The 144,179-nt window shown below is 39.8% G+C and overlaps 6 protein-coding genes and 1 long non-coding RNA gene across 18 annotated transcripts; 4 read left to right on the top strand and 3 right to left on the bottom strand.

Annotated features, from left to right (window-relative positions):
* Positions 1 to 10,861: 10,861 nt before the first annotated feature.
* Positions 10,862 to 23,585, bottom strand: scn3b (sodium channel, voltage-gated, type III, beta). Of its 5 annotated transcripts, XR_009782492.1 has the most exons (7): positions 23,414 to 23,585; positions 20,822 to 21,000; positions 20,476 to 20,704; positions 17,414 to 17,552; positions 16,410 to 16,464; positions 15,097 to 15,180; positions 10,862 to 14,611 (listed from the first exon to the last, which is right to left on the bottom strand). XR_009782492.1 is itself a non-coding variant. In XM_061719353.1 (6 exons), exons 1-5 carry the CDS (start codon positions 23,466 to 23,468, stop codon positions 16,449 to 16,451), a joined length of 618 nt encoding a protein of 205 aa, XP_061575337.1. In that variant the 5' UTR covers positions 23,469 to 23,585; the 3' UTR covers positions 10,862 to 14,611; positions 16,410 to 16,448. The 5 variants fall into 5 exon arrangements, 3 of the variants coding, with proteins under 3 accessions (XP_061575337.1, XP_061575336.1, XP_061575338.1); XR_009782493.1 differs by lacking the exons at positions 15,097 to 15,180; positions 16,410 to 16,464 and adding an exon at positions 19,795 to 19,841; XM_061719353.1 differs by lacking the exon at positions 15,097 to 15,180.
* A 3,818-nt stretch (positions 23,586 to 27,403) lies between these two features.
* si:ch211-286b4.4 (uncharacterized) lies at positions 27,404 to 49,763 on the bottom strand. The gene is made up of 35 exons (XM_061720531.1): positions 49,641 to 49,763; positions 48,744 to 48,964; positions 48,465 to 48,611; positions 48,164 to 48,328; positions 47,935 to 48,086; positions 47,599 to 47,767; positions 47,345 to 47,453; positions 46,865 to 47,001; positions 46,577 to 46,702; positions 45,989 to 46,168; positions 45,041 to 45,265; positions 44,777 to 44,903; positions 43,905 to 44,104; positions 43,605 to 43,817; positions 38,350 to 38,495; positions 38,033 to 38,160; positions 37,745 to 37,889; positions 36,581 to 36,713; positions 36,298 to 36,450; positions 36,074 to 36,200; positions 35,770 to 35,981; positions 35,361 to 35,637; positions 34,592 to 34,680; positions 33,671 to 33,831; positions 32,996 to 33,110; positions 32,235 to 32,431; positions 32,099 to 32,147; positions 31,872 to 32,018; positions 31,274 to 31,606; positions 30,979 to 31,076; positions 30,791 to 30,891; positions 30,608 to 30,687; positions 29,430 to 29,458; positions 29,221 to 29,334; positions 27,404 to 28,850 (listed from the first exon to the last, which is right to left on the bottom strand). Exons 1-35 carry the CDS (start codon positions 49,676 to 49,678, stop codon positions 28,293 to 28,295), a joined length of 5,601 nt encoding a protein of 1,866 aa, XP_061576515.1. The 5' UTR covers positions 49,679 to 49,763; the 3' UTR covers positions 27,404 to 28,292.
* A 10,195-nt stretch (positions 49,764 to 59,958) lies between these two features.
* On the bottom strand, positions 59,959 to 60,836 carry LOC133441747 (uncharacterized). Its single transcript, XR_009782494.1, has 3 exons — positions 60,803 to 60,836; positions 60,400 to 60,561; positions 59,959 to 60,095 (listed from the first exon to the last, which is right to left on the bottom strand). It is a non-coding gene; the product is annotated as an uncharacterized LOC133441747 (long non-coding RNA).
* A 30,845-nt stretch (positions 60,837 to 91,681) lies between these two features.
* Positions 91,682 to 96,578, top strand: LOC133442349 (uncharacterized). Of its 4 annotated transcripts, none has more exons than XM_061720319.1 (10): positions 91,682 to 91,817; positions 91,920 to 92,225; positions 92,317 to 92,370; positions 92,478 to 92,513; positions 92,605 to 92,715; positions 92,825 to 92,849; positions 92,933 to 92,973; positions 93,053 to 93,103; positions 93,201 to 93,304; positions 96,201 to 96,578. In XM_061720319.1, the coding sequence occupies exons 1-10, from the start codon at positions 91,772 to 91,774 to the stop codon at positions 96,330 to 96,332; spliced, it is 906 nt and encodes a 301-aa protein (XP_061576303.1). In that variant the 5' UTR covers positions 91,682 to 91,771; the 3' UTR covers positions 96,333 to 96,578. The 4 variants fall into 4 exon arrangements, with proteins under 4 accessions (XP_061576303.1, XP_061576301.1, XP_061576300.1 ...); XM_061720317.1 differs by having other exon boundaries at positions 93,053 to 93,124; XM_061720316.1 differs by having other exon boundaries at positions 92,605 to 92,721; positions 93,053 to 93,124; positions 96,201 to 96,576.
* A 7,099-nt stretch (positions 96,579 to 103,677) lies between these two features.
* On the top strand, positions 103,678 to 112,069 carry spa17 (sperm autoantigenic protein 17). 5 transcript variants are annotated; one of them, XM_061719349.1, is made up of 4 exons: positions 103,678 to 103,716; positions 104,279 to 106,013; positions 109,722 to 109,923; positions 111,322 to 112,069. In XM_061719349.1, exons 2-4 carry the CDS (start codon positions 104,838 to 104,840, stop codon positions 111,375 to 111,377), a joined length of 1,434 nt encoding a protein of 477 aa, XP_061575333.1. In that variant the 5' UTR covers positions 103,678 to 103,716; positions 104,279 to 104,837; the 3' UTR covers positions 111,378 to 112,069. The 5 variants fall into 5 exon arrangements, with proteins under 5 accessions (XP_061575333.1, XP_061575331.1, XP_061575330.1 ...); XM_061719347.1 differs by lacking the exon at positions 103,678 to 103,716 and having other exon boundaries at positions 103,748 to 106,013; positions 109,722 to 109,877; XM_061719346.1 differs by lacking the exon at positions 103,678 to 103,716 and having other exon boundaries at positions 103,748 to 106,013.
* A 2,949-nt stretch (positions 112,070 to 115,018) lies between these two features.
* hepacama (hepatic and glial cell adhesion molecule a) lies at positions 115,019 to 123,567 on the top strand. Its single transcript, XM_061720314.1, has 7 exons — positions 115,019 to 115,320; positions 117,537 to 117,884; positions 118,208 to 118,489; positions 119,403 to 119,493; positions 119,766 to 119,833; positions 119,972 to 120,042; positions 122,839 to 123,567. Exons 1-7 carry the CDS (start codon positions 115,215 to 115,217, stop codon positions 123,181 to 123,183), a joined length of 1,311 nt encoding a protein of 436 aa, XP_061576298.1. The 5' UTR covers positions 115,019 to 115,214; the 3' UTR covers positions 123,184 to 123,567.
* Positions 123,568 to 129,719: 6,152 nt separating this feature from the next.
* Positions 129,720 to 142,910, top strand: pde9ac (phosphodiesterase 9ac). Its single transcript, XM_061719344.1, has 18 exons — positions 129,720 to 129,788; positions 131,192 to 131,262; positions 134,094 to 134,171; positions 134,368 to 134,411; positions 134,507 to 134,561; positions 134,729 to 134,799; positions 134,933 to 135,017; positions 135,121 to 135,202; positions 135,275 to 135,349; positions 135,440 to 135,526; positions 135,703 to 135,807; positions 135,982 to 136,064; positions 136,350 to 136,506; positions 137,857 to 137,970; positions 138,245 to 138,349; positions 138,459 to 138,587; positions 138,679 to 138,774; positions 142,638 to 142,910. Exons 1-18 carry the CDS (start codon positions 129,720 to 129,722, stop codon positions 142,680 to 142,682), a joined length of 1,551 nt encoding a protein of 516 aa, XP_061575328.1. The 3' UTR covers positions 142,683 to 142,910.
* The last annotated feature ends 1,269 nt before the right edge of the window (positions 142,911 to 144,179 follow it).

Below are 144,179 nucleotides of genomic sequence, written 5' to 3'. Positions count from 1 at the left end.
TTTCACATGACTTTGCCTTAGGAAACTGCTCATGTTTCTCCAGTAGAGCTGGGTCTCCCATTTTATTTATATAGTAAAAAAAAATAGTTGGTTGGATTTATCTATTTTAAGTTTCAAATGTTTATTTATTGCTCATCTTGAAATCTCTCAATGAATCTTTAAACTACTTTACTGCAGGATGAAAAAGGTCCAATCTTTATAATGTAAGCACTTACTTTTTATGTGTGGCCACACAGACACACTGCAGAGGGAAAGACTTATCTGGGCCATCATGACACCTTTAGGCAATGAATTGCAGTCATAGAATAAAAACAAACCCTGAGATACACATAATCTCTGTTATAATGTAATACTTGATCAAGGTCCCACTCATCATGCAAGTTTGAATTCATCTAACAAATGTATCTGGATCACAGATTTGATCTAAAATACTGTAGGCTAAAACTTCTGTCCTTGTTGTTGATCAGTATGTATGAAACAGGGCCTGAACATGTCTTCTTGACACCTTAAATTATTCAAATAGATTATAAGAGTGCTGTCGTTGCAGTTAGTAGCAATACTGCAGAAGAAAAAAAACCCTCCAATTTGTTAAATCATAGGCTCACACAGTGGCAAGAAACAGCATGGACATAATTTGAATGCATTAATTGGCCAGAAAGTCAGTAATTTACACAGCAGCAGTCCAGTGAATGCAATACGTTTATTAAGGTCTGATTTAGAGATACTTTGATGCTTTGAAGAAGGCACTCAGACATTTTAAGTTTGCTCCTCATAAGTAGCATGTGCTGATGTGAACCATGGCTCGTGAAAAGGAAATCTTTGAAGATCAAGGGTAATTGATCTAGGCTGGAAAGTGATACAAAGTAATCTCAGCGTTTAAGCCTCCATCAGTCAGTCAACAGCTAGACAAAATGTCTATAGATGAAGACTGATTAGGACGGTGGCTACTTTTCCTAGAAGTGGGTGCTAGTTATAATAATTGCAAAGTCATGATTAAGAATCATCCTCAATGACACAAGCAAGAACCCATGTTTAACACCTAAATACTTGAAGACATCACTGGAGCTGGTAAACACCTCTGCTCATGTTCATCAGTCTACCATACTCGTTGGTACAACCATTTTCATTTGGTCATGTGTCACAAAACTGGTGTTTGTTTTTAAATCACCAAAGTATTAACATTTCATTTATCCCTGAAAGGAAATACTATAAACACGGTCTGCTGCTTTTCAATTTCTTGCAAACCTAACAATATAATCATCAACATGTTTAGCCTCTGGCTAACAGCTTTCAACACCTTTGAATAAATGTATAAGATGCAGCAATCGTGATGTGCTATGGGTAAATCATTGACTATAAACAACAACATCTTTATTTTTCATGAGGTGATGGTTCATATGGATCCCTCGACTACACCTTTCACGACAGTGAAGCTGAATACCAATATTGCCTGGTTATACACAATAGATGTTAAAATCCCAGCAAGGTGAGTGATAAAGGTTACTGATGGGGATATGAATGTAAAGAAGATAATATTTTACTTTTTACAGTGAGAAATAATTAAACAATTGGGGAATTGCAATTTGAATATTTCAATGACCTTTTGGATGGAAAAATTATGAGCAGGCATGTGGAGGACTGTGACTCTTAAGGTGGTGGATGATTGAGCAATTAGTTTCTTTCGTGTGCAACCAACTGCACATCATAAAAGACAGCTTAGGTCATAATCATTATTTTTAGGGAAGGAGTGGAGCCCAAAACTGCAGCTTCCGCTTGTCCCATTGGTCCTGATATGAACTCTGATCTAAGAATTCAAATGTGGTTATGTAAGATACGTCCATCCACCCATACATGCATCTTTCCTAGCTGCTTCTTCCTGTTCAGTGTCACGGAGGAGCTGAAACCTGTCCCCACTCACATTGGACAAAAGACAGGGCAGATCCTGAACAGGTCCCGAGTGGTTATATAATACGTGAATAAAATTTACATTTTTCACAGATTGATTTCCTCCTTAATCATCATGCATATACAGCACTTGCTTTCAGTTAATCTTCAGGTTGAACTGAATGCAAAATTCATTGTTACTTAAGGTGTTGAGGCAATTTGAATTGAGCAATTTGTCTTCTCTTATTGGAATAAATCAACCCATATCAAATTCACTTTGTTAAGTGATTTTTATGCTGCAAGGAAGAGTCAAATTCACAAGAGGTAAGTAAATTTGATCCACATAAGGGGTGAAACAGAAATGTCCTTCAGAAAACATATCACGTGGATAACACACTTTAAACCATTAGCCAATGAGCATTAACATGCAAGTTGCAATTTCAGGTCTTTAAAAAGCTATTTGTTTTCACATTTTGAATTTCTAATCACACATTGGGTGAAAAAATAATATAATGTAGAACATAAATGAAGCTAAGTGAAACTAAGTGAGAGCTGAGACACCACGTCAAACATACTAGAGAGGTGCTGAGTAATAACTACTGACTTTGGAGCCCGAGCTCTGAAGGAAAACAGAGTACTCCTGCATGCAACCTGTACTGCTATACATTCAGGCCATCAGTTGTCCATAGATACTACTATTGCTTTCATTGTACAGGATATTGTGTGCTAGATGGTTAAATACAAGTACAAACATAACAGAGTGAAATTCTGCTGGAGACGTGATGACGTATTGCAAATAATACATATTTAATAGTGTAGTTTAGTATGAGCTTACTGGGATGGGTTTCAAACTTCCAAAGATTGTTTGGTGAGAGAGAGAGAGAGAGAGAGAGAGAGAGAGAGAGAGAGAGAGAGAGAGAGAGAGAGAGAGAGAGAGAGAGAGAGAGAGAGAGAGAGAGAGAGAGTGCTGAGTAAAGATTATTGCGTGACCTGATTTCATTTTATAAGCTATTCTCTTCTGGGATTCAACTTGCATGACTTTTTGCAGTGAACAAAGCTACTAAAGTGACATTGTCCAAGGCTGTTAGAGAACACATTTTCTCATTATTTAACTCCGGGCTGCTTTAATTAGTTTTTTCCTTGTTTTTTTTTTTTTGTTTTTTTTTGCTTAATCTGCCCATGATGGAGTCTAATAGGTAGACTGATTGGTTTCACCCTAGAGATTTTCCCTGATGTACAACACCATGTGGTCATCTTTCACTTATTAGAGATAAGATATAATCATGTTAAAGGAAAATTCAATAAGACTACATTGGAGCTATGTTGCTCAATTGACACTCCCACCCTCACCTATGGTCATGAACTTTGGGTAATTACCAAAAGGACAAGATCACGGTCACGGATACAAGTGGAAGAAATGAGTTTCCTCCGCAGGGTGGCTGGATGCTCGCCTTAGAGATAGGGTGAGAAGCTCAGTCACTCGGGAGGAGCTCGGAGTCAGCTGAGGTCGCTTGGCCATCTGTATCAGTTGCCCCCCGGACGTCTCCCTACAGAAACGTTCCAGACATGTCCCACTGGGAGGAGACCCCGGGGAAGACCGAAGAGACACCGGAGAGACCACGTCTCTTGGCTGGCCTGGGAATGCCTCGCAAGGAAGAACTGGAGGAAGCGTCTGTGGTGAGGGAAGTCTGGGCATCTCCGCTCAGACTGTTGTCCCCGTGACCGGCTCCAAGATAAGTGGAAGAAAATGGATGGATGGGGGTTGCATATTCACCAAAAAATCTCTAAATGTTAAGGCATTGGGAAATTACAGTGTTTCTGGGGGAATGTCTGTTCAACTGATGAGACAAAACTGAATATTTGGACAAGTAACATCAGCTCTTCTGTATGTTCAAGCAGAAAAAATAGGATTTCAAAGAAAAGACGATCATGCCTCTATGAAATACAGAGGAGTCTTGGTGATGTATTGGGAGTGTTTTGCTCCATCTGGCACAAGGGTGTTAGAATCTGTGCAGGACACAGTCAAGTTTCATCTTGAAAAAATATTTTATTCCAGTTACTCTCCAACACTGGTAGATAATATGAAAATTCAACTAAATCTTCCGCTTCTATGATGTCATAGAGAGCTGATGTTTGGAAATAAACTTAATCCAGTTATTAACCTATTGAAATATATGAATAATGCTGGGTGCCACAGAGGTTTGAGAGCCCAAACCACCTGGTTGCAGATGCAATAGTCTCACTGAGAGCTACAGATGTTGTGTGTTGGAAGATTATTGCTAAAGGTTGTGCAACAAAACATAAGGGGATTGATCATTTTTGAGAATGCCATTCTCATTTTTTGTCAAATATATTGTGTTGAATCAGAAGTAGTAGACAGAATCTCATGGAATAAATTGAATCTGATAAACCATGCTTCTTTTTTTGTTTGGTTTGGTTATACTTTCTCATATAGATGGGTCGATGGAAATATATCCACACATAAACACATTTAAGTTATATAGTACAACCTGCAGACTGTATCTAATAATAAACTGAAGATAAGGTACATCAGCAAGAATCAGCTACTGTTCTTCGTTTTTAAAAACAGAATGTATGTGATTATTAACAAGTTGGCCACAAACTCACCACAGTTACACTGGTTCAGTTACAGATTTTTTTTAAATGGGTTGAAGTCATGCTCCAGAGGAAAATCTGCAATCCCAGTAGGCCTACCAGATAACACCAATCTAAGACTAAAATACAGTATGCTGTATTCGTCCATTCCCTGTAGTACTTTATTGATCACTGTGGTTTCTGAAGTGCTGTCGAAGATGTCTATTCAGCATTGGTTTTGTAGTAAAGCCCACATGTACTCCAGATTACAGGCCTTTGACCAGACTCGAGACGGATGAGGTCAGCTTCCGCTCGCACTTGTGGTACATAGCTTCAGCCAGAGATTTTAAATGAATATTTTAGTGGTTGGTTATGCTGTGAGTGTGTGTTTGAGCGAGTGAGATCTTATGTGCTCATTAGCCGCTGCAGCACATAATTCGTTAACTCTCAGAGGGTGCACATATTCCTCTATGGCAGCCAAGTTTGAAGGCTCAGTCAAAGTCCAGAGGACAGAGTGTGTGTTAAAACTTCACAGAGGATGTAATCAAGCATTAGATTAAAGAAGTGGATGCAGTCTCCCATCTCATGAGCATGCTGTGTTTGCTAATTATAGAGGATTTTTGAAAAGGAGTTGGGTTGCTTACAGAGCAGTAGGGTTCATCTGTAACTTTATTCTACACGGTTTAAAGCCACTTGTGTAAGTTGAAAAATAACATTTTATTCAAATGGTCTCATCCACATGGTTAAATATGTTTTCAGGTATCAGAGACATCTTAAAATGTTTAATGTTTGCCTTAACTAAGTCATGTCAGTGGGAAACTCTCGGTAAGTAGGTTACATGTGCATTGACTGAGGGCCTAAGATACTACTTATTCATTTTTCAGACATCCGGAGGCTCTGTCTGACTGGCAGTGTCAGAGAATCCTCCAGCTGCTGCTCTGGCTGCAGAGCAAAGATAATAAAGCTTCTTACTTATCAGTGAGTTGGTTTTGCATTACAAATCTCCCCTTTTTCCTGATCAGCTTGTGACTACACAGCATAATAACACATTTCTGGTAATTCACAGGTATAATTTCCCTCTCTGCCAAATGTAAACAGGTTTAAAAATGTCCCATTGTCACTTTTTTCTTTTTCAATGAACTGATGTGGCAATTCTGTGGATGTTAATATTACAGCACCCAATACACAGCAAATAAATTCAGTTGACGAACCGGTTGGTGATGGGTTGGAGGAAAAACCTGCATGTCAGGCACACTTACCTTTGAATTCAGACAGCCTGCAATGTAATGTTCTGCTTTGTGCCACTTTGCGTGGTGAGCCTCAGGTCTGGCTGAACACGGAAATGATTTAGCACTTCTCTGCCAGCCAGGTGTTCATTTCACTAACAATAGAACTGCAGCGTCATTGTGCTACGGACCAGCTCCATCCTATCATCGCAAATTAGAGAGCCTCAGTCATTGCCTCGCTTCTGAGTCTGACTTGTAAATTGTCTTTTTATTAAAGGCAACCTCTTTGTATCGCTAATCAAAGATGCCTCTTGTTTGAAATGCGGGTGAATGAAATGAGGGATGGCTAAATGGATAGGAGATGGATGGGAGAGAGGAAAGGTTAAGGTATACAGTGAAAGGGTTGCTGTTTAATTCATGTATTCATTTTTGATTAGGGGCTTTAAACAGCTGGGGTTTGGGACATATCTTTTTTTCCCCCCCAATGTCAGTCCAATGCATGTCCTCCAATAAAGGTAAGTGTTGATGGATTGCATGACAGCAAATTAATATTCCTGAGAAGATGTGTGACTCATTCAGTAGTCAGGAACAGCTCTCCATTTGTCAAACACTTTCACCTATTTGCTCCTCTTTATGCTAATAACACTACGAGGGGACGATAATATCTTTATAGCAGCAAGGTTGATATAATTATACAGAGGTTCAACATTTTTTCATAAGGACTATCTTTGTTTCCCAAAGTTGGATTATGCTAAATTTAAGTAGTAATTGTCTGTAGGTCTTTCGAGGAGGTTCAGGTCAAATTTAATGGCTGATAAAGATTCTATAATCACTTGAATGAGGTGCTGCTGCAGCAGGATTACGTTTTTTTGAAGTATTGACTTTGAAGATTCTGTGAGTCCGAGGTCCGAGGAAAATCTGTAAACCGATATTGACCAGATAATAGTGTCGTGATGTTGCCAGTTCTTACAAGTCAGAACAGTTTTCCTGCTGACATTGCATTTTTTTTAATAGAAAGTAATTCAGATCAAATTATTTTTGACTGAAATACTAAAAAAGTAAATCAGTGGTTTAATATATTTTTCTTTTTAGAACAAACATACTTTCTCACGTGACCCAGATTAAAATAATAAATATTAAAGTGTGTTCAATGACAGCAACATTCACACTGTGCTGTACTTACTCTCCCTAGGAATAACAGTATAAGGCACCTGGCCAGCTAAACATCAGAGCTTGAATTTCAGAATAAAACGGCTAAACTTCTACATCTAATGAAGCTTTAGTGTATCTTCAGTAAAAAAAAACATCTGTTTCATTTCCCCTTATCTCCTCATCATTTCCTTTTTCCCATGCTCTCAAACGCAACTAGTGATTTGACAAAAATATAGTGATTCTTATTTTTTAAAGCTAATCCTTGTTCTGTCATTCTCCTTCTGACAAATCTTCAAAAAAAATGAACCCTCCTCCCCTTCTCCAGCTCTTCAGGATGCCTAAAGAGGCTCATCCAAAGTTTTGGCCTCCCGCCTACTCGGCTCATCCACCACCAGCAGTGCGAAATCACTGCAGGGTCTAGTCCCATCCTTTTCTCTCTTTCATGTCTTCCCTCCACTGTCTTGAACCATCAGAGTTTAAAAGCTTTTGCCGCTTTTTTGGATGTAGTCCTGCATTTATCAGAGACGGGTATCTACAATTATCTTCTCATCAGCGTGAATTTTCCAAAAACTCAAATTATTCCTCTAAATGTCATGTTAAACATATCTAATGCTTGTTTTTCTTCTTTTTTTTGTTAAAAAGACCCATTTAGATTTTAAATGTCTGCTAAATCAGTTACTGATGTTTGATGTGGCAAATCTGGAGACATTTAGCCTTAATTGACATTTGACAACACTGTGCATGGATCTGTTACTCCTCTAAATTGGTTTCTCTCAAATATGCAATTTTTTCCCTTCATTCCATAATTTCTCATAAAAGCTGTGTCTCACCATTGCATATTTGTTATCTGCACGGCCTGATAAGAAGAAAAAAGTGTGGCTTTAACTCTTAGAAGTACAGAGGCTGTGAATTCCAGTGTTTTATTTATGTAAACCCAAAGATGGTTCTTTTGAAATATAAAAGTTTTTTTTTTTTTAGAGTAAGTCAAAAAGATTAAGCTGGACACTGCATATTATTAAAGTAGTGTAGCTTTGTGTGTGTGTGTGTGTGTGTGTGTGTGTGTGTGTGTGTGTGTGTGTGTGTGTGTGTGTGTGTGTGTGTGTGTGTGTGTGTGTTTTTAATGTGCAGACGAAGTCAAAAGTTTTGCCCTCTCTGGAAGCAAACAGCATGAAATGTGTGAAGATTTATATTTATGAGTGAAATGCCCAAAGTCCTTGGAAGAAGATATTGTTCTACTTATTCAACCGTTTTATTCAACCACTTCATGTCCATCCAGATTTGTGTGTGTAGACTTTTGACTTTCCACTACTCCTTTAATGATATCAAAATGAATAAATTACAAATAATAATAATAAGAAGAAGAAGAAGAAGAAGAAGAAGAAGAAGAAGAAGAAGAAGAAGAAGAAGAAGAAGAAGAAGAAGAAGAAGAAGAAGAAGAAGAAGAAGAAGAATTAATAAAACCCCACAACACTGGAAGTACAAACTGTTTCATCTATTTAAAAAAAGAAGAAAAATATAGAAACTCAAAACAGAAACAAACTAATATAATTGTCCTATTCACAATAAGGAAACTTTACTTTCAGATAAGTAGAAGCCAGAAACAGAGTTTTAACATGTGTAGCCCCCATTACTTTATTTTATTACTTCTGGCTAACTAAACGTATTTTTGTCTGACCTAGAAAGAAACTGATGAGACACAGACACACTTCCGTTGTGATGCACTGTATCTGGGACCAAAATGAAAACCCTGTCATCCAGAACCAAAACCAAAACCCTCCTAGCCGCTGTCTCAGTAAAGTAAAAAGATGAGAGAGTGCAAGTAAGCCCCCGGTGCTGGAAGGTCTCTAAAGTTTGACAGAGCACACAGTGACTCCCTGCTTCTAGATCTGCGGCCGTACACACACACGGCCTGAAGGTTGTCGGGGCTGTAGAAAAGTTTTTTAGCTCTAGTGTTTGAAATGATTAATGTTCACCTCACTTCTTTCTTGATGGAAGCTCATTGCATACTGCAGTTTGTGCTTCTAAAGGCTGTGCAGTAAATTCTGCAGAAAAGACTGGGAGGAGTCGCCATCACCTTTTTGAACCATGAAGCCAAAAGATGCATCGACTTGACACCTGCTTCATGGCTGTGCTTCAGCTTTGTCAACCTAGATGTCACAACAATCCTTAACATACTGACAAAGTAGAGCCTATTGAATCAATGGATTATGGACCAGCGGTTCCTCTAAAACAGGGGTCGGCAACCCGCAGCTCTAGAGCCGCATGCGGCTCTTTAGCGCCGCCCTAGTGGCTCCTGGAGCTTTTTTTTTTTTCCTTTTTTTCTTCATTTTTTCTTTTTTTTTTCTTTTTTTCCTTTTTTCTTCTTTTTTTCCTTTATTTCTCTTTTTTTCTTTCTTCTTTTCTTTCTTCTTTTTAATCTCGACATTTCGACTTTTTAACTTTTTTCTCGAAATTTTGACTTTTTTCTCGACATTTCGACTTTTTTCTCGACATTCCAGCTTTTTTCTCAACATTTTGACTTTTTTCTTGACATTCCAGCTTTTTTCTCTCAACATTTTGACTTCTTTCTCGACATTTCGACTTTTTTCTCGACATTCCAGCTTTTTTCTCAACATTTTGACTTTTTTCTTGACATTTCGACTTTTTTCCCAAAATTTTGACTTTTTTCTCAACATTTCGACTTTTTTCTTGACATTTCGACTTTTTTCTCAAGATTGTACTTCAAAATTAATCTTGACATTTCGCCTTTTTTCTCGACATTTCGACTTTTTTCTCGAAGTGCATAATGAAAAAAAAAATCTTCCCCAAGTTATAACTAATATAGAAAAATGCAGCATGTGTTGTCTTCATTCTAAGGCTTATACAAGACTTTTCATTTTTCATTCATTGCGGCTCCAGACATATTAGTTTTTTGTGTTTTTGGTCCAATATGGCTCTTTCAACATTTTGGGTTGCCGACCCCTGCTCTAAAAGGTTACGACACAGTCCAAGGGAGTCACTTTTAACACTTAAAACAGCTGCCCATGCCTGGACAACAAGCTGATTAAATGGTGCTGCATTAGCTATCTTTACCAGATTGCATCCAAGGAAACCAGGTGTACTTTGTTGAATGTGTATGTTTGTTTGTTTTTTCATGTGCAAGATTGTTCTCTGCACAGCAACACAAAAGCTGTATCACCACGTGTGTCATATGGAAGAGGAAATGTTGAGTGCTGTGTCGACATAAAGCTGTCATAGCAGCAAAGGTCCACTAGTCCTTGTCTGCCCTCAGACAGGTGAGGAAGCCCAACTGCAGATCAGAGATATCCTTTCTCAGGAGAAATTAACCAGTGTCCTCTGTGATTCCTTAAGAAGTGCATCTAGAGGTTGCTCAACCGTGAAGAAGTGCCAGAACGCTGACAACCAAACCCCCCTCCCCCCCGAAAAACATTAGCCCCCAGAAACCTGAGATAACATACTCAAAGAGGTGGCTCAGGGTCTCCCAGGCCAACCCTGACTACAAGATGATTCAAAAAGGTAAATTGTATCCACAATTTTAAAGCTCGAGAGAACATTTATGTCAAAAACATCAGTCGGGATGATTCCACGAGAGAGCGGTCTGATAACTGAAGGCTTTGCCTCCCATTCTACTTCTGGAAACGCAAGGAACCACAAATAAGCCTGCAGTGTAAAAGTAGAGTACTGAGTTTGGTTAATATGGAACTTAAGGTTCTTTAACAGAAGATGGACCTGGGCCCTAGAGAGCTTCATATGGGAGAGGAGAATTTAATATTTAGTCCTGGATTTTACTGGAAGCCATTGAAGACAAACTGTTATATTTCCCGGTAATCCTCATCAGAATTCTCACTGCATTTTTAAGACAGTAGCTGGAAGTCCATCTGGACAGTCCAGCACCTCGCAAGACCTCGCAGTGTTACTCAGAAACATGTCAGTAACAGGAAAAACACGCACTTCAGACAAGCTAGGTGTGATGGATTGTGTTTATTTTTCCACATTCCTTGCAATAGTCCCTCACATGCTCACTTTACTATGGCAGAGAATAAGTCAAACGTTCAAGATTCTGTCTGATTTTGTTTAGGAGGGGCTCAATGGCAAAATCCTACAAATACCAAGCAAGAGGGGAAGCCTGCTTGATGCTTCTCTGTATACGTTGTGTTCTGATGAGTTCCGCTTCACACAATAGCATTTAAATACATCTGTTAAAAGCTGGTGCTCAACATCATTAAAACACTAAAATCTTTAAGGGTTTTAAGTATGAATGATAGTAATTTTTTTTTTAAAAACCCACACTCTCAAACATTCTCTTGAATAATTGGCAAAAAGATACAATACAGTCTGGAAGCTCTCGTAAAAAATGCTCAAGGAGGATCATCAATGCATGAGGTGCGCCCACAAGTTGAAATACTTGACAGTAGCAGATATTTCCAATGGTTCGTTCAGTTTGGGCAGTCCAAGAATGTTGGCTCGCCTATATCTATATAATAGAATGATAAAGATTAACTTCACCCCATGCACTTATATTTTTATTGAATAAACAACTGAACGATTTCATAATCTTCTCCTGAGTAGTTTTATTGGTTTCTTACACACTGATGATTATGCTCTTTGGCAATAGAATCTCTCTGTAGTTCTTGAAAACAGTTTCTCTAACCGTTTGTTTGGTTTTACTGATTACCTGATCTGTGTTTTACCCACCATCCACCCCAGTTTTATGTTTCTTTCATCAATCAGTGAACTGGAAAAATATAAATTTGGTGAACTCAATGGGTTACTGGCTAATTTAGTTTAAACAGCTTTACTCACAGATTTTTTTTGTTACTTTTATTGGTGTCATTATTGTTGTTTTTAGCATCAGTGGTTCTATTAAAACATGTTTGATGTTCTGTTAGTCTCCTTTACGGTCCTCAGCTCCACCCTCGGGCTTCCCTGGCAGTGTTAGTGGACAGCTGTCGCTCACCTGAGCTTGCCCCTGCTGCCTGACCTTAATGTAGTTGTGAGAAATGTCTATGGCCGACATCACCATATTCCAACCATGAAGCACCAGGCTGGGACTACCCAGTATAGAACCTGTTTTCACATTTTATTTTGAATGACACATCCAGAGTGTGTGACAGATACATGAACTCCACATGCTTAACAACCACCTTGACTCCCAGTATGCAGCACAGAGCGTAAAAGAGAAAAACAGCCATCCTAGTCACGAAACAGAGAAGCAAAGCATACTAATCGTTCACTTTACGCGCATAATCATAACAATTTAAGGCTAAACAGATAGAACTCAGATCCAGCAAAGTGACTATTGATCAGCAATCGATAGTCTGTGTTTCTGTCTAACTATGATGCTTAGCAGAATACAACATCCTGTATCACTGCTCTTGCCACCATTACTGTTCAGTCTTGTAACCCAGAGGCTGAATACATTACAGACATAAATGTGCACATTCATTACAAAATAGTGTGATCACCAGCAACTTGCATGTTAGAAATAACTGTCCTCATCAACTCAGCCCTCTCCTCATCCCCACACAACATGTTTTGCTGGATTTCGCAATCATAGTTGACAAAAAGAAAGACCATCTTGTCATCCACCACTTGACTTTGATCACAAGTCATTTGATGGCACAGTAAGTTTTACACTAGAGGGAGACATAGACCTTTAGAGATATACAGCAACTCTCAACTATAGAATGATTAATGAGCTCAGGTTATGTTTTCTTACGTCAGGATGAAAATAGCTGCAGCTCTGTTGGCCTTGCTAAGACAGGCACTTCTGGCATATATCTGAACACAAGCCAAGAGTATTTATAGTCAGTTTTTTGGTCTAATGTGACTTTAAATGCTTTCCTGAGCAGTGATGCTTTCAGGGTTTGGTGGTGTAATTGAAACGCATTTCAGCAGGATGTGGGCCGCATTACTGGGTTGTATCCTGAGGGAGGCACATTGTAACAATAGTGCCGAAAAAGGTGGTGTTGGGAGGGGGAGGGGCTGCAGCCAGCCAGGGAACGAGGGAGGGAGAAGGAGCAGAGGGTTACACAATTGCACTTTTACAGTGTATCTCAAAACCATATCGCCATACTGTTGGAGAGTTTGCGGGGGGTGCAGGGCAATCAATAACCAATTTATGTGAACTTGATTGATAGATAAAGGCCACACTGGTTTCATTACTAATAAGCCGACCAGACAATACACCATACACTAGTCTTCTGTTCTCCAAATGTCCATCAAACCCAATAACTTCCTCTTACAGCTAAACACTTTGTTACGAGTATCATCTTCATATTTACAGCTTACTAATTGATAATCCAGATGAAAGTGTCTTAACTCTCACGCACTGATATCCTGTCAGGCAATCTGCCTTCTTACAGCCATGCCTGTGTTGCTATAACAACAGCTACTGCTATATCTGTTACAGCTGTTGGCCACATCTACCTAAAAGGCCAGCGTACATCACATCTCTCTCAAAGTGACAGTCTGTCTCTTTCTCTGTGCTTTACATTTGGCTGTCTGTCGTCCACAGCTTCTCCATCCTTGCAGAGAAGAAGCAGCTGGGTTCCCACGTCATAAAAAAAAAAAAGTGCAATAGGTCTGAGCTCAAGCTATGTGAAGACTAATCAAAGCACAGAGAGTTTAGTTCCAGCAAACACAAATTAAGAATTATTTGGTCTCCACTTTTCTGCAGTGTTATTGAGTGTTGGAAACACCAGGGGTGCTTAAGCAACACCACAGTCACAAATAATAAGATAATAAGAAGATGCAGAGTCAGTACTGTCTTTTGCTACATCCTCGTAGTCTAGCAGCATAAAAGCAGGCTATTGTGCAGCATAGACCTATTGGCTAAATAATGACACTAAAGTGGTGGCAAAATTCTTCTGGAAAAAAATCAGAGGACATTCACCACAACCTGTGGAATGCAATGTGTTTATTAGCTCAAACGTAGTCCACTCAACATAAGATATTATATCTATAATGGACGCTTGCAAATTTGATCAAGTGGTAAAAATTTCTGCAGCGTTGCACGATAGAAAGAGGCACACATTTAATCTCAATAGCAATGCTACTTCAGAACGTCAGCAGCAGTCAAAGCTTCAAGAATACATTTTAGAGCAATTGAGTGCAGTTAGACTTGACCTACTGAATTTACTTTGACATCAGAGCTGAACATGGATTAAAGATTTATATATACTGCAGGAGAGCAACAGAATGACTTTGAGATTAATTCATAGCAAAAGACATAGTTCAGTGACATTGCCACTTGGTTGATGCATACAGAAAAGCACATCCACACAGTATAAAAGCTTTCCAATCCAATTTCCTTATAAAAAAAAGAAATAACATGTTGTACTCGACAGCCTGGACAAGAGTAGGATGAGTTCTCCGCTTAAGTCCGACAGTATCTGTTTAAATAGGTTACAGAAATCACAGAGGCACTGGTAACTACTTAGGAAATGGTTTAAAGGTTTAAAAAGTTCATACAACAGCAGGTCCAGATATAGCACGGCTGTTACTTATCAGACAACATTTTTGCTATTTAAGCTACTGCAATTGTGACAGCACTTGATTTTAGCAAAAAGGCAAAAAGGTTATAAAAGAGAGGAAAAGAAAATGAGCACTTGGACACTCGAGACTGGCTCTTCACGAGACCCAGTCGATTCACAGGGGAGGTCGCTGGCAGGAATTTCATGGCTTGTAGTTGTAATATCTTCATTGCGGTATCCACTGACATATGATATCATCCCGTTGAGATCAATTAATACCTGAGGAGAGCGGAGGACATGTCTCGTTATTCTTCGTGCAATTCTTTTTATCTTTAAGAATCAGGGTAAAAAAAAACAGCTGTGTCTTTTGCAACACCACGACATGAACATGCAAATGTTATACATCTTGTTTACCATTTTCATGATGCAATTCATTGGCAGAAAAATTCTACATTTTCATTTAGTACATTAAAAACAAAAATCATGCATACAGATCCGCCTCTGATTTAACACCATTTAATCTGCATCTTGCATATTCAAATGTTAAAATGCTCAAGAACAAGACAGACAGACTGGAGGGTGAGTACGAATGGATGATTTGTGATTCCAAAACTGGCAGGAAGAGAGTGAGTAAGATGACACATGGATGGTGTCGAAGCAACATGAGTCTACTACAGAGCTGCACAGTGATGGTTAGTAATGATACAGACGATGAACTGATTGAGAAGGAGATGATTTCACTGACAGAATCACATGTAAAATACCGTGTCAATGAAACCTGCTTTTATTCGGTAACGGGAGCAGCTGGATTGTCTTTCTGCTCAGAGGGGACAGCTAGGTAGTTTGTCCTGCGGGCAGATTAGTAGAAAACAGTGTCTAAGACGCAGCTGTATGGCCCTCACTGTCAAGATACATGGCAGCATTTTCTTCTCCTTGAAACAGTGAGGCTTTGTGCACAAACCTTTAATTCATCAGTGTACACACCCACAGGTGATTCATTTTGAAAAACCAAAATATGAATCTCTTTTTGTGATAAAAAAAACAACACTAATTTAGTATTTAACTGTGAATTTTTTTTGTCTCTCAAAACCACACCACTAATAATCCTTTTAATTCTATATATCTAAGCAGTTAGTCTGTGGATGAACCCCTTCAGCAAATTTTAAAAAGCAGCCTAGCTGGGCTGAGTATGTCTTTGCTGCTGTCTCCCATTTTTATCCTCAGCAGCATGACTAATAAGCCCTGAACGACTAATGTAACCCAATCATTTCTCCAGGCACATTATTCATTGAGCCTGGAAGCCTCTGACAACGCTGCCTCTTTGAGCAAGAACATGTTCTCATTGTGGATGTGAGTTACAGTTACATAAAGACGTGACCACAAGACATTAACTCTTTCAGCTGCAGACCCTGGTGAAGTGTACTGTCTCACAATTTAAGGAAGATGCTCAGCTTGATGTGGTCTCCCGATCTCCTCATGGATCTACAAACTACCTAAAACTAAGGGCACATTTTTATTGGAAAAAAAATAATAAATAAGATAATTCAGAAGTCCTTGTTTAAACTGACAGCTAAATGTTGCATAATTTGGATAATTACCTTCTATTGCATTTCATTTTTCTTAATCTTCGTTTAATTGAGCTCATGAGCCTAATTTAAGTGTTGAAAAAAAATTCTGACCATAATTTTCCAGAGCCCAGATATCTTCAAATGGTTTGTTTTGAATAAATGCTTAAACTTTTTTCACTTTTCACTTAAAACTATTCACCTAAATAATCAAAACTTCTGCGAATAATCACATTAATGCAAAAAAATACATTACATTATTCTACATTATTCTGTAACCGTAAATGTTCCTGCAGTAGCTGTGTGGGCTTTACATTTTAAAGTTTATTCCTGTTTTATTGTTTGATAAATAATTGAATTCTAAGCTGTGTAACTTTCTAGAGGGACTTTTTTTGTTAATGCTCCGTCAACTAGAGAGACAGCGCTACAAAAATTAATTAGTACTGTTAATCTCAGTTAGTTGCAAGTGTAAATTTTAAGAAAGGGAAAAGAAAATTCCCCATAATCCTTACCACATCGCACAACTCTTTCTCCATGAAATAAAGGAACCATCAGGATATAAAAGATCTGTAAAATAAAGACTTTTCAAATCCAATGTTACCTCTTGTTCCCTCGTGTACAGCAACAACAAACACTTACTGTTGTATTGTATTTTTGTCCTACCAGCTTGTATTTACTTTTCTGGAGAAAAGATGGTGTGAAAAACACACTGAGCTGTGCGCAAGCTCCATGTGTCACTGAAGGAGACACATCCAGTTTTTGCCAGATAACAATAGCTAATCAGCACATGTGCTGTGTATTTTCTGCCACTCTCCTCTCAGGGTGTGAAGTCTTTGTAGACGTGATATGAACGTGGATCGATGAGTTCATTCATCTCTGTGAAAATCTGGTGGATGCTGACTGTACAGGTGCGTACGAGGCCTTTAAAGCACTGACAAGGTGACGGAAGAAGTCAATTTGAGATGCAGCTGAAAATGAATCTTGGATGTGAAGGCTTGTTTAGGATAGAAAAAAGAGCCGGGAGAGCTTAATATTATTCCGGTCTGTCAGGCTGTCTTACTTGAAAGACAAATTAATGCAGTGTGGATTCAATTACTTCTACTGTATGTCTCTCCGTCTCTATGCCCTTCTCCGTTTGTCCTGATTTCTACATTATTGCCTCATAAAATTAGCCTTATGTAATAGCCACACATTGTAACAGATGCAGGCAGCACTTGAACTGAAAACATTCCCTGTTAACAACCACCAACCCACTGAAAAGTTGGAGTTAGAGAAAGAGTAGAGTTTGTTCACACATATCTAATCATATCGCCACAAGGAGGTAGAAAGTTTCCATCCGTAGTCCAGTTGCATCACTGTGCACATCGATGTGTATGTGTGTGTGTATGTGTATGTGTGTGTGTGTGTGTGTGTGTGTGTGTGTGTGTGTGTGTGTGTGTGTGTGTGTGTGTGTGTGTGTGTGTGTGTGTGTGTGTGTGTGTGTGTGTGTGTGTAAATGCATCTGTATGAGACTCACGCCGTGTCCTGCGCCTGGTCATCAGACCTGGAGATCTTCCTGTAGCAGTATACCATTTCCACCAGCAGCCAGAAGGTCAAGAACACCAGCAGCACATACATCATGATCTCAGAGTAGATTGCTGTGGGGTCTGCAGAGGCTGTGGAGCACAAACAAGCAGAAACAGAGGTGTTTCATCCAGAATGAATTCATTCTAAGAAATCTTTTGTGGAGACTTCATCACAGGTTTAAAGTGGTATGATAAGCTTCCTCAACACTACTGACACACATTTTAATAAATTCATAGAATCAATCATAGAAAGGGCAAAATAACATTTTACTTTCCTTTCATAAAATGGAAATTTCAATTCAGTGTTCAGTGATTTTAGACAATAACTGACTATAATCTGATAATTTATCCCACTTGGTTTACCCTCCGTTTAACCTTCTCCAAAGGTGTGTTTAGCCACTTTACGGACCAATAGGAGAGAGAGTAAACTCATTTGAAACTTGACTGATTGTCCTTTCAATCATCTCCATCAGGATGGCTCTCAATTATTGCGCAATTAACAGGGCAACAGCTTGTACCATCCAGCCATCATTACTTAGCAGCTCAGTGTTTTGTAGGAGTAACGTGCTGTCTTTTAAGCAGCACATTTTAGATACATGTAATGCCTCTGCATTGACGATGCCGAATAAAGAACGTTATCATCCTAGCGATGGTGTAATGAGGTTAAGAAGTCAAAGGTGCCCTGCGGAGATTTGTAAGAGCTGTGTTCAGGTAATTGAAAATTCAATGGTAACCTGCACAGGCAAACACAAAACCTCTACATGGTACCTTAAGTATGAAAATCGATGGATGTACAAAGTCGCAGTGGTTCTTGTTTCATTAAATCCAGTTTAACCCTTTCACACATATTGTTAAATACAGTTAACAGCTGTCAAAATTGTGTTTTCTTGCACAGTGTTCTTCAGTCATGGTCCTTAGGACCCGCTGTCCTGAATCGTTTGGAAGCTTCAGTGCTCCAACACACCCGGCTCAAACAAATGGGTCATTGGCAGACTGGTGCAGACCTTGATGATCTCAAACTGATGGTGAGTCATTTGAATCAGGTGCGAGGGAGTGGGGAAACATCTCCAACATACAGCAAAGTAGAAACCGAGTACCCAGATTGAAGAACACTGTGCTTGTACATGCAAGTATGAGGTGGATGGCGTAGTTACACACTAACCACTTCAGTGCTGCCATTCACAGAACAATTGGTGGAAGTGAGGGTAAAAAATACTAGAAGAGCAAATGAAAGTAGGGTAATCAATACTGTTTAAACATGTGATCATTTGTTTGTGAAAGGAATTTAAAAAAATAATTTAGGGGGAATAAATATCTGGAAAAAAGAACAATTCATGCATAAAAGGGTTATTCCTTATTCATTAATTTTCCCAAATCTGTCTCAGAACATTTATCATTTGCCCACGAAAACAGAATTTTTTTATTTGCTTTAATCACATTTTGCCTTACTTCTGCCATGAAGAAAAAAACATTGTTGAATATGCTAGTACAGGTGATTCAGTGGGGTCCCTTGTCTTTGTGCCTTGAAAAAAAGCACTGTAGACCTACATCTTTTTGTTGTTTCGATATTCAGAATTTTATTTGCGTTTGGTGGAACAGCGATCAGTAACACAAAATACTGTGGACTCATCAGCTACAGTGGAAACACATCACTAGAGACTCTTAATCTCTCAATAGTCAGTAAGACCAGGAAGAAGATTAGAATAATCAAAATCTGTTTTAGTATACACATGGGCATTTGACAAATGTCTGAAAAAAATATGACGTATTATTTTAAGTGTATTTCATTTTTGAGCCACTGCAATCCTGTTTGTCTGTGAGCGTTTACCAAATGCCAGAAAGCGTGCTGACCACACAGCTGACAGTTTTTCAGATTTGATGCTGCAATTCTTGCAAATAGAGTCTGTTAATGTAATCTCTAAAGGAAAGCACAGATGCTGGCCATTAGCTATCCCATTCTGCCACTGTGGACATCATTACCATAATTTAATATCCAATAGACTAAAAGCTTTCTGAAATTTGATGTAGATGTTGTATGAAATATGAATAAGGCTTTTAATATGTGTTCACGACAGGATCAAACAGTATCATCCTTTTGAAAAAAGGGCACTTGGGAGGAAAATGACATCCAAATGGCATTCTTGCAAACAAAACAACAAGTCGTTATTCATATGCCCCAAATCGTCAACCTCAACATAAGCAAGCATATACATTTTTAAATTAATGGGGAGGATTAGCGTATTTTCAAATATACATGTTGTACTGTATATTCGACTTAAGTGGAAGATGACGCATTCAACAAGCCAAGCATTCAGGTAGCAAAATACATTACCCCTTTTAACAGATAGCAAAGTAGCTGGTTTGAATTAAACCCCTTCACTGAAAACACAAGAAAGCTATGATGGACAATGAAGGCACACAGAACAACAGAGACAATTATTCCTCTTAAATCAGTACATTTGAAACAAGGACTAGAGTGGGAGAGAGGTGCTGTTAATGTCAGACTGCTTTCAAACTGATGCATCAATTAGAAAAACCATCATGTTCCGACTTGTAATTATAAAGTCACTTGTCTGGCCAATGCATTATGCAACATTAGGTGAACGGAATGCAAGGCACAAAGTGAAGTCTCAGTCCACAGAGGTCAGCACAGCACACAGTGTTTCACTAAGTGTTCAAATGTGCAATATTGAAGCGAAAGATTAGTTATGGTGCCCTGCTTCTGCAAAGCAGGTTTTTTGACTGAGTGAGTTCTGAGATGAGTAGTCCACATAAATCAGTTCTGCTAATATTGTAAAGCATATAAAGCTTATTACGTTTCTGTATACAGAAGAACACTGGGAGGTTTTTCAATAGATTCAGCACCTGAGTCCCTGCTGAATCAATGCTTACTATATATTTGCTGTCCATTTACACTTACACATATTTTGCTAAAATATGTGAACATTTTGCCGAACCTGAGCACACAAGGTAGTCACTTCTCAAGGAAATACAATCAAAGAAAGCTGCATACCTCTCTCTCTGACATTCAGTGAGATGTTCCTCATGATGGAAAATGAGGGAGTGAAGAAGTCAAACTCAAACTCACGAAGAACATGGCACTCATAGACACCACTGTCATTATAGGAGACATTAAAGATCCAAATGGAGAGATCCTGCAGGTCTTGGCTTCCATCCCATATTAGACGGCCCTTAAACTGTTCACCTACATCTGTTCCCTTATCCTCTTCATACTTGTATATCTAGGAAAAAGGAAAAACAGTTAGGTGTGGATAGAATATAGACTCCACAATAGTGTCAATGTAGTTATAAAGCATTATACTGTATATCACACAACAACCTAAGATACAGCATCTTACATGAGTTTTCTCAGGTTTGATGTTTCCTTCTGTTTTTGGCATGTAGTACCAATCCACACGAGTCTTTGGTTTGACCTCCTCTCTCTTCATACAGGATATGCAGGTGAGTCTCATGGACTTCCCCAGAACTGCTTCTGTGTCCGAAGGCACCTCGACACATACCGGCCTGCTCAGGTGGACTAGAAGAGCATGGAGCAAGAAGTCCGTCAACACACTCACATGTTCATATATTTCACTTAAGAAAGGAAAAAACATGCATTACTTTACAAAAGTATTCAGCATCCCCACCCCTTGTTGTTAATTAGACATTCAATGACATCTATGTTTATTTTTTCATGTGTTTTTAAGATATATAAAATCCAGGACTGTGTGTTTCTTTAATCTAAATAGGATGGAATCTTAACAAATATTATCTAAATTATTAAGGGCTAAATAATCACAAAAATAATAGATATGCCTAAAACGTTTGCACAGTATCCTACTTTATGTAATTAGCCTTCAAGTCAACATTTTTATATTTTGGTGATAAATATAACCCCTGGTTCTCATTCAAAGCAATTTCATGTCATAAAAATTGATTTTAATGCTCACTGTAATATTTTATTCATCAGCAATCATGGACATGGAGAAGCACGAACATCAGGAGCTTGCTTCTGACTTTTTGAAAGAGCTCTTCAATACTTGCCACTGAACCCAATCATTTAGGTATGCTTGCAAATGCAAACACAAATCATCATACAAATTCAAACTGTTGTGTAGAACTGACAAAAAAATGCAGCAGTAAGTGACTTAGTACTTTCTAAAATATTGTTGGGTTGCAAACCTACATCACGCTGACAAGTACAATATTTAACTGAAGCAAAAAGAATTATTCTGTATTTACTTCCCATTTCGTTCTGATTCAGACACAGAACTCAATGTGCATTAAACAGACATAAATTCAATTATACTGCTGCTGTGAGCCCCAGAGTCACAATACAGCCGGCAAATCAGAGATCATCCACTTCAGCAAACACAAATTATGGCCTCTGTCAGTTAATATTGCAGGAAATGGGAGGAATAATTGAGCAGAAGGCTGCAGACACTGTGGGTAGTGTTGGAGACGGACGTAAAATGAATGTGGGCAAGGTCTAGAAAAAATGGATGGAAATATAATTGCACAGCAGAAGGTAAAATAATAGAAGGAAGGTAGGGAGAGAATATCAAATTGTAAACATTTAGGGATTACAAGCACAAAAGCAGATTCCTTCTATATGTGTGACATTGCAGTGTTGGGCCCTATGCTCTTATGTAACAACAAGCCCCTGGGCAGACAATGACAACATTGATTCTATCGCTCTGTCTTTTTTTCTTTTTTTTAACTCTGCGCTTATGCAAGCACGTGGAAGGAGAATTAGTAACTATAAGAAAGCCCAAAACAGGAGGAGTCTTCAATAAAACAGGGGAAAAGAAAAATTGTAACTCTGTTTCAACAAAAATTGTTGAAACCAAATCGTGAAATGGTCGAGCAAGCTGATTGGTGAGTCTCAGCTTCATCCATCATCCCTGTATACAGAGGATAGCTGGCTCTATTGTAAAAGACAACTCCCAGCCTCTAAAGGTGAGTTTCAGCTGCTCCCATCAGGTCGGAGGTTCATGGTACCTGCTTGCAAAACTAAACGCTACAAAAACAGCTTCGTACCAGCAGCCATCAGTGCTATTAACAAGTGAGAGAAACTGCAACATAACCTTGTATTTAATGTTTTGTATTGTTTCCTTTATCTTGTTTTTATGAAAAGGCACATTTTTTATCCTTTGGCTTGGTTTGAATATTTTAGTGTTTTCTACTGATGTTTCAACTTATCTTGCTTCTTATCTTGGGGCCGTCCTTTTTGTCCTTTGTTCTTTTAGCCAAAGTTGTCACTGTTGTCACTTTATCTTGTCCTTGTCAGGGTTTGACATTCCCCCCAGTCTTTGAGTTTCTGTTTTGCCCCGCCTGTGTCCCATCTGCCCTGATTGTCTGCACCTGTGTCTCGTTGTGTCTCGTTATCCTCTGTGTATATCTGGTCTTGTCATTCCCTTGCTCTTTGTGGTTCCGTACTGTGCTTCCCTCCATGTTTCCTGTTTTTGCTCCAGGTTTTGATCCCTGTTTCTGTTTTCTGATCCTGCCAAGCAGCGCTTTTTTGTTTTTGGTTCTTGCCTTTTTGGGAATAAATAAACCCTTTTTGTTGTGAACTCCTGCCTTGCTCTCCTGCATCTGGGCCCTCACCACACCAGCCTGACAGCAGGCGTGACAGTCCTGTGTTGTTGAGTGTATGCTTTTGGATTGTATGAGGAAGCACTCACTGTAAACCACATTTACACAAGGGTACAATAAATTAATCTAATCTAATCAACTGGCCTTTTATTTTATTTTGACTTAATTACCAAGCAGAACTTCATCTCTCAGTGGGAGTGCTCTGAAACTGTGTTTTGAGTTCAGAGCCAGCTGGTTAATTCACAAGTCAGTTCTAAGACACCCAAGTATTCAGTGCCACCTGTCAGGTGAAAATCTGAGAGTAGTGACCTCGATGTAAAAACAAAGGATTGTGTGATGTCAAAGGCTATACTTACCTACACAAGCCAAAAGTACCAAAGTTTGCAGATAACCTCTGTACAGAGTTACCATACTAAGCTCTTTCGAGAGCTCTTTCGGGGAGAGAGTCTCTGAAACTTTATGTTAAGTTGTCTTCACAAAAGGTCTTTGAGGATAACAGTTGTTAGTAGAACTTCAGGTTTTCAGGACTGCAGGACTGCAGGACATCAGGTTTTCAGGACTGCAGGACTGCAGGACTTCAGGTTTTCAGGACTGCAGGACTGCAGGACTTCAGGTTTTCAGGACTGCAGGACTGCAGGAATTCAGGTTTTCAGGACTGCAGGACTGCAGGACTTCAGGTTTTCAGGACTGCAGGACTTCAGGTTTTCAGGACTGCAGGACTGCAGGTTTTCAGGACTGCAGGACTTCAGGTTTTCAGGACTGCAGGACTTCAGGTTTTCAGGACTGCAGGACTGCAGGTTTTCAGGACTGCAGGACTTCAGGTTTTCAGGACTGCAGGTCTGCAGGACTTCAGGACTCTGGCCAGCGCCTCTCCTCGGCAGATGGGAACTCAGGGAACTTCCCTCCTCTCGACTGAAAAGTCAAAGAAAAAAGGCTTCATAAAAGACACGATTTGGAGCCAGGAAAAGCTTAACTTGACATTTTCATTGCGCTTCTGTGAATTTCAATCTTCCAACAAGGCTGGGCTCGCAATTGTTATCTGGAACAACACAGGAACAACTAATTTCACCTCCCGACAAACAAACCAGTCCGTGATGTGCTACAGATACTCGATTGATGCAACAGTTTTCTTACCTACAACTCTTTACATTTACTTCAGATCCACCCCAGAAACAGATAATACAAAGGCATTGGTTTGTTGGTTTGTTTGTTTTTTCGCGATAAGAAAAAAAAGAAGAGGCGGAACCTGTGGATTCTGCGAATCCGATTTACTCACTTATTGTTGCGAGATGCGGAGTCCTGTTCAAACTCAAAAAGCAAATACAACGAGAACAGTTCTATATTTGCGTTCTAAAGGAATATTATTTTTTTGAAGACTTGTTCCTCCATTAAGGATGAATGATGACATTTCCAGCTGCAGCTCGGCTTGGTTTTCCTGTAGTCACAGCCTGGTCAGAGCGGAGGGTTTCATGCGCATGCGCGAGTCACTCCCTCCTACACCAGTGTATGACCATATTACTGTTTGGTCTTCTAACCACTTCAGCCTGCATGCCTGTCTGCTTTTGCTTTCAGATGGACTACTGGAGCTATACAAACGAAAGACATGGGACCATGAAACGGAGTCCACATGGGCAGAAACCTAAAACTTATTTGTTATCATAAAGATTGTTCTATTAAGAAAAATGAGGCAAAAGTGTGTTGTTACATAATGATGTTAAGCAGTTGCTGCAGAACTCCTCACAGCAGTTTTTATTGTTACACATGAGCACTTGCATTACTTCAACTTCAGTTTTTCAAATGACAATACAAGATCAAAATAAAGGGGGTTTAATGGGTCAGTGTTCAAGTCTTGTAGCAGTATTATTCATTTAATAATGTAGTATATATATATATATATATATATATATATATATATATATATATATATATATATATATATATATATATATAGTATATATAAGCAAGCTGCTTTACGTGAATATACTGTAAACTGTAAAGATGCATATATACAATAAAATAAAGTTTTACGCATGAAAAACAAAATGTAAAAGCTCAAACACAGACTCATGCAGATCTTACATTTTCTGTGAAATTAAAATTGGAAAAATATTGTGGCAGAAACAACAGGATTGTGATATCAAGTCACATGACATTGAGAATCAGATTAATTAGATTAACTCTGTGACAATTTTTAATTTGCAGATTGATTTAAATGTTAATAGCCACAGCTCAAGATTTCTCATAGCCTTTACATTTGAAAGTACCTCAAAACAAGCCAAAATATTTAAACGTACATAATAATAGGTACATTAATAATAAGTATAAGCATACCGTAGGTGCAAATCAACCACAGTCCAAAAACCCTCCATCCATGATGGTTAAATCTAGTCAGATTAAAAGATATAATACATGCAAAAAAAAAAAAGTACTTTAATTATATATTTGACATTGATATGTCACTACTTTGTCTTTGCACTGGCTGTACTTTTTGGTTATGAATACATTGTTACTTGTTTAAACCGTGTCAGTCAAGATCAGGGACTGTGAGTGAAAAGTTTCAAACTAATTTGTAATCAAATAACAGCAACCAGGAGAAATACAACAACAATAAAACTAGATTTAAAACATTCTCACCCTCAGATTTCTTTTTATTTGCTGCAAATCTAAGGGATTAATATGGAGTGCCATTTGTAAAGAAGGATCTCACTTGCTTACTTTTCAATTATTGACAAGGAACATAAAAAACAGAGGAAAGTTTAATTTGGTCCAAATCAATCAAATCAACACAACCAGAAAGGACGGACGTACTGGCTGAACAGTATAACTAGAACACTCCTACGGAGAAAAATACAGTTGTGTGGTTCTGAACTACTAGATATTATTTATTTAAAAAAAGTCTTAATATATATTGCAGATTGTATACAGAAAGCTTTCTATTTTTCATATCAGAAACTATTAGAGATTAGATTCCTTCCCAGGGATTCCTATTGTAATTTCTTTCTGTACATTTTACACATTGTAGGCACTAGGCCTAAAAGGCAGGCGATAATACATGTGAGTGCAGCCATTGTTCTTGAAACAAACTGTAGACCATTTTTTTTTACCTTTACATGCCCTAGAAAGATGTACAATTTCTAAATTTCGTTTGAATGACTTTTTCTTCATATTTCAACATATGAAAGAGTAATCTTCTCCTCCATAACGAGTTTGAATTGTAAAATGCTGAAAGCAGTAACACAATAACTAAACGAGTTTTGAATGCTTTAATGCTGCTGGGTTCATTTGTAGACACGGGGAAAGAGCGAGCTGAGAGCACTCTTCATGCCATTAGCATCAGCTGTGGGCTGGCAAACTGGGGAGCAGGCTAAATATGGTAGGCCTGGCTGAACCACATCCTGGAGATAAGGAAACCATAGCAACTGTGATGCAGTGCCATGGTGACTACAGGAGGTCTGCGTAGTTACAGCCTGAACACTTATCATAAGAACAGGAGACTTCAAATCTGTTTCCATTTCTTACCACCTTCCTGTCTATAACAAGAGAGCACTTTGAAGTTAAAGGTGAAAAAAAATAATGTGCTTTCACAAGCCATGCTCTGTGGTTAGGTCTTACCTTGAGATATATTTGACAAAAGAAACCCCAAGACAGAAAAAGGCCAGCCTCCTGTGATGATACTCAAACACAATGATGCACGCAAGAGAGGGAGTGATTTAAGTCACTGAGTATATAAACTGTCAGTTAAGAGCACTCGTGTGTGTGATTGTGTTTGTTGTGTGTGTTTGCAGGGCTCCTTAAGGATCTTCTACAAAGAGCAGATTTTCAGGGATTTGGAAGGATTTCAAGATTATAACCTGATTACAGCAGACAGCCATGGATCAAAAATGATGGAAACTGAGATGCAAATCTCATGTGCTGCTTGCTAGAAAAATAAATCTTTTAATACTGCAGCATGGAGAGTATGGACATAAGACAGATTTGACCCATAATATAATGTTGATCATCCATATTCACTCATATGTTGCTGCCTTGCTTCTATAGTTGAAATATGAGAGGTTATGACAATATACAGTATAAGAATGAATCAATTATGACTACCATTGCTTTAATTAGACTACTTATTACAAATGTATTGTTTTATAATGAAACAGGGATGCATTAAAATCTGCAAATAGTATTCAAAACATGGGATTAAACATGTGACCCCATGCCATGTTTAAATAAAACCATGTAAACTGAAACATCATATAAAGCCAATACGCCTAAAATAACCCATGTGCTGGTCTAGGCAATTAGAACAAGCATAATGTACAACTGCAAATCACTACAACAGAGATTTACAAACACATTTATATGACTCCACGTCCTGCTGTGAGGTGGACACACAAGCAAGCTCAGTAGCTAAGCAGATAATCTAATTGATAGAGCTTGTAATACTGAAAACACCCTACAGTACTCCCAAAGATGCACACAGATAAAGCCAGAGGGCAATGACAAATTCAGCCGGTGGACTTGGCATGTAGCTCCAAGCCAACACTGATAGTAAGTGAAGACTTGTTCCGTCTGACCTTCTGATTTGGCTCACAGCCCCCTGTAGGAATACTGACTTTCTATTATAAGACCCAGAAGCACATGCGTCAGATAAACCACTGAACCAGAAGAAGGCAGCAGTCGTGCAACATCGACTTCTCTTCTGCCTGGCTTTTCCGTTGTGTGGTGACTTTCACATTTTTTGGCTGCAAAGAAATATTACAGAGAATTTACAGCTCAGAAAACAATCATTAAACGCGTGCTTGGCAGAAGGAGGTGAGAATTTCTTATTAGCATCTTATAAAATATGAATCAAAGCATTCAGGCTAACATATTTGCACAAGGAGGAATTTGTTGTGAAAACTAAAGTGTCACCTTAATGTTATTCAGCTTGAGCCCATTTTCTTAATTCCAATGTGATAATGAAGCTTGCACTAAACCTGAGAGAGAACGTATGTAGACAAGATGACACATTGTGTAACACCACAACTTGCTGCCAGAAATTATTTCCATCTGTGATCACAGATAATTAAAAGAGCACAGCTGAATTGTTTTAAAGCTCATGTACGGCAAGGCAGAGGTCACTCAGATCACTCTTCAGCAAACAAAGGAGATTAATGTGTTGTACAGAGATGACCCTGAAACTATTTTAGTCCAAACATGACAAAGGACAGAAGCAAACATGAGATCGCTACATGACACATCTTTTCAGTTTTTATCCATATTCAGATCTATTTTCTGATCACTAGGCACACACACGCCATCTATATCTGTGTGGTCAGTTGTGGTGTCTATTGCGATTTGATTGTTAAGCTTTACATCTTCTGGGATATGGCTCTGCAGAAGCTCCTGGCTCTTTCTCTGGCTGTCAAGTAATGTGTTGGGATTGTTGCTGTGGACCATGCTGCTCCTCTGCTGGTCAGACATATGACTGTCCAGTTTACAGTTCATAAGACCTCTGCCTTCTGCATGCTGTTGGTTTTGGCTCTGGCTAACCCAAAAACTGTATTGCCGCTGGCCGTCAGTGGGACTGCAGCCATCTAGACCAGGATGATATTCCCTTCCTCCCAGCCGAGCGGTGCTGCCATCACTTTGTGCACAGCCCCTTGTTTCGTCTTTCCACTTGCTGTCGTGCTGCTGGCACTGCCTCATTTGGCCTAATGTGACATGCAGCTCGTTGAGGCGCTGCGATACATAGCGTCTTTTCAGTTCCAGCAGGATTGTTCCGTTACGACTCAAGCCTGGGACATCTGCTGCTGTGGCTCTCTTCACATAAAAAAGGATCATAGATAATGAGCTTTACAGTCTCCACTGATGATACAAATATAAAAACCTCGGCACAGATATTCATGCTTTTTTTTTTCTTCTTGAAAGTCAAGGCTACAAATCATTATCATAACAAAGGAGATATGTTTGAAAGATTTATCACCATTCATATAAAAGCATAAAACACAAATGGAATATGTAATATTTATGTCACATGCAATACTAATGGCAGATGAGTGATTCAAACCATACGTGCAACAAAAGGATAATTTCTAAGCCCCTCATAACACAATTAAATTACTACACAGCAGGATTCTTTGGATTATTTAATTACATAGTATATGCAACGTGTAATATTCCAGCTAATTACCTCATGGTTTCCAGCACTGCTCTCTGTGCACATTTGAGCTCTCCTCTGTAGTTGCATTGTCAGCTGCAAGAAATGCTCACTCATGCGGTCAATTTCTTCCTCTACACATGATATCTGGGACACGGAAAATGATGAAGAAATGTGAAGAGCGGCGAAGACCATGACAATTTTCTGAATTTATCAATGGTTTTTATTTGTAACCATGTTACCTGGACTGGTGTCCCTTTTGGTGGGAAACCTGCAGATATTAAGCCATATTTTTTTTTATTACATTTAGAAATAAAACCTCTGGGAAATGCCTTAAATGAATTTGTGCCACCAAGCACCGAGCAATGTATGATTATTGCGCTTCGAGCAGAGACACGAGCACCTATTGCACTTTGCTCTAGTGCTCATTGGGATACTGTCATTAAAGTCAAGAGCTCTGTGTTCTAACATATTGGACCATTTTTCTGGAATAAAGTCTCTTTAGGTGACTGGGAATGTAAGACTTGACTTTCTCTCTAAGAATTCACAATGATGTTCATAGCTCATGACAGGGAAGAAACAGAGAAAACAGGTCATGATCTAAAACCACAAATGGATTTGTTCATTATTTTGTGGGAGTATACTTTTTCTGATAGTATAATAACTTACTGATGACAACTTCTGCTTTAGATTCCTATGCTATGAAGGTTCTACAGTAGGTTTATACAAGACAAAGATGCATTAAACTAAGTTTGCCATAAAAGAGAAGGTGACATGCAGTATGCAAGCATTTGTAGTCTAAAAGGATTTAAAAGGGACATTATGTGTGTAAACATTCATTAGGGACTGAAGCCATGTGAATCAAAGCGGGTCTGAGTGCACCTGATTGGTTTGTGCATTTCAGCACATAAACTGTCGACTCAGCTCTGTGTTATTTCTGCTCTGTTTGACGAGGGTTTGTGTGTCCTGTTTACAACACAAGCAAAGCTGTTTTCCAAAAACTACAGCAGAGACTGTAAACCAAAATTACAAAATTGTATGTTTGTGTGTGAGATATGTGTAATGTGTATGTGTTAATTCTAGAGTCCCAAAATTAATTATTGGGTTTTTCTAATACAACTTTTCTAAAACCGTTTCCTCCTCGGAGCAGCAGAGAAACTTCCTCTTAGCTCCAGAGGAGTGGATGACAGCTGCAGACAAGCATCAAGGAGAAAGGCAGGACTAATTAACCAACTTTAAAACTATAAGTACCCGTCTTAATTTAACTTTTTTCCTTCTCTTGGTTCAAGTTATTCAATACTGCCATACTTAAATGCAGTTTTACTTGGTGAGAGCCATTTTGAGAAATCCAATATTTTTGTACCCCAAACCTTGTGCAAGTTATATCAGTTATATCACATCCTATCAGAAGTTATCATACCTGTCTCGATGTCTGGAGTTGAATTTTGTTTGAGTTTGGAGATTAGCTGCTCCAACTTGAAATATTTATACTTCTCAAGTCTAAATTGGAAGAAAGGGAGAAAAGTTATCTTCTGTAACAGCATAACTGAAAGAGTATTTTTATTACCTGTGTTCCAAGTTTTACAGTATCTTTCTCACCCACCTGCTGGCTAACAGTTGGTTTGTAAAGCTCGCTACAGAGGGAACTCTAATGTTAAGAAATCTTTCGACCAGGGGGCTGTGATGCCCGTCTAATGCATCAATCTGTTAAAAGAAGGCAACAAAATGTTATATTCCAAAATTTAAACAGTACAGCAGTGGTAAGTAAAGTTTAAAAAGTATTTAAAATACCTCTTCTGAATTCAATTTGAAAGAAAGACTGAATAGCTGAAAGCTCAGAGCTGAAACGGCTTCATGAAGAGCTTGCATAAACATCTGGGGTTTGGACCCTGGATAAAAAATAAATAAATAAATAAATAAATAAATAAAATGCATATATCGTATTGTTTCAAAAGATTACATCCGTTATGATTTCAAAAATGATTGGAGCATTTCACCAGGAGCATTTCAATCCACTGCAGATGAGGCATGTAAAACCGGGACACAAGACCGGCTTTCCAAACTGCCTTTCGTTTTTTCTGATTACCTGCTGCTATCTGGGCCATGGACTGCAGGATGACGGCAACGAAATTTCCCACATGCTGAAGCTTTGCCTCTGACAGATAAAGGATTTGATTGGTTGCATCAAAAAAAAAATCCCCGGAGCAATGCGGCAGCAGACACTCATTAGAAGGAGATGAGGAACGGGGGAATGACTTGGCCAGGAGCAGGAGTACGGAGGGGAACATGGGGCAGTTTGCAAGTAACTGCATCACCTGACAACCAAACAGGAAAATGGCTGAGTGTGGTGGTGAAAGGCTGTCCAGCGCGGTTGGGATTAGTCCGTCACAGTTCCCACGAACAGAATGCACTGTGGCTGCTGAAATAGAAATGTTATTTTAGGCTTTAAGCTGTCATGTTTAGGTTTTAGATTTTGTTTCAATGTAGTTCCTCGTTCGAGAGTCTTAATATCGTGATCCACTTAAAATATTGACCTATGTCAAATTTTTCTCAAGTTTTTAAGAAAACAGAAACAATTTTAGCCCAATATTTGGTTCAGTTGTTTTTGTTTTTTGAGAAAAAATTGAGAACAACATGACTTAGGCCATTACCTCAATATAACATTTTGTGTTGGTGTTCTGTACCATCGTGGAGCTCCTGACGTGGCTCTTCTGTGGCGAGGTCTTGTAGGGACTGCTGAAGGTCCTGCAGGGTCTTGTATAGAGGAGACATCATGACCAGCTTGGAGAGGTCATCATCACTGACACATGGAGCTATGTGCTGTACATGGTCTGGGGAACAGAGAAATGTATCTAGGAAACACACTAAAATACCTTAATATTTTCATAAATGTAAAAAAAATGATTCTAACCCATCTCATGAGACAGAGCTTCTGGTTTGGTCATAGTCAATGATGAAAACTGTGGATGTTTAAAAGAAAAAAAATCATCTCACTACTCATTTCAAGGTATGCTACAGTACAAATCTCACTAAAGCTGTTTTGGTACCTGTGTGAAACACATGTTAGTGTCACTTGGGTGCATGTATCCAGCTTGGGGCTCACAGTCTCTGGTATCATGAGGACCAGTATGACAGTATGGGACCCCAGGTAAATCCAGGCTTTGCCACGCTTCTCCTGTCAGCCTGCACAGCAGAGCTTCCACTGATCTAAGAACAGCTCCCAGCAATGATATGTAGGTCCCCGCTTGAGTGGGTGGTGATGTTTAGTTCCATGTAACATACGGATCACGTAAAAGTGAATAATACAATTTTCGACCCACATCTCAACCAGTAAAGCAAATCTTCAAGCTGCTAAATACAATAATTATTTCAGACCTTTGAAAAATGTTGGTCTACATTATGAGACCTCCTGTGGTTTTTAAGCATTGAATTTGCAACATAAATGAATGCATCTGAAGCACTTATGCATGATAATATCAATTTAAGAAATCAACCAAAAAGAGCAAATGAATGGCTTGGAAATGGGGACATTAAAAGTAGTGATGGGGGGGTATTGGGCCATCAACCCACCCGCCAGTTAGAGGGCATCCCACTACACCACAGGACATATGTTATTGAAGTAATAAAACAATAGAAAGGGGAATGATGAGATTATTTGTGTGACGTAGTTTAAAAATTCAGACCTCATTTTCTCTTTTTTATTTCAAAGTAGGAGACATTATTTTATATCCATTGAAGAAACTTAATAGGAAAATCAGCTTCATTAGAGAAACATATACAATGTTCAAAAACCATCTTTTGGTTTTACCTTGTGAATCATCTTCCACCACACTGCCGTTAGACAGGTTATCCTTCAACACACTGTGGACTAGAATTTCTTTAAGGAGACTCAGTTTTTTACTGTCCATATTCGCAATGGCATCCTGAAAGAAAATACACAATTTCAACACATCTCCATATTATATACAATTAACACTTTTGGCAATTTTCTATTTAAAGAGTCACTGATGCCATGTTGTTATAGACATGGGGCATTTATAGAGATTTTATACTAAGCTGCAGCTATTAGTCCTTTAAAGATCAACTATAAATCTTTTGGGTTGCCAGTTTGTTGAAAATCTTAATTCATTATTATTTTCTTCTTTTTGTTTTAATTTGCTTATCAAGCTGTTGTCAAAGCAGTTAATTATTATTATATGATTTATAATGATTTTGATAATGCGGCTCTTTCCAAGAAAGCACACTGGCTTGTTGAGTGAGTGGCATTCTGTGTCATGCTGGTAAGGAATTTCTCACAAACTGGCATCTCAAAAGTCCCTGTCAATAACAGCTATCCAAAAACACTTCAGTAAATAATGATCATTAAGAAATCTGTTAACCATCAGCAAGTTTATTTTTGCATAGTAGCACTATCTGAAAATGTACTTGAAATATTGATGAATAATATTATGTAACCCTCCCAGGGGACTCTAATAAAACTCACCTTAAAAGATTCAGTGTGCTGACAGATATTTCTATAAAATTCCTGCATATCTTTGCGGTGTCGAGCCAGCTGAGAGGCTATGTGTAGGTTCTGATCCTCAAGTTTGTCATACAGAGTTTTCACATTGAAGTCCTCCAGCTCACAGCTCTCAGACACGCGCCCTAAATGGAACCAGCAAATGTCAGTTTTGAAAAGATGATCTCAAAGTGCATGACTGCACCCTGAAAGGAAAAGGTTTCTCTTTTTTTTTTTCAAGGAGCAGAATCCCCCCCCATATATATATATATATATATATATATATATATATATATAAGTGCAAGGATATACCGGGTTCTGACTTTCTTGATGTTAACAGCACAATATATACGAGTTCAATATTAATTGAACCATTATTGTCCTCATTATTGATCAAATTTGGAATACTTTTTTGTTGATTGTTATGTGTAGCAAGACATTGATTTCGTAATGACAAGGCCAGTGGAGGTTTAAATGCACTCTCAACTGCATAAATAATGTAACAAGCATTCACCTAGAAAACATTAAGGTAGGTCCATTGTTTGCACTATTGAACTGAAAACAAACAACACAAATGCGCTGAAAATCCATCAGCTTTTGTTCCTAAAGATCTGATTTCTTTAAAATCAGTTGAAAACCAAAAGCCAAGAACTAAAGTGACAGAATATTATTTGATCTTAGACCTCCTGAGTAAAAAAAAAACACAAAAAGAAAACTACTTTTTTAATAGTGAATATATTGTGTGCAGTTTTATCTTTAGTACCAAGCTGGCCCCAGCATCTTTACATTTTCACTGCAAAAAGTAAACTATGTATTATCCAGAGCTGTTACACAGTATATGGGTACAGCATGTTGCCCTGTGCTGTAGATCCCAGGTAATAACAGAATAATACACAGAGACCGTACCTCCCTTTGAAACAGCTGGCTCCTCAACTTCAGCTCCCTCTCCTACACCTCTACTGCCAAGGACCCGGTCTTGGGTTTGGGTCACTATGCTAAAATACAAAAGATACAAATCACAGACCTAAGTGAAAATGCTCCATTGTGTATTGTTTGCAATATTTATTGAATTTCACACACAACACACACGTTGTATTACATACACACACTCATTTTTCCATCTGCTAATTGTGCAAGAAAAACAAACAAAAAGAATGTTTTCAAAAATGAAATTATTGTATTTTTCAAATCTCAACCTTTAAAGATGGACTAATGAGTTCTACCGTTTGAAAGCAGCATTGTTTATCATTAATCCGCTGGGTTTGAGAGGAAGTCTCCATGGATACGAGCATCCTTTGGCAATTATAATTGTTGCTGTGAGATGACAAACATGCACCTCCAGCTACTCATTTAGAAGTTTTCTACCTCGTTTCAATATATGCCTCTTGTGTTCACAAAAAAAGAAGCTATATTGATACTAGGTAATAAGGTTATATATTATGAACCATGTTAAAAACCATATTAAAAACAATAGATCTGTAATAAGAAACATACATACAGAAAAGTATTTTTTTGTTGTTTTTTTTCAAGGTATCCAGCCCAGTGCAAGGTCATATAGAAACACATGCTCCCATCTGCAATTTAGAATATCCAATTAACCTGACATACATGTTTTAGGACTGTGGGGGGAACCCAGAGTTCACATGCAGGCATGGGGAGAACATGCAAGCTCCACACGGAAAGTACACTGCTGGGACTCAAACCAGGAACCTTCTTGGAGCGAAACAGTTTTATCATATTCTTGAGTGGCAGAAATGCACAACATACATCCTCCTGCAGACAAACAGACCTTTCTTTGCTGCAAACATATTCCACCGGACAGAAGGGCTCGCCAAGGCTGCGCCACTTTGGCTTTGATGTCCACTGTGGGACAAGCTTTGCTTTGTCGGGTTGCACAACTATGACTGTGACGGTCACAACCACAACCACAACCAAGAGCAGACTCAGGATTCCTGCAAACAGTTAGCATTGAAAGACACAAAACAAAAGATTTTTTTTTTTTTTTAAAAGGGAAAAAAAGTAATACCCAGCACGGCATATAATTGATTCAGCAGTTACTATTAAAAAGAAAAAGAAATGCTCACCAACAATCACTCGCCAGTCAGGTAGAAGGTTCAGTTGGTGCTGCTTGACAATCCCAAACCTGACCAAGTGTCCTGGGGTCATGGGTTGAAACACAGCAGCCCTGGGGTCACACTCTGTGCCCTCCTCACTCACAACTACCACTATACTCCGCTCAGGAACAGCATTGTCCACCAACACATACTTCCCCGTCTCTGAAAAAACATGGGAAAACCTGAGGACGGGGGGGGAATAAGTGACGGGTCAGAGGTGCTGTCATTGCAAAATGTATTTCAAGATGAAGAATACAATAAGAAGCTCCATTACCTTGTAGAGTTGAATTGTGTTTGCTTCACGAGTCTCTCCAGTTGTCTAAAGGCACCAAAGTCCCAGTTGGGGTTGCTATTGAATAGGTGGTCTTTCTCGTACTTTGGGAAGTGGCTGACTCTGCGATCTAGGGACATATTTTGAGAGCATGTTTGGTTGGAAAAAGTAAAAAAAGTAATCTCCCCTTGAAGAAAGATCATGCAGATGAATAAGATTTATGCTACCAGTATGGTTGATGGTGATATGGAAAATGAGCATGTCACCAGTTGACACACAGACAATAGGATTAGGGATTCTAGGAAGGACGGTCAGAATGCCACCATTTTCCTTTGCGTCTCTTTTATTTCTGGACTTTGTGTTTACAGTTTCTACTGTTTCTGAGGAGAGATGAATATATGTCAAATTTACACTATTCACAAATTTACTGTAAATTGGTCGATAAACATTTATGTCAAGGACATTTATTAGAAAGAAAATAAGAATAATCAATATGCCACACTTAGTCACCTGACAGAAACTGATTAATCAGGTCCTTTTGTGTGGGAATCCAACCAAACACTCCTTCAGAACCAAACTGGACCAAATGAGTGTTTCCAGATATCCGTGCATGGATATCTGGACCTAAAACATTTGTTACCGTCTGTATGTAAATGGATTAAGAAAAGAAAATTGAAAACAAACACAGATTAAAACTGTCACAGCTACACTGTATCACAACAGGCTTAGCCACCTGCTGATTACCAGAGCCCCCTGTACTGGGAGCTCATGTAATTTGAGAGCAGAAGCCTGAGAACAGGCTGGTAAGTAAAGGGTTTAAAAGGATTAGATATTACATCCTGTCACAGAACCAATAACAAGAAAAAAAAAACACACAACATAAATCACAATTCTTTATGATTATTGAAGCTGGTGTGCTCAGAAATGACTTAAAAATAAGAGGCACTGATTTGGACGTGCTTGATACATTTACTCTGAATTGTTTTCAATGTCTAAACGTACCTTTAAAGAAACTAGTGCCATTATCACCCAGGTGTACAAACCTCACAAGTATAGTGGGTGTGCATTTCTAATATTTAGCACTGCTGTTTTGTTGTACTTCAATCATGGATATGAGTATTCCAGATTCAGCATTTGTTCAGCCTGTCTGTCTTGACACCTTGTAAAAGCTGGGTGCTTTAATTCAAATAAAATCCTTGCACAAAAAAAAGACTTTTGTTGTCAAATGACAGAATAATTTTGAACTGATACATATCTCTAAATGGAGCTGAGCTTGCTCACTCACACACAAACATTTACATTCATAGTCGATAACATTTGTGGAAAGTGATGAGACCTAGAAGCAATCCTCTTAATCTGCTAAACACTGTTTCAGTCATGCAGAGAGATGGTGATTATACATAATTCTCCCCCCACCATATGTCAGGAACTCACAAGTGTCTCCTGGTGAAACTCGGGCTAAGCGTGCTGAATGCTGCACCGAGCTTTCCACTAACAAATCGATTAAGGAAGACCTGATAGTTTTTCCTTCCAATTCTGATGTTGACTTTCTTAATCTGTTAGTAGCAAGATTCAAAAATCTGCCTCCTAAGCAAGGTGGCAAATAATTGGTTTGAGCTGGATAATTCACTCTGATGGAAAGGTTTGTCAGTGGCTCTGTCAGCTTTCTCTCACCCTGGCCCAGACCACACTGCCTCTTTCTTTCAGGCTGAAGAGGAGCTCTCCATCTGGCGTGAGCTGGGCAGATAGCTGAGGCAGCCTGGAGAGGCAGGACATATTGCACAGCTCCTCTGCAGACACATATCGCTCGCAATGGCAGCTGGGAACACCCAAATCAGGGAAATGAGGCAAGTAACACAAAAAGAAGCATATCAGCTTCCTTCGCAGTAAATCAGAAATCATTGACTGGCTCTTGAGGTTTAAAAGGAACTAAGTTGTTAGAAAGGTTTAAGAAAGTCTCACATGCCCATCTCCACATCCAGAGTTCCTCCATGTGTTCCACAGGTGATATTGCACAAGTGCTGGGAGGGTGACACACACTCCCGGGAATCTGCCAAACGTACTTCCCCCGTGGCACACCGTCTATTCACCTGAAACATTTTACAGAGACAATGACGTCTGACACTTCTTCAGCCACAACATGCCAGTCTATAGTTTCAATTGCATTTCAGAAATTAAGTGTATAAATGAAGAAAAAAAACCTCCTTAAGTGCATTCATTCGGTTTTACATATTTTGTTCAGCAAAAATTTTGTATAAAACACTCTTGTATTCACAGACCTCAGGCTGACAGTCCAGTTCGCTGTCAGATGTAGAACTTTTGAAATCCAGTTCATTGTAGAAGATAAAACCAGTTCTGCATAAACACGATCCATCAGAATAGTGGAAAGCTCGGTTCTTACCAATGCAGGTGCAAGAGGAGGAACCTGCAGAAACAAGTGTGACAAGGCAACTGCAAATGCTCAACAGAAAAACTTGCTTAAGAAAGTGTAACTGCATGTGAAGGATTTGCTTTCTGCAATCTTGAGAAAATATACAGCTTTGACTTCCGCATGGTCAAATAATGTGGAAAACACGTAATTATGGCTCATCAGTAGTGTTCCAAGACTCTAATTAATATATTACAAAATTCAGCAGTCTCGGTTTATGTTTATGTAGTCCAAATATATATTTCACCATGTGATGGACTGGAGACCTCTCACCCATCACAACTAGGACTTGTGAGATTAATCCAAGTTTTTCATTGTGAAACTGTGAAGAATCAGAATCAGAAAACTGCCTGTTTATCGTGACATGCTTTGATACTCAGGAGGTTAAAACTGCTGACTTCCTGGTTGGTCAACTGAACCATTGTCAGATGGACACATCTGTCCGAGGTTTACTTTAAGCTGACTGTTGGTTATCACATGTTAACAGATGACAGCGAAGCCCTTCCTGAGTTTGAGATGTCCAACAAATACCCCATTGTCTTTAGAACCATCTGTTCAAACCTCTAAAAGAGGTCCTGTTTTAGTTCCGGGAGGCATTTGACCCTTTTTGACCTTTTGTGTTTCTTTAAAGTTTAAGTTTCACATGTGTGACCTTTCAACCATCATCTGATCTATTTGACCATCTGTTTCTGTCTATTGTCCATTCAACTATTTACTATTGGGTGTCTTTCACCCCCAACGTCTGTTATCTACCAAATATGGTTTTTCCTGTCCTCCGTGCTGAATAAAAGCGCCAGCTCTGCAGACAGCCAGTTGAGAGAAGTTCTGACGAGCTCGAAAGAGGAGGGCCGTGTTGCCTAAAGCTTCTCAGGATTTCTCTCCAAACTTCTGCAGAAGGCCATTGAAAGATCATTCCACAGGTCTCCGGTGTCTTTTTCTAAGTTATAATATTGTGATGACTTTTTAACCTAACATTTGGTGCAGAGAAACCCGGGATCTCAAGTTCTGGCGATGGAACGGCGTACGGTCAAAGGAGGCCATCTAAAAATCTGTCGACAGCGTTTCCGACTTTAGGGAACAGGCCCAGATTTGGTCTGCGCTGTTCCAGAGTCCAGACGACGAGATTTCCCAGCCAGGGGAAGGCGCTAGGAGACTGGTGAGAGACCTCTTTTGAGTGAAATTCCTGTGTATACTAACAAGAGGTTAGCGAAAACGGTGTTTGGCGGCGGGTCGGGGACCTGATTTTTATGAGGCATAGGGGCCTCTTAAAATACTGCCTAAAGAGCAGTGCGTAAGACCAACATCTAACTCGGTCGGGGACCGGCTTTTGAAGTCTGGGACTTTAAAAGTACAGGATAACGAGGAGAGGTTTCTTGGAAATGATTTTTAATGGTTTTGTTTTATGTTTGTCTAATGTTTGTCTAATGTTTGTCTGATGTTTATGTCTGTTCAATGTTTGGGGTTTTCAAAATTGAGAGGAAAAATTTAAATTGTTCACTAAATATCAGGCTAAAACCAAACTGTTAAAAAAGGAAACTTGTGTCCTGAGAGAAACTTAAGAAAGAAAATAACTGACGAAAAATAGCAGAGGCGTGGTTAAGCTGAAACTTATGCTTAAATAATCTCTAAAAGATGCTTAATTGATGGGGAGACGTCCTCAAATTTAAAAATGGAGACAGAATCTTGCGAAATAATAATATAGGGAACTTAAAAAGAAGTAAATGGACTAATTTAAGACTAGAAGAAAAAACAAGAAAGTAGCAACCTGTGATGAAGAGACTGGGGAGGGGAGAGAGCTGCAGGCTGCAGCTGCGGGGCTGCAGCAGCCCAAAGCTCTGTGTCTGTGTGTGACTCTGTGTGTGTGTATGTGAGAGACACTGTCTGTGTGTGTGTGTATTCATGAGACCTTGTGAAACAGCTGCAGAGTTTGCAGGGCCAAGCTGCAGAGAGAGTGTGTGTGTGAAAGCATGCTCCGGTTTACGAGCGGCTGCAGGCTGAGAAGTGAGAAGCTCTCCTTATGGAGGAGACGTAGAAATGGAGAAATATAGTTTGTTCTATCATTCTAAGCCCTGAATGAGGGCATAGAATCATAGAAGTTTTAAATTGGGTTAATTCACCATTTAATTTGCAGATTACTTTTGTAATACTGTATGACTCGGATTGTATGCAGGAGTAACAAACCCGTTGTACAATCTTTTTAGAAAAGAAGAACTCTGAGTGCATACTAGCCTATTCACACTGAAAATGTGTACATTTGTGATCAGTATTGCTATCATTTAGGTTGTGAGTTCATCTGAAATGCACCAATTGAGTTTGGTTAGTGTAGTTTGAGGAGAAAAAATTCACACATTTGCAGTGATACACGAACCCACATGCAGATGATCTGAAGTTGTGTTTAATGTTAGTGGGTTTTTGTCTATGTGTAGTTTACGCATGGGAATTTATCCCACAATTTTCTTAAGACTTCTATGAGTTTTCATAGAAGAGCGTGCATTTGCGTTGCAGCATGCAAACAGAAGATTAAGAATCTCCTGAAGACTTTTATAAGTACTCATGATTTATCTGGAGACAATTTTCTGACAATTTTATGACAATTTTCTAGCATTTCTTTTTGATTTGGGGAAAATAGAGCTCAACAACAGTTGAGAAAGCATTATTTGATAGAATGCTCCTTTCAGTCCGACATTTTGTGACTATGACTTATTATATATATAATATACATATATATAAGTTCACTGAAGACTACTGTTTACGTTGCAGAAGAGTTGCTGCACTGACAGTTTTTGTGTGGTGTTACTTTAATAAGATCATAACCTACTTGGGTTGAAATAAGAACGTTTTTCAATGAGAAATTCTGTAGTCTAATCTACGGTGGGAGACAGAATTTACCAGGTTTTTGCCCCTTCTAATCTGGTGATGGGAGGGGGGGATCTCTGAGGGACATAGATATCCGACCCTAGAGAATCATTAAGTCAGACCTGCAGACTTGCCAGGGTGCGAAGGTCAAGAAGTGGGAGGGCCACTTATCTGGGGAGCCTGACTCTGGCAGCCTGACTCTTCCAGGGAAAAGTCAACAAGGAGGGGGTCTAATGACACAAAACCCCCACCCCTGTCGGCATGCAAAAAAAATGCTGTGAAGCAGACCAGTGCTTCCAAGGAAGTTGTTCCCCCTGGTGGCTAAGTTGAGCCATAGGAAGTTTTTATGGCTCAACAGGAGGGAGTGGGGTACATATGATACATCATGAGGATTAAATACTAAATACCCTTTAAAATTTTTTTAGTAGGAGCTTTCCGACATGTTGCAGATACAACATGAAAGGACCTATCCATTTGAAGTTGTTCATATGGATTTCATTCTTGGAGTGAACTAATGGCCTGTTAAGTTAAGGCTCAAGAAAGCCATGGCCTGAATGATGGCCATTAGTCGAACTGTACATGAGAATCGTCTTCTTGTACGCTGCTGTTTTCTTCCTCTCTCCCTCTCCTAAAGCAGGAACTGCTGAAACTGGGTAACCGGATCCTGAGTCGAGTGGTGAAACGTCATCACTCCGTCAGGACGGGCCCTTTTTGCTGTCCAGATCAGGACACCGGCAGCAGTAAAGGCTGCTGAATGATCTACTGCGTTCACCAGTTGCAGTGAAAGCTAGCAGAGAAATGCCAGGCTCGAGTAGTGCAGGAAGTCGGGCGGTACCACAACCTTTGCCCGCCGAAGTAATCAACTGATGCCTATCTCGCCAGCCCAGCCTGAAGAAGAAGACTAGTCAAACTGACTTGCGACAACAAACTAGGAGAGGAGTCCGAGGAATGGAAGAGACTTTTTCACTACTGAGTCATGCTGACATAATGACTGAGATTACGATTCCGATTCCGACTATTACTGTCTTTGTACTGTCCTGTGTTTTCATTACCTGTATGTTTACGATGACACTGGAGTGTTTTATTTTGTTTACTGTTGAAGTTTCAAAATGATAAAAAAGGAGGGAAATGTGAGATTAATCCAAGTTTTTCATTGTGAAACTGTGAAGAATCAGAATCAGAAAACTGCCTGTTTATCGTGACATGCTTTGATACTCAGGAGGTTAAAACTGCTGACTTCCTGGTTGGTCAACTGAACCATTGTCAGATGGACACATCTGTCCGAGGTTTACTTTAAGCTGACTGTTGGTTATCACATGTTAACAGATGACAGCGAAGCCCTTCCTGAGTTTGAGATGTCCAACAAATACCCCATTGTCTTTAGAACCATCTGTTCAAACCTCTAAAAGAGGTCCTGTTTTAGTTCCGGGAGGCATTTGACCCTTTTTGACCTTTTGTGTTTCTTTAAAGTTTAAGTTTCACATGTGTGACCTTTCAACCATCATCTGATCTATTTGACCATCTGTTTCTGTCTATTGTCCATTCAACTATTTACTATTGGGTGTCTTTCACCCCCAACGTCTGTTATCTACCAAATATGGTTTTTCCTGTCCTCCGTGCTGAATAAAAGCGCCAGCTCTGCAGACAGCCAGTTGAGAGAAGTTCTGACGAGCTCGAAAGAGGAGGGCCGTGTTGCCTAAAGCTTCTCAGGATTTCTCTCCAAACTTCTGCAGAAGGCCATTGAAAGATCATTCCACAGGTCTCCGGTGTCTTTTTCTAAGTTATAATATTGTGATGACTTTTTAACCTAACAGACTGACTGGTATAGAAAATCAATTGATGTTAGTATTTCTTTTTTTAACTGAAACAAACAAATTAGTAACATTTAAATAGACACCTCCTTTGTTTTCTAAAATATGATAAAATAAAAAAAAAGTTATCTAATTAGTGTCTTAAGATACAGTTGTTCTTGTTGACAATAAATGAAAATTGCTGTTTTATTTTAAGATGTTGATTGTGTAGTTCTGCAGTAGTTGAAGATGTTTTAAATTAAGTAAAAGGGGAATTTTTAATCAAAGAATAAGAACTGAAACTGTTACTCTGTAATTTTTTTATATGTTTGTATTTGACAGTTTGATTGTGGCCACCTCCAGGAACATGACGGTGACCTGCGGCTGTAAATCTCCTACTGTATTATACCCTGAAAGTCACACAAGCAAAACAGTATATTTTATTGTCAGAACATCTGACCGGCTGGTGACGTGGAGGAGCTGCCACAGGGAAAGCAGGCCTTCTGGGCAGGCAGGTGGTTGAAGGTGTTAGCTGGACATGGGTGACAGTCCTCCAAATTCTCAGCATGCGTAAGGTTACCAAAGCTGCCAGGTGGACAGGACACGGGTTGAGTGGATCCCCGGGGACAAATGTAGCCAAGAGGGCAAGATTTATTCTTGTAGTTGTCTGTGCCTGTTTTATTGAAGACATTTTGAGTTTGGTAAAGATCAAATATATTGAATCGTTGGTAAATTGAATCTTTCTGTTAATGTAAAGTACCTGGGGGACAATAGTACCCTGCTGGACAGGGAAGACATTGGAGTATTGGGGAGAGGTATGTACGAAAAGTCCCCCCCTCACACAATCTACAGCCTGTGTTTTTGGACCCTCTGAGACCGCTGGTGTTGACAGGCATGGAGCCCCCTTCACAGGACTTCAGGGCGGAGCTGTTAGCCGGACAATAGTGGGGAAACAGGCATCTGCGGAGCGCAGTAACAGGGTTATTTATAAACTTCACCCCCATAGTGTGAAGTTAGATCAAATTAATTTAATCTAAAACTTTTCTTTAGTAGAAAAGCCTTTGAAGGGGACCTATTATGAAAAACACATTTTTTTCTTGCTTTAACATATATAAAGTGATCTACCCTCAGCCTGCCAACTCAGAGAAGGAGGAAAGCAACCAGATTCTGCAGTGTCTGTACAGCCGCCCGGATGAGCCATCCAGTGTGATGTGGCTTCTACGAGCCGTTCAGATTCTGCTCGTACGTAACGACAGGAGCGATGGGTGGAACGGCCACAACTAACTCCGCCGGCCGGAGCTTCCCCCATTTTTTCGTAGCGGTGTATTGCGTCATTCGCGTCATCGCGTCAGGCAGCCAATCAGCACAGTGCCTCATTATCATAGCCGCCCGCCCACTCAGAACCCCACATAGAGCTGGAGGTTAGAGAATGGGAAGATGCAGACATGGCTTAGAGACTGAATTTCTAATTTATTTAGCAAAAACAATCAAAAGCTTGTTTTTAAGACATTCAAGGCCTGTTTAAAATAGGTATTAGATGCCATAATAGGTCCCCGTTAACTTTCACATCAATCTTGTAGCAGGTATTTGTTTCGATGTCCGATTTTAGATTAGCAGACATTACCCACTTACAGTTGTTTAGGGTCTCTGTAGGAATGGGATCCCTCAGGGCATAAATAACCTTCTGGACAGACTGGAGGTTCAGCAGTCTGAGGTCCACAGTATGAACCAGCTCTGCACAGCTTTTCTGAAACTGCACCTGTAGAATGAGCAAATATCTATTACAGCAATGGGAGTCCTCTTTTAATGCGTTTGGTGAAGAAGATATTTATCAAGATGAATAATTCATCACATAAAGAAGCATGCTATGTCTATAAGATGAGGCAATTGACCTACCGACGGGACACTGATATGAGGCTCTGCAGGGTATCCCTTCTAAATTGGGCTTTCCCGTTATGCGCGGGTCCGGGCAAAAAGTCCCCCCTGCACATGGTTCACACTGGCTGGGTGCTGCAGCTCCGGGCAGCTGCCTCTTGGTGCCTGCTGGGCAAAAGACGGGGGGTCCAGACCCACTGCACCAGAATCCAGGTGGGCATGGACTGCTAGAGTAGTCTGTAAGCCCTGAAAAAGAAGAGGTTTTTTTTGTTGTTTTTCTTTTTCAAAAAAGAAGAAAGACCACTTAAAAAACATGGAAATCCATTTTGAACATCATCTTCACTTCACTGTAGTGTGTACTTGAGTCGGGTTCTCTACTTCTTATGATTTTTCTTATTAAAAAAAAGGATTCTATTACACAAGAAAATAATCCAGAGGAGAAATGGGTAGAAAGCTATCTGTTGAGTATTATGAAATAACAATATCAGAACGTTTTAACCCCTAAGCATTTGTGAGAGGGATTAGAGAGAACCTTTCCTTTACAATACAGTTCCACCCTGTGCATGGCCTCAAGTCATGAATTTTAAATTCACTATTTTCATTTACTTTGAATTTCTTTCACTTATATTTAAGACACTGGTTTAGACATTATATGTATAATAATGTGAATATATATGGAAATCAATAAGACAGAGACAGACCCCCGTGACCCTGCGAAGGATAAAACGGATATAGAAAATGGATTGATGGATAGGACAGAGACTAAAAGTTTGCTTTGAATGAATAAAAATATATAAATATAAAGTCAAATCCACTTGAAAGAAAAATATTACGTTTCATAACTAGGTGTGATTCCGATATAAAATAGGGAGAAGGCATAACTGGATGTTTTACCTCGTGCAATCAGTTAGATCTGTGCATTTTTAGTAGTTTTGATCAGGGATCTGTGTGAGACACTTTGCTTCTGACCTGTGCTGTTGCAGTGTGAACCAGGGGGGCAGGCCAGACATCCACCCTTGCTGCCAGATCCAGGGAAGCTTTGATAAGTGTACAAAGGACAAGACCTGGGTCCGGTCCCTCCACTGAAGTCACTGCCAGGGAGACCATCACAGTAATGGCCAGCTGGACATAAATGAAGGACTGGGTCTCCTGTAAACAAGCAAAAACAAGAATATTAAGCTCAAAGGTCTTGGATGTAAAATAAATATATATAATATATATATATATATATATATATATATATATATATATATATATATATATATATATATATACATATACATACATACATACATACATACATACATATTTATTTATTTATTTAAAAAAAAAATTTAATGGGGAAATAGTTTTATGCCACATTTGTTTAATTTTATATTTCATTTAACATTTAATGAGCCCAAAATTAAATAGCTTAATGATATCGTCTTCCTGGTTTGATGCTAGGTTTCAATTTCTCAGCCTCTGAAACTCAGCTTTTTCTTTTCTTCAGCCAACCAGTTCAAACACATGAAACCACAGTGGCTACAAAAGGCTTTCATTTTTGCCAGCACGTACCAGGTTTACACCAATACTGAGGTGGGCAGGGTAGGCAGTCCTCTAGGCTCACACCTCCCGGGGAGCTTCTGACTGTATTTGCAGGACACATTTGAGGCCGCTGTGTGCCCTCAGGGCAATAAAAACCTAGAATAAAGAATTTTCTCAGTCTTTGGCAATCTACTATACACCACACCATGTTAAAAGGGTTAAAAGGGAAAAGTCCTTTCAACAATTTTTTACGAATCTAAGGAAATAGGTATGGGAAGTGTTTTTTCTTAGCTGTTTTTTAGAATTCCGGTTCTGTACCTGGTGGACATGGTCCAGCACACTGCACACCCCACTGGCAGAAGTGGACGGTAGAAACTAGTCCCTGAGGTGTGAAATCCCCGCTCCCAGAAATACAAAAATAGCCTGCAGCACAAAAGCCTTGGATCCTACCAGCCCTGGGGAAGCATACATGAACTTAGTTGAAATACCCCAGACACACAAATAACTTATAAAAACTTATAAAACAAATAGATGTGCACCTCATCAGATGAATAGAATGGTAATTATATAATTTTCATCCCTCATTATTGGCCCTCATTACACTAACATATGGCGGTTAATTTCTCTGTTCAGTGAATTGTAATGCTAGAACATTGTATAATCCTGCATTCTGCTAATTATCAAACATCTGCATGTTCATGATATTTATGTGCAAGTTCCTTAATTAAATGCAGTGTAAAACTGCATGAATAGTAGAGTGGTAGCTTTAGTATACATGCTACAGGCCATCCTGTGTACCTGCAGAACTTCCCTGGAGGGCAGGGCAAACACTCTCTCTCATCCTGCAGGCCGACCTGGTCTGAATGGGTGTATGTCCCCTTAGGGCAGGCCCGAGGCATCATTGTGCCTGATAATAGTAAAAGTTGCACAACAGTTAAGGTCACAAAGCCAACAGTGTTAGCTTTATCATTCATAAATGCACTGCTCCCTGCATTAATGACTCAATGAATAAGCTGTAAATTAAAGTTTCTCTCAGTGCCCCAACAAGTTACCTGCAGGACAGAATGAGTGAGGTGGACAGGGCCACGGTTCTCCCACTATGGCCTCCTCACAGTAGAATCCAGGTCGGCAGGGGATGCAACTCTCCGAACCCGGGTTTGGCTGGTACGCACCTGTGGGGCAAGGCAAGGCCAGGCCAGATCCCTCTGGACAAAAGTGGCCCTAAGAAAGAATGAAAATAACAAACTGCATCTGACCGGTGGCCTTCAATTTGCCGCAATATTGACAGATACCAATCCAGCACAAGATTAACTCACATGGGGATTGAATTTAATGAAGAAAAAGAAAATACAGACAATAGAAATGAAAGGGTTCATAAATGCATTTACCTTGGGACAGAGGAAGGCAAATGGAGTGGTTGAAGAAAAGTCAAAAGGACAGTAGAAACCAGCTGCACATGGGCCACTGGGGCTTGTCAGACCCTCGGTAGAGCAGTAGTGGCCAGCAGGACAGCCAAAGCAACTTTCCATGGATACACCTCCTGCAGAAAACAGATAACTTTCTGGATGTAGAAGAAACTGATGTAAAATACATTTTCGTTATGGGCACTAAGTGTACCAGTGATGTTGCGAATACTGCCAAGAGGACATGGAAGTGGGGAGATGCACCCTGTAGGGCAGAAGTGGCCAGCAGGACAAGGGCCATTTTTGGGGAAGCTTTCAGAGCTCTCTGGTGTTGGATCTGTAGCTCCACCCTCACAAAAGTAACCCTGCAGACATAGACCTAGCCAAAAACACAAGAAACCATCAGAAGAAACATCCCAATCCCAAACTATCACCAATTAGTTCAACCAGATAAGTATGAGTTTGGTTTTACAGGAAGTTCAAGAATTGTCACAAAAACGTGAAAGTCTATTCACCTTGTGGCGTTGATGCCCCGTATGTGCTGCAGTAAACTCCAGGGGGACACGGTGTGCAGGCGGAAACAGAGGGGGCACTTGTTTGATTGTTTAAAGTCCCTACAGGGCAGGCTTGCGGCAAGGCTGTCCCAGCAGGGCAAAAATGACCTCAAGAGAAAGCATTTTATTTTTTTAAATATGGATGCAAAAAAAAGAGAAGTCCATAATTGTTTTTTTCATTCAGACGAGTACATAATTTCGCTCATACTGTTGACAGAAAGTTATTTTCACCATCCTCACCATGTGGGCAGATAGAGGGCTCTTGAGTAGCTGAAGAGGGGCACATGGTTCCCTTCAGGCACGCCACGCACTGGCTTGCTCCAGGGCCGGGGCTGTAAGTGCCGGGTTCACAAGGCACCTCGCTTGCTGAGCCGACGGGACAGCTATGGCCGGCAGGGCAGGGGTAGCCATGGGAACCATCAGACGGAGTGGGACTTGAGCTGCCGCCTAAACACACATACCTGAAGGCGCAAGGAAGGAAAACAAATTTCAAATCGTCAAATATTACCACAAGTCACCATTAGTTAGATTAAATGATTCGTCAGCAAGGATATGTCAGTGCAATATAATGCTTGAAGGTTAAAGTTAAAGCCATAAATTGTTCTGTAAGCACAATTTATATTCTCTGGTTAAGATACGTTTGCCCATTTAAAGGTAAAGGAAAGGTTCAAGATAAAAATGAGTAAAACTGAATTTAGACAACTTAATTTACTATGACAGCACTAATATTGGAAGTCTTAATTCAGAAATTGTATGTTTAATTTTATCTCATTGATTTAGTCAGTTTGACTTGTTAAATAAAAACTTATCAATGATTAAAAGAGTACAGGTTCTTTCAAAATAAACAGAAAACCATTACGTAGTAGGCTATCTAAAGCATGTCTAAATGTACTTTTACTTTAAATAATACTTAATCACTCATAAATTTTAGAAGTGAAGGTTATCAAGTACTACAACAGCTCATGATGCATAAAATGCTTAAATAACTGGCACTGTTTGAAACTAATATTTTATGGATAAATGTCAGTATTTGAATATAACAATAGACAAAAGAATTGATGAGTACTAAAGGGACTCAAAAGCATATGAAATTAATACTTAATACAAAAGTTGAGGAGTACAAGCAGGCGTGTTTACCCAGCCCGACATGGGAGAGCTTCGAAGATGTCTGCCATTGCATGACTGCCACAGTATAATCCAGCGGGACAGGGTGGACACTCTTCGAGTCTTTTTAGCCCTTGAGATGTGGCAAGTGAACCTGCAGGGCAGGGTAGTGGAGAGCCGGAACCAGAGGGGCAGTAATGGCCAGCTGGGCAAAAGCTGCTCCTGCTGGAATTCCCCTGAGAAAAAGGATAAAAAAATAAACAGTAATGTACAACAAAAATGTACAATAGAAACACTTTTTTAATGGCTTGATTAGAATAGAATAATATATATTGCTTTCACTGGTTTGATTACAGTTTTTGAATGAAAGCGGTTCATGGTCAAAGTGCCATCAATGAGAACAGCAAATGTTCTGGTCTGTTTTCAAATATTATCTGTTAGTGCCACTGGAGCACGGTTCACGAGCAGCCAAGATATAAACGAGTTAATGCTGAGAACACACATATGTTCAAGAGCTTTTTCTTTCCAACAATCTGACTGTGATAGTTCCTTTGGACATATGACATTTTGGCACCGAGGTTAGATTAGATTAAAGGTTGAAGTGTCCTCTACATAATTAAAAAAATATTTAACTAAGGACAAGAAGTGACTGGCTCCACAGAGGAAACAGACAACCAGCACAACACCTGATACTCAGTAGAGTTTGGACTGATTGATCCTGCAGGACAGAAGTATCCTGCGTGACAGAGACCCGTGGGTCGTGACAGACCAGACTGAGAACAGAACTTTCCTGCAGAAAGAAAGCAAAGAAAAAAAGCCACAAATATATATTTTGTTGTTCTTCTTTTTTTTTTAAAGGGTTATTAATAGGGGGCATAAAATTAAACAGCGCATTTTCCCATACCAGGTGGGCAGGGCAGGCAGGCATTAAAACTGGAAGCTCCAAGCTGGCTCTGCAACGTGCCAGGAGGGCATGGGAACTCTGATCCTAAAATCACACCTGCGGGACAGTAGTGTCCAGCTGGACATGGTGCAGGCTGGAGAGTGCCTTCATCTGAGACACACACACACACACACACACACACACACACACACACACACACACACACACACACACACACACACACACACACACACACACACACACACACACACACACACACACACACACACACACACACACACACACACACACACACACACACACACACACACACACACACACACAGAAAAAAACAAAAAAAACACGGAGGACATCTACTGAGAACAATTAATCAACAGAATTAATTTCCAAAAATGTTAAATGTCTAATATCTATGAAAATAAACTTATATTAGGTCAAATGACTCTGACACTGTAAAATTGCTCGACAGTTTAATTACTTGGATTAAACAAAAGTCCGACCTCAATCTATTATCCATATTTTACCGTAAAACCATTATCTCACATTAAATTATTAAAACAATGAATCCCAGAATGATTTTGAAAGTTACAACAGAATGTGTGTAATTTTTCTTTGTCAATATTAATTAATAGCAAATGACATGTCCGCACCCCCCTACTTAAACCATAACCTAACCTTATATACAGATGTATTTCAGGTAATTAAGAGAGAATGTAATACATTGTCTCATCTTGTTCAGATTCTCCTTCTGATGGTTTTTGTTGCACATCATTAGTCAATTTTTCCCACCTTGACAGTAATATCCAGGGGTACAAGTGGTGCAGTTTTCTTGATGAATGTTGCCCACTACAGAGCTAAATGTTCCTGTGGGACAAGGTATGGGGAAAGGTGTTCCTGTGGGGCAAAAGAAACCAGCTGGGCACAGAGCCGGGTCTGCCTTACTGGAGCCCCAGTCACAGTAAAACCCTGCTGAGCAATCACCTAAAGCACAAGACGGTAAAAGACAAACACATACATTTGAATGGAAATAGAGAAGTGATAAATTACAGAAATACAATTAAAAGAAATCTATTTTCCTTTTTTGTTGACAATGGCTATGTCTCTGAAGATAGAGGAATCTTCTGCCTATTAGAAAGCTGCTAGTTTAAATATCGACCATTAAGCGCTGTGTGAATGCGTATGCGAGTGGTTGTTGATTGTGTAAAAGCCTTTTTTTATGGAATAAACTAGAAAAGTGTTATTTAAATGCAGTCCATCTCCCATGAAAAGGAAATCCCATGAAAAGGCATTAGTCCATCTCCCACTCAGAAATCATGTCATCCAGTCTTAGATTGTATAGTATATTTATAGTTGCTCCAGAGTATTTGGTGTGATGATGATTTGTTGGTAATTTGGTGGATTTGATGGGGATTTATAATAAAGTGCATGCCTACTTTACTGAGGAAAAATGTCATACTGTGCTGCAGTGTATACAAATATCTCATTGCAGGTTTACTGAAATAATATTCATAAAGTCACAGAAAGAAACCTAAATCTGATTTGAGTTTTCATGTCATCATCTGTCATTCTGTGTACCAGCTTTAAGTCCTCGCTGGCAGAAAATCCCTGGCGGACAGAGAGATCCAGTTGTGTTGTCTGTTGGATTCGGCACCTTTGCACCCGTCAGACAAAGAAACCCAGGAGCGCACGATCCTGAGGGCTCAACCAAACCTTCAGAGCCACAGAACTGACCCGCCGGACACACTAGGCACTGACCTGCAAACAGATCGACAGCTTTAGCTTCAGTCCAAACAGCGAAACAAGCTACCTGCCACATAGGATCAATCAGCGCGTCTCTGACATGGTCACACGCTCCTTGAACTACCACTGTCGAACTAAAATAAAGAACAAACAAATACATGTATCTTTTTTAAAGTCGATAGAACTTATCATTTAAACAATGTCAAACAGTTTATAAAAATGTCTTTTGTCTTTTTTTCACCTCCTAGATTTCATTTGATTCCATTGTATAGTAGAAGTATTCATTCTTTTTCACAATTCAAACTTGTCTCTTTATGATTTGTGTGATAATTAAATTATTATCATTTATTTGTGACTCTTCTTTTCCGGAATTTTAGAAAAAATCAAATTTCATACATCAAAACATTAAATATAGTTATTGTCACTTAAAATGAATGGTAAACGTAAAAAAAATGTGAAAGCTAAATTTTTGAGAACTAACTATACTTGAGTCTCTTATCTTACACGGTTCTAGTGTTTACCTGTTGTAACGAGACCCTGTTTGGGGCTGTAAGTGCCTCTCGGGCAGGGAAGGGGATGACTATCCGGGTTTTTCCCAGGACAGGTGTAGCCAGCTGGGCAGGGCAGAGGGCTGGAGACTCCAGCGGGACTTCCCCTGGTGGAACCGGGACTCACAAGCTGACAGTGGAACCCAGCAGGACAGGGATTACACTCCTTCTGCCCTGGTAAATCCTGGAACCAGCCTGTCAGGCACATTAACAAACTCAGACCCAATGCTGTGTTTGTCCTTTATTTTTAAACTCTCAACGTGGAGTGAGTCACAAATTTTAATGACCTATTATTAGCAATTTAATTTTTCTCAAGTAGATAAACGTGAGGGTGAATTGATAATTTGTAATGGCATTCCAAAGGTTAATCTCTCAGATAATTGTAATGGTTTCTTCAGAGACAGAGAAATAAAAGATTTCAGGGAACATTTTTAAATTCTACAGCAAAATACCCTCAGGTTTTAGAAAGATTATAGCATTTTCAGTGCATTGAGTGAAGTTGTACAATACAAACAAGCACTTAAAGTCTGACATAATTCTTCATTTACCTAGAGCGCATGGTTTGCATTCCTCTTTGCTTTTTCCACCAGCCTCATTCTGGTAAAAGCCAGCTGGGCAGGGGGAGGGTGAGCTGCTCCCCTCTGCACAGTAGTGGCCTACTGGACAAATGCCACCGGAAACATTTGACACTGGAGCAGCTGACTGGGAACCCTCTAGACAAAAAAAACCTGGCAGTGGAGACACTTGATTAAACTGTTTGCACATATATTCTCTTTCATATCAACCAGGATAAGGTATCGCCCAACAAAGTCCATTTATAAGTTTTTTTTACCTGACAGGCAAGGGCCAGAGATTTTAGAGAGGCCAGACTTTGAACAGTAAAAACCAGGACTGCAGCTTTGACACTGGGAAATGTCCACAAGCCCACTCTGCTCACTGTGAAAAGATATATTTCCTTTTCAGTTTGTTTTATTGAATGAGGGCTTTACATTGACCTTTGCCTTTTCTTGTGTTTTTTAATTGAAACACAAAACAAAACAACAACCATGGATGCATAATTCTTATTTTGAAATATAAAAATTACTGAGTAGTTTTACCCGTCAGATTGTTTTCTGTCTCAACAATCATATGGTATCTTGAAAGTAAGACATGAGAAGACTGTAATTCTCTAGATTAACAAATAAAGATACTGTTGGAGATTTACCTGAAAGTTCCTTTTGGGCAAGGTTTTGGTACAGCTGTCCCATTAGGGCAGAAGAACCCACGAGGGCACAGGTATCCTGTCAGGCTGTCTGATGGTGAAGGTTCAGAGGCTCCTCCAACACAAACAAAGCCAGCATTACAGAGCCCACTGGGGAAAGTCCTTCCTTAAAGAAAATACCAGTAAAGATTATTTTATACAAAACCAACAGAAATGAAAACACATTTTTTTGCAGGCTAAATTTAAAATGTGAGCCACTGCAAGAAGGATATTTTTATATACAGTAACAGTCAGATGTGACACAGAAGGATTAAGTACCTGTCCCTTCACAGTACATGCCAGGATCACACAGCATGCAGTGGACTTCCTGTTCCAGTCCTGACATGTTTCCAAATGTCCCTGATGGACAGGGATGTTGATTTGCAGATCCACTGGGGCAATAAAATCCTCTCTCACAGAGAAAAGGAATGCTCGTCCCTGATGATGATGACGATGATGATACAGAAGAATAAATATCCATTTTAAACCGATTAAATTCATGTTCCAAGCTACAAAAATTTCCATCACTTGGCAATTTGTGGAGCAATCAGCTTTACCTTGCTCCTGACAATAAAAACTAGCTGGGCATGTCTCACAGCTGCTCTGGCCCTGTCTGAGTTGATAGCTGCCAGGAAGACAGGGAGTCTGTCTGGCACTTCCCTGAAATGACCGTTAAATTGATTTCTTAAGTCTGTATAAGGGACTTGTGATTCTTGAAGTACTTATATGATTTTACAAGTCTTTATAACAGTGCAACTGCAATAATTCACACATGTGCAGCAGCTTTTAACCTGTCAGGAAGACAGAATCGTTGAAATGTAGTGAATAGGGCTGGGCGATATGGACCAAAAGTCATATCTCGATATTTTCTAGCTGAATGGCGATACTCGATATATATCTCGATATTTTTTCTGTGCCATAATTGGGGTTTCCCCCAAAGAATTATAGCATAGCATCTCTGTTAGCTTCATTTTTTTCTGAGGCAAACCCTTAAAAAAACAGTCAGTTTTAATACAAAGCCTCGTGCCAAATGTCACACAGGTTCCTTTATTAACAGAGGTCTGCACAATATCAAAATGTATAAAACAAATGAAATAAAAATAAACTGCCTGCATATAGAGAATAAAAATGCTTCTTGAATAAAATAAAACAAATATCCCTTTCCTGCATATCAATTAAATTAAAATACACTGTAATTAATACAATGTAGACAGTAACAGGCAGACTTTTCCACTGAGGTTGACAACACATTTGTGCAAATCTCAAATAAAACATTCAAGTCAATTTGTCACCAAATAAGCTATATCAAAATTAAAAAAAAAATAAATAAAAATAAATAAATATTTTTTTTTTTTTTTTTTTTTTAAATCGATATAAACGATATTGTCTCGTACCATATCGCGTTTGAAAATATATCGATATATATTAAAATCTCGATATATCGCCCAGCCCTAGTAGTGAATAATAGTAGTGCACTTGTAAAAAGTACAGCTGACCACCTAAGTGAGGGCATTTCATACAATAACCAGCACTCATGACTGCATGTAACTTCAGAACTAATGCTGAATGGCTCACCTTCTCACAGAAATATCCCACTGAGCAGACAAACTGTTTTTCAGCGCTCTGTCCTTCAGGACAGAAGTATCCTTCTGCACAGAGGCCACTTGGCTCAGACAGCCCTTCCTGATGGCAGTAGTGACCTGGAGGGCACGGCTGACAATCCTCAACTCTGGATCCACCAAGGGAACCTGATGGATAACACACAATAGAAAAATGGTAAATAGTTAAAAAAAAAATGATTTCTAAAAGAACTATCTCATTCTACACACTCTGTAGACAGTGTTTGTTTTTTTGTGAGTTAAAAAACCTCTAACAATTTCACAGTAGATAACGCTGTAATTTAAATGCAAAATACAGAGTACCTGCCCGCTCGTCAGTTTTTAATTTATTGCCATACAAAGGAAGTACAACACATTTTAATAGGATTCTGGTTGTTTGCCGCAAGACAGAATACTATTACACGATTAAACCATTTTGTTACGATAATTATTCATAAGGGCCGAAGGGGTAAAAAAATAGGGAAACTGTGTGAGCGAAGGTTTCACATATTTCCACATCACTGCTCTACACAGACAGACACCAGTTCACACAAGGATATCAGTGGGAAAAAGTGACACAGTGTGATGCAGAGAGAATTGGGTATTGTTTGTCTTCACTTCATAAAGCATCTGATTTGATTACTAATGTCTCATTAATTCAGAGGAAGAAACGGCAAGGGATTACTGGCCTGAAATTGTTTGTTTACATGTTCATTTTGAAAATGATTGTGTTCAAAAGAATCAATTGTGCAATACCTGTATTAAAGAAAAAAAAAGAAGGGAAATAGCTCACTCTTTTGGGTTCCAAGAGGGCAGGGCAGAGGAAGGGGAATCCCTCGAGGGCAGTAGTGTCCTGTGGGGCATGGACTGGCCTGGGGGTTTGATGATCCACGAGGACAGTAATACCCGGCTGCACAGGGACCTGCCGAGGACTTCAGACCACTCCTGTTACAATAAGAACCAGCCTCACAGGGCTGAGGGTAAGCAGAGCCCAAAGGACAGTAAAACCCTGAAAAATAGCAGCAAACAAAATCCATGAAATCATTTAGGTGCAACCAGAAGAAACCAAATCAAAGGGATTATGTTTCTTGTGCATGCACTCTTTCTGAAGATAAAGGATTTTTTTCTCATTCAACGCACTTTTTAGACTCTTATTTAAAATCCATCAGAATTCCTTTGACATTTTAGAGGAACTAATTATTTTGCTACAAGAATTCAAATCGGCCCTTTTATGGTCTGATATCAGTAGTTACTTCAGTGCTGCTTTCAAATCACCACCCAGCCATCTACAGCTCCTTTTCAACAGAGATGTCCGACTCCAGCTTTCAGTCTTTCAGGTCTTCAAACAGCAGACTTCAAGGGCGAAAAGCATTTGATGTTGGGAGTATTTTTGTATGAGCATGAGTATCTTGTGCTGCACTGGCATTACTTAAAGGGGACCTATTATGGCATCTAATACCTATTTTAAACAGGCCTTGAATGTCTTAAAAACAAGCTTTTGATTGTTTTTGCTAAATAAATTAGAAATTCAGCCTCTGAGCTAGGAATGGGCGATATTTTACCGTTCACGATATACCGTCAAAAAAATTCCCCACGGTAAGAAAGAAAGAAAGAAAGAAAGAAAGAAAGAAAGAAAGAAAGAAAGAAAGAAAGAAAGAAAGAAAGAAAGAAAGAAAGAAAGAAAGAAAGAAAGAAAGAAAGAAAGAAAGAAAGAAAGAAAGAAAGAAAGAAAGAAAGAAAGAAAGAAAGAAAGAAAGAAAGAAAGACGTGTTTGTGTAACAAACATGGCGGATCTGAGCCATTCCAGTTTTGCAGTACAGGTGGACTCATTTAATTGGTTTTTATTAATTCAATTTAATTGGTGTAGTTTAGTAGCATTTAGTATTCTTTTAGAGCAGTGATTTGGGGGCTCCAAAACTGAATGTGGCGATAGATTTATAGTTAAAAAGATGGAGTTGAATTGGTATTTTTTTTATCGTCATTTTTATCGTTATCGGGATAAATGCCAGAAATTATCGTGATACATTTTTTAGTCCATATCGCCCAGCCCTACTCTGAGCCATGTCTTTATCTTCCCATTCTCTAACCTCATTCTCTATGTGGGATTCTGAGTTATGACAATGAGGCACTGTGCTGATTGGCTGCCTGAATGACGCGATACACCGCTACGAAAAAATGGCAGAAGCTCTGGCCGGCGGAGTTAGTTGTGGGCGTGGTTTCACGCATCGGAGGCCAACCTATGTAAATCACATTTTCGTTACGTAATGAAAAGGAGCAGAATCTGAACGGCTCGTAGAAGCCACATCACACTGGATGGCTCATCCGGGCGGCTGTACAGACACTGCAGAATTTGGTTGCTTTCCTCCTTCTCTGAGTTGGCAGGCTGAGGGGAGACCACTTTATATATGTTAAAGCAAGAGAACACTTGTTTTTCATAATAGGTCCCCTTTAAGATAAACCATACACTGGACAACATATGTATTAGTTAATATGAAGGTATTGGTAAACAATTAACTTGCAAAGAGGAAAAAGCTGCCACTGCTCTGTCACCTTAACTTATTTATCTTTTCAAATCTAATGAACTGCTTGAAGTTAAAAAAAAAAAAAAATTAAGTTTACTCAAAACTAAAAAATATTGTACATTTCAGAATTATACATCACTGTGTGACAACTATCAACCATGAAGGAGGAAGCGTGATGGTCGGGGCTGTTTTAATGGCTCCAGGGTCGGTAACTTGTACAGAATGAGAGTCACCCTGAACCAAAACGGCTACGACGGCATTCTGCAGCACCGTGTAGTACCCTCTGTCATGCGGCTATGCAGTCAAGGGTTCATCATACAGCAAGATAATGACCCAAAACATGAGTATCAGCTATGCCAGAGGGAAAAAAGAAAATGGTAAGCTTGAAAGCATGAAGTGGTCAGCTCAGTCTCCTGATCTAATCCCCACTGGTTTGGGATGAAGTGGACAGAAAAGTGAAAGAAAAGGAACTTGCTTGACTTCAGTTGTAGAAAGCAAAAACCAAAGAATGAGTGTGTTCAGCTGTTATCCCTGTCAAAGGAGGATACTCTGATTAATCAAAAGTTAAGAATACATTGTGGCTTGAGAATTGATTGCATGATTTATTTTTTAAAGTTAAGGATTTATGCTCTATGCTTTCATTTAAGCACATAATAACACTATACATACATTTCAATATCAAACTACTCCAGTAGTGTAAATATTTAAAAGTTTTCAGGATTTACTTTCAAGGAAAATAACTGGGAACTTGTGCTTAGTTTAAATCGCCCTGTCCTGGTTTAAAATATCAGTTATTGAGTTCAAAAACAACGAAATGATGACTCTCATGCATACAAAGCAACAAAAATGGGGACACAGCCATACACTATGTTACAGCCAACCTGATCTCACAAAAATCCGTGAAATGCCCACGACCTCTCACCACTATTTTCTGTGGCACCAACACGGAAATGGTATAATTCCGTGTGTGCACCACGGATATTGTACTATGCGAAGTCAATGGGATCCGTTGTCGTAATATATACACGGATTATTGCATTATTATTATTATGTATATATTATTCTTTATTATAGTGGCTAAGTTTAGTTATGAGTTTTTGACGTGCAAGTTACTGTTTGTTACTGTCAGTTTGTAAAAGCATGTTTTTAACACTGTTTTAATGGTGTTTTGATGATTTTTAACAGTATTTTGACGGCGAGTATTTAACCGTGTTTTCTAGTATTTAACATAAATTAGAGTATTTAACCATGTTGTTTGCTGTCGCCATGACGACGGAGGTGGCGTAAGTGATGTGAAATTATTATTTTTAGCAAAAACCACAAGCGTTTCCTACTTCTAACAAATCATAAGTGGTGCAATAACCTAACCCGACCTTAACCAGAGCGTCGTCCAGCCACAAAAGCATTTTAAATTGCTTTTGAACCAGGAAGTGGAGACAGGCGATATTTAAATTCATTGTTTTAACCATTCTCCCATTTCGTCACCACAGGGAATTCCCTGGGCATCCCCTCCATGTCATAGAGTGACGAGCGGAGATCCTGATCACATGACGAGTGCCCCGATCGCAGAGCCCATTGACTTCGCATAGTACAATATCTGTGGTGCTCACACAGAATTATACCATTTCCGTGTTGGTGCCATGGAAAATAGTGGTGAGAGGTCGTGGGCATTTTTGTGAGATCAGGTTGGATACAGATATTACAGTTACCATGTCCTGATCAGAGCACACAACAAGTGTACTTGAGGGCATGACAGAAGAAGCACATCAAGTGCACAAGTCAACTGTCAGGATTTACCCACCCCGAGGACATATGTCTCCTCTGTATTCGGAACACGCATTATGTGCGCTGTTGAGACGGGATGCTGATTGAATCCCCACATGATAGGAATCTGCCTGTGGAACTGTGATCATTTTGATCCAATTAGTGTTTCCCCCTGTAACAGAACATACAAGGCAAAACATTAAGCAACTGCTGAGTTGATGCTGTATAACAGACAGGAAACCAAAATAAACCCTGATTTCTATTTCTAGATGTTACTTGAACAGTTTTGTCAAGTTAATAACATAATTAATTAGATAAATTATGCAAAAGTTTATGGAAATTGTTAGAATTGTTAACAGAACATTTATCACCAAATAGAAAACTATCTTCCAGCTGAATATTTTGAAAGAAAGGATGTTCTGAAGCATTTATTGGGTTATGCCAAACTTAAGATGCACATATTTAATCAGAATTACCAGAGTAACTGGAGCAAGACAAATTGTGGATCCAGAGGGTGGTGTCTGTTATCATGGAAGAAAGCCCCAGTATTTCAAGAAGACAGATGAATAAAGATGCGTTGGCTCGAGGTGTGGCATTATCAGCACCTCCAGAACAGAAGAAACCCTCGGCACACAGACCTAACAAGCCGACAGCATACAGAGGAGGTTGGAAACATGAGAATACTATTTCTTACTCACTCAATTTGACTATTGCTTGGTAATAATCATCCACTGGTAATATGATTAGTATAATAGTATAATTCCTTAACCTGCACTAAGCTGAGGTTTAGAGATGAATTTGAAATTATGTGTTTTTATTTTCTATCCAGAACTGGCTCTTGTTTTTGCTTTAAACAAGGACAGGGCCGGTAACCCTCACCTGAGGGCCCTGAGGCTCCAGGATAGCGGCAGTATTTCCCTGGAGGACACGGGCGGCAGTCGGAGAGGGACACAGCTCCAGGCTCTGGGAGAAAGCTGCCAGCAGGGCAGGCTTTAGGAGACCCGCTGCCTTGGGGGCAGAAGTGTCCCATGGGGCAAACATCACCATAAGGTTGGGAAACAGGGGAAGGCCTGGTGGACCCCGGGGTACAAAAATGTCCTGTGGTGGAGAAGGTGGTCAGACATCTCACAGAGAACATACGCATAACAATTTCAAATTGCTATTGTGGGGACATGATGACTTAACACGGCACAGTGGAGAAAAGCAAACTCAAGTAGCTGAGTTCTTTAAGATGCTAAGGACCAACTGACCTGGGCTGCAGAGTCCAGACGGCTCTGTGAGAGCACTGCTGTTACAGAAGGAGCCAGAGGGGCAGAGGGAGCAGTCAGTCAGTGACGTCCTGCCAACCAATGGACTGACATGGCCCACCGGGCACGGGGAGGGCACAGATGAACCCTCCATACAGTAAAAACCTGGGAAAGAGGCATGTTTGTCATTATAGTGAACATCAAATCCCCTTGTGTTACTCTGTGTAAATCAAATTCATCAGATAATTCACCAGATGGGCAGCTATCACAGCTAGATTGTCCCGATAAAGACTGAAATGTGCCTGGGCTACAGATGGCTGGCTCAGCACTACCAGGTGGGCACCAATGGCCAGGTGGACACTGATGTCCTGTAAAACAATCAGATAATACAGATACTCTGAAGTGCAGTTTGCCTTTGCAGTGTATACAATAAACTCAGGAGTAATGTACATTGAAAGCAAGGACTAACATGCTGAAATGAAGCAATTACTTACTGCAAAGGTAAAATGTCATATCATGGAAGCAGTGCAACAAAAAAGAGCCTGACTCTAAGCAGCATCTCTGCTCCAAAAAAATCCAGTGAGAGACAAGAAGAGAAAGGAGGCTCCGCAGCAGGTGCCCTGACTCTGACAGACATGAGCTATTTATAGGTTCTGGGTCATTTCATCAGCAAATTAACGAAATGTCTTCTCAATAAAGGCTGAAACAGAGGTGCCACATTTCTCTTCTTGGTGATATTAGAGGAGGAGGAAAGTCTGTCTGAAGCATTAAATCACCTAGTGATGCAAGTGGAATATGACATGTCCATTTCTCATAAAGTCACGGATGATAAGTGTATCACACTCACAACACCAGAACAATGTCATTTGTCAAGCAAAATATTTTACTTGTCAAGGAGAATGTTCTGGTCAGCCTAACTACAGTAATTTAAAACATCTAAACACAGATATCTCAAATCAGATTAAATGTGTCACTATAATGATGAATGAATTAAGTGTGTTGCCACACCAGCACCAGGCATTTTAGTTTTTTGGGGGAATTTAATGAAAAGAAAAATAATTTGTTATCAAACCTCTACTGTACAACGTAAAAAATATATAAACTATGTCATCTCACACAGATGTTTGCTTATGAATAAACCTTTAGCAATGAGTACAGCACATGAAGGCTCCGAGTAGATGCCTGTACTTGATTAATTGCAAGGACGACTGAGGTTTACTGTGCTGGCCTCTGAGGAGTTGTACTGTACCTGGCTGATATCCAGACACTGATCTTGTTGGACAGAACCACCCCGGGGGACAGAGGAGGTCAACGGACATCTGAGCCCACAAGGGGCAGTAGAAACCTGGGTAACAAGCTTCACAGTCGTCCTCGGACTCTGCTGCAGACCTCCCTAAGAAAGTGCCTATATAAAGACGACAAATATCCGTGAAAGCAAAAATAGCTTCAACTGTGTGTCCTTTTCTTACATGCACTCACATACTGATGCATACTCAGAAAAAAATGTGACATAATTGTCATACGAGCTCCATATATGTCTCCAAATAATCACTTAGTTAAGAAAATGTCTGATTCTACTGACAGGTTTTACAACCTTTTTTAAAGTCCTGGATACATTAAGCCATCATGCTGTACCTGTGGGGGATTTTATGACACCTTACCCATTGCCCTTTGAAGTGATAAGAAGTGAAAAGTCAGACTCAAAGCTCTCACAGCAAAGTGACAGAATATTTCAATTTCTGTGAGGGAAACCTTTCATGGTGTAGGCTGGCACACTTTATTTTCCACTTCTTTTAGAGATCTGTCTGTTTGTGTTGCTTTTTCTACCTGGAGGGCAGGGGATTGGCTTTACACTCCCTCTGGGACAATAGTGACCTGGAGGACACACATCACCATGGAAACGACCCTGGGTTGCATCACGAAGATTAGGGGCTGGAAACGCAATATCTCCTGTAACTGAGACAATGAACCTTTATTGGACGTCATTACTCATTAGTTTAGTTAGTGAACTAAAAGGCCAGAGCCATTCTCTGTCATATCAAGGAGAAAAATATAAAGAGAAAGCAGGAAGGAGTGGCACATTTTTTTGTTAATCCATGCACACCATAAAACCATAAAAACCTTAAGAAAACATTAAGTAAACCAAAAGTGCACTGAGAACAACATGCACACACCAAGCTATTTCTTAATATTATGTCAGATTACCTTTTTTTTTTTTTTTTGCTTTTGAAGGTATTTATTAAAATGACCAGTTGTCTGTGTCACCATGCATTAAATAGCAGAGGGCAAGAAGAAGAAGCGTGTTACCAATGACATTTCCCAAAGGTGTGGCTGTTGTGGATCCCTCTGGGCAGTAGAAGCCAGGACTGCAGGGCCCAGAAGGGGTTGAGAGACCAACCTCAGCACAGTAGTGGCCAGACAAACAGGACCGACATGCGTCTATGGAAACCGCCCCTGGTAAACAAGGCATGTTCATTAGATTTGAAAAGATAAATCAGTTAAGGTGACAGAGCAGTGGCAGCTTTTTCCTCTTTGCCAGTTAATTGTTTACCTTCATATTAACTAATACATATATTGTCCAGTGTATGCTTTATCTTAAAGGGGACCTATTATCAAAAACATGTTTTCTCTTGCTTTAACATATATAAAGTGGTCTCCCCTCAGCCTGCCAACTCAGAGAAGGAGGAAAGCAACCAAATTCTGCAGTGTCTGTACAGCCGCCCGGATGAGCCATCCAGTCTGATGTGGCTTCTACGAGCCGTTCAGATTCTGCTCCGGTCGTTACATAACGACGGGAGCAATGCGTGAAACCACGCCCACAACTAACTCTGGCCGGAACAACAAAAACTAACTCTGCCAGCCGGAGCTTCCGCCATTTTTTTGTAGCAGCGTATCGCGTCATTCAGGCAGCCAATCAGCACAGAGCCTCATTATCATAGCCTCCCCACCCACTCAGAATCCTGCATAGAGAATGAGGTTAGAGAATGGGAAGATAAAGGGCCAGTCCCAATACACCCCCTAGCCCTGCTTTTCAGCACTACCCCTAAATTTTGCGCGTTCCCGTGAGGGTAGTGGTGTCCCAATTCCTCTTTTCATCTAGGGGTAGTGGACTTTTCGAGGGGTAGTGTGTATGAATCTACCCCTTCACAGCTAGGGATTTCAGATGCTGACTCGCTGACCGAGCGCTAGAGAAATTTCCCAGAATGCTTTACATCATCATTTGCAGGCTGAATCAAACAAAAAAACATGGTGGACATTTCTAATTTTTAGTGAATAAAATCAATATTTTGAGTTAGTTTATGCATAAAAAAGCGTTTTGATTACATTTCTAGCAAGAAATATATATTTTACTTTCATAATATTCACTCAGTGAATGTACATAATCACTCGCTTGCCCGTTGTTGCGAAGTCTTTTCAGACCTCGCCAGAATAAAGGCTGATTTATGGTTCCGCGTTACACCAACGCAGAGCCTACGGCGTAGGTAACGCGGCGACGCGCGCCGTACCCTCTGCGTCGATTTAATGCGGAACCATAAATCAGCTCCCGAGCCGGCAGGCTGTTCTCATCCCGAAAACATCGGAGCAAATTTCTTAACAGGCGTTATTTGGATAAACTGAGCCCAGGTTGGGCATCTTAACTTACTTTTATGCCTGAAAAAATATTAAAACGTAATAAAGTGGCATATTAACACCGCTACAGCAAAAATTAAAAGCTCTCGGCTTCCTGATATGGTGTGACATATGGGCAAACGTAACTACGCAGTCGCTTACGTACCCGAACGTAAACCACGCAGTGACGTAGCGAGTGGTGTCCCAATCCCTAGGGAAGATTACAAGGGCCCTACTCATTTTTAGGGCTAGTGGTAGTGAGTGAGGGCTAGAGGTAGAAAGTAGGGGGTGTATTGGGATTGACATGGCTCAGAGGCTGAATTTCTAATTTATTTAGCAAAAACAATCAAAAGCTTGTTTTTAAGACATTCAAGGCCTGTTTAAAATAGGTATTAGATGCCATAATAGGTCCCCTTTAATAATTACTGAGAGTTTTATTTCACCGTCTATAGGGCTAAAGGTGCCTGGAGGGCAGGGAACCATGTAGCTGGTACCCTGCGGGCAGTAGGACCCTGCAGAGCAGCGACCTCCAGTCGGGCCTTCATCTGGTTGAGCGGAAACAGAACCGTGGATACAGAGGTAACTAGGGACAGAGAGATGATGAACACCAACATAATTGGGAGGCATTATGTGGCTGAATTATAGACAGCGTGAGACAGAATAAATTAAGATATCTTTCATTATCAGTCCAGGAACAGTAGTAAGCATGCACCATATTCCTGTTTTTGCCTTCATTTACCCAGGAGAGCAGACCTCCGTGGGAGCAGCCAGTCCAGAGGAACCGCAGTATCTCCCTGGGGGGCAGAGCTCACAGCCCGAATCATTGGACAACCCCATCTGTTTGCTGAAAGTGCCAGCTGGGCATGGGAATGTTACACCAGTCTGTGTTCCTGCGGATAAATATGTACAAAACATACAGATGGTCCACAACTAAACACCACAGAACAATTTGTGGAGACCATGACCGTCTTCATTATGTGCTTTTACAACCATTTGCCTAATTAGAATGCCATTTCATGTGACAGCCACTTGTTTGACGGTACACACAAAACAAAACTGAAGTGCATTTTGCAAAGAGCATATATTGAATCAAACAGTCTCACTGACACTGGATGTAGTTTCAGTCTTGTCCTATTTTTTCATATATGATACTTTGATCTGACAACGCTGGACCTTTGACACAATTATGTTATAAAATCTGGGCTGCTGACACCTACCTGGTGGGCAATAATGTCCTTCAGGACACAGCATGGGAGTGTGAGTACCAGACAGATGCTCAGCATCAGCATCCAATGAGCCAGGACAGAAAAATCCTGCTGGACATTCAATACAGTCGGCCTGTTGAGGAGGCATTTTTAAGACATTACAAACACCGTCCTTGAATACTAACAGTAGATGCTTCAGGAGAAAATAATCAAACTAAGATGTATACAAGGTTATGATGATGGAAAAAAAAGAACCATTATCTTTCTGCTCTGAGGAAAGTCATAACCTCAAAATGTTCTTTTAACAGAGCCTTACAAACATTAACTCCCCATCTTTAATAGGTCATTCTTTCAGTCAGAAACCATATTTCTGAGAGTTTTACAGCAAAGCAAAAAAAAAAAATTACTTCAATTTTGTCCAGCAGGTCATATCAGAACACAAGCAGCCCCATTTCTCCCACCTGTCCAGGTAAATTCTGGTACGTCCCCGGGGAGCAAGGTGTCTGTCTACCAGATCCAGGTGGACAACTGTTTCCAGGTGAGCAGTCTATTGAGCCTCGTGGGCTGCCATTTTCTCCACCTGGACAGTAATAGCCAGCTGGGCAGACTTGAAAAGGGAAAGAGAGCCCTCTACTGACGCACAAGAAGCCTGCAAAAGAAAACACCGTTAGGCAGTCAAGGGCACTGTTGATAAAAAAAAAACTCAAGTTATGCAACAGAAGCCTTATTTTCTGAACACTTATGCATGAAACATTTGCTAAATTAGTTCTGACCCGGAGGACAAGGCAGGCAGTCAGAGAGATCAGTGTTTCTGGTTTGGTTGCTGTAATATCCTGTGGGACAGGGCAGCGGTGCTGGGGAGCCCTTAGCACAATAATGCCCTTCAGGACATCTATCACCAGTAATCCCTCCATCCTCTGGTGTAGGTGACTGGGCCCCAGAAAGGCAGTAGTACCCTGCACTACACCGTCCTGATGCAACATCCTTTCCAGGAGACGCACAGAAAGAGCCTAGTTTTACATGAAGAAAGGCAGTAATTATCAGTGGAAATGAAACTCACCCTGAAAATACTCTCATAGAAAAATAATGATGAACAGAGACTGTACACTGTGTGAATACAAGGTGAATTAGAGAAATAAATAGATACTTTTGCTGCTATTGATAACATTTTAATAACCTGCTCACAGAAATGCAATCAATGAAATGGTACGGTGTGTAATTATCATCAGCATCATTCATGTGAAACTTTAAGGACATTAATAGTCATTTAATGGTAAATGATATGTGACCTGGAGAGCAGGGCAAGCAGTCCTGAGGTTTTGTCATCTGAGTATGAGGATTGAATGATCCAGCTGGACACGGGTACTGGTGTTTGGACCACGACCCAGAAGGACAGTAATGACCCACCAGACACTCAAAACTCTCTGACAAAGAGCCATTACTGCTGCGAGGGCAATAAAAACTGTCCAAACAAAACATTTGGATTAACAGGGAAATCACAAAACAAAGAAATTATTTTATATCTGGCTTCGTATCACGTATCAAACCTATCACACGTATCACATATGCTCTTTATTAATAGTTACTGTTCTTGCAAACTCCATCATGTTTATATACCTTGCTCAAAAAAATTAAAAGGAACACTTTTGATTCATTCATTGCATTAAGTCAATTAACCTACTGGGATGGATCCGGTTAGTTCTGGAGCAGAGGGGATTATTTATCAGCTTCAGCTGGCATGGTTGTTAGGACCCTTGGTGGCAATGCTCGGCGTTTGGCTCTGAAACCTCCTGTCACTTTTCATCACTGCCGGGATGTCTACTGCCTGGTGGGTGTATGCGTGTGCTGGGTCGGGGTGGGTGGGCACCCTCAACCCGCCCCAGGGGTCGCAGGGTTTGCTTCCGTTGTAGGGTGGAGAGGTCTCTGGGGCTGGCGGGGGCAGGGGGGTAGTAGTGGTGGGGAAGAAAATCAATATTGCAATATATTGTTGCGCTCTCTGTCGCAATAAATAATCGATAAACTGACGGCAAATATCGATATTTTATTACAACACACATAATGGATTTACGCGGTTGTCACCGCACTATTGTTCATGCACTTCAATTAGTCCAGCTGTGCAGTGTTTACATTTACAAGCAGGAGGTAGTGAGGTTCTATACAAATGCACTTTCTTTGTACATTGTATGAAGTTTTGGCATTGAATAAATGCATAACTACTCCCCCCCCCCCCCCCTCTGGTCATCCCACTGCTGCTTCCACCTGCCTGCTGTGTGCTGCTGACGTCCCTGACTCCCCCACTCTGGCCTTCGCAGGAGGGTCCCCCCTTATGAGCCTGGTCCTGCTCAAGGTTTCTTCCCTCCTAAAGGGGAGTTTTTCCTTGCCACTGTTTGGCTTAAGGCTTTTCTCCCACTATGGGAGTTTTTACCTGCCATTGTTTATGTAATAATTGCTCGGGGGTTTATGTTTATGTTATGTTCATGTTCTGGATCTCTGGAAAGCGTCTAGAGACAACATCTGTTGTATTAGACGCTATATAAATAAAGTTGAATTGAATTGAATTGAACTACAGACGTTTTCCTTTTTATGGGTATTTTTTTCTTTTTCAGTCACATATATCGTGATATATCATTGATGACATTTTTTACAATATATTGAATATCGTAGATATCATGTATTGTGATATTATCATTATCGTGGGCCACATATCGCCACAGTATTGAATCATGAGTTACCTGTATCGTCCCACCCCTAGTGGGTAGTTTCTGGGCAGGGTGCTTGTGTTGGTGTGTTGTCCTGTGCCGGCCCACCGGGTCAGGGGACCTGCTGGTTCTGCTCTTGCACTACCATTTTGGGGTGCGGGTGTGGGTTGGTGGGGGAGACTGGACTTGGGTGGTTTAGGTGATGGAGTGAAGCATGGTTGGATGGGGGGTCTGGGTGCTCTCAGGGTGCACTGTGTGTATAGGAGCATCAGTGTGTAGTTGGGTGTGAAAGTCTATCTGAATGTCAATTTACAACACTGAATTACAATAAAATTAGATTGCTTTCTGCATTACTTCATATTTAGATATGTTTGTTTTTTGTCTTTACCAGATGGGTATAAAGTGTAATTTTGGAATATTGGAGAAGGGGTAGGATTAAATAAGTTTATTCTTCCTACCCCTTTTCAGACATGTTATACACGATTTGTGTGCTGTGTGTGTGCAGGTATGTATGTATATATATATATATATATATATATGATATAGATAGGTGTGTGCACATTGGATATAGATTTATTTTATAGATGTATTTATTTTGTGTACATTCAGTTAAAATAGATTCATTTATTGATATAAATTAATTTACAATGGGATTCTGTATGTTCAAAATGTGTGTGTATGCACGTGTGTATATGTATATCTATTTATATATAGATACTGAATAAATTCATACTAGTGTTAACATTGTTATGCTCGAGTCTATACAATGGTTTCGACATGTCTGGAATGAAACAATAAATGAAAGGAAATTAACAGATTCACCCAGGGAGCAAAAATGAGACACCAATAACAGGAATGGTTTTACAGCTGGTGATCCCTGACATTATCCCTTCTCATCTGTTCCGACTGTTTTTCATTAGGTTTTCATTCGTCTAGGGTCAATGTCACTACAGTAACATGAGATACCTGGACCTTACAGAGGTTGCGCAGGTAATCCAACTCCTCCAGGATGGCACATCAGTACATACTAAGAACATTTGCCGTGTCACCCAGCACAAGAGCATGATGGAGATTCCCGGAGACTGGCAGTTAATCTAGAAGAGTTGGACAGGGCTGTAGAAGGTCCTTAAGCCATCAGCAGGACTGGTATCTGCTCCTTTGTGCAGGGAGGAACAGGATATCTGCAAAACTACTTTCAGCAGGCTACTCAGAGCGATTGCAGGGGCAGCACGGTATGGATGAATGAAAAAAATGAATGCTTGTACACAGCCTAATTTTTGCAAAAACATTCTTATAAATCAAAGGGGGGCCCAGCAGAAAACGTTTGGGAACCACTAATTGCACTTTCCCACTAGTCTCGGCTCAGCCCGGCTTGGCTCGGCGCGGCTCGACACGGCTCCACACGTGTGTTTTTCCACAGCCAGGTGAGAAGTGGGGGGGGGTGGGGTGAAGCGGCTGTGACGTACTCGATTGCGCAGCACCTTCGTTTGTGTTGGCGCAGATGAGAAATCAGCTGGAGCCGGGAGCGGCTGAGCCCGTCTACATCGCTTTTTTAATTTTTTCTTGATAGCCACCAGGTTTATGAACATCTGCACCTCAGAGTTGGATCACCAAACAGACGTTTTTGCTGTATAATAAAATCGCCGCGAGTCGCCTCGCGCTGACTCCCGCTTCCTGATTCAAACGTTTGACGGCCCCGCCCCCCGACCAATCAGAGGCGTGGAGGGTGGTGACCTCAGAAATAGTCCCTGCTCAGCCCGCTATAGAACCTCACTAGAATGGTTACAGAAAAAGGTATCGGCTTGGAGCGGCTCTACCCGTCTCAGCCCTAATGCAAAAGCGCAAAACGGGTAGAACCGAGCTAAGGTGATACTAGTGCAAAAGGGCCATAATATAGGGACAGTATGTAGGCAGTTCCTAGTAAATGAAGGAATTGATACTATTGACTGACCTCGAACCTGAATCCAATAGAACACCTCTAGAACATTATGTCTCAGTCCATCGATGTCGCCAGGTTGCACCTCAGACTGTCCAGGAACTACTGGACGTCAGATCCAGGGCTGACTCAGCACGCTTAGAACCTCGTCAGAATAGATACAGAAAAAGTATCTACTCGGCACGCCACCACCCGCCTCGGCCCGTAGTGTAAAAGCGCAAAACGGGGCCGTGGCGAGTAGAGGCGCGCTGAGTAGGAACTAGTGTAAAAGCGCCATAAGTGATGCCCTGGTTCAGCAGATACTCTAGGACACATTTCCATGTGTGCATACTAGCATGTGGGGACCAGACAAGGTACTGAATACCATTTTGACTTCCTGCAATGAAATTTCTGCAAAATGGACTGGCCTGCAGCATCATTTTTTCTCTTTGATTTTCAGGTTGTCTTTAAATTCAGGCCTCGGTAAGCTGATAATTTTCATTCCCATCTAACAATGTGGCATCCTTTCGTTCACAACACATGATCGAATCCATATCAGGACAAATATCCAACATGACCCCCTCCCTTTTACATATGATTTGTTTTCAGACTGTTCCTTTAATTTCTTTGAAAAGTGTATAAAACATTATGTATCTGTTTACATTTCCAAGCCACTGTGTGTAGCTGATAAGTCGATTTACCCCTGTGGACAGGTACTGCAGCTGGCTTTGCCCTCTTCTGTACTGATGGTTCCCAAGGGGCAGCGCTGAGGAGCCACAGAGCCCTCTGAACAGTAATAACCTGTTTGTATGTAGACATGAAAGTCATGAAAGTCATGAAAGATATGCAAACACACACACAAAGACCAAACCTATTCCACACGAAAAAAAAGGGTTTGATTTCTAGTCTCGAGTTTGTTTGATTGTTTTTATGCCATATTAGACTGAAATAGGTTTTTGTTCACCTGCTAACTTGGCCTTAACGTGTTTCCCTTGAGCTTGTGCAAATTAAAAACATAATTAAGTGTTCTAAAATCCACATTTGTATTTCCAACAATGGCATAGACAATATAGGGTTATGCTGCCGTTTCCTGCCTGTAACAACTACCTTGTCCCAATATCCCCTTGGTTTTTTTTAAGTATTTCCTGATTGGGTTTTGCTAATTTACCTTAAGAAACCATTTATCTCTTTAGTTTTTTTGTTTTCACTGAGATACAGATGTCAGCCTATTACCTTTTGGGCATGGTCCACCACGGCTGTCTCTGTAAGGAGGATCTGGACGATCTGCACCCTTTTGGCAGAAGAAACCTTTCCAGCATTGACCTGACGGTGCTGAAAGCCCTGCAGCTTCACAATAGTAACCTGGGAGACAAGGATGGCAATCCTCCTGAGAGAAGATGATGAGGGATTGGTGCGATAAGAAAGAAAGGATATTAATTGGTTATCTCAATGAAAGACAAACAACATTTTGTTGTTTCTAATTTGAACAATATAATAGAAGTCTAAGCAAAACTCTATGCTCCATTTCTAAATAACTAACAAATATGCAGTGAAATTAAATAAACACATTTTTTTTTTTTTTAATGATATGTCCAACCATTTAAGTTCACTTTTTAAATAATGTTATACAACATTAATTTATCTGGCTGTTCTTTGGCTTCCCAAACCACAGTTTTGCTTCTGCATGTTTCTTTTTGGGATTATCTGCATGTCAAGGCACCAGAGACAGCTGTGACTGACTGTTACCTTGTTCTCAGGAATAATATTTCCATTGTACTATTTGTGTATTCATTTAATCACTCATTTGATATTTTATATCTGCCATAACATCAAACATTTGGAGGCTACATAATTCATCTTTAATCATAGAGGGATTGTAAATCATTTCAATCAAATCTCCATCCTGGTGAGATTTCAGCTAGAGAATGAGTCACTTGTCAGTCATTGTCACGAAGGAAAGGTGAATGTATTATTGAGTGAGAGTGACCTCGGAGACTAATTTGCTGAGGTTAGAGAAAGTTCCACGTGGACAGGGCAGGGGCAGGACGGTGGCCTGGGGGCAGTGATGGCCGGCGGGACAAGGCCCTCCTTCTCCTAATGAGAGATCCACAGTTTAGACAGAACACTCAAAACACGGAACGAGAACTGCTTTCTTATTAAAATGATTAATTCCTTTTTTTTTTCTTGTATACTAACATACCAAAGTCTGAGATTACCAGAATAAATTGTCTTGTTTACAATGTGAGTGAATTTGGAGTCCACCATTTTTAAAGCCTACCTGCAGCCTGCGAGAGAGGCTGTGGAGAGATGTTTCCATGCGAGCAGTAATATCCTTCCTGACATGGTCCAGTCACAGCTGTGGAATTTCTAGAAGAACAGTATTTTCCTCCATCGCACTGCCTACACTGGGAGACAGACCAGTAGCCGAGATCGGGACCATAAGTTCCAGCTGGACAGCTTTTTATGTCAAATCCAGTTCCCTCTGGGCAGTAAAATCCTGCAAGACACAAGAAAAACACAAGCAAATGCACACGTATTGAGAATGAAAGAAAATACTTTCATAAAAAGAATCCTGGTAATTGTGCTACACTTTAAATGCATTTGTAGTTGGCTTTAAAGCAGCACAACGTAACTTTCAGCTTTTCTGAGTTTGGCGGCATCTTTTGGACAAAAGCAGTAGTGCTTTACCAGAAAGAACACTACGTTTCCCATGAGCAACAGCGCGTACTGCCGGAAAGCTCCTGTCCCGTTGCGTGCATTTGTTTTGAGAGAAGACGGGACGCTTTTCTGTTTCACCAAGTGAACAGACGGAACGCAAAAAAAAAGATGTTAAACTGCTGGAAAGGAACTGGAATTTACCGGGATACCTTAAACAAGGAAGCCAGGGAGCGGTATATGGAGAAAATAATTATTATTAACGGTCTGGATCCATATGAAATCCCTACTAAAGAATGGAGCTCCTCGTCGGAGCGCAACTCTTTAGAAGGATTTACTGCCACAGTTCTGCACAACCCACGTCTCCGGCTACCTTGTTTAGGAGTGTTTGGCAGCTGCTTTGGTAAATGTTTGACTCGCCATGTGTTTCAATAAATTAGTATACTAGTACAACATACAGTACATGTTTTGTATTACTCTTACTTTTCTTTTCTTTTGACTGCTTTGAAGAGGCTCCGAGGCGTGAGCAATATTTTTTTTTCCTCGTGAGATTATTTTTTTTCCTCTGCAGCTACAAATCAAATAGTTAATATTTTTTCCTCAACAAAATTAATCGCAGAGAGCTGAGAGCTGGCCAACAACTGCTTTTAGCTGGAGAAGTGGGGAATAAAACCCGTTTATGCCGTAAAGCAGTCAAAGCCGTAAGAATTTGTAGTTTTTTAGTGTGGCAGGGTTCCTACCATGCTCCTCAAAGTTACATAGTGCCAGTGAAGGTGATACAGACCCCCCAGACCATGACAGAGGTGTCATTAAACCTGTTGTAAGTTGATGTACCATCACAATGACTCTGGAAATATGATATTAAGGTGGAAAAGTTACGTAGTGTCGCTTTAAGCGTACACCTTTATCAACAAGCCACAAACCTGCAGGACAGAGATGCAGAGAGCCTGACACACAGTACCAGCCTGGCACACAAAGCTCACACTCTGTAGCATGTGTTACAGCCACGTACGTCCCTGGATCACAGGGCACTGGTTGAACAGTTCCCTGTGGACAGTAGTGACCCACAGGACAGGGCCCACCTGTAATTCCATCTGTTGGGCTAGATGTGATCGCTCCTTCTAAACAGTGATATCTGCATGGAAAGCATAACAACAAGTTTGTCGGATGTGATAACATTTTCAAATTTACACTAGCAATGTTTAACCCAGTGACTGAAAGGTTTGTTGTACCCTTCTCTACACAATCCACTGGGTTTAGTGAGTCCAGCAGAGTCACAATAAGATCCCCCCGGGCAGGGTTTACAGTCCCCCTGGGTGCGCAGGCCCGAGCTGTTCGACCAGCTTCCTACAGGGCATGTTTCAGGAGCTGGAGTGCCTGCAACGATGACGCAAATCAAAACTCACACAAACACACACGATCAAATAAAAAGGATTGTGGTATACAAAAGCTTGTAAACAACTATGCAGTAATTTATTCTGTCTTAATGAGAAACCCCTGACAATGTTTTACACAGTAATCACAATTTAAGTGCAAGTAAACAGGAGGCACACGCTTATAAAGCAACTTTTGTTGGACGCAGCATTAAGTAATTAAGACTATGCCGAGTTTCCCCTACAGCAACAAAAGACGGGTCAGCCAAGTAAAACAGAGTAGAAGTGTGAATTAATTCAAAAACCACTGCATAAAAAGTTACAAGATATATGTTGTCAGAACTTCCTGTAGGCCTCCAAATGCTAATTAGTATGAATAAAACATTTCAGCCATAAAACATAATGGGGCAGAATGTTAACAGCCCAACAGAGCATGAATTTGGTTTCATTAACCTGTAAAACAAGCTTTATCACTATAATGTTACATGGAATCCCTATCTTAGTAAAGCGAATGCCCTGGAACTTGATACATGTCAGCCATAAACGGTACAAAAGCAGCTTATTTAGGAAGGTCAATCATGAACCTGAGAGGCAGTAGTGACCAGCTGGACACAGCAAACCCACATGTCCTTCCAGGGGCCTCGGGGAGGACGCTCCCATCCTGCACAAATACCCAGCATCGCACAGTCCTGCATGTGGAATGACATCACAACACATTTTAATTATTTAGTATTTTATCACAGATCCATATACAGACTTGTATAATGTGTACTGGAGACCACAGCTTCTAGGGTTAGCGAGGGGATCCTCCACATTACGTTCTGTGGTACAAGTCCCTTAAAATGAAGGGAATAGATCTTTGTATTTCTCACCTGCTGGCTCTGACAGTCCAGTAGAAGGACAGTAATGTCCAGCAGGACATGGGATGCAGCCTGCAAGACTGTCTGTGCGCTCCTTTGGGTTGAAGGAGCCTTTGGGGCAGGGGTGTTGGTTGGGGAGGCCTGTACCTGCAGGACAGTAATGCCCTTTAGGACAGGGCCGGATTGAAGACCCACTGGCTTGAGCCAGTCTCATATCGCAGTAATACCCTTGAAAGAGGAGAAATTATTTCATTGCCAGTATGGGAAAGTACTGATGGTTATATGGTATATTGAGCTGTCTCTGTTGCAAATGACTTATTTCAACAAAACTAGCAAAGAACTTTATAATAAGTAGAACACAGTGATGTGGAAAGTCATAAGCTATAATAAATTGACATTTTCTGGCCTGCTTCAGGGGCTTTTTCATGACAGTCCGACAGCATTGTTAAAAAGCTGAATAAGATTGTTTGACAAGTAGAAAAATGCATGCTTCTCAAGGGAGGGTAAAAAGGGTTATAAACCCTCTCACCTGCCTCGCAGACCATGCATGAAGACTGCTTGTCTCTATCCTGGTATGTCCCTGATGGGCAGAGCTCTGGAGATGAGATACCTTCTGGGCAAAAGTGGCCATGAGGACATGACAGAGCTGTCGCCACAGTCTGACCAGGAGGACACCAGTAGCCTGCAAAGATACACAGAATAGATTATAGACAGGGTAGAGAAGAGTTAAAGGCTTTATTAAACATGTGACTACATGAATCATAAAACACAAATGTCTCATTAAACAGTCTTAGACAGACCGTGACGGCAGGGTCCAGTCGGAGCCCTGAGACCTGCATCTCGGCAGTAAAAGCCTGCAGTACAGGGTTGACAGCCAGCCTTATTATTCAGACCAGAAACTGCAGAGAAAGTACCAGCTGGACACAATTCTGGCTCCCCTGATCCCTCAACTGCAAAAAGAAATGGGTGAAAAGAGCCATCAGTCATTCTGCTATTCATTCATCCTTTTTGTATGCCAAATGTCATTGCAGGGTTATTCCAGTGGGCACTAAAGCTGATATACTTGGTAGGATACTTTGGGTACACGCTAAGGAGTTCAGAACTATAATAAAGGGCAGACAAGTTGACTCCCATACAGATATTTTAAGGGCTTTTTAATCCACCTGAGTAATTGGGATTTAATTCACCTAATTTGCATGTTTGTGAGACATGGAAAAACAGCGTGAATGTTTACTGTTTACTCGGCAAGCAAGAGTCTTTTTTTTCCAAACCATAATCCTCCCATCTATTCTAATGAGTTCCCCTTTGAATATAGTTAGGCTGGGACTTTGCACACACTTGTATTGTTTTGTGTCTGTGGAGAACAGTTCATACATGTTATTTAGTTCATAGTGCCATTTTCCAGTGTGATTCTGCTTTATGTTAACTTGCAATTCTTAATTCACATAATAAATAGAGATGTTTGTGAGCTTAGACACTGAATAATATTAAAGTTTTTTTATCCACACATTCAGTGGGAGATGAATATATGTTGGGGGTGTTAAAATATTAAATGCCTGTGTTATGCCCACTCTTGTAATTAAAACTAAGCTAAATGTCATGCATCTGTTAATCCAATGTACTGCATTTCACTAAACATTCTACTAAATGGCTTTAATTAGCCTATAAATAGGCCCTAAATGGGGAAGGTTAGGTGATACAGTCATTCCATGGCAGTAAAGCAGGACTCACCACAGTATGTTCCTGGGGGGCAGATGTTTCCTGTCTCTCCATCACTTGGTCTGGCCCCAGTGGCTCCTCCAATGCAATAAAACCCAGGAGAGCACGGACCCACGGGCAAGGCTAAACCTTTAGGACAACATATGCACATTTGTTATTTGGAAATTATTTACCCCAAAGTAGTGAAAAAAGTTCCCAGAAGACCAACATACATACATATATGTATGTATGTATGTATGTATGTATGTATGTATGTATGTATGTATGTATGTATGTATGTATGTATGTATGTATGTATGTATGTATGTATATACACACACACATACATACATACATATATATACACATATACACATACATACACATATACATATATATATATATATATATATATATATATATATATATATATATATATATATATATATATATATATATATATATATATATGTGATATGCTAGTATTGTCTAATTACCTGAGATGTTACAGAAAGTTCCTTGTGGACAAGGTATGGGCTCTGAGCTGCCCAAGGGACAGTAAAAGCCAACCTGGCAGCGCCCTCCTGTGGAAGTCGCCGGGCATAGACAGTTGGCATTTGTGTAATTGTCAAGGTCAAAGGGCTGAGAGTTCCATGCTGCTGACACGCAGAACCAACCTGATGGGAACAAGTAGAGCGAGAGACAGAGCACATGACACAGGACAGAAACACGGAGCAACGAGAGACAAAAATGAGTCACTGCTGAAAAAAAACTAAACAGTGATGAATATACAGTCATGCTTCTTTTTTTTGCCAGAGACAGTATCTGGTTGGCATGGGCTCATGCTTTTATGCATCTCCATACATAAATAAAAGATATGCAAAGAATTATATAAATGCATTTGTTGCTAAAAGAGCCACTGTTGTTCTAGTGTAATGTTTAATGCTTAATGTGCACTCCTTTGTCTAAATTCCAGACTGCTTTGCCAGCCCTACAGGCAAACAGGCTGGCGTAAACGACAAAGTCCACACACTGGGAAATTAGGCTGTAAATGTGTGATTGCATGTTTGGAAAAAAAATGCACAAAGACACTATTACTAACCGGCCTTGCATTTTCCAGATGCTTTGGTCAGCCTTTCTTTTTCACAGTAGTGTCCTGGAGGACATGGCAGGCAGCTATCCAGACTTTGAGTCATGGGTTCGGGGTTGTAGTATCCACGAGGACAGGGAAACTGAGTTGCATGCTTTGTTCCTAGGAATTTGATACAATTACATTTCTGACAAGAACCATATGCCGTGTCAGTACTTACAAAGCAACATTTCTGTCTGTGTTGTAAAAGCAGATACCATCATTTAGTGGAACAGGAAATCCAAAGTTTTTCCCTTGAAAGCAATAAAGGATTCAAACTAGTACTCTATTCAACATTGGAATGAAAAATGTACCATCAGGACAGTAGAAACCAGGGGGACAAGGGAACTTGGTAAAATTGCCAGTCTTTTCGGGGCAGTAATATCCTGCAGGACAGCGGGAACACACTGGCTGACCCGTAAGGTTGGTGTAGGTTCCAGCGAGGCAGGGCACTGGGCTCGCACTACCCTCAGGACAGTAATGACTTGGCGGGCAAAGCCCTCTTTCTGAGCCTGAAGGAAGAATTCCAAAATGTGTGACAGAATACTGAAATAATAACTGTTATCTCATTAATTTGATTAATCAAATGATGAATGCCTGATTAATTCATTACCCAGTCATTCAGCCAAACATTCTCACACATCTGGGTTTGCTGCATTTATCAGCAACTGTTCCGTGTAATGTTAATTCATCTGATTATTTGCACATTACACATTCATTCAGCCTCTCACTGTTTCATTTCATGCAAGAAATCGCACAACAATGTTTCCCTGTAACAACAACAACAGATAAGGGGGAAAAAGGTCCATGTTTCGATTTTTCTACCTGTGCTTGTTGTGTCGCCACCTGGACAGTAGGATCCCACCTGACACAGACCAGATGGACGAGTGAGACCTGCAGTGCCACAGTAGTGCCCCGCTGGACATGGACTACAGCCAGACACCTCTGTCAGATAAAGACTGTAACCATACAAGTGTTAGATACAAACATTTGCAGAGACAAGGTAAAATAACTTGTGTAATACTTTCAGGAATCGACCTGTCAGAGTAGGTCCCAGGTGGACAGGCCAGAGGGAGACTGGTGCCCTCAGGACAAAACCTCCCCTGTGGACAGGCTCCTCCTATCCCTGTGCTGAAGTTACCATCTGGGTTCTCAAAGTTTACACCTTGAAAACGTATAGGTATTTGTTTAGCATCACTCCACTTTAACAGTGCAAAGGAACTTCTTGCAGAGCCAGTTCTTTAAGGCTGCAAGCATGTAGCGCCAACTGTGCGGGCACCCTGTTAGTGTTGTACCTGCTATGCAATAGTAACCAGCCTGACAGGGTCCAGTAGGTTCAAACAGCCCCCATTCATCACAGTATAAACCTACAGAGAACATAATTGCAGTTGCCAAATGCATGAACAACATTCATAATAAATCTCCATCAAATCAAAATTATTTTTTAATTACGTTAATTTGTTAATTACATATTATAACTCTTTAAATCATGGCTTTTAATTTATGTTAATTAACGTCAACACACTTAGGGGAAATAACAACAATATCTTATTCAATCCAAGCCCTTTGAGGCAACAGTTTTTACGTAGAGAATACAAATGACCTCCTGATGGAGTACCGAAATGATGTGACAATACTCCCACCTGCTGGACAAATGAGACAGTGCTCCACCTGACTGAGGCCAAGCTGAGCGTTGTAAGTGCCAGGCGGACAGGGTAGGATGCCCTCAACACCCCCACCAAGGCAGTAGTGACCTGCTGGACACGGCTGAACACCTTCTCCTGACAAACAGTATGTCCCCGGGGGGCAGTCATCACACACCTCTGCTCCTTTATATCCAGAAAAAAAGGGGGAGAAAATGCTTGTAAATATATGTGATATTTTATGCAATACCATTCAATGATCTTTTTATACCTGTAGTATTTGAGTACGTCCCATCAGGGCAGAGTATTGGAAAAGATGAGCCTAAGGGACAATAATGTCCAACAGGACAAATGTCTCCTGTCACTGCATCCGATGGATTTGAAAGCGTTGCGCCTCCTGAACAGTAATAACCTAGCAATCAGATGGTACAAAAAGTGTGTGATTAAAAGTAACTTAATCCAAATATTTTGTCTTTCCATCTTTTTCTTTCATGTCCTTTTTGGAAAAAATAGTAATGTGTCAGGTAATTTATCTTATGTCTTCACTGACTTCTAACATGCATCAGCACAAAATCATATTCAACACCACACACTTACACATAATTAATCATAATACCTATATGACATAATTCTGACGGCTGGTTGAGTCCAGTACTGTTGCAGTAGAACCCAGGGGGACAGGGCTGGCAGGAGGACAGGTTTCGTGCTCCCACCAAGCTGCTCCACGTTCCTACAGGACAGGGGTGCTGCTGTGGATACTTGGTCCCTTGTGGACAAACATAGCCTGCAGGACACACTCCACCAGAGGCTACAGCCACCTGTAGGAGTTCAGAAAAACAACTATAAATAATCTAATTGCATGTAAATGACTGTTGTGTCATTTGTTTAAAAAATAAAAAAAGGTAATCTGAATATTTTGGGGCTTTAGACTGTGAAATCTAAAGTACAAATTTGAAAAATGTTCATCATGTTGGCCCATTTTCACTGTTTTAGAAGTCTAAAAGTTGAAGTTGTGGGCAGCTTGAATTGGTAGCTGTCATTTAATTCCTACGCACCATCAATAGCTTATCCAAATAGGCACTTCATTAATTTATTCAACTAATAAAAACTGGACTGGAACACTGCTTACACATCCATATCCATATGAAAGATAGAAAATTAAACACCATAATATGTAACAAATTAATCATTGCTATCAAATAAATGATACTGCTTTAAAGTCCATGAATCCAAATTAAACCCCTGGATATTTATACCTTTTTTTTTATTTGGTGTGTTTTTCTTGCTTATAAATGGCACAATAATTGCTTCACTTGAGGAAAAACTAAATTATGAGCATTAATCATCACCAAGAACACCCCAAGCAAATAATCAAACATTTCACCTTCTTTCACATGCTAGCTTCAAGAAAAAAAAAATCTTATAAGATGACTAAACATTGGCCTAAAGCCTTTTAAATTCTGCAAAATGAGGATCTTGTTTTAATTATTTCATACTCCTCACAGCATTTTGTATTATCTACTACTACTGTTTGTAATGATTTCACCAAAAACACAATGTTTTATCAAACTCATCTGTTCCAGTTTGGGTATTTTATCAAAGTTGCATTCATTACAGCTTACTGGAGAGGCAGTGGAGGCTCCAGGGGTGCAGTAATGTCCTGGGTCACAGAGACCTTGAGGTTCAGCCAGCCCGGCTCTCTTACAGAACGAGCCGGCTTCACATGGTCGACAATGCTCCACAGTCTCGCCACCAGGCTGGTCAGAATAAGAGCCCTAAGTAATCGGACAGAATCTTTTTTCAATATCAGCTATGTGAAATTGATAGAGCAAATTGAATTTGTGAGGCTAGATTGAAGAAATGAGGCAACAAACACAAGTAGGACACAAGGACAAAGTAGAATGCTGAAGAAGTACAACCAGGTGAGCCCACACTGTCCCACACATATTAATAAAGAGATACTGACTGAAGGACATGGACGAGCAGCAGAGGAGCCTGGAGGACAATAGTGTCCTGTGGGACACAGAGGTGACTGGAACATGCCTGTCTGGTTGCACAGTCTACCTCCCTGACACTCCACACATGACCTTGCACCTCGACGCTGTGGAAAATGTATCCACAAGTGAATTACCTTAAATCAAAGCATCATATCAATACCCTTTCAAATTAGAACCATTTAATATTCTGTATTAATCATTTTTTACCGGCTGAAAAGTGCCAAGGGGACATGGCTCGGCCCTGGCTGCTCCTTCCAAGGTATAATAGCCCTCCTCTGCCTCATTCTGAACAGGGGAAGCTGAGCCACCAGTACAGTAGAAACCAGAGAAACACAGTCCTGAAGGTGAGGTGTTGTTAGAACCTGAACAATAAAAACTGACAGGGAGGAGAAACATGTTGACTCACAGTGAGGAGGCGTGAGCTTGGCGCTGACCTATCAGCTGATATCTGAGTAATCACTTTGCACAGAAGAATGAGGAGTCAATACGAGTGAGATTACCCTGGTGGACAGCTGATGCACTCGTCAAGGCTGCTGAGGCCAGTGCTGTAACTGAAGGTGCCAGAGGAACAGGGGAGCGGAGCGATGGAGCCCACCGGGCAGTAACTTCCTGCGGGACACAAACCTCCGGTTGCTCCATCAGTGGGAGTCTGGAAAAAATAAAAGCACAGAAACATGAACAACATCCAAAATGATTACCGTATTTTCTGGACTATAAACCGCACCTGTATATAAGCCGCATCCGCTCTATTTTTAAAAAAACAATAAAAAAAAGATATACAAGCCGCACCTGTATATAAGCCGCATCCGCTCTATTTAAAAAAAAAAAAAGATATGCAAGCCGCAGATATTTATGTTGTCAGATTAGATATTTACTACATGTACAGAACGATTTTGAACTGTAAATGATGTACATGTTTGTACCTAAATAGATAATTTCCTAACAGTGTCTTTTAACACGGCAGCAACTTTACTGATTAAAACGGGACAGAACCAAGAGAAAATAACCGGTATTTATTTATCTATTTATCTGTTTGAAATCTGCTTCTACCTACTTCTATCTACTAAAGAAGAAGTAGCGTATTCTTCTTTGCATTTATTTTGTCTTAGTTTTTATCCTAATTCCGGTTAGCACTCCCCCTAGCGGTGGAAGAAAAATCCACAGAATAGCCGCACCTTTGTATAAGCCGCATGGTTCAAAACCTATGAAAAAAGTAGCGGCTTATAGTCCAGAAAATACGGTACTTTAATTTCAAAACCAAAATATTCCATATTATCAGGGGTGGGTATTGCCAAGGACCTCCCGATACGATACACATCACGATGAATAACAATATCGAATCGGTCGCCAAAGTAGCGCAATATATTGCCATATGGTGTTTTTTGCCCGCCCCTACATTTTATGAGTCTTTTATACACACTGAGAAAATGAAAGTCTGGTTAATGTGAATTATTGTGCACACGTGAAAGCCAGTACTATGGAAACCTCCTCCTGTATTGAGGTTTTTTTTTTACTCTGGAATTTCTTAGCCTTGGGAAGTCTCATGGAAGCTAATCGGGACAAAAATAACTACCGGTATAGGATTAAAAATGGATGACTGTTAATCTCTCTACAGCATCTATTACAACAATAGCATCTACATACTGCAGACTTGGCTCCTGCTCTACAGTAGAAACGCTCTTGACAGCTTCCAGAAGGCTCTTTGAGTCCCACACTGGTGCAATAATGTCCTCCACCACAGGGGGCGCACTCTGCTCTATCACTGAGAGCAAATAGTGAGCTGTAGGTTCCTTCAGGGCAAGGTTTGGGTGTAGAAGTGCCTTCTGGACAATAAAATCCCTTTGTGGAGTAACAGAGAGAGACAAAGAGAATGATATGTCACATTAAAAAGGCAAAGGCACTCAAAGGCAAGTCTCTCCAATCAGCAAAATAATTTTTTTCTCATTTCAAGAAATTCCCACCTGAGGGCAGAGTAAGGGCATGTGAGTTCCTAGTCTCTTGCAGTAATGACTGGATGGACATAAAATGCATGCCTCTCCACTGTGGCCCACTGAGTTGTTTCGGTAGGTGCCAGCCTGACAAGGGTAGGTATAGGGGTAGCCACTCCCCAGGGGACAATAGTGCCCATCAGGACACATCCCTGTCTTATAGGTGATAACGTTTAAAATTATTATCCCTTTTATTTCAGGGGGAAAAAATGAAAAAAAGTTATCTTTGTGCATGTACGACTGTGTTATGAAGTAATATATTATTGCCAACTGTGTTAACTTACAGGTTCAGTTATAGGCCGCTCCTGAGGCTGCTGGGAATAACAGTACGTTCCCTCCGGACACTGGACACACTCTGAGACATCACGCAGACCAGCAGATTCACTGTATGTGCCGTTGGGGCAAGGAATGGGGTTAGGGTCCTATGAATGGATTCATGTTTCAGGTTTAGTCAGTAAACCAAACATGCTTCATAGAAAATAAATCTTTAAAAATATATATATTTTATTTTGCTGACTCTGGCCCCGACTCACAATGCTTCCCCCGGGGCAGTAGTAACCACGAGGACAGAGTGTGGCTGAGCGTTGGGGGTCTCTGGCTAGACCCTGGGAGCAAAGTAAACCTGGAGGGCAGACCATGATGCTTAACATGGCTTCCTCACTTGTGGCCTCATTACTGCAGTAGTGTCCTTGCAGGCAGGGAGAGCACTCCACAGAACCCTCGTCCTACACACAGGAGAACGTGAAGAAAAGATTCAGGAGTTGAAGTTAAAGATATCCATCGGTGGGGGAGGGAAACAGCCAAATAGATACTGAACACACCAGAGAAGGAGGGTTTGAAATGGAAAATGTTGAAACTTGATATTGCCTCAATATTGATAGAAAAAATTATATCTAATAAAAGAAAATCACTTTAGATATTCCACTATTAGCTATGCCATTCTAGAGCAGAAAAATTAAAATAGCTTATATAATGAAAAGAATGAATAAGCTTTGCTTTGCATTGGTTGTGTCAGTTCACCAGTCACACAGGACTGTGTTAGACGAGGCCTTACAGAGTAGCTGCCAGCTCCGCACACTCTGGGGTTGACAGTGGCTGAGTGGGGACAAAAATAGCCGGCAGGGCAGGGAGAGCAGTCCTCCAGCCTCCGACCTCCTTTCAGGCGACGAAATGTAGAACTGAGAAAGAAACCACAGTGGAGATATACTGAATCATGCATATTGCACCAATTCAATCCTTCTATTTACCCATGGCAACAAACCATTTCATATCATCATCTTCTTAATCTTATTTTTCACGTCACATTTCCTTCAAATTGCGTGCTTACGATGGGCAAGGTGAAGGTTTAGAAGTTCCGCGTTGACAAAATGAGCCTTCAGGACACATGAAGCAGTCCTCCCTATGTCTGTTGCCCATTTGGATGCTGTAGGTGCCCAAAGGGCAAGGAAACTGGGTGCCATATGCAGTCCCTGGTGCGAAAACATCAACAGGGTTATATTCACATGATTGACTTATCATTACATCTATGGAGGAAATAAGTCAATTTAACAAAGACATTTTGAAATAGTTTAATATAGATGCTTTTTTGTTGCCAGCTATGTCATTCTTTGGACACGCTCGGGCTTACCTTCGGGACAGTAGTGCCCAGAGTTGCATCGACCAGTCGAGGCTGCAGAACCAGCCAAACAGTACCATCCCCGAGGGCACGGCTGGCATTCACTTTCAGCCTCCAATCCACTGTGACCGCTCCACGTCCCCACAGGACACTTGTACTGGGTTGGGAACTTAGTTCCAGGTGGACAATAATGTCCAGGAAAACAGGAAAGTGGGGGTCTTTGGATACCACCAGTTCCTGACAAAATATAAAGTATAAAGGTGGGAAATCAAATGAATTATAGCTTTTAATGCAACACAAGAAAATAAGGGGATACTGATACACGTATGAGCTCGTTCAGCTATATTTCAATCATTTTCCAGATGTTCAAAGTGTACAGGTGTGAAATAATGAATACATTTTTGTTAAAAATGTTATACAATTATTATTTTGTAGAAGTTTACACATAAATTTGGATTAAAACATACACCAGTACTTTCAGTACTCTAAGGTGATAAATAACATTTAATTATTTGTGTAAAAAGAATTTGATTGGAACGCAATATCAATGGAAGGGTCTGTTTTCATACATAACTTGGCGCACCAGGTTATAAGACACGACAAAACATAGGCTATATAAAGCGAAACAAAACAGTCTGGTAAGTTGAACTTTATTCAATTCATTCACAATAATTCATAATATAGTTCAGTACCTAATACAGAAAAATACACTCACATTTTAAATCATTCGTCTTCCACAAATCCACAAATAAAAGTGGCGGAGGTAATGACGGAGGATTGGTCCATTCAGGCCAGTGATAGCAGACGCCTGAAGTTAGCGTGAAGTTGGAACAACATTGTAGTCCAACATTTGATTATAATTGGATGATAGATTTGAAAACTGGGTTTACGCTAAAAACCTAGCGTTGGCTTGACGTCTAATAATAGTAAGGTAACATTGACTAGATATTGGATGAAGGTTGCTTGCCAATACTAATTAGTCATCTAACGTTGTCTGACGTTGCAACCTGTATCCAACCGAGGACCAACTTTAATGCTGCGTTCCATTTACCTCGGAAGTCGGAACTCGCAACTGGGAATGACGTCCTATCCGAGTTATCAGCGTTCCAGTTACAAAATAGGAAAACAAGTTTGTAGTTCGCATATAACACATGAAAAATGTAAATTACACTATAGCAGCATATATATGCCAAACAATACTTGTATACGACTGATTTAGTGTGACCAAAACTAGAATGAAGTGCTACGAATTTTTACAGAGCTCTCTTCTACTGTTTACAACCGGGGCAGCCATCTTGGAATGTGAACTCGGGGGCGGTGAAGACTCTCCCACTTTCCCAGTGGGAAATCCCACTTCGAGGGGCGTTCCAGTTGAACATTCCGACTGGGAACTAGGAAATCCCCACTTCCGAGGACAAATGGAACGCGGCATAATACATCAGCTGGGAATGGTCCAACAATCGCTTACCAAAGTCGCACTAAAACATTTTGACATATTTTTGAGTGCAGTGTACCACATAAAATTGGTTCGTGGTCAACAAAATTCAGTGGGCGCACGGTTGATTTTTGAGAAAAAATGATTTTAAGTGTGCCTAATGTGGCTAATGTGGAAAATACGGTAGGCCTTCTTCAATTTATAAAATATCTACTATCTCAGTAATACATCACCAAGTTATACAAAGCATTAACGTGTCCCTTTTATTTCGGATTCAAGCAGTGCTTTTAAAGGTCAACTATAAAGAAATATAAAGTGTTACCCCGAAGACAGGCATAGCGTGCTGGACACTGCTGACACTGCGAGCGGTCAGTGAGGTCTGTGCGGTTGCTGTGTGTCCCTGGTGGGCAGGCATTGGTTGGTGCGTTGGGTTTCAATGATCCGGGAGGACACACATATCTGTTAAGAATCAATCATAGAAACTTAATAAGAAGGCCAATGCAGTTTAGATGTAACTACCAAGCTATGAAAAAATAAATAAACGACGGTATGTAAAGGGATCAGTACTTGTTTACATAAATGTATGGTGTGTATGGTTGGCATTAAATGTTTTCTAGAATCTGGAGAGGTTACCGACCCTTGCATGCAGTCCACATCAGGGGCCCTCAGAGCTATCTGTGTGCAGGCCTTTCCAGCATAGCACTCCCTGCAATCTGCCAACTCATCCTGACCCTCTAAGGGGTTGAAAGAGCCCGGTGGACAAGGCACTGGGTCACTTGTACCCTTGGGACAGTAGAAACCAGCCGGGCATTTCAGACAATCCTTCATACCTAGAAAGAATAGTTGTAATCCTGGAATGAATATTAGGATTCTGACCAATGTAAACAGTGAGAATTTGAGTTTAGGAAACTTCTGTTAGACTCCTTTCATCATATGTTTTCTACTGTGGATTTAACACTCCAGTTTGATATTTTTCTTTTCTTTTTCAATCTTTTACTTAATAGATTATTTTCATTTGCTCTTTGTAGTTTCTCATCCACATTATCTGTAATCTGGTTCCACGTAGCATCTAGACAACACTAGTATTGCTATGTAATCAGTAAGCTTTGCCATGACATCAAATTTGCTTTGTATAGCTTTTACAAAAAAAAGAATATAGAATATTAACTAATCATAATGATAATTTGAACTTCGGACAATATTTTTTCCTTTAACTGTAAAAGAAATATGGAAAAATAAGTATTTATTATAAATAGCAAGCACAAGCTAGTAACACATCAGTTTTTAAAACAGTTTGTAAAAGTATAAATACAAATACAGTGTGTATACATACTTATCGCCCCTTGATGAGGTGTGAAAGTGCCAAGAGGACATGTTACTTCCTCCACGGTACCGGCAGGACAGAACCTACCTCGAGCACAAGGTAAGCCAGGAGCTGATGAGCCTGTTGAATAAAACACACCCATACATACAGAGGAAGATTCAAAAGTTTGTACACAGACTTTACAAATGTGTCACATCAGTGCATCTTACAGGAATTTCTTAAGAAATCCATCTTTTTTTTTTATGTACTTTCTTCAAGTTTTAATTTGATGACTTTCGAGAACATGTTTGGTATTTCCGTATTTGTTGCCCCGGTAAAGTAAATGTCTTAGTGGTAAGCTCTACCTGCAGGACAGAAACGTCCTTCTCTGCATCTCTTGCAGGCTGCCCTACTTGTCTGACCCAGATGTTCCCCCGCTGTACCAGCAGGGCAAGGTGACCCATGACGGGTGCCAGTGCCCTCCTCACAGTAATAGCCTTGTGGGCACAGCAACTGGGAGGTGGGTCTCTGTGAGCTACCTTCCAGACAGTAAAACCCTGGAGAAAAGCATATATATAGATAAAAAGAACATTCTGTAAAGGATATAAGATATACCATAAACTCATATATAGAAGTACTCAAATACAACTAGTTTATTAGGTTTGAGAAGCTGCAAATGAGTAGTTAAGTTGTTGAGTTTTGAAATATAATTTTTATTATCTTATCTTACATAAAAGTGTCTCACTATTTGAAAGACATGGGACCATTAATAATCTACCTGCAGGGCAGATTGTGCAGTCTTTCAGTCTCTGTTGGCCCTCTTTGGGTCCATAGGTCCCTGCAGGACAGGGTACAGCAACACCTCCCACACAATAATGACCTAGAGTGAAGAAAAACATGGAAAAACCCATTTGCTTTTCCCCCCAGTGAAACGCAAACTACAATATACTGTAAATGGCAATTTTCAGTGATGCACACTGACCTCTTGGACAGACTATACAAGCTAACTCTTCCTTTGACTGCGTGTATGTTCCTGGTCGACAAGTGATGGGCTGACCAGACCTGTGGACTGAATGGGTCCAGCGAGGGGCCTCAGCTCCCCCACATAAAGGGGGTGTACCATTACAGCTATGACAGTAAGTCTGTCCACGTGCAGAGGAAGAATCTGGGGGACACGGGAGCGGCAGTGACATCCCACTGTCTGGACAGAAACTTCCTATGGTGGGCATAGGGCATATTTTCAGTCACTGTGGGACCATTTTGGGTGACAAAACAAATAACATGAGCAAAAAAAAGCTCTTTAAATGCTGCATCACCTGCTGGACACTGTAGACACTTGATAGTACATACAGTTGAATAGGAACCCGGCAGACAGTCGATACACTCAGTGTGCTCTGCGTTGGGCTCCTTTCCAGGCCCACACTAAAAGGCACATGCAGCGTATGCCTTTGATCAATTAAACAATTAAGGCATAACATAATTGGCTATAGTGACAAACTATAAGTTCTTCAGTTTATATTTAGATGACCTTGTAAGGGAAGCCAGAAGTGCAAACGGAATCTACAGGGCAGGCCAGACAGTGAAGGACCCCTTCGGGTGAATGTTGTCCAGCAGGGCATAAATAAAGGATCTCACTGGCTGGATGACACGAAAAGCCCTCAGGACACAGCCTACAGTCCGCTCTGTCCTCTGAACTGATCAGACCTGGAAAACAAGGCTGCAACACAGAGAAATGAGGAGTGAAAAAACACAGTATCAATGAAACCATTCTGTAGCAAATATTTAATTTCTGCATTGTACAGCCATCACTTCTAGCAAAGATTTATATGACAGTTTCCCTTGTGTATTTCTTGCTGTGACAAGTCAAATCATTTGTTTTGGAAACAATTGCAGAATATGATTTACTGGTATTAAATACTGAGTAAAATGCACTGTTTCCAAGACTTTATAAAGCTCATGCAACAAGTATAAAGTGAGTCTCTTACCCGCAGGGGTCTTACCTTGCAGTCAATGATACTGCTTTTCCCTGTGTAGAGGTTGAATGTTCCTGCTGGACATCTGTTAGGAGCAGATACATTTCCCGGGCAGCTATATAACAGAAGCATGTTAATATCACTTAAATGTCCAACAAGTAATATTTATATCAAAATGTTTCGGTGTTAGTTCTCGTTGAAGCAAGCAAGTATCAGTTTTTAGTGACAAGATTATATTTACGGTATTGTTTCTGTCCAAATAAAAGAAAAAAACACCCATTGAGGATTTCAAAACTGGTTGAAGGCTTACAAATGACCAGAAGGACACTCTAGACAGAGCTGATGGGAGAAGTATTTTCCTTCTGGACACTGAACAAGGTCTTCTCCTTCACCAAGAAAGAGGTCTGCACTCCCCTCAGGGGATTCTGACAAATTAAAGCCAGAAAAAATAATATCTGCCATTATGTTAATAAACATACATTGATGAACTATTAAAACTTTTAAAAGTTATTCTCACCTGAAGCAACTCCAGATTGTGTCAGGAAGAAAAAAATCCCCAAAGCTGAAAAACAGAGGAAATGCATAGCTCTCCGTGAGCATATTATTGCTGGGTCTTTCCTCAAGTACAAAATTAAGTGATATTTTTCTTGCATTTTCACAACAGACTATTTGATCTAAGCCTGGATAAATAACAGTTTTGAGCCATGAAAGTGAGAGGCCTCCAGCCTGAAAGTGAAACAAGCATGAAATACGATTCCCAGGTGGTTGTTCGAGCTGACAGTGCACCACAATTAGGTTCTGTAACTGCATCTGCTACTTTCATAATGTATGAACATGTGGCAAAGCTAGCCTAGATTAAGTCTCTGTTTGTGGTTCAGTGCAATTATTTATGTTGTCCATGTAAAGTCATTTAAGAGGTTATAAAAATTATAGGTATTTGAAAGATATTTAAAAAATATATATAACTGGATGTTAACATTAAAAGTAAAAACAAAACAGTGATTTATAATGAGAGTACTCACAAATAAATAATTATATTATAATGTAACATTAATGTTGAACTTGTTGTGACAGAAGAAGCTGCAGTTGTGAATCTGCATAGTTACGTGCAAACCCCATTGACATGACAGCCAGGTGTCAAATTCAAGCACATACACCGTATTAATGCAAAAATAAGACTGATCTTTATCTAGAGTAAATATGTTTTTTCCATGTCATCATCTTCCAAAATATATTTTGCCCTTTGCATTTTCAACTGTTATTTACTTTATAGGAAGCCAGGTGCATTAAATGGAAAGTTTTGAGAGCTGTATACACAGCTCAGGATCTTTTGGTCTACCACTTCCTGTGCCGTAACCCAAGGGAGGGAACATATATATATATATATGTGTGTGTGCTTAGGTGGGTCGGTGCAGGAGCAAGCATCATCACAGTGCAATAGCACAAGATATTTAACTGAGTGTCTTTATGCAGGAAGTAACCAGAAAAACAGGGACCAACAACAATGATCTCAATCCACCTCATCTCGCTCTTCCTTTGGGTGGCACAAGGTCAATAATACACTCATCCAGGAAAAATCAGCATCGGTATACAAAGTGACTTCATGACTTTAATTCTTCTGTAAGGTAAATCAATTGATTTCTCTTTTTCAGATTTTGTGAGCTGCACTAAAACGAACCCACCCGCTGATGTATTGGCTGTGAAGTTGGGAGGCAATATCACATTAAACTGCACCTATGAGTGCTCATCCGGGTTTGTTCATGGCTCCTGGAATGAAGAGTCAGAAACTTCTCGTTCCCATGGAACGCTCAACAATGGCAGCTCCTGTACCATCTTTCTCACCCTGTCAGACTTGGGTGTTGACGATGTTAACAAGAACTACACTTGCTACACAGAGGATAGGGAGGACCCCGAGCTTCGGCGAAGAACTCAACGCGTTGTTTTTCTTCAATTTCAAGGTAGATGATGATTGTAATATAAAAGCTGAATAAATACATGTCTTTTCTTAATTAAAACTAACAGTTAACTTTCTTTTTTTATTTTTTACAGTTCAAAGAATCATTCCAAATTCAACAGTTGGCCCAAACACTAAAACTAAAAATGGTAAAGATTTGTTTAACAATCTAAGAAATAAAATATTCTATAGTTTTAATCGTTTTAATACTGCTGACCATCATTCTTATTGAATAATTATGATCTACGTTACTCAGGATCTCATCTAGTTGATCAGAAAGATTCAAGTGCAGGTAAGATGGCCGTTGAAATAGATCATGAAAAAACATGTTATTGTTATCATTATTATACATTTCTAAATAAATCTATTTTAATGTTCAACAGGGGAATTTACAGGAATTAAGGTCCTGGCATCGGTTACTGTTACAGTGGCTATGGTTCTTGCAGCTTTGGCGGTCTACCTATGTGTGAACCGGAACAGGCAGAACAGGAATGGTAAAGGTGATTACACCGTATCACGCTGTTCAAACACATTTCCAAATTAAAAATAAATGTATGCAATTTTATCTCCAAAACATTGTAATAACAATGTCCCATATTCCAGGGGAGACCCGTCAGTTCAGGACACGGTGAGTATGATTAAAGAAATCATCTTTAATGAAATTTGAGTTCAATTACCACTGAAATGTATACTTTTTTTTTACCATTTCAGCTCACCACAGCCATCATATGCTGCCGTCTTACCGGTTAAAGGTAAATGTTTGATATTTGTAAGTTAAAGGACAAGCCTTGTAAAGTAGCTATGCCATTCACACTTGGCCAATTTTCGCAGGAAAACTGTCAACACAAAGTGAAAGAGTTACTTTGAGCATTCCTCCACCTGGTAAGATGATTCCTCCAAAAGGTAAATAACACATGAACACATTGTACAACGCAACAACTCTCCGTTTCTGATAAACTTGAACATGTTTTTGACCCAGATGATGACAGCGACACTGAAGTTCCTTATGCTGACATAATGATCACCATCCGAGGGGTGAGCACTCCGGAGCTCTCTCAGGTCAGCTACTTGGCTACTGGAGAGGTGAGAGTCCAAACTTCATATATCGTCATCATGTTGGTCTTTTGTATTTCAGTGAGGCCCACTTTCCCTTGACATCTTAGTTTTCTGTTTCAATACTGGCGGTTGAATAAATCGTTTCCTGTTAATATGAGATTTGAGGTAGGGTAACTTGCAGTGAGGAGGGTGCAATGTTACTGCAGTGGTGTTGGATTAGAGTGCATAACTATGTTTAGTTTTAGTGGTATACCAACAAAAGCATCCACAAAAAAAGTTAAGGAAAAATGTGTTCATTTTGAATTTGAAGACAGCAAAATTCAAAAAGGAGTTGGGCCAGGGGCATGTTTTATACGTGCCTCGTATCACCTCTTTTTTTAGAAACACATTGCAAGCATTTTTGCAGACTGACAAAACCTATTGCTCTCACTCTGAAAGCAATAGCTATATTCAGGCATGTCATTTCCGCCGGGGACGGTGGGGACGCGTCCCTACCACTTTGTCTGACGAGCAGATTTGTCCCCACCACTTAAAAAATAAAAAAATAAATAAAAATTAAGTAGAGAAAGTGCAAATGCTGCTTTTGGTGCAGAAGCTGAATTTTGGTTCAGAAGCTGCTCAAGAACGCCCTCAGCCCCCATTGCTGTTAGCAACTATGTTGAATCCGCTCCGCTCCCACACACTGCGCTTGCGGTCTGCAGTCTGTTACAGTGTAACGAGCGATGAAAGAAGTCGCTGGTGTTGCAGCCAGGTGAAGATTTGTCAGTGTTCATGATGCATATCAGGCGAGATAGACAAAAAAGACAATTAATGAAAACTTATTTCACAGAGGGGTTGCTGCTCGTTCACTCTTGCCCGAAGTTTCATAGCCTGGCAATGTTTGAAAACTTTGTAAGGGCAAGGGCTGTTTGCCAGGCTACGTCTCCTGATGCGCTCTTGCTTGGTCGAGGTTTGTCTGAGATTTGTTGGTGTGTCAAGGGCTGTGCAATTACCGAAATCGTGTCTTGTACTGAAATGCGGATTTTGAAATACGAATAGGGCCTACCCATAACGAATTGTCCCAACCCATGATGATGTTTCCGACGACCTAAATAAGAACGCGCAGATGGCTTTTAATATGGGGACAATATCGCGTCAATACGCATCATCTAATGCAATGCCTATTATTTATCATGAAACCTCAATTCGGAAGTAATGGGCCTAGCTCGTACCCAGCACTTTTCAAACCTTACTCAGGTTTATGGTAAATGTCCCCATTACTTCTGAAATCAAACTGACGCCCGTGGCTATATTTCCTGTTGTTGCTTGTTTAAAGATTTCAGCTGTTCAGTTGTGTGAAGCCTACTTGACTCTATTTCTATATTTCATTTGTGTTTATTTATTCAATTCTGGTTACAAGTCTGGATTGTTTGCTGGTCAAGTTAGTGTGTTGAACCTACTTTGGGCTGTAACGTTGTAATTGTGCAGAATGTGGTTCAGCATTGTCTTACAGGAATGGAGAAGGCTTTCCATGAAAAGGATATGCAGCATATGTTGCTCCACAAAAATTGTATATATTGCCCAGCAATATATACAATGATGTTTCCACCCCTATTTCCAGATGTTGACAAGATCTTCCTATCTTTTTATGAAATGGGTTGTTTTGGTCAAAATACCACGAAATGTCGTACAACAACTTCTTTTTCAACTACACTACTCAGGCCGACCCCTCTCTTTCACCACCGTGACACTGACCATACAGCTCTGTGATATCACACAAACATTGATAAACAAACTAAACCCAATAACCTCAAACAACATGACACTGAGACTTCACACAGTCAGGTACATCTTGCAAACCAAGCTTTTACTACCACAAATCAAACATTGGTTGGGCAAAAAAAAAAAAAAAAGTTAAAATAATGAGATTACTAGTTTGTGAGTAACATAGTTCGTGTTTATTTGTTTGATAAATACCTAAGCACCACTTTCAGTCAGTTTTCTCTACTTTGTTTGGATTTTTAGAGATTAAAATTAAGAACTGCTGTGAATAGACATTGATGAAAACATCACTTATTGCACATTTGTCCAGAATATAAAACCAGCACACGAGGTTATGGGTTTGTAATAAACTTCTTAAAGAAAATAAATGTTCTACTGTTTTTAAATCCTTATGAGCTTAATAAAGAAGTAACTCAGTCATAAAATGAGACACAAAGTGGGAACTGTAGATGTTTCGCCACATTTGGGACTCCCATTAACTGGCTTTGATTAACAATTTTCTTCTGGTTTCAACAAAGGGATATGATGCTCTCGAATTTCCATCCATCTTTTTTGGTGGCTGGTACAGTTAACTGGCTTGTCATCTCTAGTTACCAGCTCATGGCTCTCACATATAACTCACAAGCTTCACACAGCCCATACTTGGGTGATGTTTCACCATTTATTAGACTTTGTCTGTAATAATGTGTTGCAATGTAGATATTAATTTCATTAATAAAAGGAAATCTAAATTTCTATCTTCACATTCAAAGAGATCAAACACAACACAAAATCAGTTTTTTTTAAAGGGTGACAGTGGAGTTTGAGTTTACATAAGCTTTAGTACAAGCTATGGCAACCTATAATTTGATTAAAATGTCTTGAGGTACTCTTACTAGAAATTTAACATTATTTTTGTGATTATTATGATTATGATTATTATGCTTTTTATTATCATTACATTGATTACACTGTTGACACTTTATACCACTACAGTCACTCTATTTTACATTTTTATATATTTTTACATTTTATATATTTTTTATATACGATACATGCTTTATTTATCTGCACTTGTCTGCACTATGTACTGCATAATTTTTGCAATTGCCCCTCGGGGATAAATAAAGTTTTCTGAATCTGAATCTGAATCACTATTATGAATTCCCTTTCTTGTGTCCAGAGGTGGGGGGATGAATCCAAATCTCACCTGCAGGCCTCACGTTCAGCTGACAGACTGCGTGTGCCACACGCAAGAGAAGTGAGCCGCAAGATGAGTACGAGCTCTGAGTATGCAGTCATCACCTATGCCTGACTTAATTTACTACTGCTAAAGGACTGCAGGAGGAAGAAAAGCGCACCTGCTTGTATACATATGTGTGTTTCCCTGTATACCTTTGTATTTTTTTAATCACATGTTCGTTTTTTTTTACAAATGTGTGTAATTTGCTATACTAATTTGCGATAAACTTGTACGTTTAATAAAATATTTTGCATTAAGTATTCTGTGGTATTTGTCCCTTACCGGTGTCCGTATGTGAAGCCGTTGCCTAGAAACAGTCAACAGTCACAAAACCCAGCGGTTTACTGTTTTTAGATCAGATTGGATAATATCGATTTGCAGACACTTTCAGGTAACAGAACTAAAAGTCAAGGTATGTTTTTGGATTTTTTTAACTTTATTTGTTATATATTTAATTGTTTAAAGTGGTCTGAAAGCCGTATTTTGCTACAAACGTAGTTAATATTCATACAGCTTGATTCAGAGTTCTTCAAAGCTACACATCAGCGATTAAATCTACTGTGTAAAAACATAATTATTTTTTTTTAGCCAGTCGGAGACACAATCGCCAAACAATGTCAGCGCCCATTCACAACCCATTCCGGGCCCCTCGAGGGTTCGGGGGCGTCTTGGAGGGACTGACCATAGAGATCCTGCGAGCCCAGCCCGAGGACATCATCACATACGCTGCCAGGCACTTTCAACGTCTAGTCAAACAAAGAGAAGGTGGGTGTAATATAAACTTTATTTGCAGACACTGGGTCCAGAATACAAAACGAGATGCAAAGACACACGGCGGTTGAATTGGTTTGTTATTGGATATTGGATATTCAAAGACATCCATTTAACTTGTGATACCACCGATTTTGGTCATATTGCTTGTGATGCGTTCAAGGTCATCTAGACCATATATCACAAGAGAGTAATTTTTATAAAATCATATTATGGGCTGATTTAATGAGGTTTTATCATATTATGGGCTGATTTAATGTGGTTTTATGAATTCAACACCCATAAAACTTGTGATACATAACACCGATTGTTTTCAAACCACTTCACTATCACAAGTTTTATGGGTGTTGAATTCATTAAACCTCATTAAATCAGCCCATAATATGATTTTATAATAATTACTGTTTTGTGATATATAGTCTAGATGACCATGAACACATCACAAGCAATATGACCAAAATCAGTGGTATGTATCACAAGTTTTATGGGTGTTGAATTCATAAAACCACATTAAATCAGCCCATATATATGATTTTTAAATCAGCCCATATATAGGATTTTTTAATAATTACTGTTTTGTGATATATAGTCTAGATGACCATGAACGCATCACAAGCAATATGACCAAAATCAGTGGTATGTATCACAAGTTAAATGGATGTCTTTGAATGTCGAATATCCAATATCCAATATCAAACCAATTCAACCGTGGTCAAAGACACAGACATTAAAAACAAAGAGAAAGAGATTCACTTGTGCCATTCAAATAAGTTAAAAACATACAAACATTTCCTTGTGCCATTCAAATTAGTTAAAAACATATAAACATTTCCTCCAGGAGGAGAACCTTGTATCGCTCTGTGTAGTCTCTGTTAAGGCCATCATTAAAACATTCTTTGAATCCTTCAGTCTACACATAAATCTAAACATAAAATTCCTCAGTACAGCATGGAAAGTGGGAACGTCACTGGTCACAAACATTTCACTTGCACTTGTCCATCTAGGAAGTTGTAGAAAATTCTAAAAGCATTCGACAAAGCATCATTGTATGCCACCTGTAGCTTTTTCATTTTAGCACTGGTAGCCTATAATGGCACCACAAGTGAGCGGTGTATAGCGGAGTGCAATATGTTTTAAAAAGTGCTGTTTTAACATGATCCGTACACATGTGAAACGTACGTGCCAGCATATTGGCTTGGCCATATAGTTTACAGCACTGACGCTGCAAATCATCATCGTCACAGAAATCATCCCTGATTATGTGACCCAGGTATTTCAACTTCTTTACAACCTCTAATACTTCTCCTGCCAAAGAAAAAGAGGGAAAGGTAAGCTTCTGATCGTCCTTTGTTTTGCAGATCATTTTAGAATTGATCAATAAATCAAATGGAAAAAAATATTTAGTACAGACCCGTAGTAGCTGCTGTAGGCCAGCACTGTACGGAGACAGTACGACTAAGTCATCTGCGTATGTCATATGATTGATAAGGATGTCCCCCACCATGCAACCCGTTTTACACTCATTGAGCTGTTTGGATAAATCATCCATGTATAAATTAAATAATAAAGGCGACAAAATCCCCCCCTGGCGCACGCCATTGGACACCAGAAAGGGTGTGGATGTAGGCTACTCCTTTGAATACAATTAAACTAGATCAGCAATCCGCGGCTCTAGAGCCGCATGCTGTTCTTTAGCGCCGCCCTAGTGGCTCATGGAGCTTTTTCAAAAATGTTTGAAAATGGAAATAGATGGGGGAGGGAAATATAATTTGGGTTTTAATATGTTTTCTGTAGGAGGACAAACATGACACAAACATTCTTAACGTTTTCCAATGCTGTAAAAATGTGTAGAATAAATATTACATTTCAACATTTCTCGAAGATTTGCGTCGGAGCCTGCGACACACGTTTCTACCAGCAGGGGGCGCCAGGCAGGTGGCTGTTGTTAACATAGACATATATGGCTCAATGACGAATAAGGATTTTCAACAGGTCAAATTTAAAATAATAAAAAAAAGAATATCTATTGCAGTAGTTCAAACATTAAGAATGTAGTGTACACATAAATTCATACATTTTTAAATTAAGTGATTTCAGAGTTTTTTATCAAGATGAATATGCACTAGCCTTAAAAAAAAGTCATGTGGTGCAACCATAAATTAATTTCCTTAACATCTTGACATCTTTTTTTTGCAAGTTTTCAGTATTATACAAAAATGTTTTTTTAATGGTCGCGCCACATATTTCATAAAATGGACATCATCAGTCAAAGTTTGTTTGTATATTATGATGGAAATATAAATACAAATGTGTTGCAATCTTACACACTACAAGACACTTCAGAAATCATGCCAGATAGGGCAGAAGATTGATTTAAAAACATTTAGAGTGATTTCAAAAAAAGTTTTCAAAACAAGAGTCGTGGTCGGACGGTCGCACCACATGACATTTCGACGCTTAAAACAACAACAAAATTACAAATAACTAGTATTTTTTGTCAAATTCAAGTGAGTCCATATGTGGGACAGGTAAGTCATATATCTGGTATTTTTTTTTATCAATTTAAACCTTTCTTGAATTGAAAAAAAAATCTGTTTTTTCAGAAAATATAGGCATCACATCATTGACCCACATACGTATGTCTATGGTTGTAAACAAACCGGCCAAAGGGATTGTTTCCAAAGGGAAAAAGAGAGTTTTTTCTTCTTTCTTCGTCCACAAAAAGCGTTTCTCTGCTCTTTTGTTCTCAAACTCCTACAAAACGAAAAAATCTAATCCTTATTATTTTTAGGGCCCGAGCACCTTCAGTGCGAAGGCCCTATTGTATCTGTAGGAATTTTTCTTTCTTTCTTTCTTTCTTTCTTTCTTCTGACGAAAGGAGGGCCTTTTTGCCCCCCTAAACGTGCCCAAAAAGTCACCAAATTTTGCATGCAAGTCAGGCCTGGCGAAAAATTTGATATTTAATGGTTTACATTAATGGGCGTGGCAAAATGGCTCAACAGCGCCCCCCGGAAAACTTTGTGCCTCAAGCCCCACAATACGGTTTGACGTACATGCACGAAAATCGCTACACACCTGTATCAGTACACAACTTAAAGAAAAGTCTCTTGGCGACATGGCCGAAACCGAACAGGAAGTCAGCCATTTTGAATTAATCGTGTCACTTTGGCGCAATTTATGCCATTCCTTCGGCAGTTAATACGGCCCGAACCGTAACGTGCCCCCAAGTGTGTTATACATCAAAATGTGCGTCTCCATCCTGCGACAACACGCATTACTTTTCTCTTTCAAAAGCGTTACTGTGGCGACGCTAGACGCCAAAAAGCGCGCCCACCCTTCATCTGGTTGGTTCAGACAGAAAAAACTTTGCGCCTCAAGCCCCATAATACGGTTTGACGTACATGAACGAAAATTGGTACACTCCTGTATCATGTCGCTACTTAAAGAAAAGTCTCTTGGCGCCATGGCCGAAACCGAACAGGAAGTCAGCCATTTTGAACATTCTGAATTAATCGCGTAATTTTGGAGCAATATGAGCCATTCCTTCGAGAATTAATACGGCCCGAACCGTAACGTGCACCCATGTGTGTTATACATCAAAATGTGCGTCTCTATCCCGCGACTACACGCATTACTTTTCTCTTTCAAAAGTGTTACCGTGGTGACGCTAGACGCCAAAAAGCGCACCCCCCTTCATCTGATTGGTCCATATTTGATAGTTCCCCAAAAGTCACCATATTTTGCATGCAAGGCAGGCCTGGCGAAAAATTTGATATTTCATGGTTTGCATTAATGGGCGTGGCAAAATGGCTCAACAGCGCCCCCTGGAAAACTTTGTGCCTCAAGCCCCACAATACGCTTTGACGTACATGCACGAAAATTGGTACACACCTGTATCATGTCGCAACTTAAAGAAAAGTCTCTTGATACCATGGCCGAAACCGAACAGGAAGTCGGCCATTTTGAATTAATTGTGTAATTTTGGCGCAATTTATGCCATTCTTTCGGCAATTAATACGGCCCGAACCGTAACGTGCACCCAGGTGTGTTATACATCAAAATGTGCGTCTTCATCTTGCGACTACCCGCATTACTTTTCTCTTTCAAAAGTGTTACCGTGGCGACGCTAGACGCCAAAAAGCGCACCTTCCCTTCATCTGATTGGTTCATATTTGATAGTTCTCCAAAAGTCACCAAATTTTGCATGCAAGCCAGGCCTGGCGATAAATTTGATATTTCATGGTTTGCATTAATTGGCGTGGCCTAACGGCTCAACAGCCCCCCCCGGAAAACTTTGTGCCTCAAGCCCCACAATACGGTTTGACGTACATGCACGAAAATCGGTACACACCTGTATCATGTTGCAACTTAAAGAAAAGTCTCTTGGCGTCATGGCCGAAACCGAACAGGAAGTCAGCCATTTTGAATTAATTGTGTAATTTTGGCGCAATTTATGCCATTCCTTCGGCAATTAATACTGCCCGAATCGTAATGTGCACCCAGGTGTGTTATACATCAAAATGTGCGTTTTCATCTTGCAACTACGCGCATTACTTTTCTCTTTCAAAAGTGTTACCGTGGCGACGCTAGACGCCAAAAAGCGTGCCCCCCTCCATCTGATTGGTCCATATTTGATAGTTCTCCAAAAGTCACCAAATTTTTCATGCAAGCCAGGCCTGGTGATAAATTTGATATTTCATGGTTTGCATTAATGGGCGTGGCCTAACGGCTCAACAGCGCCCCCTAGAATACTTTTCTGTGCCATAACTTTTGAATGGTTTGACATAAAGAGTCGTGGGTGGTGTCATGGGACTTGGTATTGAGTCCTTGACCATAATTGGTGCAAATTAGCCCCGCCCCTTCTTCTGATTGGTTGTCCCGATTTTCTGCTATAACTTTTGAATGGTTTGACATAGAGAGTCCTGGGTGGTGTCATCAGATTCTGTATGGAGTCCTTGACCTTCATTGGCCTGAATTAGCCCCGCCCCTTCTTCTGATTGGTTGTCCCTTTTTTCTGCTATAACTTTTGAACGGTTTGATATAGGAAGTCATGGGTGGTGTCATTTCTGATATGCTTATGGGGGGCGGTGGCGGTGAGTGCGAGGGCCCGTTCATCGCTGCTTGCAGCTTTAATTTATCCTTTTTATTTTAATTTTTTGTTTTAATATTGTTGCTGGTTTTTCTATATAATATATTCTGAGTCATGTTTGTTACGCATTGACCCAAATATGTAATTTAAATTCTGATTAAATGAAAAAAATTACAAAAAAGTGGATTAAACTTGAATAATTCACGTATTAACAAATTGAAAACCACAATTAAAAAAATAAATTAAAACATTAAAAAAATACTTAAAATATATAAAAACTAAACAATATGAAGGTTTAATTACTTTAAATCCTTAAAACGTATAAAAACTGAACAATATGAAGGTTTAATTACTTTAAATCTGGATTAAATCCTTTTTTATTATTTTATTTTTTATATATATTTTTGCTGGTGTTTCTATGTAATTTATGCTTAGTCATGCTAGTTGATCAAAATATGTCATTTAAATTGTGCGTTTCTACCACCAGGGCGGCGCCAGGCAGGTGGCTGTGTCTTCATTCTAAGGCTTATACAAGACTTTTTATTTTTTGCAGTTCCAGATTAGTTTTTTTGTGTTTTTGGTCCAATATGGCTCTTTCAAAATTTTGGGTTGCCGACCCCTGAATTAGACAAATGGAGTCCGCTGGCGTCAGATATTTGATTTGTTTCTACCTTCCTTGCAGACAGTGACACGGACCCTGCTGAGGGGGCTGGAAGACAGGAGGACAAAGAGATCAAAGATACAGGGGTAGGGGGGATTGGGGTAAGTAGTGCAATTTTTTACTTTAAGTGGCTATAAAACAAGGGGATTACAGCAAAGTCTCCAACAAAAATGGGTACATATAGTTTAGGATGTTGTGCATCTCTGGGAACAATCACTTTGAATTTAAAGTAAACTGTATGAGAAATATAGCTTTTGAAAAAAAAAAGTGGTTTTGTGGCACAAATTGCCCCAACCCCACCATTTGGAAGAAAATGCATCCCCTAGCTGTTTTTTATTGATACTGACCTTTTCCCGTACTTTAATCTTGTAGGCACTCTGAGATTTCCTGAAGGAAGAGTGCTCTATAAATAAAATGTATTATTATTATTATTATTATTATTATTATTAAGTTAACATCATGCTAACTGTATAGATTCATGGTGTAGCTTACTAAAGCACTAAAACATGTGTGAACTGTTTTCTAAGATGTCTATAATTGTTCGAACACTGCAATCAAAAAACCTTGATAGTAGAAATTTTACTTTGGAGGGCATAAAATTGTTTTTTGAACTTAAATGTGCTTATCTCTCAAGTGTCTCCCTTCTTTGCAGGATGATTGAAATGGATGCCTCTCTAAAGATTTGTGATCACATGACCAATTTCTTCCACGGTTTTCTAGATAACAGGGGTGGAACAACTTGCCCCTTGGCACAAATTACCCCAATCTCCCCTCCCCTACTACAGCCATGCAATAATGTGGCCACTGCTCTGATTAGACCGTTTAAAACAAGTGTTTAAAGTCAACAGTAAATCTCTGTTTACCACAGCAACTTTTACTTTGTTTTCCCAGACTAGTGTTGGAGAGGAAACTGCACCAGAGGTGACAATTTCCAAGTGAGTCTCACCGTGCCGATAGAAAGATCCACAGAAGACAGATAGGATGAACACAATTCAGGGAAAAGACAGTGACAAGTGCTGATTGGAGTACATTATTATTTACAATTAATAAAGCTCTCTGGAGGTAATGTGGTGTTTTCTTTAGACATGATTTATGTGCTATGTTAGAATGAAAGGATACTGTATATTTACACATAGTCATTGTGACATGACTTTGTCATTGTCAAATGTTATAAGAAAGGGCAGTAATACAGTCCTAAATTTACTGTATGTCTAGACTCATACTTCGGCTTTTCAAGGCTTCATTTATTTATTTTTTGAAGCTATAAACCAAAAAATGCATTGTTTAACAGAGCCTGAGATATAATGGTAAATATCAGGTAAGTATTACTGGACTTGTAGTCAGGGCTGAGAAGAAAACGCAGAAGTGATCAACAAGAGGCTACCAGCTACAGGAGGGTAGGCACAGGTTTCAGTGAGTTAGAGAGGAATCATTCAATTTTGCTATTTTGAAAAAAAAATGCATTACTTTTATCATGGTATTTTTTCTGCTTTCTAGAGACAAATCATGTAAGTTCCAAAGTGAAGATGACTCAACTCTCTTGGCAGAAGCCTCAACTCTTTCCACCACAGAACCTCGTGTCTCTGAAGAGTCTAATTCAACTGAAAGCACAGACGATGAAGAAAAAGTCAAAAATACAGAGAAGCACACAATTTCAGATGAAATAAATATTTCAGAAATAAAATCTGTCACTGATACACGGCCGGAGGAACCAAATGAAAAAAACACCCCAACAATAACTAAACTTGAGCAACTTGACAGGCCAGCAGATGAAATCGATACAGAGAATGTACCAGAGAAGACTGTGTCTGAGTCTGACTCAAATCTGGGAGCTTTATTGTCACCATGGGGAATTTCAAATGTAGATGTGTGTGCTCAGGAGTTAGGAGAGGCCGACAATGAGGGAAATGACAAACAAGGAAGTGCACATGTAGATGAGGAGACTGTACACTCTGAAAAGGAGGAAACTGAAGTTGCAGAACCCGTGGAGAGCTTCCTACACTCTCACCTTGCTAATGTGACTGCCTGTGCTGAGCTTGAAGAAACAGAGAGAACAATGGAAGGAGAAATTCTTCAAGATCATAAAAATGTTGTTGAAGAGGAAGACAATTTAAAACCCCATCTTGAGGAAACTGTTGTTGAACCCTCATTTTCTCAAGAGGAAATCATTCAGAGTAATCAACAAGAAACACAGGAACATGCACAGAGCATAAAGGAGAAAACAACAATGACTGAGGTATCTAATGAGGAAACCGATGTAGGTTTAGTTCACAATGAGGGTTCTTTAGATGGCAGTGGTTTCCCAAAGGAGGATTCGTTGGTTGAGATTAGCTTTGAAGATATTCCAGAAGCTCAGGGCATTAGTGCAGTTGGGAAGAAACCGCCAGAGTTAGAGACTTCGGTGGAGGTCTTACAGAATAATATATCTGAATCCCAAGAGATGGAAGAGTCCAAGGAGTTTTCTGGGAGTTCAACACATGAAAATATATCCTATACAGAAGATTACCGTAAACCTGAAATGGACATTGTACAAAATGAAATGAACTCTGAAGAGGAGGAAATAACAAATCAACATGAAGCACATGATATGATTAAAGATGAGAGAGAAACAGGGAACCTTGATTTAAATGAGAGTGATAATGATGAGAAAGAGAAATGTGTTACAGCAGATCAGCTCACCATTGAGGCAGTACAAGAGATTCATGCGGAGAAAACTGATAAAAATGAAGATATCGACAACGCTGAAGATGGCAAAGTTGAACAGAATCAGGAGTCTGAAAATGAGACACGGTCCGATGACTCTGATTTTAAGGATGATGAAGTGACAGAGGTGAGTTGTAGAGATGATGAAAGAATATGTACGGAGAGCTGCAATGAACTGGAAAATCAAGAAATGAATGATGACCAGGTGGAACCCAATCCATCACAAGTAAGCCAGATGAATATATCAGTGGCTGGAATGGAGGAAGACAGTAAAACCTTTGAAGAAAACGCACAAGATCCAGCACAGGAGAATGAGCAAAGTCAGAAAACTCTTGCGCTGTCACAGCCAGAGGATCTCACAGGGGAACTGACCGATTCAAGGGAACAAGAGGAGAGTGTAGTATTGGATAAGGAGGAGACCATCAGCTTCACTCAATGTGCAGCTTATATGGATGCCCACCATCAAGAAGGTGAAAGGCCAGCTCAGTGTGAGACTCAGCCCTCGGAGCTTGCAAGCAGGCACGACCAGGTAATTGTGATTGTTTTGTTTTGTTTCGTTTTTTATTTTGGATCCCCATTAGCGGACGCAAAACGCCAACTAGTCTTCCTGGGGTCCATGAAAATTAAAATACATTCATATAAAAGCACAATTATACATATATATACTTCCTATAGTACTTTACATTTTAAATATATGAATACATAACTAAATACATAAGTAATTACAATTACATCACTCCATTAACCCCACCCCACATCCCACCCACATCATTACACCAGCCACATCACTGTAGTGGTAACCATCACAACCTGCAACTACATTGAGCTGTATTTTCCACACAATAAATCACAAAATGTATTGTAATGTATTGTTCCTCTGAATATTTCATATCAATAGTCAGTCATAACTGTTAAGTCCCTAATGTTTTAAAATCACAAATGAACATAGCCTTGACTGCTTTTAACATGACGTTTTATAGCTTTAGTGTAACTGACTGTAACCATACATGTTATCTTCTCCAAGCTTAAAACCAGACAGAGGGTCAAAGTTGATACAGTGATGACTTTAGTGAAGGTACCGTCTGCTCTGTTTCCATTCTTGTTGCAGGTAGCCTATATACATAAACTGTTCAAGGACAAATCTGATCAACTGCTGACTCTCTGGGGTAGAGGGTTGAAAATATCTCCAGAGTAGTTCATATTCTGTGTGACGTAAAGTTGTTGCTCTCTCAAGTAAAAATGTCTCTATCAAAGTTGAGCAGGTTTTATTGTGGGTATGATGTTGTTTGAGACCTTTGCTGCCGCCTGCTCATAAAAACTGCCTGCAGCAGATCATCTCTCCTCTCAGGAGCCTCCGCAGACTGAAACTCGACTTAGTAATCTGTCATCAACACATAGCACATCATAAGACTTCATGTTGTGGGTTAGACCTCTAAAATTTTTACTGACACCACTGTTAGCCTCAATGGATTTGTCTGGACCAACAAGGCTCCACACACGCAGGGAGGGAGTGTAGGAAGGGATACTGAGAATGTTACTATGGTTACCCCTCACCATCCTGCTCTCTCTTAGTGTCGTCATGGAATTAACAGGAGATGGTGATGCTGATAGTTGCTAGGCACCCTCTGTGGCAGTAATCTACCTTTAAGAGCACTTTCAAAGTCACTAATTAAAAAGTAAAAGCATTACTTTCTGTGTTCCATGTCAGAAGCCATGTCAGTTGAAATTACTACCACAAAACTGAACAGTATTTAAGCCATCTCTTCTAAGAGCGACGTAGCAGCAGTGTCCTAGATGTCTTTTATATACTATTATAAGTTATATGTCTTTCACTCTGCTTTTAAGTGTCCACAATAATATTGCTATAAATCAGCCATCTCAGATAAATACATACTGTGGTTGATTCACCATAATTCAGGCTAATAGAAGCAAATTAACAATTTAATAATTCATTACAGTCAGTTTAATCACTTTCTGGTTATAATTTCTACAAATTTCACAAGCAAATAGATTGCTAGTGCCAGTCACCTGGGCACAATTAAGCATGTGCATAACTTGGCGTTTAGTTTGAGTTGTTAGAAAGCCAACAGGAGTGCATTGCTGTCAGGTATGTAGCTCAGATAAATGGATGTTTTCTGTTTCTCCCTCGCTCGTCTTGTCTATGAAGCTGGCAGAGGAGTGTGGGCGGCCATACCAGCTGGGATCAGAAGGATGGAGAGGGCTGTAAGCTCACTCAGCCTCTAATAAATTTATAACACCTCCCAGTGTAAAAAAGTCCAAGATGCTTAGACAGTTTTGTTTTAACACTGTTAGTAAGGTTTGAAACTCAGCAGTTGTAATTTTACGACCATATGGATTTTACATAATATTTCTACAAGCTGGTTTCATTTGGTGTTATTTTTCTAACTGGATGCACACCAACATCTATGCTTCTAACTGCACACGGTGCTCACTTGTTTTCCATTTCATTTCGAAGGTGTAAATGAAAAAAAAAACAGCAAAAAAAACGGACAAACTTTAAATCACTGAATTAGAAATACACACTGTATCCATCAGTTACTTAATCTACATCTTCAGTTTGTACTTTGTGGTCTGTAAAGATTTGTAGCAGTAAAATGGGCACAGTGGGTTGGCAACCTTAATGAGACTAAAAAGATGAAACACATGCTGTTATGTTTGTAGGAGGTCTCTCTTTCCTTCCCTCCCTCTTTCTCTCTGCCTGTCCTTCTCACTCTGTGCGTGAGCGGCTGTTACTGAGCATACAGAGATTGTTAGTGAGACCCAGTGAGGCATCTGTATTATATCGAAGACTCGTTTAAAAAGAGTTTAACTGATCCACATAGTAATTTTGGCGACTCAGTCACACCAGGTCCGTGCAACTGAAGACCGAAGTTATCTCTGAGAGTAAGAAATGGACTGCCACAATGTAAGTTAATCCTTCAGATTTACTTTTTTATTGATTTCTTTTCATCTCCAACTACTTCTCAGTTTTTTAGATATGCTCAAACTTAATTGAGTAATACAGTTTATTACTTTATAAACATGGTCAGTGTAGTCAAACTGCCAACTGGATCTGTGTTTGTTGTTTGCTCTGTCCTTTCAGGAACAATATAGATTATCAATTGTTTATATATTGTTTTCAAGTTCTTTCTTTTTTTTAAATAAAGTGACCTATTATGAAAATAAAACTTCAAGGTAGTTTCATCTTCAGTTAATAACACTGCCTGAGATTTATATCTGATTTTTTTTTTTTTTTAAATCAGCCTGATTAACTGAGAAACCTGCGAGGTGATAAATATAGCAGAAAAAGGTCCAGCGCAACAGTGCATCTCTGCTACTGTGAGAATACTGGATGCTGGCTGCTCAATGAGCAGTCAGACATCGAGGCACATGAATACTGGCCGAACAGGTGGGTGGTCACACTCCTACACTGGAGGGCTTTCGCTGGAGAAATGATGCACTGCCTCACCAAGATAGTGGGATGACAGCGGGAGGATTCTGCGAGCTGCCTTTGTATAAAATGTCAGTCTATGAAATGTCAGTACCATAAGCAACGGACGAGGTATAGCTGATCTGTGTTCTCCAAACAGCATGAATAGGTGTTTACATAATTCATCAATAGCCTGAGCACTATTTCCCTGACAATTTGTGACAAGCCTGGCTTTCTCTTCCACCCACCCCATATTTCCTTTGGGACACTGGATTCTTTTCTGTAAGTATCTGAGTGGCTCGCATTGACTGTAGTGACATTTGCGCTGGGTCATCCTTTTTTGGGTAAATGTTGCAGTGCCAGGAGATTTTTTTATTTATTTATTTTCTTTTTGAGGCATGACAATCTTTTTCCCCAACTTTGTTTTGGATAACAGAAAGTGCTTTTTTTCCTCAAAGTGCTCAATCGCCACAAAATAGAAAGACTCAAACAAGCTGTGTTTAAAGGGTCTAAAAAGAAGGGGAAAGGGATCAAGTGGGTTTTTGACGTCAAAAGAGCTCCACTGAAGCCATGTAATAAGAATGAGCTTCTCCCCACGCCACTACTCACTTGCTCCGTAAAAAAAAAAAATCAATAAAAGTGAAGTAAAACTGTTTATTACATACAGTGAACTCTACAAAATATGGTATTGCAATCTGTTAATGATAAAATACTCCCACTTGTGTTTCACAAAGAACACATCATCATATGATCATGAAATCTGTTTTCTCGCTGCGATAAAATGCCACTTTGTCATCCTCGTAACAGGAGGAGTGCAGCCGGCCCCAGGAGGAGGAGGACATCATGGACATCCCCCTGGATGACCCTGAGGCTAACAGGGCCGCTGCCAAGATCCAGGCTGGGTTCCGTGGCCACATGACTCGTAAGAAGTTGAAGCCAGAGGACAAGGTGGAAGGGGAGGAGGTGAGCAGCACTGGGGAGGTGCTCAACGGCAGCCAGGGGGTCTCAGGTCAGTGGTGTACAACCAAGGGGTAGGAGTAAGACCCATAATGCCGCTACGGAGGGCATTATGGATAGTTACTGTATGTGGGGTAAGAGAGGCTGCATAGCAAGGTGTGACTGTAGGTAACTTAAGGTAAGTAGTCAATAAGTTACTTATTTAACCATAGAGTCTCTAAACTTTTGACATAGCACAGTGATAAACTATCTTTTCTATAATGAGAGCAAAGCTTTGGCTTTATCTACTTTTTAAGGCATTTTGCATGTGTCTTGTAGCTTTAGTCTTCTCTCTGAGACAAATTAAAGACAGAAACACCAAATGTTGTACAATTTTAAACATTAGAAAGTTAAAAGTGTATTAATTAAGGTACTATACATATTCAAATGCATCTGTTAAATCTCCCCAGAACCTAACCCAAGTTTGATTAATGCAATACACAACTGAGTGACCCATTTCATTTACCCCATAGCGGCTTCAACAACAGGTGTACTTTTTTCAGTTTAAGGACTTTAATCAGTCTGCTTTTAGATTGTGCTGTTAAATCACAAAACACAAAAGATGTTCCACTTTCATTGTTGGTGTTCACAGTTATTTAGGAGCTTTTGCGTCATACATCAGTGGAGGGGAAAAAATCACGATTTAACTGTTCTCCTGGATTATTAATTGCATTCTACATTCTAATTAATGAAAGTGAAAGTAGTACGAAATAAAACTTAATAAAATGGACAGTAGATTTGCTCTCAAATGTGTTTCCTTAAACTTGAGCCACTAGAAACGTGGATTAGAACAGTTCCATAAGAAGATACATTTTCATATTCTTGCCACTCAAAAACTTTTCTCAGTACGGCTGTTCTTTAAGGGCAGGATGTGGTTAACTCCGAATCTGCATCAATGATAACCTAGTTCCTGCCTTTTTTTTTTACTTATTTATTTTTTTTATCCTTCGGCAGGAGAAGTATTTATAGCTTCAGGTGCATTAGTTACAGTATGTGCCTTGAAGGACCTACCAGAATTAATGGACCTGTCGGAGTGGAACCGAACACCCTCAGTTCCTCCCATCGGGGAGACCGCCTTTTCACAACAGTGGTGATCATCACTCATATCAGGAGTCAAATCAGAAGGAATTAAGATCACAGCATGCGCAGTATTTAGAAGCTCATTTAAATGAAATTACAACAAGAACAGGAAATACTAATATGAATCATACAGGCACATGAATTCCTCTTTTTCTAAATACCATATTCGTTGGTTTTTCTAATTTATGCGTCGATAGATCCGCCCACAAGTAATCTCATAGTTTATCGCTCTGTGTCAGAGCCTCGGACCATGACACTAGGAGTAAAAATAAAAACTGTTCTTTCCAGGCTCTGCATTTGTCAACTCTGGCTCTCCTGTTTCTGTTTTTAGAGACAGGAAGATCGGGGGCAGTAGAGGGAGACAACACATCTGTGCCAGAACAGTGACGCCCCTGTCCTTACCTGAGTCAAGAGAAAGAGAAGAAGCAAGGTTGGGAGAGGTTGGGCTTGCATTAGCTGGCTACCGGGCACACCTTTTTTTAAACCCAAGGAGGCATTTTCTTTTTCAGCACAAATTAGCAGTAGAAAATGAAAAGTTTTGACGGTGCATAATGTGAATTTAGTGAACTTTAACAGTCCTTCTCTGCTTCTTAGGCAGCCTCATCATTGCGGATGTCTTTGACCCAGAATTTGCAACTCACTGCATGTACTTGTGAAACTTCTGGTAGTGTGCTAGTTTTAGATGATGATCTGTGAATGTGAAAATGAATGTCCTCTAAATGCTAAATGGGGTTTTATCTTGTTGTTTTTTTGGATGGATCTACACATTTTTTCATTTTTTTCTCCTGTGTAAACACCTTGTATGCATCACTTTTGGTGATTAGTGGCTTCAAATCGTTACGTTATTTGACATAGTTTTTGATGTGCTTGTATTGTGACTTCTGTTTGACCTGCTTACAAAATTATTAAAACATCAAAATCGCTGAAAGAAAAGTAGCTATGTATGTTTTATTTGTTTCTAATGATCTTTCTGATTACATGACAAGTAAATTCTCTTCTCACAATTCCAAGCATTTTCTATAAATCTGATCTTCCAGTACAATCAGCATGCAGTAATTACACTTTTATTTCCCAGATGCATTTGAGGGTTTTACTTTTTTGATTTTTGTAGATAAAGATGTGTAGAATAGAATTCCATTGTAAGAGTTTTTTAGAGCCTTTGTGCTTCACAAGTATATGGATAGTATATTTGGTGTAGTTATGGCATTACACTAATAAATCCACCCTACAGTGAAATGTCTGTTTTACACTTTATGAAGATATTTGTTTCTTTTAAACACGACCCATAATGTCAGCCCTGTCTTTGTCCTTAAATTAAATGATAAAAATAAGGATATTTTGCCAAAACATCTTCTTTTCTTCTGCAACTGTTAATTAGAGAAAGCAGGTTTCCATGAAGCTGAAACAATGCCTCCTGCGTGCTTCTCCTCGGAAGAAAATCTATGAATAATTCAAAATATAAACATGTATTTAGCTGTACTGGCAGTCTCACCAAACACAGATGTTAAATTGTGTGCTAATAATATATTGTGGTCAAAACTTTTTCAAAAATCATGCTGTACCTAGTTACAGAGCTTGTATGGACTGAGCCACAGATGTTTTCATCCTATCAGTGACTGCAGCATCATAATCACTGAAACCACTGAAGGGCTGTGTGTACTTGTGAGGTATTTTATAACACGAGCGCATGCTTTACTCCAATAAGGCTGTTTTAATCACAAAAGTATAACTCTTCATCTCCTGAGGTAGTCTTCCTCGCTTTATGAGAAACAGGATAGCACATCTTCAGTCTCCCAGCGCACCCACTCAGCCCGCCCACACACATCTGAGCCACGCAGACAGCACAGTGCACAAACTCAAACTGCACATGCACCCTCACACAGGAAAAACACAGCCCATACTTTAGCATGGAGATCTCACTCAAGTCACTCATTCTCACCCTCAAACACACTCACACGTACGCCGGTGTGCTGTGTCACCAGCTGTACACACAGGACGATCAGCAGCAGATCACAAGTGGGTTCGCAATCCTTGTCAGGCCGACTTTCCTCCTCCACCTCATCCTCATAAACATCCTGTAAGGGTTTTATGTGGACCTATTATTTCTTTTCTCCTACTCAGTCCCAGAGAGGCCATGGCTACGTTCCTCTCTCTTTAATGACTGTGGGTGAACAATCAATATTATGCACACCTCCAAACATAGCACAACACCCACTTTGTGCTGTTGATTCAATTCTTACAGTGAAGGAAAAAAGGGAAGAAAAAAAGTGCTTTCAAAAAGACATGAGCTTGGAAATTGCACAAGTCTGGATTTTAATAGATCTACATGTTAAACACATGGTAGCCTTAAACACACCAGAGAAATACAGTTCACCCTTCCTCTTTGCAATTTGTTTGGTTGAACCTGGACTATTTTAGGAGTGCGTTGAAGGAACGATCTGCTTGGGTGGCACGATCTGCTTCGTAGACAGCTTGTCAATGAGACAAGATTTCTCGTCTCCTGGGAGATAATTAAAGAGGAATAAGCGGGGACAAGCGGCAGGGGGCGCAATTATTTTATTTCCAGTGGTTATCTCACTTGCCTGGCCATCTTAGAAGGGACTCTTTTTTATTATTATTATTTAAGTGAGTTACACAACTGAGCAATAATTAGGGGATACATAAACTGGAATGTTTACACTACAAAACAAATACCATCATGTATCCTGCAAAATAAAGAAATCTCAGAAGAGAGCCAGGATGAAGACATCAGTATACTATATGTGCCAGGATGTCGTGAAAAAAACACGCAGGAATGTTTTCTGTCATAAAACATTCACCCAAACTATCTGAGGCACACTGTCTCACGTTTTTGTTCCCCGTCTCTTCCTTTACTGACTGAAAAGTATCCCGCTTGATTTAGAGTGTTAGAAGATGAAAGGAATGGGGAGATGCAGCTTTTTACAGAGGGCAGAGGTGATGGGGAAAGGTTCAACTTTGATGGCTCACTACACAAGAGACTGGGTCCTGAGAGGAGTGGAGGCTCGCAGCAGCTCCTCCCACAGCTCTGAAGCTCTGTCAACCAGGCGTCCTCCTCTGCAGAGAAGCCCCCTTTGTTTCCAAACCAAATGCTTTAAAATATTCATAACAAAAGATTTTCTGAAAGTGGGTGAGATGACTTAATGCAGCTGACTCATTGCTACACACACACTAATTTTCAAAAAATAAACAACAGAGGACAGATGCAACATATGGGATCACATCTGGTCCGACAAACTAAAAAATCTGCTTAGAAGTCAAGAGGTAAAACGCTCAAATCTTTATTATAAACTGTTACCTTTTTGCGCAAATTGTCAGAATTCCTGTTTTTTCACGTTAGATTCACACATCTTAAATGTCAAAATATGGCCTGCACTTTTTAAGGCAATTTCTCCCCAAAGCATTGCTTCCTGCTCTTTAATTCTCCTCGACCATCAGGGCGCTGCCTTACTGTAGCTTTGACGCCACCAAGAGGACAAACTAAGTACAGTCTTTTCTCTTGTTTGTTTGCTTAATTTGTTGCATTTGTTGTTGCGTAACTATCAGACAGATACAATACTTCACGCTCTGGACCCGATGTAGAGACCTACACTGGAAAACTGGCAACAGCATTTTTCAAGGCTGTATGTTTATGGGTTTCAAGAAAGATGGAGTGATACATTTGGAGATTTGTGAGGCTCCGATCCAGAAAAGAGTGAACAAAGTGGAAAAAGTGGGGGGCCAAAAAGGGGGGCAAATGGGTTGCTTTTGAGAAATTTCAGAGCTTCAAGCAGGCTCCTTTAAGGGCTACTGACTTGCCAGGATTACAGTTCCAGCACTAGAAGTTGTGTCATTAGGTTTTTGATCATATACTCAAATGTAAAAAAAAGAGAGAGAAACAAACACTTTAAGATAAACAGTTGCGTAAAAAGCAGCCATTATTTTCTATGAGATCCCTTTTAAAAGTGCAAAGTTGAGTGGAAGAGAGGAGCTCATCGACACTATGTCTCTGTCTCACATGAACAAACACATGCACACAGTTGGCTGTTGTTGGCTGTGACTGGGATGCTGTGGGGAGAGTGGGGCTCAGTGTGACCAGGCAGTGAGGCCAGTGTTGCAGGCAAGCAAGCAAGCAGGCTGTGGAGGGAGTGTTGCACCGCAGAGACGTGCCCAGGGTGGATAAACCATGCTCACTAAGTGGGAGAAAGACTCTGCCCAGGACACAAGATGAAGGTGGAGAGGAAGCCCTCCTTTATACGCAGCAGATTCACTGACATTCCTCCACTACTGACGCTATTTGGCCTCTTCCTCCTCCTCCTTCTTCTTTTCTCAGGTGGGTCCTAATATTTTCTCAATCTATCCAAAAAAATAAGAAAAAGATACTTTTGAAGACTTGTGTCACAGAAACCAACTAGAAAAAAACCCAACAAATTTTCTTGCAACGTAAATAATCAAAGAGAAGTCAGAATGATTTAAGTTAGCACCTTATTTTTGTCGTTTTGCTGTATTTAGAAAGTTAGAAATGCTTTTTTTTACTTTTATGTGTCATCTCAAACCAATATATAAACCGGCACCCTTGTTCTTTTTTAAAGTGGAGTTAATCCAGGTATTTGTAGTGTCAAATATATATATTTTTCCTTTTGTATTGTATTGTTCGTTGCACAATGGATTGGTTCATGGGTGGTGCACAGCGCTGGGCCCCCATTTTTACGCTGAAAGAAGCCTTGAGTGGGCATTGAAGGTGTGTATGAGGGGAACGTGGAGGTCAAGTGTGATGATAAAAAAGTTCTGTCAAGAACTTTGAACCTGACAGGGCTTGCTTTCCTTTGTGGAAAGATTAATGTGTGTTCATTCGAGAGAAATAGTGCTGAAGAGTCAAAAAGTTAAAAATGTGTGCTTTGATTTCACAACAGTACCATGGGCCCGGTTTACACAACCGGACCAGTTTAAGTAGAATCACTGGATCCTGTGTCTATCTCCAGCTTCACCAGTGACAAAGAATTTCTATCTCTAACCCTCTCTCGCTCTTTTCAAGAGAGGAAACTAGCCCCAACAATCGTGCCCTTTGTCTTATCGCCTTGGCAACCCCTGTCAGGCAGACCAAATGGTTACCAAGGCAATGAGGCGATGCCCTGCTAACTGGCTCACTGAAAAAGAATAGTGAGCAGTGCAGAGTCCCTCACTCCCTTGCTCCCTCTCTGAGATTGATCTCTCCATCACTGAGGACAACAGTAGGATGCCCCTCACGGGCCCTCCGCCAGTTTTTAGACCTCCATGTGTCCAGCTACAGCAAAGTAATGGGAGCCGCCACTGTGAACATAATAGGTCTGCTTTGTTTGGTTTCCAAGACGGGGCTTGTCCATGACGGCAGAAATGTGTCTTATTAAGTCGTATCCCTGGATCTCTGCAGGAAGCGGGTAATAACTCGGGATTAACTGAGGAACACAAATCAGAATTAATACATCATTTGTTCACTCAAAAAGGTCTTGGGGAATTCCAAGGTGATAAGGAGGTGGAGGGGTGGAGGTAGCTGAGGGTAGTGGTGGAGGCATGAATAGCAATAAGTAAACTACTGAATTTCTCAGCTTGAATCTTACATAATGATGTGTAATGACAGTCAAGAAAAACAGAACTGAGATATAGATGCATCCACTCAAAGAGGGGGTGTAGAATTTTTTTTTTAAAGTTTCAACAATAAAACTGCACCATCCTCTACTTATCCGCCTCAGTAAGTATGGGAGGGAAGTACAGGAGTAAGAAAGTTTATGACAAACTAGGAATTCTGAGCAATTCAGAGCTGAGGCCACCATCAACTCTGTTCATGTTTTGTCTTTGTAACATCGCAGACTTTTTATCTGCACAAAATCACTCTGCAGCACACTGAAGGAAATGGGGAAATCCCTAAAAGCATAGTCATGTTTTAGTGCTTCAATCAAAAACAATCATTGTGAGAAACTGTTGAAAATATAAATAATAATGGCACATTAACTATTCTGTTTCCCACGTAGACGTCAAAGAGATTCTGTTCCGGCTTAAACCATGTAAATTATGAAAAAAAATTCGAAAAAAAAAGGCAGATCATAAGAATTTGAGTTTGATAAATATTTTGAGCTATGGCGTAATCTTAGCTATTAGTCATAACTGTGATTGATCTGGTAAGAATAAGTAATACAAACTACAAAAAATGGGAAAAAATAAGAGAGATCAAAAATAATATCAAAAAAGAGCTTCCACTTCAAAAACCACAAGAGAGATGATTCAAGAGCAAGAAGATGAGTTTTGGTTTAGTTCAGGTTGTTCAGTTTGGATATGATTTGTACATGTTAAGTGAGGCATATGTCAGGTAACGCTACATAAGTCAGGTAACGCTAGCAAAAAGCAAAAAATGTATTCCCCATATTATTCACTGTTGTTGTTACTGTAGTTTGTTTTTACATCATATCTGCATCCATTACCTCCCAGTTTGTTCTCTGGTCACTGTGGAGAATCACGAGCCTGAGTTTTACAACAGCCCTATCTGTCACTATATCCCCATCTGCCTTTTAACAGGTGAGGTGTCATCGGTGAATGTGACCAGCCAGGCCCAGGTGGTGAGGGGAACGTTGGGCAAAGAGGCCCTCCTGTCGGTCAGCTACTCCAGCAGCAGCGCTGACAAGCCTGTCATCAAGTGGCAGCTAAAGAGAGACAAAGTGAAACCCATCACTGTCGTGCAGTCCATAGGAACCGACATCATAGGAAACCTGAGACCTGAGTACCGTAACCGCATCCTGGTGTTTGAGAATGGCTCACTGCTGCTCCACAACCTGCAGCTCTCAGATGAAGGAGCGTACGAAGTTGAAATCTCCATCACAGATGACACGTTCACCGGAGAGCACTACATTGAGCTCACCGTGGACGGTACACAGCTACTCTCCTCTGAAAGAGCTGGGTTCTCTCATGTTTCCAAACATTTAAGCAATCAATGCGAGACACTCAGGAGGAGTTATAAGCTAAAAAAAGATCAGATAAAAATATGTTATCTTGACTTGAATAAGTGTAGCTATAATCCTGGAAATTGTTTTTCCTAAAATTAGAAAGCTACTCATAGTGTTGCTTGTGTTCTTTTGTAGGATTCAGGCCATCACCTGTTCTTAAATAACAAAGGGTCTACCTGCCTTTCATGCATTTAAATATGAGTCTCAACCCGACTACACCTTTTTTTCTACTGTTATCTTCCTCAGTTCCTGTGTCCAAACCTTACATCCAGATGATGGCCTCTTCTGTGCTGGAGTACAGCGAGCACTTCAACCTCCACTGTTCTCACGATAACGGCACAAAGCCTGTCTACAGTTGGCTGAAGGGAGGAAAGGTGCTGACCAATGACTCACGCCTGCTGCTTTCACATGACCAAAAGGTGCTGACCATCTCACGAGTCCTGATGGCAGATGACGACGTCTATGTCTGCAGGGTGGAGAACCCCATCAGCAGCATGAAGAGCATACCTGTCAAGCTTACTGTCTACAGTAGGTGGCATGTGGCACTGGGGGAATCTCGAGTTATACAAACTTTGATTAAGATTAAAGTATAAATACATTCCTTTGGTGTTTTCTAGGTCCAGTTATTTCCCTTAGCAACATCAAGCGATTTGAAAGTGTGAGTGTTTAATGATGAAAACTATGCACATTTCAGCATAAAGCATGTACTGTACTTCCCTGTAGAGGGAATAATTGCCGTACACAATACTCAGGCTGGCCTCTCTAAGAATGCTGTTTACAACTTATCCAAATCCCAACTGTGATTGTAAAACAGTTGGCACGCAGCGGCTGTTCCTGGGCGCCAGTAGAGACTCTCATGTTGAACTGAGAGAGAGCGAGAGGCAGTGTAATCTAATGAATGGGCCGTTATTTATGAAGAGGGAGGATAAAAAGAAGGCAGGTGGGGAGGATAGTTTGCCTCAGTGGACCACAGTAATTCTGACTTCATTATTGCTGCTCTGTGCTGTGCTACATGGACGGGCAGCACAAGGCCTTCAAACACGAGCTCTCTTCCCTCTGCTTGCATAACAACATGGCACAGAGCCACAAGGTGACTACTCAAATGTCCTATTTTCCTGCTACATTTGTGCTCGTGCATTCTCAAAATGACAAGCAATGTAAAAAAGACATTAGTTGAAAATGAAAAGTAAAAAAAACTTTCACTGTCAATGAGAAAAGGGAAGACAGAAAATGAAAATGTACAAGTCAATGGTTCAATTACGTCATTGACACAACTTTCTTTCTTTCTTTCTTTCTTTCTTTCTTTCTTTCTTTCTTTCTTTCTTTCTTTCTTTCTTTCTTTCTTTCTTTCTTTCTTTCTTTCTTTCTTTCTTTCTTTCTTTCTTTCTTTCTTTCTTTCTTTCTTTCTTTCTTCCTTCCTCTGTATATCAATCTGGTTTAGGACGGAGCTCGCTATACATCATCCTGTCCACCGGGGGCATATTCCTTCTAATCACCCTGGTTACAGTATGTGCCTGTTGGAAACCATCCAAGTGAGAGTTTCTCTTTTATCTCCTTTTCCGTTTTTTCTCTCTTACCCTCATTCTGGTTTTTTGCCTCTCACTGGCTTTGATATCGCACTTAATGATGTGGCTAGAATCTCAAGTAGCTCAACAGTGTCTCCATAAAACCACCCTGGGTACAGGGTGGAAAACACAAAAAAGTGTTTAGCTTGTCTGTATTCCTGTATGTAACTGGAAGCGTTCTGTGTCTGTCTAGGATGATAAGATTTTTATTTATTTTTTGTTAATTTCCTCTCTTGCAGAAAGAAGCATCGCCCTGTTCCCCAAAGTGTCCCTGTTTATATGGAGCAAAGTGAAATTGGCCACGACGGTCAGCAAACACTTTTAGATCTTTTTATGGCTTAAATGATTTAACTTCAAGAATAATTTCTCAGACTTTAATGTTAAGTTGTTGGTATGACGTGAGTCTCTGAAACATGTGATAATGACATTAACCAATCTTTTGCAGTTGATGTCGTACCCAAACCAAGTACTCTGGGTCGAAGAAGTCCAATGCCTCTATATGTTCTCAATGAGGATGTGAGTCACCCTTTTATCTAAAAATATAGAAACAATATTTCTGTTGACCAATTATATAACAAAGAAGCAAGACTAATAGTCTGCAACCCAGCTGGTGGCTTTGTCAGACTGCATTGAAGCTAACAAGAGAATAAAAACATTCCCACAAGGACAGTGGCAGCACTCTGTAATTAAAAAGGCACATCTACAATGCATCATGTTCCTTTAGTTTAAATACATGCAGGACAACATTTGCTCATGAGTTCTGACACAAAGTACAGCTGGGCCTGGTTATCATTTTCTTTGTGAGTAATTGCTCATAAAGAAAAGTTAATCAAAACTGCTATTATAATTACATGATGGAGTAAAATAACGGATTAAACGGCTTTTTACAAGCACCCAATGCTCAAAAATACGAAATTAAAGCAGAAGTGATGATATTCAGAGTTACAGAAACAATGAACAACCTCGGATTGGTCCAGAAGTTTGATCCACCTATTTGGTTGGCTCAGCTGCAAGGGAGAGCTCTGGAGCAGGGAAGAGTGTCACATGATGCAGAGGCAATCTAATTGCACCATTAATTACAAAAACTTCCCTAAAACGTAATTGCGCTAGAGTCTGTGGTTCTTGGACACATTCTACTATAAATTCTTTTGGGAACAATATGAAGTTGGATGATGATCAAGCAGTTACTCGTCCACAGATAGAGTCCTGCTTTGAATTTGGACATGTATCCTTGTCATACCTGTCAAATCTCCCGTTTTGGCCAGGAAACTACCTCATTCTACCCCTCTTTCTCGCCGTCCTCCCGTATTAGTATTTTCCCGTAAATTTCCTGTTTTTTAATATAATAATTTTTAAACTGCAAACTGAATTGTCACTAGCCTCGCGAGAACTGCCACCTGCTGTAGCCTGGGTGGTAGTTCTCACGAAGTTAGTGGGAACAAACTCGGAACAACAAATCAGAGATGGATGGATGTAACGAGAGAAGACATCTCTGCCAAAAAAGCGACTTCGTATAAATATCTCTAAAATGGGATATTAAATTTACTTTCCTAAAGAGGAGCAGGATTGGGTGATGTTAGTGTCTCTCACAGGGGAAGGACCGATGTCAGTCAGTGAATACCAGAGAGCCACAAGAGTGAAAATGACAAATTAAAAGAAAATGTCAATGTTGCACTTGAAAACAATCAATGTACAGAAAATATTTTAAAAAATAAGTGTGGTTTAATTCACCTTTTTGTTTTCAATTAGGCTCTATTAGCCCTATAGGAATTACATACATAGGAATGTCCACAGCATTTCAGTGTCAACAAAGGTCGGCCTATCAGATTCTGAGCACATATTTGTAGTTTGTAAGTGGTTGACAGGTAGTTATTTTGAATTTCTCGTAAATCTGTCTTAAAATGTAAGATACTGGTCCTTGGTTGGGCTGGTGGCTTTAACATATATAAAGTGGTCTCCCCTCAACCTGCCAACTCAGAGAAGGAGGAAAGCAACCAAATTCTGCAGTGTCTGTACAGCCGCCCGGATGAGCAATCCAGTCTGATGTGGCTTCTACGAGCCATCAGATTCTGCTCCCTTTCGTTACGTAACCAAAATGCAATTTCCATAGGTTGGCCTCTGATGCGTGAAACCACGCCCACAACTAACTCTGGCCGGAACAACAACAACTTAAGCTGGGCATACACTGCGCGATATTTTAAATTGTTTGATTCAGCCCCATCTCACACTGCACGACTAGATCGCTGAGTTCAAAAGTTCGCAGCCCACGGTTTATGGTCTCACACTTTACGTCCCGATGCTCTGATGCGACCCGTCTGCTCACACTATACGTTCATCATACTCACGTCGGACTTCTGTTACTGGAACTGCAACGTCGAAAAAGAAGTGGAAGAGGAGGAACCCCGAAGTGGGAGACACCAAAGATGCTCAGCAAAAACAAACACGCTGCCTTAAGCCTCAATTATAGTTCTGCGTTAAATCGACGGCGTAACCGTACGGTGCGCGTCGCCGCGTACCCTACGCCGTAGGCTCTGCGTTGGTGTAACGCGGAACCATAAATCAGCCTTTAGCAATATGTGCCATTCTGTGTGGCGATAAATGAAAAAAGATTAGACAACGTCGTGATTGGACAAGGAATTGGCTGGGCAGACGTGGGAAATGCAGTCTTTTTTTTCTGCTATTAAAACATGATTTGTAATGTGAATTTGCAACACTTTAAACTACAAATAATAGTTTTTGACGTGACATCAGAGATTGCGCTGCGCATAATCTCTGCGAAAGGATGAGGCCAATCGGGTCATAGCACTACTTCAACTGTGCGATACATTCACGAGCACACGATTCGTGATCGGGAGCTCATCGTAAGCTGTTAATCTCTCGTCGTTACCCCACGTATACTGCACGAGGCACGACCAACGATTGGGTCGAAATCTGGCCCGATCCAAAAAATAGTCGCATGACTGGAAAATCGGTTCAAAAAGAGCCGACAATTGCACAGTGTATGCCCGGCTTAACTCCGCCGGCCGGAGCTTCCGCCATTTTTCCGTAGCGGTGTATCACGTCATTCAGGCAGCCAATCAGCACAGAGCCTCATTATCATAGCCCTGCCCACTCAGAATCCCGCATAGATAATGAGGTTAGTGAATGGGAAGATAAAGACATGGCTCAGAGGCTGAATTTCTAATTTATTTGGCAAAAAAAATCAAAAGCTTGTTTGTAAGACATTCAAGGCCAGTTTTAAATAGGTATAAGATGCCATAATAGGTCCCCTTTAAATCCAAAACTTGACAGGTTATGATCCTTGTCTTTCAGGAGACTCAGGAGCGTCTGGAAGAATGTTCTGGCAATGTCGTCAGCCAATCAGAAATTAACATCCCTGTGACCTATGTTCCGGTTCTCCCCCCGACCTCCAACAGAAGTGACCGGCCGGTGTGGTCGGCCCCCCGCAGGTTCCCCCGCAGCCAGTCCCCGCTGGCCCAGCCGCTCCCGCAGCTGCTCCCAGCCCGCTCCCCCGCTCACTCCCCGGGCTCCAGTCCGCGCAGTTTCAGCCCGATAAGAAAGGTCCGTCCCCCGGTGGGCATCCCAGTCAGCCACCTGCCCGTGGAGGCGGAGAGTCTGGATCCCAGCGAGCAGGCGCACTGCCCGGCACAGCAATGACACCTGCTTGGATGTCGAGTTTTAAACTGTGACATGTGAAGTTGTTGTAGTTGTTGTTGTGTTGCACTTTTGCCGTGAGAATAATGGATCCGTCGCAGTCGAGTGAGAGATGAGTTCACCTCTAGCTTCCTTTATTCATCTGTCATTATTTCTCTACGGCTATGCAAAGTACTTTTATGGAGTTTTTTCTGAAATCAACTTCCATGTAGTATATCATGTATGCTGAGACAGTAAGAATTTCCAGTTCTGATATATATTTTGTGGAAAGTTTTGATATATATAAATATATATCTGTACATATGTAAGTTTTTTTTGTTTTTAAACAAATAAATAAACCACACATACTGTATTCTTATTCCGCATTAGTGTCACTGTATAACCAAAAGTAATAAAACCTGTTGTAATAACTTGTCTTTTTTGGCGTAATTTTCTGTGTTAATAACCACCTCAACTCACACAGATGTAAATACCTTCATTTATTTTTCAGCCTGTTACGAAATACAATATTGCTACAAAATTGTTGTTAAACAAAGAATCACAAAACAAAACCCTTCCTTTTTTTTCTCTCGTTTTTGTGAAGCAGCTCAGCGTGATTTGTCATGACAGTGTAATGCTCACCTTGGCCTTAAGATGTCACCCAAACACTTTATTAAATATCATCTGCAAGAGCACAAACGATAAAAAGGAAACTATTCCAAGAGTTATGCGTTATTAGTTGACATTCACTGCTATATTATACTTTATACTTTAAACTGCAGTAATAAAACCTCTTCTAAAAAATAAAATCTGGATGCTACAACACTTAGTAACTATAGGCCAATATCGAATCTGCCATTTTGGGGGGAAATCATTGAAAATGTTGTTTTCCAGGAAATTCAGGCTTTTGTGATGCAAAACAATCTTTTTAACACATTTCAGTCTGGATTTCGGCCACACCACAGCACTGAGACTGTACTCATCAAAGTCTTAAATTATATTCATCTGAATAAATGATACATGCAAATCTTCTGTTCTGGTATTACTGGATCTCAGTGCTGCATTTGACATAGTTGATCATAACATACTACTCAGCAGATTGGAAAAGTGGGTGGGACTTACCGGCACCGTGCTTCAAGATAGGGCCTTTTTTATGTCAATTGGAAACCATGAGTCTGAGAGAACCAAGATCACACGTGGGGTTCCTCAAGGGTCCATTATCGGACCGCTTCTATTCAAAATGTATATGCTACCCCAGCTCCAATTATTGAACATCACAACATTTCCTACCATACTTATGCCAATGACACACAGCTCTATATTTCAGTGTCACCACATGACTACAGTCCCCTGATCTCATTGAGTAACTGTATTCATCAAATCAATGAGTGCATGTGCCAGAATTTTCTCCAGCTAAATGCAGAAAAGACAGAGGTGATCATTTTAGGCCCTAAAAATGAAAGGGAAAAGATCAGTGCTCACCTTTGCACCATGTCATTGACAGATACAAATCAAGCCAGAAATCTTGGTGTAATTCTTGACTCAGACCTGAACTTCAACAGCCATCTAAAGTGTATCACTAAATCTGCCTCTTACCACCTGTTACGTGCCGTAGTGTGCGTGTGTGTGGGTGTTTTCTTTTTCCTTGTTGTAGGAGCTGCTGGGACAGTGCCTTGCAGCTGTTGCCCATCTACAATCAGGAGGCTTCGCAGGTGTGACAATCAGGAGACTGCTACAAAGGAGAGTGGACTGGAGCTGCCGGGTGGCTGTCCTGTGTGGACCGTGCTGTCTGCTGTGTGTGGTGTCCGTGGACTGCTCCAGTGCCCCCCCAGAACCGCTGTCTCACCACCTTGCGTTCTGCCAGTGTTTTGATTTAGGTGTATTCTACCAGTGTGTAGCAAGTTTAATTTGGAGTTTTTCCTGAGTTTTCCCGATCGTGCTTGGTTGTCCCTCCTTTTGAGTGGATTGTTTTTTTGTTAAATGGTTAGTCCTCCTTGTTGTCCTCGGTTTTTGGAGGATTGATTTGTGTTTAACAATTTTTGAGTCCTTGTTTATTAACAAAATCCCTGAATTTTGTTTAAACTCCCAGCCGTCATCTTTTTCCCTTCCCGGGAAATTTCTACTATTGTTGCTCCTGAACCTCCTAGTTTGTTCAGTATGTAACACCACCTGAAAAACACTGCTAGAATTAAAGGGTTCTGTCTAAACAAGACATGGAAAAACTTATTCATGCATTCATTTTCAGTAGGTTGGATTATTGCAATGGCATCTTTACAGGCCTTAACAAGAAATCAATCAGGCAGCTGCAGCTGATCCAGAACGCTGCCCCAGAGTCCTTACAAACACAAGGAAACTGGGCCACATTAAACCAGTCATGAAATCATTACACTGGCTTCCAGTGAGTCAAAGGATACAGTTTAAAATCTTACTGCTGGTCTACAAAGACCAATGGTCTTGGACCAAAATCCATGCTTGATCTGTTAGTTCCTATGAAGCTCCCAGACCCCTGAGGTTCATCTGGATCTGGTTTGTTGTGGTTCCCAAGAACCAGAACCAAGCAAGGTGAGGCAGCGTTCAGTTATTCTGCTCCTCACCGGTGGAACAAACTTCCTGTAGACCTGAGGTCTGCTCCAACTGTCAGCTCCTTTAAATCAGGATAAAAACATTACTGTTTACTCAAGCGTATTCCTAAATTAAATACTTACCTGCTGTACTCTACTGCCCTTACTTTTTAACAACTTGTGCTTTTTATTATTTTACCTCTTTTCTTATCATTTTATTTCATTTTTGTTTGTTATTTACTGTTTAATTGTGTCTTGCTGCTTTTAATGTTGATGTAAAGCATTTTGAATGACCTTGTGTTGAATTGTGCTATATAAATAAACTTGCCTTGCCTTGCCTTTATGGCACATTACATCTTGGACATACATACTGTCCAATGTGATTTCTCTGTTGACTTACAACCAATAATTATCTGAACCATTAATTCATTACTTTGGATAACTATAAAATATTTTAGATAATCAGCTGCAAAATGGTGTTTTATGTCAAAGTCAAGCGGTAAACAGAAAATATTAACAGAAAAACTAAAGGAACCTAATTTCAAGTATTTTCTATTACTTTAATTCATAACATCACCAGTTTTACTCAAGAAGCGTAAACAATTTATGGAGACAGTTTCTCTTTGCTTGTTAGTAGAGTACCTACACTGTACTTATTGACATTGTATGATATCCTTTATAAATAAAAAGAATTATTGTGAAAACAAACCAAAGAACAAAATATTATTTCATTTCATATATAAACTGGAGGGGGCACCCTTGGTGCAGTGTGCAGAGTTGGCTAAGTCACCCTGTAGGATCTTTGTGGTGGTCACACGCCCATATAAATGGTGACATTGTGTCAGAAAGGGCATTTGAGGTCAAATCTATGTCAAAACAATATGTGGAACATGATGATCCACTGTGGGAAAGGAATATTTTAGCTTATTTGAAGTGAGGTGGTTTGAAGTTCTCATGATGAGTGTCTTGTCTGCAGTAGACACCAGTCACAGTCACAGCACTCAGTCTGGAGAATCAAGGACCAATTCTGATGGGGAGCTAATGGCGAGAGAGAATGAGGGATTAGATCACTCATTTTATACCATCATATCTATCTATCTATCTATCTTTCTATCTATCTATCTATCTATCTATCTATCTATCTATCTATCTATCTATCTATCTATCTATCTATCTATCTATCTATCTATCTATCGAGGTACAGCATTTTTGTACTTAAGAGAGAGAGTTTTGTTTATATATGTTTCAAATTTGGCATGATAGAGCTTTGACATCCATTAAATAACAATGTTGGTGAGATCTCTAAGCTCTTTGAAAATGTATACAGGAAAACATTCTTCTGTAATTCTTGAACTAGTTTGTGAAACCCCACCCGTATCTGCAAGTAAATCTCTGTGAAAGATCATGTATTTATCCAGTCTCGTTTGTGTTTTGGTCAAATCAACATATTTCTTGTTTCGTTAATGCCAACATTTTTGAAAGCAGTTGCCCTGCATGACAGCTCCACCCATGTATGATGTCAGTTATCCTCAATGTGCCACATGGCACACCAGAACAGACTAAAATAAAGAGACCAAAAAGATTAAAATAAGTAACGAAGTGTATATAGATATTACACATAAATGCAGTACACGTACCTGGGTCTCAAACCCATTATCAGGATAATTCTTCTCTCCAATGGCGCAGCCTTAGATCTATTATTATGAAAATCTGCTTGATTTTATTGATTGCTTTTATCCTAACATGTATCTTCCATCATTGAAGGTGTGAGTCTTGTGCATAACCAAATCAGATGCGTCTGTTTTGATGTGGGTTCTGAACTCTTTGTTCTAATGGAAACACCATTTATTCACTGGCACACAGACTCATGAATACACATCCTCCAGCCCCATGGCCCCCATAAATTAGCAAACACACCATCATGTGCATGATCATTTGTTGCTTACAGCAAGTGGAAAAAGAGATTTCCTTAGGTAATAAAAGTGGGTCCTTTTCACTTCGCTTTTAATCAATTTTGATCCCACATGTTGTATATTATCCTACGATTTGTCCCATCATACCACACCTGTACTCCGGTGTGTAAGAAGAACTTGGAACAGGGAAATTAATGAGACTCTGGGGAACATCTGCACTTGTAAAGAGAATGTATGTGTGTGTGTGTGTGTGTGTGTGTGTGTGTGTGTGTGTGTGTGTGTGTGTGTGTGTGTGTGTGTGTGTGTGTGTGTGTGTGTGTGTGTGTGTGTGTGTGTGTGTGTGTGCACACGGGCGGGGAGAAGGTGTCCAAATTGAGCTAAATGGAGATGCTGTATGATGCTCTCCAGGTGTAATTAATTACCTCCTCGTGTTGCATGGCTGAGCCTCTGCTAATGTCCTTGTTGACACCAGCCTGTTTCCCAGTAGAGAAGAGTGACTTTATTGTTGGAAAGCTCTTCACAATTGTTCTTGTCCAGTCTGCTGGATCTGTATTTAGGTCAGTGGACAAAAGAAGAAGAAAGATTTCATGGTGGTAAAATCTTAACCTCAAGATTTGCATTATTTATCTAGTATGTGTTGTGCACTTTACATCATATTTTCCCACTGAATTTCCATTTTGTACTCCAGATTCTGTTACTTGCACCTACAGTACATTGTATCTAATACTAATACTAATTGGACAGGTACCCTTAAAAAATTCTAACTTTTTATTAAGAGTAAACCTAACCTCACCTGATTCCTTTTTCTGGTGTTTGTAAGAATTCTGCCAGGCGAGTTGTCATAGCATTAAGTTACGTTTACAGGCGGCATTGTTAAACTTGAAACTTCTTTCGTCACAGCCAATGCCACCAAAGCTGCTATGCTCCACCAATGCACCTCCTTGTTTGTTGCGGCATGCTAACGGAAAGAAAGATCTGGGAGGAAGAGTGTTTGAAAATGTCATCCCGGCGGTGACATCTCAGTTTGCAGGTGCCAAGACTGATATATTGAGCATTACCTCCCTAAACAAAACAAATGTAGCAAAAAACAGTACACACACACATACACACACACACACACACACACACACACACACACACACACACACACACACACACACACACACACACACACACACACACACACACACACACACATACATACACACACACACACACACACTGCACAATCATATACATCTATGGAGGTGAATGTGCTGCTTACATCTATAGGACTTCCAAAAAAAATATTTTTTTTCTTATATAGTAATTATCAGTGTTTTTTTGTTTGCTACACATAATGAGTGTAATTTTTTAATTGTGACACACATTACACAATTTATGTTCAGTACTTTGATTGATTGATATGCAGTGATTGTTAGTCACCAGCTTGGGGAAAATGCTCACACCTTATGAGATGATTTAGCTTGTTTGTTTGTTTGTTTTTTGTAGCTGCAGTCCCATAGCAACCAGTGTGAGCACTTCTTATATTCAGAGTAGTCTGTGCACGTCACATGTCCTTCATGAGCACTTCATCACTCACAAACCTCCCTCTCCTCCTCATTGCATTCAGAATGCATGCAAGCTGCACCCTCAGCTTCCAGTCTCCAAGGGGAAAGCTGCATCGCTGACTGTGTGAGTTCAACAGATGCTCTGATTATGATGCTTTATAATAGACCTGTGAAATACTTCCTGTTTTAATGCAGTATTTTACCATTTGATTTCATGATCAATGCTAGCTGTTATGTGAGGTAATATAATAATGCTAGTTTCCATTAAATTATTCTTTTTTTTTGCTTAAATTGTTGGCATCCTTGTCTTTTGCTAATGTTTACTTCTCCCTTATCATTTTCTTACTCTTGTTTTATTTTTTAACTGCCGTTAGAGTGCATTTAGTCATACCAACATAAATATCCCTTTAAAAAGAGGGTGTTCTTGTCTTATTTGTCTTCAGGTAAAGACCTTGACTTGTGGCTCATCAGGTTTGTCGATCAACGCTCTAAATCAGAATCTCGGTGGCTGTGCAAGAGAGGAGACGGGGGCCAACATGGGCTCCAGCTCCTCTTCTTATGCACCCAGAACCATTTACCTGGATGTGGATGGGAAGGTGCAAAAGGTGAGTCTTTTGGTCTTTTATTTCATTGCTCATGTCTTTAAATGTATGCTTGATCTAAACATTTTATTAAAGACGTAACGTGTGAAATGGCTAAGACTGACCTAAATGTACCAAGCATAATGAGCATGCAAAATGTTCAAAACATTTTGCCTGCTCATTATGCTTGGTACATCACTGATGTAGACTCTACTTAAATGTTTTTTTTTTCAGTCAAAGATTCTAAAAATGCATTAAAATGAACAGACCTTTTTGAATACATTGTAATTGAAAACATCTTAATTATGTTTCGTTTTGGAGATATATAATAATATGCATGGACTTAAAGCACAATAATAGAAACTCAAATTAATGCCATGTGAGACCAATCTAAACTAGCTCCTTTTTTTGCATTTTCAGGATTTGAATGTAACTTTGATAATTTATTTTTATCACATATAATTATCTGATGAATTTAATAGAAGTATCATTGCTAAAAAGTCACATTTATAGTTCACTTTCTATGCCTTCAGAGTAGCTATTCCCCCTGGATTCATGTACCTCAACTTAGGAGGAGCTAAAATTAGACAAAGATGCAGATCAATCTGCCTCAGAGGCGTGATGATATCTTTATACATTTAAATTTATATCTAAAAATAGATATATAAATGTAGAAGGAACAATAAAATGACTTACTGCAAGGTTTTTCATTAACAATTACAACAGTGCAGCACCTCATTGCTCATGCAGTATTTACAGCCGTGACAGATGGTTTGAGGCTCAGGTTTCATGTCTCTGAGTTCCAAAAGTACCAAGACATACAATAGTGAGACATTTGCTAATCTGGTGATGTAGAGTAGGCCTCCTTCACGAGGAGAGCTGGCAATGACACGTGTTCAAGAGCTTCATGTTTGTCTGCTACACCTGCTTCCCAGAAATTGTAGTTTGTTCTGTGGATCCATGGACTGAGATTTTGAACAGTCATGTGTTGTAGTAAGTCTCGTAAACTGGACTGATTTTAACTTTTTAATGAGACTTTAAACTCAGCTGTCACTTTCTGTCAAATCCTTCCACTACTGCTTCCTCACATGGCTTTATTTGACCATGAAATGATCAACATTTTACTCTTATTTTACCATTTCCATGTGTTGTGGTGTAGGGAAAAACACATTAAATGGAACAACCCTCCTGATGTGTCATATGTCTCATTTATGAAATATTGCAGACGTATGTTGCACAGCTGCGCACGAGTATGCTTTGGAAAATGAAAAATCATAGAAATGTTATTCACAAAACATTTGTTTAGTGGTATTATTTCTCTGTGACTTTAGCCACTGCTAAATGTTTATTTAACAGAAATAGTATATGTCAACCCCCCAAAAAGAACTTGTATCTGACTGAATAAACTGACTGTATTTATATTGCAGGTGTTGTTCAGTCGCCACTGCAGTCCATGTGACATCAGGGAGCTTCTGTGTTCCTCTTCTAAAATTCCCAGGTTTGTTGTGTGGTTTGGCTTTATGTTGACATGACTCTTGATATGAGTTACTGTACCATAAATATAAATAGCATGCAACACAGGGATAATGAATGAGGAGGGTGTCCAGCTGCTGACACAAATTGAACGCTTGCATGCAGTGATCAAAAGGACGCAGCATTAATCGCGCACATCAAAGAAGACAATAATGAATGATGAAAGCAAGATTTCATTGATGCCCTCCCCCAGGCTGATCTGCTTTACAGTTGAAAACAAAATGTATATGCACTATTCTTTTAGCTGTTTTTAGCACAAATCACATTCACTTTGTAAGATGTAGAACAATCAATTGAGCGAAAACGCAAAATGACTAAATCAAATACGTTTTTCATTAAATCTTACTGTGTTGCTTTTAGAGCAACGTGAAACTAATGATGTTTTATGTATGACACTATTAAAGAAAATGTCATTGGTGAATACAAACTTAGATGGACAACAACATATGCTGATCATGTTACACTCTGACTTTATAGAGACATGATAACATGATGTAACATATGTTTTCTTTACCGTGCAATACTTTTTCCTGGCCTATATGTGCAATATTTCAGGTCTTGATTTCACTATTCAAAATGCACCTTAACCTTTTTATATTTTTATATTATTTATATTTCTTATATTTCTTATCTGTTTGCACTGTCTTGCACTGGAGAGGTGATGCTGCTTTTAATCTCACTGTAGCCGTGTATAATGACAATAAAAGTATTCTATTCTATTCTATATTAAATATATAATGAAAAACACCTCAAAACGCAGAGGCAGTGCATGAAAACCTAAGTATGCTCTTACTGCTTCCCGAGGACTTAAAATGGCAAGTAGCAGCCAGGTGCTGCGCGCGACAATTTGATCATCGGAAACTTCACTCCTATAAAAGCCGAGGCTTTGGCAGTTTGTTCGTCTGCATCATTCAGGTGTGTGTTAACACAATGCCAAGGAGGAAACTCAGCAAAAATGATCTCATCACAGAAAGTGCTGCCGGCCATCAGCTTAGGAAGGCTTATAAGGGCTTTTTCAAAATAAATTTGGAGCTTAATGTTTTACAGTGAGAGAGTATTCAAAAGTGGAAAGCAGTCAGTAAATTGTTCCCAAAAGAGACGTCCAGGCAACCTCATTCTAAGGTCAGGTTATGCAACACTCAGAAATATTGATAAATGTTTTCATGGCAGCATGGTGGTTTGATGGTAAGCACTGTTGCTTCACAGCCAAAAGGCTCCTGGTTTGAATCCCAACCTGGGGTTCCCATGTTTTCTCTGGGTGGTCCACTTTTATCCAGTATAAAACATCTGTATTGGCTTATTAATCATTTTAGGGGTGAGGGCGTATGGGTTGTTTATTTATGCCAGTTCTTACTGCCGTTTGCCTGGAGAGAGATCGGGCATAGGTTTCAGTGTCCAGGGGACCTTGAACAGGAAAAAGCCAGTATTTGTAAAAGATTTCATGTATTTATTTTGATATTTATAACGCACCCATTTCTCTCACTTTCCCTAAACCTGACCCTATATATTTATCCTTAACAATGTCAAGCAAAGGACAACATAGCACACACGCACACTCACTAATTCACTCCTAAATATAACATCTTAAATCAGAAAATGTGTCAGTTGACTCACACTTTTGGATTGCTTATTCTGTTAAAGCCTTGTCTCACCTTATATCAGCCTTGCTTCATATAAAGAAAAGAAAATAAGATATGCAACGAAGAAAAATAAATAAAAAAATATCAGAGCTAATGTGCATTTTAGACTCTACAGCAGGGGTATTCAACTAGATTCGGCCGGGGGCCACATCTGCAAAAGGACTGTATGGAGAGGGCCGCACAATTTGAAAATGTGGGGGTTTTCAAAATGTATTTTGCACTCAAAGACGAATACTTATGTAAATATAATACATTTGTATTATACATTTGAATATATCTAGTTTACATATGAATTATGTATTAATTGTCTCCAGATTTAGTAATTGTGAATGTTAAATATAATATTCAGATAAAGAAATATTATTTTGAATGCAAGTTCATTTTGAAACCATGCACTGTGCAAAACTTAATGAAATTGATATTGACCTACTTTTAATAAAACACGCCATAATGACAAAGCACCACTTTCCTCCAAGATTTCCTTATTTGAATATTATATTAAGCATTGAGCACAACCATTTTAGTCCATAGTAGCCAGTTATAAAAATATTATTTAAAAAGAAAATATATATATATATATATTTTTTTTTTTCAACAAACACCCCCTTTTTTGAAATATGACCAGGGGCCACATAAAGCTCCTGGCGGGCCGCATGTGGCCCGCGGGCCGCCAATTGAATATCCCTGCTCTACAGCCTCAACTTGCATAATAAATCATATAGTTCAGCAGACAACAAACAAAACAATAATGGCTTATTGGAAGAACGTGGCAGGACAGCACAGCAAAAAAAATACAATGAAGAGCATCATATTTGGCAGAAACAAAGGGGTGATGAGGTGGGACTGTATTTCAGTCACATAACCGGAGCAGTCAGGCGTGGTTATAACAACTACTCAATAAGTGTAGTAGTTCCTGTGTAACTTTTAATGTAAGGTTGTATTTTTTTATTAAGTTCTGATTTGTGAAGCATTACCATTAAAAGAGGATGCAGCCTACTTTCTGTTATTCAATATCAGACAGCAATTCTATTTAATATAAAACACACATGGCAATAAAAACAAATTCCAACTTTATATTCCCTCCACATATGATTGTCCACTTGAGTGCAGGCACATCCCTGTAAAATGTAAATGTTTAACTCTCCTGTCACTGCAGGAACACGGCCATCATGGTGGTAGATCCAGAAGGTGCCATGGTCTCCATTGATCCTACCATGCCCCTCAACACTCCAAAGTAATATAACCGTTCTAAAATATTGTATTTATACTTGAATGAAATCTCTTTTTGTCATCTTGTCCGAAGCTGAATTATTTTGGACCCTAAGAAAGGCAGCAGCTGTGGCCGCAGTTCTGTCAGTCTCTGGGTGGGGGTGGGGGACTGGTGATGTAGTTACTCTCAATGATAAAGTCACATCTTTATTCCCTTACAGCTCTTTGTATAAAGTTGTCCCCCTGTCTACTGCTCAGCTTGGAGGTAAGCTTGAAGGTTTCTGGAATAATCTTCTTTTACACAACAAAATATGATAGTGGAGCTATTATTCACAGTCAGGGTTTTATTTGTGCCCACAGAGAGAGAGGAAATGTTTCAGAGCGTGTTTTCTCAGGTGGCTGAGCAGTTCACCAGGTAACACCTTCTAATGTTATGACTGAAACCTCCCCTTCCTCACCTTCGCACATTCTACACAAACATCTGACACCAGGGCGTTTGGATGACAGCCCACACCACAACCTATAGAGGCGAGTTCAGGCTGTCACAGATCCCCGTTCTCATAATCTGCCTTTCCCACACAGAGCCTTTCAGATCAATGAGTTGAAAACTGAGGTCACCAGCAGGCTGCTGGTGTTGGAGAAGAGAGTGGAACGTGAGTAGCGCCGTTCATACAGAACAGCTGAAAGGGCCTGGAAGGGGGTGTCTGTTTATCTGTGCTTGTGGTATCGATACAGCAATCTGGAATGAACGCGCTCCTTAACCAGAAATGATTTACTTTGTTTCAGTAGAGGGCCTGAAAGCGGTGGAGATTGAGAAGTGTAAAAATGACCTGAAGAGGCTACGAGATGAGATGGATTCAAGAAGTGCCAGGTGAAACTGAGTGAATCGCAGATCCCCATAAGTTTAACATACCACATCATGGATATATTGTATAGAAATATCATTTTTTTGAATGAATGTCTTTTGAATTCAGGGTAAACTGTCCATGCAAATATAGTTTCTCAGATGATGGGAGGAAGCTCACTCCTAGAAGAGATGTCCCCAGTTATCCGAAGGTACAGCCTCAAATAGACAGCAACTTTTGAAGGCCTAGGTCTCCGGTGACTTTATTTATTCTCCATTTACAGTACACACTGTCTCGGGAGACTATTGAGGCACTGAAGAAGCCAACGTTTGACGTCTGGCACTGGGAGCACAATGAGGTTTGTTTAATCTCCATCGGCCAGTTCCATTCTGTGTCCTCCAAAAGACGTCCTGATGTCATGTTTGTCTCTCTTTCACCGTGGCTGCAGATGCTGAGCTGTATGGAGTACATGTACCATGACTTGGGCCTGGTCAAGGAATTCAACATGAACCCCATCACACTCAAACGCTGGCTGGTATAGCAATTAACTACTGTTCAATGGAGCACCTGCTGAGTACTAACAGTCCAGCTTTTAATTAAAAAAGCAGCACAATGTTTAGAGAGTTTTTACACGGATCAAGAGTAGTTTTGAAAAGCTTTGACTGATTTTGCATTCTTGAGTCACTTAATGAATAATTCTCCCTCTTCCAGCTGGCAATACAGGAGAACTACCGTAACAACCCTTTCCACAACTTTCGTCACTGCTTCTGTGTTAGTCAAATGATGTATGGCATGATTCACCTCTGCAACCTTAAGGTATCGTGCATATTTTTGTGTAAGTGCATGTGCTCAACTTCATCATTCAACTAAATCATTAGACTTCATTCACCTCAGTGACTTGTGGCTCTCGTTTAAATGCAAATTGGTCTCTTAATGAATTACGCACATGTGGTAAATTAGCATTTTCCTTTCTTCTGCACTCTTGTCCAGGGGAACCTGACTCTCACAGACATAGGAATTTTAATGACAGCTGCAGTGTGTCATGACCTGGACCACCCCGGCTACAACAACGCGTAAGATTCGCTATTCTGCCTGTAGTGGCGTTGACAGATACAGCACTGCAGATGCCCACTGATCCCCACCATGTTTTGACATCCTCAGCACAACACTGTAGTTGATGAACTGTGAAACTAGTTCAGGTTGGAGAGAGTTCAGGTATGAAAACATGCTGATTGAGATAATCCCGTTGTTTTGAGTAGGGGTTTTAGGCAGGTGAGAACCTTCCTTATCAGAGAAGCTTCATGGGAATTCATCATCATCCTTCTGCAATTCATTCAGCAATGTCATCCGTCTATCAGGTACCAAATCAATGCTCGCACGGAGCTGGCAGTCCGCTACAACGACATCTCGCCTCTGGAGAACCATCACTGCGCTGTAGCGTTCCAGATCCTTTCTCTTCCTGAGTGCAACATCTTTGCAAATGTGGATCCTGAAGCATTCAAAGAGATGCGACAGGTGAGATACGCTTGAAAAAAGATAGTAGTGACAAACATGCAGAGTTTAATTTCTAGCTTTTGCAAACTTTTGTACAATTCTAAAAATCTATTTGAAGAATGAAGGGGAATTAAAAAGCAACTTATTCATATTCATTATTTCTTTTTTTTTTGCCTGCGGAAGGAAAATTTTAAACAAACAAAAATCTCAAACTGCCAGATTTTAAAGCAGCAGGTGGCACAAGTGCAGACGTGACTAAAGTACGGTTTAATAAAGAAAACACACAGAGACACAGGTAAGGTGGTGTAGGCTGAAACTCACAAGTAATGTGGACCAAACAATACTACAGGATGAGCCAGGTCTGTGCAGGGTATTAGTAGGTAGGATAACATGTGAAACGGACGAGGGTGATGGTGAGGGCACAGGTACGGTCCATGATGAGGAGAACTGAGGAATGCTGGGAGTTGTAGTGTCAGGACTGTTGATCGGAAGGCTGGCGATGCTGACTGTGGTAAAAATGGAGGAGCGGGCATGACACAAACAAAAAATGATCAGTTATCAGTGGATTAAGATTTATCAGGATAATTATCACACACATTTGGTAAAAATGTTACACATCAGTCATCTACCTCTAGGGACAGGTGTGGTCAGCAAGGCTTTGGTGAATGTTTCATTAGGGCTGTGTCAGAACAAGTTGCCACATCACCCTTGCTGGTTTGTTTCAAACCAAAAAGTAAGGATAGTTGTAGTTCCTCGAAAGACCAATGGGGGCTGGCTCCAAATGTCCTTAAAATTTAATTCAAATGTACAACTTTGTAGTAGAAATAGATATATTTACAGCATCATATGTTAACAGAAGTTAAGCCTATAACTAATAGGAGTGACTGAACTAAGGTGAGTGCGTTTCACCTGGCTTTCTTGGCCTGGTCATCACATCTATTTGCAACATGGCACTACTCAGTGGGAAAAAAAAAGGTCAACAGTCGAGAGGCAGCCTACCTGAACATCAGAGGACTGAAAACTATTAGATTTACAATCCGTTTTCTCTAACGTACATTGTTTTAAATATATAGAAATTTCATGCTCAATGGGTGGAAATTTTAAAAGGTTGAAAAATAATCTCTTGCACTGTGTTTTGACTGTTTTCTTGCTTTAGACAAAAATTAGCAAAATTATACATACAAAAAATGTCTATGTATTCCTTTTAACTCCTCTTTGGATATAATATTCACATTTCCTCTACAGATATTTAGCTAATTATATCTTACTGAAGTTGAAACTCTTTGACTTGTCATGGAAAATGTGGATGCTGATTGTATGACTTCTACACCAAGCGCTAGATATACTTTAACCTTTCTCTTATGTTTACAGGCAATCATCACCCTTATTCTGGCTACTGATATGGCCAAACATGGAGACATACTAGAGTCCTTCAAGCATAAAGTGGACCACTTTGACTTTGCCAATAACGAGCATGTGTCATGTGTATGTACACATTTTCCTTGGAAAATCCCTCTCGTGCTGTGCATAACATATTTGACCCAAGACAATCAGGCTTTTATTATTTGAGTCTGCTCTAATCAGCAGAAGCCAGATGGATTGTATTAATTTAATTGGAAAAAAATGAACAGAGAAGTACAGAAGATTCTGAGAGGCGGACCCTTGCGTTCAGTGTAACAATGAAAGGTCTTGTTCTTCATTACCAAACAGTGTCCATATTGGATATATATTTTGTGCATGTTTCTGTCTCTGTTTTCAGCTGAAGATGGTTTTAATCAAGTGCTGTGATATTTCCAACGAGGTGAGGCCAGCTGAGGTCGCTGAGCCGTGGGTGGACTGTTTACTTGAAGAGTACTTCATGCAGGTGACTCCAAGCAATGAACTGCCTTTGACCAGAATGATGTAAACCTTTTTTCTTTTTCCTTTTTTAAGATGAGATTGAATGACAATATTTTCATCTCTTTGGTCTTAAGAGTGATAGAGAGAAGTCTGAGGGCCTCCCGGTGGCTCCTTTCATGGACAGAGATAAAGTCACCAAACCCACAGCACAGATCGGATTCATCAAGTTTGTGCTCATCCCAATGTTTGAGACGGTGATGCGGGTAGGACTATGTCTTTAGAGATGTCTGTCACGATAAAAGAAAACTATTTTATTAACATCTATTGTTTAAAATGTGTCTTCATTTCAAAAAGCTTTTCCCTCAGATAGAAGAGATCATGGTTCAACCTTTAAGAGACTCTCGAGATCATTATGAGGAGCTCAAGCAGATTGATGATGCCCTATCAGAGGTAAAATCTATCTAGCTATTTATCTAGCTATGTATCTAGCTACTGTATCTAGCTATCTTAATAGTACATGCATGTTTTCTCACCTCCCTACATTTAGCACCCAATTTTTGTAGCTCTTGCATGTTTCTACTATAAGAATTATGAGAATTCACCCATAATTTTTATCATTGCTATCAATTAAGAATGAAGCCTTATTATATCATATCATATAACACAGGATTGACTAATTTCTCTCTGTGACAAGCAAATCAAAATCAGTCGTTTTTTATTATTTTAATTTAATAGAGTGAAATCCCAAGCCACTTTCATAGTGATTATAGTAAAAAGATGCAGTAGAGAACTCTTCTTTATTCCACCTTATTCCACACTCCGGCAGGGCATTCACAGTCATCCCCCCAAGGAAGAATATTGCCTCTCAAGTGTCTGGTTTCATAAAGCATGATGGTGCTCCACACCCTGAGGATGGTCCCTTTTGTTGTGTTCACAGTCCACAGTCAGCAACAGGTCCCCGGTGTCCCCAGCTGTTGACATTGACATTCAGTTCAGTTATCTTATCTGGTTGTTTGAGTGGGACACACACAGCGGTGCCAGTCACTGCCAGTATTTGCAGTGTTTCTGCTATACGGGAGGAAGCTTCAGCAGATGATGGCTCCTCCAGGAGGCTCAGCAGGGCAGCAGGGTTGGCTTAGCGGCTGTTGCCCCTAATCAAGTGACAAAGTTTGTAATTCAGCCAGTTCAACTGGCCTCTGCCTCTCTGACCGCTGCGGTCACAAACCTGGAGATATTGTATTTTCTAGCTACATCTTATCATCATAGTGATGCTCTATACATTGTTTGGGCTAGGCCAGGGGTTGGCAACCCGCGGCTCTAGAGCCGCATGCGGCTCTTTAGCGCCGCCCTAGTGGCTCCTGGAGCTTTTTCAAAAATGTTTGACCTTTTTTTCCTTTTTTTCTTTTTCTTTTTTCCTTTTTTTCTTCTTTTTTCTTTTTTTCTTCTTTTTTCCTTTTTTTCTCTTCTTTTTTTTCTTTTTCCTTTCCTTTTTAATCTCAATATTTCGATTTTTTTCTCAAAACTTTGACTTTTTTCTTGAAATTTTGACTTTTTTCTCGATATTTTGACATTTCAAATTTTTTCTCGACATTTCGACTTTTTTCTCAACATTTTGACTTTTTTCTCAACTTTTCGACTTTTGTCTCAAAATTGTACTTCAACATTAAATCTTGACATTTCGACTTTTTTCTCGAAATTTCGACTTTTTTCTCAACATTTCGACTTTTTTCTTGACATTTCGACTTTTTTCTCGAAGTGCATAATGTAAAAAAAAAAAATCTTCCACCCAGTTCTAACTAATATATAGATACATGCAGCATGTGTTGCCTTCATTCTAAGGCTTATACAAGACTTTTCATTTTTTGCGGCTCCAGACATATTTGTTTTTTGCATTTTTGGTCCAATATGGCTCTTTCAACATTTTGGGTTGCCGACCCCTGGGCTAGGCCATCCAGACAACTGTTCGTGTATCATCCTGTTACACCTTTTCAGAACTAAATTGTTACGCCCGCCTAATGGCTGAACAGAAGAAGAACAGCATTATGTCTAGATATATTTCCCACAGCACAGTGACTTGACATAAAGGCGTACAGATGTTGAACGAGGTGGTTCTGTGACAGAGCTGTGGAGAAGTTACTTCTCCATGCCAACAGAGCAATAAGGGTTTTTACTAAATCTCTGCCAGAAAGAACATAGGCTTTTTACCTAAAATAACAAATGTTTGGTTTACATCTTTGTGTGGAACATCTAGGGATGTATATTGGCAAAAATGAAATGTGACATACCTAACTATTTTAAGGATGATTGTGTTTTGGTTACAAAAACCCTTTTGCAGTGGGGTAAACAGGCACAGATGAAGTAAATTAGAAAGTAGCTTGTTGTTCACAGTGTACATATTATCAGGCTCATACCTAGAGGAGGAGGACTTGGTATTCAGTGAAGACTGCTACTTTGCAAACAGTCGAGTCTATCATGCATTTTAAGACGTTCATAAAATGTTACTAACCTTCACAAGGCTTTTTATGACACTCATAACTACATAATCATTGCATTTATATAAACAGCCACAACATATGATACTCAAGAACCACTTCCTAACATAAAGGTGTCTTTTGTTCAATGTGGCACAGAAGAAAAAAACTGAAAATATGTCATTAGGCGGGATGAAGAAGTAAACTCTGCAGTGAGTGAGTGCAGTTTTATCTGTGTAAGTAAAAGCAACTGACTGGCTGGTTGTGCTCTCGTGCTTAGTGTGAGTGTCATGAGTGCTCCGTGTCTCCGCCAGTCTCTAGGCTCTCCACAGCAACTCTGCTCTGCACTGTCTAGAAAAACAGAGCTTTAGCAGCACTTTCATCACTTTGGATTCCCCCTTTAACTTCAAAGGACATTTCACACAAAGAAAAAAGGGAAAAAACTAGTAAAGCATAGTTTAAAAAAAGGAAAAGAAAGGAAAACATGATCAGTTGGACAGACAAAGAAAAACCTCTAAAGCAAAACATCACAAACAATTATTAAAATGTACGTCTCCAACCGTTTAACCAAACACAACTCTTGTGATGCTAATAACTTTGTTTGTTTTGGCATCCTAGTTTATGTGACACTATGGAAAAATATATTTCAATTTTCACATTGGTGAACACAAACTGATGAAACTGCTGCTCATTAGTTTACATTTTACAAGCTACATTTTCTGTTAATGAGCTGAAACTTCAACCTCTTTTGCTTTATTTCACTTACTCCACAGAATTGAACAAATTTGCCACCAGATTCTAAGTAAGTTCTGTATTTTCACAGTGAGAAGTCAGTCCTCACTCATCCAGTAGTTTCCGTTTAATTTTCAGTGTTGGATGGTAGGATGGAGTTTTCACTGAATGCTTGTATAAACTTAGCTTTAACTTTTGTCCTTAAAGGGGTACTCTTTTGAAATGGGGTTGTGTGCATTATTAAAGATGGTCTTGCCGGTATAAGACAGGGCTAACAGACATTTGCCAGATTGGTGAGAAGATATGAACTTAATTTAGTGAAAGCTAAATAACACAATGTGTGTACCTGGTCAACCATGAAAGGGTGCCAGCCTGTTGTGAAAGCGCCACATAATAAAAGACTAAAACATACAAAGGAACTATTGTCCTACTGTTCAGTAAAAGCTGCATTCAAGATAACAAAATCCAAAAACATAGTGACTTCAATTTAGCAACCGCTGCAGCTCAATAAAAAACAAACAATTCTCCAAAGTGGCCGATGCTGCATCTGTAAATGATACTACGAGGTACTGTAATACTGCATTTTCATATAAAAAACGTATAACAAAATGTATAACAAGAACCTGCTTTGGCAGTATAGAAAACAATAAAGCAGATGATATATACTTCATTTTGTACAACATTAATAGTATAACAACAGTTAGTTACACTACGAGCAACTAGGAAAGGTCTATTACAACATGTTACTGTCCAACACTGCATGCAGCCCAAACTGTTGCAAAACTAAAAAAAAGGAATCAACAAAGTAGAAAACTGTGGTGCAAAAAATAAATAAATAATAAAATTAAACTAATAATGCATCCACTCTAACTGCTTTAAAATCAATAGTGCTTGAGTTGTTTTAGATGGAGATAATTCCCTCTTCTCGCTGTTAGCCTCAGAGTTGCTCCCTGCTTCTCCAAACTGAGAAATCTGTTGCTGCTGTCTACTGCATGTACGACTCTATCGACCCATAAATACTTCACATCACCCCACTTCAAAAAAACCCAACTATCCCTTTAAGACACAGCTGTTTCTCTCTGCTTAATTTCAGCTTCTGTTTCATTGCAGGGGTCTTCTTTCATGACAAAATTTAGGAGACTCGAAAAAACGTGACTGAGGCCCCAGAGAAGACGTCCCGCGCTGCATTCTGGGGACAGCTGGAGCAGGAGGGCAAGATAAAAAAGAGAGTGCTCAAATATGCTGAACTAAAATTAGGAATGATGGCGGCAGACCTTGAACTTTGACTTAAACCATTGCACCGGATGTTACAAGAAAGGACCTGCAGGTCTCCGTGTTTATATGGTGTTTATGTTGAGCTCTCTGTACATTTTTTTTTTCATAGCGCAAATATGTGAAGAATCAATTTTTTTTCCTAAAAAGAAATTGTAACTATACAATGACTGCTGAGAGGGGATAACATACCAAAGGAAACTCACCACCACAAATGTATCATATGAGAATAAAATAATTTTTTCCCCCAGTTTCTCTTGTAAAGAAAATAAACTTTTACTTCACTTTTGTAATAAAGTTTTCACTGATGTGCACATAGCATTGTTTTCCAAAGAATAATGCAGCTTCACACGTTAACTTTTTGGTTCACTTTCCATTTGCAATTTTCAAATGAAATTAGTGCATGCAGAATAAGAAAGTGTATTGTTCAAGGTGTGTCAGAAAAGACTTGTGAAAGAGCCTGAAACTAATGAAAGAAACATGTTTTTTTCTGTTGACCGGTAACACCCTCTGAGTCATAATGAATAAGGGGGTAGGCAACACACATTTCAAAGTGAAAAAGGGGATGCCATAGTTCCAAGGTGAGTCCAACAAATACTGGAAACAAAAGGAATAAAGTGAGTTTTACGCAATGATCAACAGAGTGAGTCAAGTTCCCCGAATTCTGACTTATTTCTGTCGTTTTTGAATATATGTTAAGGCGGTGTCATACAGTCCGGTGCAGACGTCCTTGTAATTCTCATCTCATCCCTTTGATTGATTGATATTTCATAGCCATATTTTACACTGAAAGCTAAAATACAGTCAACATGTTGTGTTGAAATACCACAAGTCATAAAGATGAGTACCACCCAAAGGTGCCACTTATCTAAACTCTCTACACGCCTCTCTCCCCTTTAAAACGCTTCCTTTTGAGACAAATCAGATGGTGGTAGATTTCCTCTAGCTGCAGTTTTTTTTTTTTTTTTATGAGAGGTTTTTTTTTTCCGACTTTAAAAAAAAAACATGTTTAAATTACTCCATTATTAGCTCACCTGCAGGTCTCATCTGCCTCTAGATGAACACCTCGTGCTTGGTGCTAATAAAAATCACATGACCGTTAGAGTGTAGAGTAACAAGCGATAAGCATCAACGATACCATTATTTGTACTGTATAATTTTCCTTTAGTTTGGCCGTGCATTTTAAAATCACAAAGGATAATTTTTTTTTGCTTCCCTTGCACTTTTTTATTGTGAAGTTTAACTTGATGAATTTTACTTGTTAGTGGTTCTTTCAGAATGATCCAATATTGTGTCTGTATTTCTCTGTAGCCGTACGATGCTGACAATTGGGGGTTAGGGTTGTGGCAAACCACCAGTAACTGGGATAAAAGAAAGTGG

The sequence above is a fragment of the Cololabis saira genome, chromosome 4 (genome assembly GCF_033807715.1).
Source record: "Cololabis saira isolate AMF1-May2022 chromosome 4, fColSai1.1, whole genome shotgun sequence".
Lineage (NCBI taxonomy): Eukaryota > Metazoa > Chordata > Actinopteri > Beloniformes > Belonidae > Cololabis > Cololabis saira.
This window is presented reverse-complemented; position numbering and strand designations above follow the sequence as displayed.

Bases quoted from the DNA above. Each gene is read 5' to 3' on its own strand.
- spa17 (XM_061719346.1), top strand. From the start codon at position 104,256: ATGGTATTTTTTCTGCTTTCTAGAGACAAATCATGTAAGTTCCAAAGT. The intron at 106,014-109,721 runs GTAATTGTGATT...TCCTCGTAACAG, and splicing joins TTGCAAGCAGGCACGACCAG to GAGGAGTGCAGCCGGCCCCA. The intron at 109,924-111,321 runs GTCAGTGGTGTA...TTCTGTTTTTAG, and splicing joins CGGCAGCCAGGGGGTCTCAG to AGACAGGAAGATCGGGGGCA.
- pde9ac (XM_061719344.1), top strand. From the start codon at position 129,720: ATGGGCTCCAGCTCCTCTTCTTATGCACCCAGAACCATTTACCTGGAT. The intron at 131,263-134,093 runs GTTTGTTGTGTG...CTGTCACTGCAG, and splicing joins TCCTCTTCTAAAATTCCCAG to GAACACGGCCATCATGGTGG. The intron at 135,203-135,274 runs GTACAGCCTCAA...CTCCATTTACAG, and splicing joins ATGTCCCCAGTTATCCGAAG to TACACACTGTCTCGGGAGAC.
- LOC133442349 (XM_061720316.1), top strand. From the start codon at position 91,772: ATGATCTCAATCCACCTCATCTCGCTCTTCCTTTGGGTGGCACAAG. The intron at 92,371-92,477 runs GTAAAGATTTGT...TACGTTACTCAG, and splicing joins AAACACTAAAACTAAAAATG to GATCTCATCTAGTTGATCAG. The intron at 92,850-92,932 runs GTGAGTATGATT...TTACCATTTCAG, and splicing joins ACCCGTCAGTTCAGGACACG to CTCACCACAGCCATCATATG.
- hepacama (XM_061720314.1), top strand. From the start codon at position 115,215: ATGAAGGTGGAGAGGAAGCCCTCCTTTATACGCAGCAGATTCACTGAC. The intron at 118,490-119,402 runs GTAGGTGGCATG...AATCTGGTTTAG, and splicing joins TGTCAAGCTTACTGTCTACA to GACGGAGCTCGCTATACATC. The intron at 120,043-122,838 runs GTGAGTCACCCT...CTTGTCTTTCAG, and splicing joins TATATGTTCTCAATGAGGAT to GAGACTCAGGAGCGTCTGGA.
- si:ch211-286b4.4 (XM_061720531.1), bottom strand. From the start codon at position 49,678: ATGGCAGACATCTTCGAAGCTCTCCCATGTCGGGCTGG. The intron at 46,703-46,864 runs GTACAGAACCGG...TCTTTATTCTAG, and splicing joins TGCTGGACCATGTCCACCAG to GTTTTTATTGCCCTGAGGGC. The intron at 36,714-37,744 runs GTGAGAGAAAGC...ATTTACATACAG, and splicing joins GCAGTGTGGTCTGGGCCAGG to ACGGTAACAAATGTTTTAGG.
- scn3b (XM_061719352.1), bottom strand. From the start codon at position 23,468: ATGGTAACTCTGTACAGAGGTTATCTGCAAACTTTGGTACTTTTGGCT. The intron at 21,001-23,413 runs GTAAGTATAGCC...ATGCTCTTCTAG, and splicing joins GGTACTTTTGGCTTGTGTAG to TCCACCTGAGCAGGCCGGTA. The intron at 17,553-20,475 runs GTATGCAGCTTT...TGTGCTCCACAG, and splicing joins ACTGAATGTCAGAGAGAGAG to CCTCTGCAGACCCCACAGCA.